The sequence below is a fragment of the Ranitomeya imitator genome, chromosome 1, assembly GCF_032444005.1.
Source record: "Ranitomeya imitator isolate aRanImi1 chromosome 1, aRanImi1.pri, whole genome shotgun sequence".
Classification (NCBI taxonomy): domain Eukaryota; kingdom Metazoa; phylum Chordata; class Amphibia; order Anura; family Dendrobatidae; genus Ranitomeya; species Ranitomeya imitator.
The window spans coordinates 758,463,556-758,588,415 of NC_091282.1; the positions used below are offsets into that span (position 1 = coordinate 758,463,556).

A 124,860-nucleotide genomic window follows, 5' to 3' on the forward strand; every position below is an offset into this window, starting at 1 on the left:
GGATTATCTTGGATAGGAGTTTTACCCTGTTATTCCTTATGTCCATTATAGGGTGTATCCCTTTGAATAAGTTGTATTGATATGCATCAGTGGTATCTGTGTTCAAAGTTATAAATTTAGGCTGCAGAGAATTGTGTTCACATGTGAGGGCAGCCTGAGAAGCTGATGTGTTCCACCAACTCCATTCACCCCCCCTCAGAGAGCAGGCACGTGACGACTTAGTGACACCACGGAGTAGAGTAGCGTGACAATAGCTGTGTCGTTGAGTATCCATTTTTGTCATTGGTAGTGTTGTGTCCCCCTCCCCCGGGTGCTGGATGTGTTCATGGACCCATAGTCTTGTATTGGCCCTTTTCATCTGTGCTGCTGGAAAAAAAAGGCAAGTCTCTGTGTGCACTGACACATTTTCTGTGAAAACATGGACATGTGATTAGCAGCATAGGTCATAATGGGGATGTGTTGTATCCGTGAAAATAAAAAAATGGATTCAGTTACCTGGTCATGGTGGTGGTTATACAAGTTGGCAGGGAATAAAGCCTTGGTTCATCAAAATCAATATTGTGCTCCTGATTCAGGAGTTAGGAGGGTCTTTGCCCCAAATATCACTATAGTCCCAGCACATGAGAAATTAGATCGCGCCCCATTCCTCCCCACTCTGCCCATCTTGGTGGAGCTGGTCAAAACTTGAGAAAATTACAAAAGTTGCACTTTTTTTTTTTTAATGAAACTCCACATTGCACACAAAAAAAGGTGCAACTTTTCAAAGTGTTCCAGGATTTTGGTAAAATCTCTTTGATACATCAGGTGCCACGGTGTGCCCATAGTGGGTTCTGAACTGTGATCGGCTCATGGGACATGAGGGGGCGGCCTGTGAATGGGGATTGATGGAGAAAGAAGCCAATTCCTATTGGAGGCTGAATGACAAGGAAACTGTTCTTGTAAATGTAATTTTTAGCCATGATCTGGAAGGAATCAGGAAAACCGACCCTTCCATTCTTCTCCAAACTCTGCTCTGTTTCTTTAAAAATCATGGCAACTCGCAGTTCCAGTGTCTGTGGGATGTACCAGCTTGTTGTGGTCCTTTACCAGTCAGAAGTCACCACTTCTGTATTTATCACCCACTAGTGGTGGAAAATATTGAACATGGACTTAGGCTTCTTTCACACTAGCGTCGGAATCTCCCCGTCGCAATGCGTCGGGGAGAGATTCCGACGCTAGCGTTTGCTGCATTGCACAATGGAGGCAGCGGATGCATTTTTCCGGCGCATCCGCTGCCCCATTGTAAGGTGCGGGGAGGTGGGGGCGGAGTTCCGGCCACGCATGCGCGGTCGGAAAAAGCGGTCCGTCAGGAGAAAAAAACATTACATGTAGCGTTTTTTTCTCCCGACGGTCCGCCAAAGCACGACGCATCCGTCGCAAGACGGATGCGAAGTGTGGCAATCTGTCGCAAATGCGTCGTCAATAGAAGTCTATGGGGAAAAAACGTATCCTGCAAGCACTTTTGCAGGATGCGTTTTTTTCTGCAAAACGACGCATTGTGTCGGATTTAAAAAAACGCTAGTGTGAAAGTACCCTTAGGGTGTGTTCACACTGCGTTTTTTTCTGCTGAATTCTCTAACAATCTAATAAAACTTGTAGTTTTTAGACTCCTCATGGCTTATGCAAAATTTTTGCTCTTTAAACTTTGCAAAAATAAACGGTAACACAACGTAGGGGAGCTGAGGTTATGACTGCTTTTGGGAAAAAATTATATGTTTTTGGGGAATTTAGAGAGAATACCACAGTTAAGATCCCCATCTATCTGCCCAACTTTACAGAGATCTTTTAATGTACATATACATGGTGTAGTGCGTCATCCCTCCTGTGGTGGCTCTGCAGAGAAATTACATGCTTAGGGTAAGTTCACACAGGGCATTTTAACTGCTTTTTTTCTGCAGCAAAACCTGATCTTCTTGCCAAGAAAGAAGCTGCGTCAAAAACGCAGGTTTTTTGCGTATTTGTTGCGTTTTTTTATGCGTTTTTTTTTCTCTTTGTCCATGCCAATGTCCTTGAATTGTCAGCAGCAAAAATGCAGCAAATAATGATACCTACATTTTTGCAACACCCATTCAAGTCAATGGGTGAAAAACGCAGCAAAAACGCTGAAAGAAGTGACATGCTCTGTGTCCAAAAAACGCAGCAAAGCACAAAATACCGATCAAACAAAAAACCAATGTGTGTGCCTGAGATTTCTGAAATCTCATAGGCTTTGTAAAAAGCAGCTGAAAATTAGCATAAAAAAGCAGCAAAAAAATGCAGCAAAAACGCCCTGTGTGAACTTACCCTTACTGTCAAGTTTTCCTTAGGTCTCGGAACACAAACCCTTTCCGATCTGATTCTTGTCGGAGAACCCCTGCCAGCTGTTTTTATGTCTCCAGCACTAATGGAGGGGGCGGTTGTGCTGCTTTTGGCTCAAGAAGGATAAAAACACGACTGATTTTATCTCTGACAATATTATTCCTGAATTGATCAAAGTAAAGCAAATCTTATTTGACATCTGTTCCAGGTGACACTTAAGGTACCGTTACACTAAACGACTTACCAAAGATCACAACCAGCGATACGACCTGGCCGTGATCGTTGGTAAGTCGTTGTGTGGTCGCTGGGGAGCTGTCACACAGACAGCTCTCTCCAGCGACCAACGATCCGGGGAAAGACTTCGACATCGTTGAAACTGTCTTCAACGATGCCGAAGTCCCCGGGTAACCAGGGTAAACATTGGGTTACTAAGTGCAGGGCCGCGCTTAGTAACCCGATATTTACCCTGGTTACCATTGTAAAAGTTAAAAAAAAAAACAGTACATACTCACATTCTGATGTCTGTCACGTCCCCTGCCGTCAGCTTCCCTGCACTGACTGTCAGCGCCGGCCGTAAAGCAGAGCACAGCTTCCCTGCACTGACTGTGTCAGTGCCGGCCGTAAAGCAGAGCACAGCGGTGACGTCACCACTGTGCTCTGCTTTACGGCCGGCACTGACAGTCGGTGCAGGGAAGCTGACGGCGGGGGACGTGACAGACATCAGAATGTGAGTATGTACTGTTTTTTTTTTTTTTTTACTTTTACAATGGTAATCAGGGTAAATATCAGGTTACTAAGCGTGGCCCTGCGCTTAGTAACCCGATGTTTACCCTGGTTACAAGTGAACACATCGCTGGATCGGCGTCACACACGCCGATCCAGCGATGACAGCGGGTGATCAGCGACCAAAAAAAGGTCCTGATCATTCCCCAACGATCTCCCAGCAGGGGCCTGATCGTTGGTCGCTGTCAAACACAACGAGATCGTTAGCAGGATCGTTGCTACGTCACAAAAAGCGTGACGTTGCAACAATATCGTTAACAAAATCGTTATGTGTGAAGGTACCTTTAAGCGCTGATCTTCCCAGTGACTACAATAAGCCGGGTGTGTCGCCACTAACTAGTGCCGCAGGGAACACAATATGACTCCACGAGGACGGGGCGGTATTTACTCACCTGTACAGATGTAATTCACTGTACATGTAGCCAGATGGGATGTTTTGTATGTAAAACACCAAAGATCACGGTGTAGGATCCTTTTTTTTTTACGCTACAAGAGATCTTAAATACAGTAAATTAAAATCCTACTGTTTTGTGCACACAGCTACACTACAAAGCTATATGTCTCCATGGTTACACACTACAAATAAGTCTGAGCCTGGAGTAAATAGAATAGGGAACAAGCCTGATGTCTGATGATTAATTAATTTGGCAAGGTTACCCCCAACCGCCATGTGTTTGCAGGAGCGGCGTGTGGAAATACTAGTAACGTGTGAATGCTGCCATATAATCTAGACTAGGATCACATAGCATGACTTATGCATGTGCACGAGGCCATAAAGGGGCCGTCATGGGATCAAGTCTGCCTCGCTAATGTGATCCTTTTGAAGAAGATCTGATGGTGGCAGTTTGTAGAATTTTAGCAGGAAGTGTGTCAAGGCTACTCCAGGGATCAGCTGAAATCTGCAGAGTTGGCAGCAACTGTTTCATTTTCCTGCAGCACCCCCACAGGGCAGATGAAGTATTACACAGCTCTCCTAATGTACAGACGTGCTCGGTCCTCCACGATTACATCCACTCTTTATAGCCGCTGTACTCTGAACTTTATCCTGATAAATATTTGCACGTTATCGTTCCCAGACACTGAGCTACCGTTACATGATGGCCAGGTCATTAAAGACTCCCAGCACCCACAGACAGGTCATGAGAAGAAGGAGTAGGTTCTCTTTGCCTTTACTGATTGCAATTTCTAACATAAACCTGAGAGGTGGAATCTCATTGTTCTCAGCCAGAGCTGAACTAAGGACCCCAGTGCCATTGATATAAACCCTTGACATAGAGCGCTGCCCGAGGGTCATCCTCCAAGTAGTCATCAATATGACTCACAACAAACCCCACAGAACCTCAACACCAGATTGTAGACAGTGTGCAGCACTCACTATTCAATCAATAGAAAAGTACTAGAAAACCCCTTTAATGAGGGGTAGGGGGTTAACCTTTAGGCAGGATTTACAGCTGAAATACAGCAGGCCTAGCTCCATTAATTTTAGTGCTCCAGATCTGAGGAGGCTGAAGATGTAGTGCCCTCCGTCCCCTCTTAGCGCTAGGGCTGAGGAGCAGCTCTGTTTGCACTGACCATCAGCCTGTGGTCAGAGGAAGTTACTGATGTCCACCTGCACACCCGCGTGAAGAATCTCCATTTTTGGGTGGAGGTATACCATCCCACCATTTCTGCATGTGCTTGTTCTGTGCTCCGGCTGGAGCCTGATCTGAGCAAATTATAGAAAAACATTGGTGTCAGTGAACCCTCGAGAAGAGTCCGAAACAGGAAAAAAGTAAACTGACCTCTGCCCCATCTATGATTGATGGCCACATCCTTCCGGACTCTGCTCATTTCCTGGGAAAAAGAACGCTCGCTGTGATAAGAGCTGCTGAGAATCCCCCAAAATCCAGAAATCTAGTGCTACGTGGTCTGCAGCGCGCGTCAGGGGGTTTATTACATGAGATGTTACAGTTTATGGAAGTGTCAGACGCATCGCAGTGTACGGCTGTCCTCACATCGGAGGTTTACCTGTACATGTTACCTAGGTGAAACCTCGGCATCCATCATTAAAAGGTGTCTCTCGGCACAGAATGACTGTTCAAACCAAGCACAGGCGCTCGGTGCACCATATCATTTATATACACCTTCTCACCTGCTTGGTTCCATCTATGTCCATCCTTCTCTGACTCTATGAAGCCAGAAAGACAAAGGGGGGAGGGCGATAGAGCGACAACAAGCAGGTGGGAAGGCGGATGTAAATGATTATCTGCGTCATGAGGCACTGAGCGCCGGTGCGTGGTTGGAACAATCATTCTGTGCTGACAGAGTCCTTTTCACACATCCTATAATACCAGAAAACAAATGGTACCGTGTCAGTGTTTTGGATCCATGTGCCATTCATGTGCTGTGCATTTTTTTCCCCAGTATGGAATAATACAATTCCAAAGCTTCTCCTATACTTTGCAGTGTTAAACACGTTCGGCACACGGGGGACACATGGATGACATCTGTGTGCTGCACTTTTTCCACAGACCCATAACCATGTGTGCTGCTGGTAAAACGGACGTGAGCAGCTCCATAGATTATAATGGGTACGTGCAGGATCCGTGAAGAAACCGTTGCCACACATACCTGAACCCCAGACATATGGAGGGGCCCTAAAGAGGTATCCCATCACTTAACCACTGGTAGATTGTTCTGGCTCTATCCGCTGGGACCCTCGTCGGTCTCGATGCTAGGCTTTCTTCTTTGGCACTTTAGCCTTTGAATAGAGCGGCAGGGACATGACCGACCAGCGCTTCTTGTGTCTCCCGCTTCAGTCTTGCATTTGTTTTTTTGTGTGAATAGGACCTCATTTCTAGTGACCAGCAGAGATCCTCCTATGGGAGGTGGGGCCGCATATTCGTCACTGTAATAGGCACCACGTGACCGCTCATACAGGAGAAGCTGCGGCAAGGAGAGGAAGCAGCGCCAGTGAGGGAGCCGGGTAAATATTTTTATTAACACAAAAAAAAACCGACTTTTCATGTCTTCTCTCCAGCGAACGATGCTGGAGAGAGGAAATGAATAGCGGCTTCAGCACCAGATGCAGGGGACAGCGCTTAACTGTAGTGATGTCTCCTGCACGGTGCGTGTGGTCCTCAGTCGGCACACGGATGCCGCACGTGTGCCACAAACGCATGGACACAGATAATTCCGGTACCGGAATTATCTGGACGTGTGAGACTGGCCTTACAAAAACAGGTGCTGAAAAATCTGCAGAGATCCCACCTACATGTGCACATAGTAAAGTTTTAAGCTTTAGGCTATGTGCACACTTTGCAGATTCCACTGCGGATTTTTCCGCAGCGGAATTGCAAAATCCGCAGTGAAAACCCATCGCGGTTTTTACTGCGGATTTATCGCGGTTTTTACTGCGTTTTCTTCTGCGGATTTTCAACTGCAGTTTTCTATTGGAGCAGCTGAAAATCCGCAGAAAAGAAGTGACATGCTGCGGAATGTAATCCGCAGCGTTTCCGCGTGGATTTTTCTGCAGCATGTGCACAGCGTTTTTTGTTTCCCATAGGTTTACATTGAAATGTAAACGTAAACTCATGGGAAACTGCTGCGGATCCGCAGCGGTCAAATCCGCTGCGGATCCGCAGCAAAATCCGCAAAGTGTGAATATAGCCTTAGGGTAAGTCCAGTCCTGTTATGCTCCAAAGAATCCAATCTTTCAGAGTCTGGCTTTTCAACCGTTGGCCAGTAGTATATATTTCGGGGGCTCACCTCGTGTTTGAGTAGTGGTGGCAGCGTGTTGTGTGCGATAAATTAACCCTTGCAGTTGCACCCTATGTTTCATGTTCAGAAACATGTACATCTCATCTAGGGGTTAGTGACACATCTGAGGTAATGCTAGAGGGGATCTCACCTGCTAAAATCATAACCCTTTGGTTTTGGAATCACACAGCCAATCTGACAGCTTGTAAAGTAAGTATCCCAGCTTCATCAGGTCTGAGTGTCTGCTCTAATGTACATCGTTTCTATTGTGAAATCTGGTGACAAATGCAAGAGAAAAAAAAAAAAAACCCAGACTAGTGATGAGCGAATATACTCGCTCAGGTTTTCCACAGCACGCTCGGGTGACCTCTGAGTATTTAGTGCTCGGAGACTTCGTTTTCATCACAGCAGCTGAATTATTTAAATCTGTTAGCCAGCTTGATTACATGTGGGGATTCCCTAGCAACCAGGTAACCCCCACATGTACTCAGGCTGGCTAACAGCCGCAAGTCATGCTGCTGCGTCAACAAAAACTAAATCTCCGAGCAGTTACAAAATACTCAGAGGTCACTTAAGCGTGCTTGGGAAATCTCGACAAACGAGTGTATTCACTCATCACTACAGACGCCCCCTAGTGTTACAATACCAGAGGGAATGCAGGACTATGACTGACAGATTTTAGTTGGTTCACAGTAACCAATTCTCACAATTTCAGACTTGTTTGCTAAAAAAAAATAAAAATAGTAATCAACTTGTAGCTGCCACAAGACTACAACTCCCAGAATGACCACATCCCACTCTGGGAGTTGTAATTTTGCAGCCAAGGTCACGACAAGTGTATAGGACTGGTGGTCTGGACAGTAAGGTCGGGGGGGGGTGGGGGGGGTCACACTTGCGAGTGTAATGCAAGAAACTCGCACAAGTCTCTCGCATCAACACCCGACACTGCCACCGGACCGGGGTGTGCGACTGCATGTATTGCTATGTATCTGACCGCTCCGGTCCAGAGTGCCGGGTATTGATGCGAGAGACTCGTGCGGCCTTAGACGTATTGCAGTGAGCAATAAAGACTCATCTACATGGTGGAAAAAAACACATCACAAAAGGAATTGTTTTTAAATTTTATCTGCAACACAAAAACAATAATGAATTCTTATAATAATTCGATTAGTTAGATTTTTGGCCCTGGTAACTGCTGAATATTCAGCCGTTGCCAGATTCCAGCAGCAATTTTCTACTTGTTTCGCTGAGATCAGTTCACAGTTTTGGCAAAAAAAATAATTTTATATATACACACAGTGGAGACACAGACCAAAACAATATATTTGTAAACGGGCTCGCAGGCTCAGGAAAAATCATCATCATCATCATCATCTCTTTGGCACATAAAACAATAACTTATCATTAAGGCACAACCATCTTCTAGAAGAAGCAAACAACGCACAGGTCCAAGTGGGGTTGTCAGCAATGAGGGATGAAGTCTCTTTAAAGGGGTTGCTCACCATTGGAAGAACCTAAAAACCAGCACCACCTAAAAAATAGCACTGTCCACAGGTTGTGTGTGGGATTGCAGATCAGTGCCACTAAAGCTCCGATACCACTGAACCTGCACACAGGTGTGGCGCCAAGTTCAGAAGATGGCAACCATGTTTTTGTTATCTTCTACAACCCCTTTAGAGAAGACATTGACCATTCCAGTAAATACTTGTATTCCCCAGAAAATAATTTTTGGGCGTTTTGATTAGAACCCTGTATTGTGACGTTCCGCTGTTATTCCTCCAGGAAATTATGAATGAATACACTGCTGTTTTTTTTTTGACAATTGGATATACCCCAACATCATTGACAAGATGATCATAGACTTCTAGGAGGTTTAACAGAGGAACTACACGATGCAAAGTTAGAAGAGGAGGAATACTACTACTAAAGTAGACATGTTAGGAAGGCTCCGGGCCAAACCGATGATGTTCGGCCCAGCGCAGAGGACGGTGCGTGGCATAGATATCAATGTACACTGGCGACTGCACCTGCCATGTTTCACCCTGCGCTAGGCAGAACACATCAGTATTGCCAGATTCAAAACATATGAGAAGACAGAACTCAAGGGGATCCAGGTGCCCACTCCCCCCAAAAATGCCAGGGGTATGCCTCGGTTCTCAGATTTGATTTTGCCTCCCACAGGAGATACTGTCAGGCCATGACACTAATGCCGGAGTATGGCCTTATTCACACAACTATATGTTCAGGTCAATGTTACGGCCACAGGTCACCTGAACTAACGGCATCACATCATGTGACCGTCAGGCTGTTCGTTCAGGTATTGCAGAGGTAACAGATTGGAAAATATCGGCGGAGACTGAGAATCCAGATCCCCTATACACCATCTTCTCACATATCAGGAGAGCCCTGCTAACCAATCCATGCTCAATACCGGCACATGTCTGACAAGTTTGAGGAGACCAACAAACGTAACACAGCAGAAGAATGAAAAATGCAACCCCTAAATAGTGATGAAATTGAATACCCCTACCCAACCATATCTGCCCGGAATAATCAGTCTAGATCAAACAACAAGGCGTTGTCGAACTTAAAGGCACATTGTGTTCTGTGGTCGGCAGGGACCAAGGCAGAGCTGTAAGAGGAGGCGACGTCCCTTAGGACCTGCTCTGTTCTGGAAGGGTTGGGTATAGGATTTTGCACAAGTTTTGCACCATCCGGCAGATCATCTTCATCAAGTTCGTTGGCCGGTGTGCAGAGATCCTCAGTGGAGTGATCGGTGCCCGGTAGTTGGACGGGAGGCTGTGCAGCGGGTGAGGTAGGGCAGTCTATGGCTGGGTGTGGACTTGGCCATTTTTCCTCTGCGGTTTCATCGGTATCGGACTGGTCTGTGTTATCAGAGTGGCTGCTCCCCAGGTTCGTCACCCCGCTCAGACCTGATGATTGATCTCCGTCGGTCAATAAACGGTCCTCCTCCAGTTCTGGTTTCTGCAGGTGAAAGAAATCATGAGATATTCACCAAGAAGATCCTAATCTTGTTACAGTACAATGAGAGGAAGGTTGGGAAAAGCCATTAAAAGGGGTTGTCTGCTCAAAACATAAGTCTGCAGTCACTGTGTGACTTCAGGCTCATGACTCCCCTCCCCCCCCCCCCCCAATCACACACTTTGTGCACTGTGGTCATTCGCCGGTTTCAGACCCGGGAGACTGAAGAGTATGTACGAGTTATACATACCCCCGGCCAGTGGGTGCAGCCTCGCTCCATACACTTGTATTGAGCCGAGGCTGTGCCCCAACAGTAGGAGTGGCCGACTAGATGGCATGACCTTGCTCCATACAAGTGTATTGAGAGAGGCTGTGCCCACTGGCTGGGGCTATGTATAAATCGTACATACTCATCGGTCTCGGGTCTGAACCCGGCGAATCACTGCAGTGCACAAGTCTTCAGCCACACTCAGTGACTGCAGACTTATCGGTTATGACCCTTAAACAATAATGACGATTAGTTGTTCCAGTTTCTTGGGTGTAGTAAAGGATAAGCTAGTTGAAAACAGTCAGTAAGGCCACAGACGAGAAAATCACTAACAGTTTAGCCCATATAAAAAGGAGGGAGACCATTTTCTGAAAGACAGTTTCTCTCAGAAATCAGTCTCGCTCTTAGGGCTCATACTCCCTTGTGTGAAATACGTCCGAGTCTTGCATGGTAACACCCGGCTCTGCCGCCGGCATTTGGGAGCGGAGCATGCAGCTCCATGTATTGCTATACTTCCACTCTGGAGTGCTGGCGGCAGAGCCAGGTGTTTCCATGCGAGACTCGGACGTATTTCACGCAAGGGAGTATGAGCCCTTATAAATGGACTAAGCAGTCAGTGACGTGCTGGTTTACAGCCTTGCTGACTGTTTCCAATTAGCTTATCAGGTATTAAACCCCCCCACAAAAAAAACAAAAAACAAAAAAAAAAAAAAAAAAAACCTGACCTGCTCTCTATTATAGTTTTTACATCAGTGGATTTCCACTCTTCCCCTCACTGTAATACATTACAATGAGGGGATGGTTGGAAAATCCATTAATATAAAAACCATAATGGAGAACTTGTGTCTCAGTTTTGCATTGTGTTCACATGTAGCATATTTCTGCAACAGGTCTTCTTGGTAATGGATGTGCAGGTCTCCATGGGGAGGCTGCAGGAACCAACCAGAACACACTGTACTGCAGACTATGCACTACTTACCTAGGAATCCAGTAATCCTTTATATACTGCAGGGGAGGTCGGTGACGTTGGTAGTGAGCTGCGGACTATAGAACAAAAAGTGCCTTTTTGCAAATTTTTCCATTTGATAACAAAACATGAAGAGGCCCCAGACCGAGGGTCCCCTGATCCAGCTGGTACCTGACCTGCAGTGTCAGGAGAGGGGGCTGCGGCTCCGTTCCTAGAGCCAGGCCCTTGGGGCCACCTCTGCTGTCATTGCAGGTCAGGCACCAGCTGAAATTGGAAACCGCTCAATGTTTGTGAGACCGTCTCTTTAAATAATGAGCAAGACATGAAAAAAGAAAAAAAAAAGTGTATAAAGAGCATGTGTCAGGGTATATGGCGACATCTGGGGAAAATAGGTCCCGTAAGTTAGTCAGTGTGGTCACTTTAAGTAAAAAAAAAAGTAAAGACTACATAGAGGCAGGCTGGCTAACCCCCTCCCCCCCCAACTAGTACACTCATCTATCCACAGGGCAGGCGATCATGTGATCTGTGGGGGGTCTTAGCACACATCTATGTGAATGGAGTCAGTGCACATGCATGCTCCCAGCTCCATAGGAGGAGTGGTAGTTACACATGTGCACGAATTCCCACACAGACAAATGGGATGGTGGGCGCATGTGCACTGGCACTCCATTCACATAGAGATGCAAGACACCTGTCCTTGGCATCAGTGGTGGTCCCAGCAGTCAAACACCATTAATCAAGTGTATTATATATTATGAGACAATCCCTTACAATTTTTCTTTGTACAAAAATTGGCACCAAGAAACTCAGCCGCCATATTAAAGGGTTTTTTTCGATCATACGACATTGCTTAGCATAGTTTTATCAATATCAGATTTGTGGGGGCCGGACACATGGCACCCGTACAGATCAGCTGCGTCCAGTGACTTTGGTGGGGGGGGGGGGGGGGAGCAGATACTGATACTCACCCCTGAGGACAGGTCATCAATGTCGTGACCTGCAAACCTCTAAGTGGACTGGACAATCAACTATAGGATATGGCACATGTATTATGAGAGTCCTGCAGCTGCAGTATTATTGCAGAGCTGCTGCAGAACATCATGCTGATCACTACTGGCAAAGAGCTTCCTGTAGGGTGTAGATTGGTGTTAGGCTGGAGGGGGAAGGGACTAATGCCATTGTCTGGACCTACAAGGGACATGTGTCTATATTGCACAAGATGACACTACATACAATCGTAAAGAGGTTGTCCACTACTTTTACATTGATGACTTAATCCTAAGGATAGATCATCGATGTCTGATTGGCCGGGGACTGACACCTAGCCGATCAGCTGTTATCTGTGTCCGGAAATACTCACTTTTGGAGCTGGCCGTCTTAAGATAGTGGCCGCCGCAGGGTACTACACATCACCTCCTATGCAAATCACTAGTAGGCGGATGTGCAGTACCAAGCCCCGGCCACTATCAGAAGATGGAGCAGCTCCGCAAGAGTAACCGCCAGCAGACATTGATGACCAATCCTATGGATAGGTCAATGAAAAAGTAGTGGACAACCCCTTTAATAATAGATATTTAGGTTGGAACTTACGTTCAGCCGGATGTGGGCTCTTTTGTCTGTCATTTCCATGACGTTTATCAGCGGCTGATCCACCGTGGTCGACCATGGAATAGTAGAAGGGCGTACACCATTTTCTAAGAACTCAGACACGTTCTCTTCATTAATAAACTTTCTCTCCTACAAAATAAAAGATATAAGGAAATAAGCGTCAGATAAGATCTTGCATACAATTATTAAGTTAGCCATTAACCCTTTAAGGGATATGGATTTTAACACTGGTAAACAGGAAAGAAGGAAGTCTGGCCCTCTGGGAGCCACAAACATGAGAACAGGGCCCATGTCAGAAGTAGCTGCTATTATGTTACAGCTTGCAGTTATTACATGTGCCAGCAGATGGCAGCATCCACAGGCATCCCAATGTAATGCTACACTCGGACTTACACCCACATGATCTAGATCAGTGGTTTCCCAAACTCCAGTCCTCATGGCCCCCAACAGATCATAGTTGTAGGATTTCCTTAGTATTGCACAGGTTAGAGAACATGTGGCAATTTCAGCTGATTTGATAGTATTGGACAGGTACTGGAATAGTTGGGGAGATGCAGAAAACATGATGTGTGGGGGGCTGTAAGGACTGGAGTTTGGGAAACAGTGGTCTAGATCAAACTTGGCATCCTGTACCAGTGCAGACATTGAAACTACAACTCCCAGCAAGTGTACCATCTGTGCTCCTAAAGGAGTTTTCCCATCTCCAAGATCCTATCCCAGGATGTAGGAATAATTAATAATAATCTCCAGTTAGAAATGTAGTATAGTTCTCCAGATTCACCATGTCCCTTTACTCATGTGCAGGCTTTGCAGGACCTTCGTTATCCATGTTTAAACGGTTGATATAATAACAGTTAGCTGGCTGGTTGCTAGTGTTCATAACCGTGGATAACGAAGATCAATCAATGCCTGCACATGAGGAAAGAGACATAGCGAATCAGGAGAACTAATTGGAGGCATTTGATATTACTACACCTACTACATACTGGGATAGGATCTTGGAGAAATATAGCCATCACCCAACATCTGAACACTTAACAACATGATGTCAATCCACTAACGTAAAGAGCAGTAAACACCCTGATGCCGCAGATCTCTATACCCAACGTGCACCTTTTAGATACAAATCCCCAGAGTATGAGATCCTGATACTATGCATTGTTCTGACCCGCACTCCTGGATCCCCATTACATGAGATACGGAACAAAGATCAATAATGTAACCGGACCCCACTGCACTCAGTTATATAGAGCCGCATCCACACACCCATGTGTCACAGACCAGTTGTAGGTTTCCCCAACTCATAGGAATATAGGAGGCTGCCCAGTGTGGATGAGGAGACCAGCAGCAGAGCCACACATGGATGGGTGAATTCGGCATTAGGCTTAATATCTTTTTTTCTTTTTAAATCGGAGGACACACTGACCATGTCCTACTCTGATCCTCACAATGGGATGAGAATAGGACATGCTCCTGGGCTCACAGATCTCATACTCTATATGTGATATTAATGCATCCATTCTATTCAATGGGACAGTGTGTTTTCCAATAAAAAAAAAAAAAAAAAAAAAAGCAAAACAAGCAAAACCAAACCACCACACAGCCCACTCCGGCAGCCCACGGACGTCTCCCATGGAGGAGGGACCGCTCCTGGACGCAGATAGAACTTACTACTCACCTGCAGGGAATTGCTGTTCACGCCAAAGAAGAGGTTCTTCCACGGGCCGAAGCACTCGGAGGATTTGGTCAGCTCGATGACCATGTTGTCCGCTGACACGCTGACCGCGATATCGTGGGTGTTCAGACTGTACTGCGGCAGGAAGGACACGAATAAGACGTATGGAGAGTTACCAGTCTGCACACAGAAGCGGATCTCGCACTGGTAACTGCTGGCCTCGGAGGTGACGCTGTGCTTGTCGATATCCTTCACGTGGATGATGAGAGTCAATGTGGTGGCGTCCTGGGAACAAGTGAATAAGGGACATTCGGGGTGGTCCTGAGGCAGGGAACATAGAGGGGTCATCTCATCTGCGGTCCTGCTGGGCTGGGGGGAGTCACCGTCCGTGGGGCTGGGGGCCGGCAGGTGAGCCGGCACTAGTTTGGGGAGGTTCTCCTGCACCACGGGCAATGTCACCACCAGCTGCCTCTTGATCTTGTTGAATTGGGCAGTGCCCCGCTCGTCCTCCACCAGGTAGGGCAGCTTCAGCTGCAGCTTGTAGGCCGCCGGCTTCACGGACTCCAGGCTCAGTTCCTTGCCCTTAATGTGCAGGGTGGCATCCTCAGCGCAGCTCAGCAGCGGCAGGTCCACGGTGATCACCAGCTCCTTGGGCACCGGGCTGGGCACGGAGTCCCTGGCGTCCCGGTAGTCCTGCAGGTCCGGGTAGGAGCGGTGGCGGATGGTGTACCGTGGGACGGTGGGCTCCAGGGACACCGGCCTCTCGCGGTGGGGCTTCATGGGCAGGGGCCGGGTGGGCTTCCTGCTCCTCTTCTTCTCATCGTAGGGATAGGGGAAGCGCAGTGGGTCGGCGGGGTCCTGGGGCTTGGGGGCCGCTCCAGCCACTGGCTTGCGGATGACGGCAGTCTGTGGGACCCCCTTGTACGGCTCGCTCAGGGTCGTCACGTTGGTGGTGTCCAGGACCACGCTGAACTGCTGGGCCACGGTGCTCAGGGCGGTCAGGTCCACCATGGAGCGGAACTTGGCACTGCGGGAGGCCAGGCGCAGGGTGTCCGGGTGGAAGACCACGTCGTAGATGAGCTCCCTGCCGGCGGCCGGGCCCTTCTCCTCCCTGGGGAGGGTGAGGGTGCAGGGCAGGACCCAGTGCTGACCCAGCCGGCCCTCCTTGTCAGCCCCGGCCACCGAGTGCGGCTTACCGACCACAGTGCTGCTGCACACGTTCAGGTAGCACGTCTGGCGGCCGTCCGCACAGGTCCGCAGCACATGGCCGGCCTCGGGGTGCACGAACTGCACGTCCACTCCCCGCTCCCGCTCCATCTCACGGATCTCCTGCTCGTAGCGGCGCCGGATCTCCGGGTCGCTCAGCTCCTCCGCATACTGGGCGAAAAGCTCCCGGAAGCGGGCGTCCTGGAAGGCGACCTTAAAGCGCTCCAGCTCCTCCGAGGTCACGCTCAGCTCCTCCAGCTTGGCCGCCATTCTAGTCCTGCACTGATCACCTAGGAGACGGGCGCACAGTGATGAGCCGAGAACTGATCTGCGACAGGGCGCTGGGCGCGGACTTATGAGGAGATCGGAGGCAGGGCGGGGATTGGCCGACACGCGGCGAGGAAGCCACGCCCTCGGCCAATCAGGAGAAAGCGTTGTGCTGGTTGCCATGGTGAGCAGAGACCGCGGTTTATTTACAGAAAAAGCGGCCGTGGAGCGTGTACGGAGAGCTGCTGTGTACCCACGGCGGGGGTGTCCCAGCATGCACTGCGGCACAGCATGGGGGGCAGAACAGGGGAGGGGGACCGCCTGCGGCCAGAGCCGCTGCAGACTCTCTGCTTTCAATGCTAATTTGCTGTTTTCCATTATAAAGGATGACGTTCGCAAACAAATCTGGGGTAAATCTGTGTGTAAAAAGACTGGGACAAAGGGGCCACCTGTGATCTGCACAGAATAAGGGAACCAGGAGCTCAAGGGTGCAGTGCGAAACCAGCATATCTAAAGACTGCCTGAACACTGGAATCAGTCATAACAGCGAAATCATAATCAGAAACACAGCAGACAGGATAAAATATGACAAAGAATCAAAAACAAGGGGATCACAGAGTATAAACACAATCTATCATAGGATAAGGAGAAGATCCTGGCCAAAGATACAATATTACTCATTAAGAAATCCAGACGGTGCTGGAAAAAATGGAAAAGTGCCCAGTACGTATAACGCGTGTATATACAGTATATATATGGAATAAATGGCGCTATAACAATAAATATTAATAATAATAATGATATACGGGCGTTTCGCGCGTGGCTTCATCAGGGCGTGGGGGCAGCGGCGGCTCCACGTATACGATGAATCCCAGTCACTACATAGATTACAGGTACCGCAAAGTGCAAATAATAAGCACATATATACACCGCCTTATATGTACTGGGCACTTTTCTATCTATTTTTCCCAGCACCATCTGGATTTATTAATGAGTCATATTGTATCTTTGGCCAGGATATTCTCCTTATCCTATGATAGATTATGCTTATATTAGATGTGATCCCCGGCCCCCCCCCTTGTTTTTAATTGTCATATATTTATCATGTCCAGTGTATTTCTGATTGGTGTCCTCAATAAAGTTGTGTCTATTATGAATTTGATTTTTTGTATTACGCTTTTATGATTGATTCTAGTGTTCAGTTTTTTTTTTTTTGTTCAGGGGGGTATAAGGTCTAGTTGTCTACTTGAACCATATTTGCATATTTATTAGGTTATTTATACTATTTTTTTTTACAAGGCTGAAGTTGGTTTCGTATTCGTCAGTTTCTTATTCGGCAATTTTTTCTTTTGTTTTTTTTTATAGGTTTAACAACAAAAAGTAATCATCGCAATCATGAAACACAATGCAGTGAGGAGCCCTGATGTGAATACGCTTAAAAACGGCTACAAAAACAATAAAACTGGCACAAAAATGGGCATCAAAGTGGTCACCAAAGAGCGCTGAAGAAAGGGTTAACTGCCTTTGGGCCACTGATCTCACACTACAGACATATAGAACAGGGAGCCCCACATCCAAACCAGTTATTTCCAGCCTGGCCCAAATGGGTTCTGGGCACCAGAACTGGCATCAAAGTGGGGAAACAGCCCATTTTCACACATTTGAATAAGTAACTGATATTTTTTGGGGGTTAAATGCCTTTGGGACACTGATATCACAGTGCATACATATAGAACAGGGGGCCCCACATCAAAAACAGGTCACTCCAGAATGGCCCAAATGCGTTCTGGGCATCAAAACTGGCATCAAAGTGGGCACACAGCCCATTTTCAAACATTTGAATAAGTAACTGATGTTTTTAAGGCGTTAAATGCCTTTGGGCCACTGATACCACAGTGCATACATATAGAACAGGGGGCCCCACATCAAAAACAGGTCTCTTCAGCTTGGCCCAAATGGGTTGTGGGCATCAGAACTGGCATCAAAGTGGGCAAAGAACCCATTTTCTCAGATTTGATTAAAGGGAACCTGTCACCTGAATTTGGCGGGACTGGTTTTGGGTCATATGGGCGGAGTTTTCGGGTGTTTGACTCACCCTTTCCTTAAGGTACCTTCACACATAACGATATTGTTAACGATATCGTTGCTATTTGTGACGTAGCAACGATATCGTTAATGAAATCGTTATGTGTGACAGCGACCAACGATCAGGCCCCTGCTGGGAGATCGTTGGTCGCTGAATAAAGTCCAGAACTTTATTTCGTCGCTGGACTCCCTGGAGACATCGCTGGATCGGCGTGTGTGACACCGATCCAGCAATGTCTTCACTGGTAACCAGGGTAAACATCGGGTAACTAAGCGCAGGGCCGCACTTAGTAACCCGATGTTTACCCTGGTTACCATGCTAAAAGTAAAAAAAAAAAAACACTACATACTTACCTACCGCTGCCTGTCCTCCAGCGCTGTGCTCTGCACTCCTCCTGTACTGGCTGTGAGCCGGAAAGCAGAGCGGTGACGTCACCGCTCTGCTTTCCGGGTCCCAGACAGTACAAGAGGAGAGCAGAGAAGCAGAGCGCAGCGCTGGAGGACAGACAGCGGTAGGTAAGTATGTAGTGTTTGTTTTTTTTTACTTTTAGCATGGTAACCAGGGTAAACATCGGGTTACTAAGCGCGGCCCTGCGCTTAGTTACCCGATGTTTACCCTGGTTACCGGCATCGTTGGTCGCTGGAGAGCGGTCTGTGTGACAGCTCTCCAGCGACCAAACAGCGACGCTGCAGCGATCCGGATCGTTGTCGGTATCGCTGCAGCGTCGCTAAATGTGAAGGGGCCTTTACCCGCTGGCTGCATGCTGGCTGCAATATTGGATTGAAGTTCATTCTCTGTCCTCCATAGTACATGCCTGCACAAGGCAAGATTGCTTTGTGCAGGCATGTACTATGGACGACAGAGAATGAACTTCAATCCAATATTGCAGCCAGCGGGTAAGGAAAGGGTGAATCAAACACCCGAAAACTCCGCCCATATGACCCAAAACCAGTCCCGCCAAATTCAGGTGACAGAGTCCCTTTAAGTAACTGATGTTTTTAAGGGGTTAAAGGTCTTTGGGCCACTGATCTGACACTTAAAATACACAAAAAGTGATGCCCTGAATCAATCCCAGGTCCCTCCAGCCTGACTCAAATGGGTTCTGGGCATCAGAACTGGCATCAATGTGGGCACACAGCCCATTTTCACACATTTGAATAAGTAACTGATGTTTTTAAGGAGTTAAATGCCTTTGGGCCACTGATCTGACACTTAAAATACACAGACAGTGATGCCCTGCATCAAACCCAGGTCCCTGCAGAGCATCAATGTCTGTGTATTTTAGGTGTCAGATCAGTGACCCAAAGGCATTTAACCCCCCAAAAACATCAGTTACTTATTCAAATGTATGAAAATGGGCTGTTTGCCCACTTTGATGCCAGTTCTGATGCCTAGAACCGATTTGGGCCAGGCTGGAGGGACCTGAGTCTGATGCAGGGAATCACTATCTGTGTATTTTAGGTGTCAGATCAGTGGCCCAAAGGCATTTAACCCCTTAAAAACATCAGTTACTTATTCAAATCTGTGAAAATGGGCTGTTTGCTCACTTTGATGCCAGTTCTGGTGCCCAGAACCCATTTGGGCCAGGCTGGAAATAACTGGTTTGGATGTGGGGCGCCCTTTTCTATATGTCTGCAGTGTGAGATCAGTGGCCCAAATGCATTTAACTCTTTCTTCTACGCTCTTTGGTGCCCACTTTTGTGCCAGTTTTATTGTTTTTGTAGCCATTTTTAAGTGTAGTCACATCAGGGCACCTCACTGCATTGTCTTTTATTATTGTGATGCTTATTTTTTGTTGTTAAACCTATAAAAAACAGAAAAGAAAAAATTGCCGAATAAAAAACCAACATGAGCTCCGAATAAGAAACTGAACGAATAGAAAACCAACTTCAGCCTCGTCTTTTTTTTGGTTTAAATTTTATGGATCATGGTTGTCCTGCGTACACACAGGAGCGCTGTGGCAGCCTGGGGCACTGATCCACCATCAGCCTGATAGTGTGAACAGGTTATTAAGCGTCCGCTGATTGGTACAACAATCCAGAGTCAGGTCCTATAAACTCATCCATGGGTCAGACATCTGCGATTCCCTCCTACGTGAGCGCGTGGTCGCTGTACATCAGTGTTAGGTCAGTTTTACCATCACGTACTGTATGTAAGAATAAATAGACCGAAAAACCTTCATTACACCGTTACTGACGGACGGCACACAGATCGTACACGATGCCATCCGTGGGCTTTCACAGACCCATACAGTTCCATAAGCGACTAGGATCCACACGTTACCATAGGTTACAGATCCTTGGGGTACGGTCTAGACAGTTTGTCTGCAGAGAACAATCCAGTACAATGATCTCTGTGTACGACAGTGGCCTTTCTGTCATAGTGAAAATCTGTTATTCGCATTGTCCTAGCTAGAAGGCTGTTAAGGAGCACTTCAACAATACATCATCAACATAATCTACTATGGTAGGTGCCATATAGATAAGAAGTGAGAAGAAACAGTAGCAAAAAGAAATACTTTATTAATTAAGGCCGGGATGACACAGCGAGATACGGCCGAGTCTCGCAGGTGAAAACCAAGCTCTGGCGCCGGCACTCCGGAGCGGAGCGTGCAGCCGCACAGCAATACATGGAGCCACACGCTCCGCTCCGGAGTGCCGGCGCCAGAGCTTGGTTTTCACCTGTGAGACTCGGCCGTATCTCGCGTATGTGTGATCCCGGCCTTACAAAGATAAAAAATATAGTTAAAGAGACAGGGCAGAGTAAAGCCTCTAAACAAATGGGGAGCAGTAGCAGCAGCAAGTAATAAAGTGCACAGTAAAGTAGAATGTAATTTAAAGCGCCCCTATAAAATAAAAAAAGACACATTTGGGCTCACATATAGTCAAATCCAAGAAGATGGCAGAAAAAACATGTGAGCCACAACTGTTCTTTTATAAATATAGTTCCAAATTGTGGTGCATTCTATTGCCTTTAACCCTTTGGGCTCCTGTTCTATCCATTGATTTATAGACAGTTTTCACTTGCACATGCATTTGTGTACTCAGCGCTATATGGCAATATTTGTCAGCTGAACCATTTTCCACCATCCCCCCCCCCTTCTTTCTTTTTTTCTGCCATCTCCTTGCAATTAAAGACTATATGTGAGCCTAATTGTTTTTTTCTATTTTTTTTGCTTTAAATTACATTCCACCTTACTGTGCACTATATTACTTGCTGCTGCTACTGCTCCCCATTTGTTTAGAGGCTCTACTCTGCCCTGTCTTTTTAACTATATTTTTTATCTTTGTTATTTAATAAAGTATTTCTTTGAAATTTTACTACTGTGTTTCTTCTCTACATGGCACCTACCATAGTAGATTATGTTGATAATAGTGAAAATCTGTGTATACAACAGAAATCCTTAGCCCAGATTTTTCTGGAAAGAAAATGTGGACCTTGTACCATGTGCACAAATTAAGAAAGCCAAATGGTGTTATTAGACTGAGGCTGGGGCAGGTGCTGCAGAAGGGGCTTATGCTGCTTCATACATTTGGCGCCCCTTTAGGCTATGCTCATACGTTGCATTCCTGCTGAGTATTTTCAGCGGTTTTATTGTTCTTGTGCATGCTGATAAAGTTTAATGTCCCCCCAAGAAACAGGATTCAACTCACTTAGGTTTTGCACCAAAAACGCAGGTATCGGGTCTTACTACGTTTTAGGCGCAAAATTCTAAGTGAGTTGAATCATGTTTTGGGGGGGGCACTAAACTTTATCAACATGCACAACAATAATAAAAATATAACAGCAAATACTCAGCAAAACCTGCTATTTGTAAGCAGCTTTACTGCCAAGATACAGGTTTTGCTTGCAGAAAAACAAAGCAAAAACACAGGTATTTACTCATTGCTTTCTGTGTGTGCAAAACCTGAAAGGCTGGATTCACACTGCGTTATGGGCGTCGTTAGACGGACTACGTTACACCGCGGCATAAACGTGGTGTAACATAGTTCGTTAAGGCCGCCATTAATTCCTATGTCGGACGCATTGGGTGTGCGCTAGCGATGTGCCGCCATTGAGTGACGGACCCTGAGACGCGGGCTGCAGCGTTTCCGGGTCCATCACTGCTAGCGCACTAGTGCGATGGAGAATGTCGGCACTTGCGTCAGCAGCCCGTTGAACACATACTGTTTAACGCAATGTGAACCCGGCCAAAGTGACCTGCTGCAGTTTGCAAAAACACAACCTTTTCCAATTCAGTCAGGAAAAAACACAAATCTGTGTGCATGAGATTTCTGACATCTCATAGCTTTTGCTGGTTCTGTGAAACGCAGCTAAAAATTTGCATTAAAAAAAACCACGCACCAAAATAGCATCGTGGGAACATAGCCTCAGACACTTATTACAAGGATTTATGTTTGTGACTCACCTATGACAATGGAAGTAGCGATGCAATGACTTATGCAAAACATTATGTATAATTTCTGAAATTATTGAGAACCCAGAACAATAATTTACAAATTATTTATTACAAAACATTTTATATCAAATACATAAAATACACAAAATGCACATTAAAAAGCACACTTCTTTGTACGGAGAGGGTCTTAAAATCTTCGGTCACCACAAACATCCAGTCAAACATTCTGCAGTTTGCTGAAACGCAAAAAAATTATGTTATTTTACATCACAACAATAAAAGCCTGTAAATCTCAAAATATGATCTACAAAGTGTGTGATAGGTAAAATATTTGGGGAATTGAGGATTTAAACTATGGACTATCCACTAGTTTTAGCAATTGGGATCATAGGGGTATACTCCTGGCAGCTCAATTGCTGAGAGACGGCTCACATAAAAGTTTTGCACAATTAAACACTGATTTTAACTTCCCACTTAGTTTTATGTACCAATATTTGCAATTCCATTGTGCATACTGTGCACAACTGAGAGAAAATAACACTCTAGTTGATGCAATGACCACATCTGTGCACACAAGGGGCTTAATCTTATCTATATATACACAAACAATCATCTCTGTAAAACAAAGTGGGAGGGAGACTTGGGTCCCAGGTCTGAGAAGCAGAGCAATGAGATGCTGGACTTAACACCTAAACTATCCCTGTGTCTGGGTCACAGAGATTATCCCAACTTTTTTCCACATGCAGAATGAATTAGGGTACCGTCACACAGTGGCATTTTGATCACTACGACGGCACGATTCGTGACGCTCCAGCACCGTAACAATATCGCTCCAGCGTCGTAAACTGCTGTCACACTTTGCAATGTACGACGCTGGAGCGATAATTTCATGACGTATGTGCGATGTAGAAGCCGTTGGTTACTATGCGCACATCGTATACGATATATGTTACACCATGCAATCATGCCGCCACAGCGGGACACTAGACGACAAAAGAAAGTTTAAAACGATCTGCTACGACGTATGATTCTCAGCGGGGTCCATGATCGCAGGAGCGTGTCAGACACAGCGAGATCGCTGGAACGTCACGGATATAGCGCTGGAACGTCACGAATCGTGCCGTCGTAGTGATCAAAATGCCACTGTGTGACGGTACCCTTAGACTTCAGAGTATCTTATTTAAAATTGGCATACACGCCTGGAGAAGCCCACCTAATGCACATGATGTCGGACTGTATGAATATAAAGAGCTGTTGGAATGAGGTGATTGCCCTTTTAAAAATGTATTTGGGGTACAATTACAGCTAGAAGAAGAAATCTGCATTCTCGGTCTTTTGGGGGAGGGCGTGGATTCAGATTCTTGATATAGCCATTTCGTGAATGTGGTCGATATTGCATTGGATAGACCATACCGCCCCAACAAGTAAAAAACTTAAGAGATCGCAATCTAAAATAATATTTTTTGTATAGAAAGGGGGTCTTACATTAAAATGAATGCACTAAAAAAAAATGTGTAAATACATGGGAACAGTGGCTAATTACCCTGGGAATAACATAACATATCAGACACACTGTACTATCCATATCCTAAATTAGAAAACACTATAGACTCTTATAGAGGTCCATAAACATTAATTCACATTATCAGGTATTATGCTGCATAATATAAACACGTTTCAATCCAAATAACATTTTCTTTTTAGTACTGTGCTTAGGCAAGCCGGCTGTATTCATTTATTTCTTTTTCCCAAAGTGACTATGTAATTTGCAAATACAGATGTATATGAAAAAATTGAGAAATCTGTGAATTGCTTGTCATATAGGTACCACCCCCAAAAAACAACCGGTCTATTATGATATGCACTTCCAGATAAATCAATAATTGCAAGAAAGAAGGAAGCAATTACTTTTAAATAAAATATGAAATTGTGAACCTGCGTTTAGGAGGAGGCATCGGGATTATCTAAGTGCTACCCCTAGAGTTTTCTTTGTTGCTAGGGGCGATATTGTCAGATTCCTTCATTTCCCCCAGTACCTGGCAGCGGTTTTGCATTGAGGTACATGGTAATGGGGAGCGGTTAGTCGCTTCACTATGGTTATATACAGAGTGATGATACACTTGTGATGCGTTCAAGCCGGCTGTTACAGGGGTACTCGGGGTAGCGGGTACAGAAAAAAAATCTTGTTTGTACTGTCATTTAGATCGGAACCCATCCCTTGTAGATTGTGAGCCCTCGCGGGCAGGGTCCTCATTCCTCCTGTACCAGTTATGACTTGTATTGTTTAAGATTATTGTCCCTGTTTTCATTATGTATACCCCTCCTGTTAGCCGGAGTATTACCACAGCAGCGCGTGTTACTTCATATAAGCAGCAGAATCCAACGTAAGGCAAACTGTGTTTAATATATGCAGCTTGAACTGGAACAAAATAAGAAAGCTTTGACAGTAACTACCGATATAATCTAGTCCATGTAACACATGTCTCTCTGTGAAGGAAACAGCAGCAGAATGATGCAATCAGTGAGAGTCCTCTGACCTTTTTGTACAAACTTTAACAATCACAGCATAGCTGACAAATGAACACTCATAGACATTCAATGCAGACTACAACAGGAATGGAGTTGTTGCATTTAAACTTATTCCAACACCCCCACTCAACAACTGCTTATCCTGTTAGTCCCATTGCAGTTCTGAATTCTTCAAACTTGGCTCTTGACAATGGCTTTGTCAAAACATCTGCTAACATCTTGTCAGATTCACAGTAAACGAACTTTAGAACTTCACGCTCTACTAAGTCACGCAAATGATGATGTTTAACATCAATGTGCTTTGTTCTTGCACTTATCCTTTCACTGCTGGCGAGCTTGATACATCCTTGGTTGTCCTCATAGATAACAGTTGGTTCAGCTAGTGGTTTGCCGAATTCTTCCAAAAGTTGCTTCAACCAAATTAACTCTTGACTTGCATGAGCAGCTGATGTATATTCTGCTTCTGTAGAAGACAATGCAACTGACACTTGTTTTCTACTGGACCATGAGATTGAAGTGTGTCCTAACTTGAACAAGTAACCACTTGTTGATCTTCGATCACTTGAGTCTCCAGCCCAATCTGCATCTACATATCCTCTGAGAATTAGATCTCCTGATGCAGAAATCTTTAGACTTAACTCTTGGGTTGCCTTAAGATACTGAAGAAGTCTCTTAATTGCATTCCAATCTCTTTGGCGTGGCTTGCTTACACGTCGGCAGAGAATTCCCACTGTGGCTGAGATATCTGGACGGGTTGTGGTTGCTATGTATAGAAGTGCCCCCACTGCTTGTCTGTAACTGTCATTTGTGGGTAGCAGATCTTCTTCTCCTTCCAATTTTAGGTAAGATGGATCCATTGGAGTTGATATGCCTTTGGCTTCTGACATTCCAAACTGGTTTAGAACTGTGGAGATTTTAGAATTTTGATTAAGAAGAAAACTTCCATCTTCCTCTCTCTGGATTTGGATTCCCAAATAGTATGTCACATCTCCAAGGTCCTTGGTCTCGAAATGCTTGTTCAGAATTTGACCTAGTTTTGAAATTTCTCTCTCTTCTTGATGCGCTATTATTACATCATCCACATATAGAATAACATACATCCAATCTTGTGATACACCTTTTGTATACAAACATGGATCCGCTTGAGACCTTTTAAATCCTTCGTCGATTAACACTTTGTTCATCTTAGTGTTCCATGCTCTTGCTGATTGCTTAAGGCCGTAGAGAGATTTTTGCATTCTGCAAACAAGGTTCTCTTTACCCCTTTTAACATAGCCTTCTGGTTGAGTCATGTACAGCTCTTCTTCAATGTCTCCATGTAGAAAGGCTGTTTTGATGTCAAAATGTCTTACTTTCATCTGCTGAACAGCAGCTATGGATAATAAAGTTCTGAATGTAGTTTGCTTGGCAACTGGAGCAAAAGTAGCATCATAATCTTCACCATATTTTTGTGAATATCCTTTTGCGACCAATCTTGCTTTAAAACGGTGAACATTACCTTCGGAGTCATATTTGTTCTTAAAGACCCACTTACATCCAATTGCTTTCTTGCCTTGAGGTAGCTCTGTGAGCTCCCATGTTTTGAGCTTATGAAGGGATTCCATTTCTTCATCAGCAGCTTTTATCCATTTTTGCTTCTTATGAATAGGCAGTTTTTGCATTTCCTGCCATGACTGTGGCTCTTCTTCTGGAATTGATCTGACCATATAAGAAAGGCGTTTAGCTGGAATTCCTTTATTTGATCTTTCTGATCTTCTGATCTCCTGAGGTTGGCTTGGTTCTTCTGTTTCTTTTTCAGTACTTTCAGAGCATATCCAGACTTCAGTATTTTCTTTGAGATTCTCTTCAATGTCTGGAATCACTGACTGAAATTCTTGTTCCTTAGGTTGAATTATTTGCGTAACCTCATGAAATTTGAGCGATACTGAGTTTTCATCAATCACTACATCTCTGCTGATTGTTACTGTGTTGGTCTGTGGGTGCAGGATTCTGTATCCTTTCTGAGTTTCACTGTACCCCACAAGAACTCCTTCCTTTGCATGAGATTCCCACTTAGAACGTTTTTCTTTGGGAACATGCACAAAAGTTTTGCTTCCGAATATCCTGAGATGCTTCAGGTTGGGCTTCTCACAGTTCCATAGCTCATATGGAGTTTTACTTGTAGCTTTACTTGGCAGTCGATTTTGAAGATAGGTAGCAGTCATGATGGCTTCTCCCCAATATGTTGTAGGTAGGTTTCCATCAAATAGCATACTTCTTCCACTTTCACAAAGAGTTCGGTTCTTTCTCTCTGCTGTCCCATTCTGCTCTGGGTTGTATGGAACGGTTGTCTGGAACACGATTCCATTCTTTTTCAGGATGGTTTGCACTTTACCACTTGTATATTCAGTTCCATTATCTGCTCGCAGTACCTTTGGTATTCTTCCAAATTTGTTAAGAACTGCAGCAAGATATTCTTCAAGTTTCTGTGGAACTTCATCTTTACTTTGAAGTAGGTAAGTAACAGTATATCTGGAATAATCATCAATGAATGTGAGAAAATATCTCTTCTTGCTGGGAGTAAGAACACTCATTGGACCACACACATCTGTATGTATCAAATCCAGTATCTGTGCAGATTTAGTAGTGCTTACTTTAGGAAACGATTTTCTGGACATTTTCCCTTTTAGGCAACTTGTGCACTTCATTGTTTGATTACACTGGTTGATTGCAATACCATTTGCAAGTTGAGCTAGTTTCTTTACTGCTTCTGGATCTCTGTGGCCTAGGCGTCTGTGCCACACATGAATACAGTCCTTATGAAAATCTTGTCTAGCACTGTAAACAGTTTCATTGCATTTCAGCTGATAAAGTTCATCTTTGATTTTTCCTTCGGCAAGGGTATGACCCTTCTTTGAAATGATGCATCTGTCATCCTTAAATGTAACTATATTTCCCTGTTGTGCAAGCTTCTTTACAGATAAAAGGTTACTTTCAAGTTTGGGAACATACAGCACGTCTTTAACTGGGATTTTTCTGACTTGTGCTGAGGATTGAACTTGACAATGGAGATAACCATCTCCTATTCCTTCTGATGTCATATAGTGACCATTAGCTAAAATTACCTTTTCAGACTTGCTTTCATCTAGATTAATGAAGAAATCTTTATCACGTGTCATGTGAGCAGTCGCTCCAGAGTCAATACACCAAACATGGTTTGCATATGGGCTTGTGCTGACCCCAAATGCAGTCGCAATACATGCATCTTCCTTCTTTACAGCTGTTTTAACCTTTTGATGACTGTCCTGCTTTTTAAACTGATTCATTCTTGCTTTCCACACTCTGCAGTCTGCTTTAAGGTGACCAGGCTTTTTACAGACAAAACATTCACGAGTTTCCTTTAAATGACTCTGAGCTTTAGAAAAGTACTGTGTCTTTAATGCTGCTTCTGCTTTGCATATATTATTGCTAATAGTCTCTGACTTTCTCTTGTATTCATCTGCAAGTTTCCCTTTCACATATTCTAGTGTGAGTTCATCATCTGGTCTGGCATCTAATGCAGTCACAAGCGTGTCATAACTTTCTGGAAGACCACTTAATAGTAATGCAGCAACATGAAAATCTTTAATTTCTTCACCAATACCCCTTAGGCGCTCCACAATCTCTAGGGTGTTTCTGATATAGTCCTGCATATGCTGGCCATCACTTAATTTAGACTGATACAGCTTTCTCATAAGATATAGCTTATTGCTGAGATTTGACCTTTCATGCACTTTCTGTAATTCTTCCCACATTTTCTTTGCAGTATCACATTTGCATACATGTACAATCTGGTTATCATCTATGCTGAGGGAAATAGTGCTTTGTGCTTTCTGATCAGTCTCTAGCCAATCACCCGGTACTGGGTCAGGCACAGGCTGTTCAATACATTTCCATGTACCCTCTCTTATAAGTAACATCTTTACCTTGAATTTCCAGGAGCTGTAATTGTGATTTGTGAGACTTGGCACTGTGTACTTCACTGCATTCCTTTCTGTAGACATTCTTGTCTCTTGTACCTTTTTTTTTTTTTTTTTTGTTACTGGCCCTTTAAGCTGCGCTGTCCGGTGCTCTGTACACTGCGGTACCTTTGCGTTCCGGTGTCCTTGTATTCCGGGGGTTCCTCTGTGCTGTCTGCGCTTGGCTCGCTGCTTATTCCGGTGACTGGGCTTTTTACCATTTACTTTCCGGTGGCTGGGCCCATAACCTGTTAGCCGGAGTATTACCACAGCAGCGCGTGTTACTTCATATAAGCAGCAGAATCCAACGTAAGGCAAACTGTGTTTAATATATGCAGCTTGAACTGGAACAAAATAAGAAAGCTTTGACAGTAACTACCGATATAATCTAGTCCATGTAACACATGTCTCTCTGTGAAGGAAACAGCAGCAGAATGATGCAATCAGTGAGAGTCCTCTGACCTTTTTGTACAAACTTTAACAATCACAGCATAGCTGACAAATGAACACTCATAGACATTCAATGCAGACTACAACAGGAATGGAGTTGTTGCATTTAAACTTATTCCAACACCTCCTCACATGTAAAGCGCCATGGAATAAATGGCGCTATAACAATAAATAATAATAATAACTGTAATGTACCTCATGTACAGTAATAAGTGACACACCAGTATTGATTACTGGCCTATTATGGAATCCAGGCACTAGATCCCTGCCACATTTGCGATGTTTTCGTTCATAGTAACATAGTTATTAAGGTTGAAGGAAGACTAAGTCCATCTAGTTCAACCCATAGCCTCAGCTAACATGCCCTAACATGTTGATCCAGAGGAAGGCAAAAAAAAACCATGTGGCAATTAGTAAGCTCCACGTTGGGGAAAAAAATTCCTTCCCGACTCCACATACGGCAATCAGACTAGGTTACTATGTTTTCGCTCAGTAAGCTCTTCTTCCTTCGTTTTATTTCTAGTAGTAATATTTCGGGATAATCTAATTATGTTACAGTGGTTTTTAAAGGGCTTCATTTCTCCAAACAAATGTGATATTTCGTTGTTACTGTGCATACTTTGTTTTCGATAATAAAAGACACAATGTGTCTAGAGAACTCTTATCTGATCCCTCTGTCGTAGTGCATCAGGATCCCCAATGTCACCGCAGAGTGTTTTATGCACCATGAGGCCTGTAGGTAGAATATCTGTGGCTAAGTAGCTTTCCAATTTAGCAACCTCCCATAGGTCTCGCATTTCTTTAAACAGCAAATGTTCTAATGTTTTAAGTGACTTCTTAATATTTTCAATTTCTGTGGAGTGCACACACAGTGGGTCCTGTTTTGGATTAAGCCCAAATAACTGATGGACATTCTGGATCCTTTCTTTCCGGTTGATCCATAGGTCCCCCATCTTGAATTATATTATTGATTGAGGTTTTGGATGTTTAAAGATAGAGATGTGATAAAGACATTTTCAATAAATATGCAGGCCTAATTTTATTTTTGTATGAAGGCACTATAAGGTTACTAATCTATACTGTGCACACCATCACTGTCGGTCGAGTGGTGTCGATACAGATTACTCTAGAAGCCCTATCAGAGGGAGCACTTAAATAATCCCAATACCTCCTCCTATCCTAATTTCATATTTTATTTCAATTTTAGCAACAAGTGTATTGGTCGGATTACCTGCATCTGGGTTCAGCGACTAGTCAGGAGCGCCATTGAGGGCATTCATATTCACAGTGTTTAAATAAAGATGAATAAAATATAACACTTTATCGAAACCAAAAAAAATCTCATAAAAACACAATGAAAAAATGCAAAAACATTCATTACATATAGTGAAGTTCTTCAGGTAGCCCGAAAAAGCCGACATGAAACGCGCATTTGGGTCACCTTCATCCCACTATCAGGTTGCATTTCATGTTTGTTACGTCTGCGCCTATTGTGACACCAACTTATGGGTAACTAGGCACTCCTGTGTGGCTTGGGCGGCCTGTAGGGCATTCATGTGACAGTATGCATTATATCTAGTCAGTATTTTTAGGACTTCCTTATACAGAATTTTTTTTGCATTTTTTCTGTCACTTGCTGCTATATATGCCAATCATCTGGGCGTCCTGTCAAGATTCTCTTGGTTACAATAGAAATACTTGTCTCCTAACCACCTGTCTTGCATTTCACTATTTCGCTAGCATTATTTCTCATTGACCAAGGAGCTGGTTTCTCTTGTTACACTCAATTATTACTGTCAGTAATTCCATTGCTGGTTACATATTGTGACTGTGTCATTGTACTACTTGACTGTTACCAGATAATTCCCGATTCATATTTGTCTGTATCCACGTGTTTCCTGTGGTGTGGCACTCACTGTCACTTCCCCTTTTTAATGTTTTGAGAGATTTTTTGGTTTCAATAAAATGTATATTTTATTACCGTTTATTTAAACGCAATTGCTTCCTTCTTTCTTGGAATTATTGGTTTTCATATAGTTTGATGCTTGTTTACTGTCGGGTTATTGTCCGAATGTTTGTAAAATAGAACAAAGTGTTGGTGAATCTCTTTGTTCACAATAAAATCGATTGTAACACAAAACGTCTCTAAAGGTACCGTTACACTAAATGACTTACCAACGATCACGACCAGCGATACGACCTGGCCGTGATCGTTGGTAAGTCGTCGTGTGGTCGCTGGGGAGCTGTCACACAGACAGCTCTCTCCAGCGACCAATGATCCGGGGAACGACTTCGGCATCGTTGAAACTGTCTTCAACGATGCCCAAGTCCCCGGGTAACCATCGGGTTACTAAGTGCAGGGCCGCGCTCATTAACCCGATATTTACCCTGGTTACCATTGTAAAAGTTAAAAAAAAAAAAAACAGTACATACTCACATTCCGATGTCTGTCACATCCCCCGCCGTCAGCTTCTCGCACTGACTGTGTCAGCGTCGGCCGAAAAGCAGAGCACAGCGGTGACGCCACCGCTGTGCTCTGCTTTACGGCCGGCGCTGACAGTAGGTGCAGGGAAGCTGACGGCAGGGGACGTGACAGACATCGGAGGACATGACAGACATCAGAATGTGAGTATGTACTGTTTTTTTTTTTTTTTAACTTTTACAATGGTAACCAGGGTAAATATCGGGTTACTAAGCGCGGCCCTGCGCTTAGTAACCCAATATTTACCCTGGTTACAAGTGAACACATCGCTGGATCGGCGTCACACATGCCGATCCAGCGATGACAGCGGGTGATCAGCGACCAAAAAAAGGTCCTGATCATTCCCCAACGACCTCCCAGCAGGGGCCTGATCATTGGTCGCTGTCACACATAACGAGCGGGATCGTTGCTACGTCACAAAAAGCGTGACGCTGCAACGATGTCGTTATGTGTGAAGGTACCTTAAATCCAGCACAAGCTGCACTTACTAATAGATGTGTTTTATTGTGCTGTGTGTTTCTGTAGATTGATAGTCTGGTGTAAGAAATAAGAACGATGTGATAAGTGTGTACAGCCATGGAGCTAAATCCGTAAAGGTCATGGACTTCACACCTCATTCACATGCCTGGCCATCAGACACTCTGCCTCCACTGGGAGATCAGGAAATGTGATCACTTGACAAGTTTTTATCAAGGGGGAGAATCACATTGCAAGTGAAAGGCAATGAGTCTCTGAATAATCCAATTACCTTTTAGCAGGAAGACAACATTAAAGGCAGCCATAGTTTGCACTATGTGCTCATACTGCTGAAGTCTATTCCTTGTATCACCCCTCCCTGCCTCCTATGTTCCCAGTGAGGTGATAGAAGCTAAACTTCAAGATAATCCTGAAGGAGCACTGATAAAAACCCTCCATTGACAGTTATCTTGGCTGACGATCACCAGATGATAGAGCGATGCTCATTCATCAGGTGAGATTATATTTTATGCTGGTTATTATTTATTGTTTTGCTTATATAGCGCTATCATACAATATCAGCGCTGTCCCCAATGGGGCTCATAATCTAGATTCCCTATCAGTATGTCTTTGGAATGTGGGAGGAAACTGGAGAACTCAGAGGAAACCCACGCAAACACGGGGAGAAAATATAAACTCCTTACGGATGTTGGCCTTGATGGGATATCAGGACCCCAGCGTTGCAAAAGCACCAGTGTTAACCACTGAGCCAACATGCTACCCCTCCTCAAAAGATCTAGTCAGTCCTTCATCCTATTTAATTAGGACTTGTGCTAATGAAAACTATGGCCGCCAGTACGTACTGAGCTATTGGCAGTCATATCATGCCGCCGGCCAGTCCATGAAAACGGACCCATAGCCTCTTCCAGACAGCTCTTGTGGAAAAGTTCTTGCTTAAGAACAAGGGATTAGAAACATTGAAATCAAATATTTAATCCATCTTTCCCCGTTCTGGAGAAAGTCAATGTTAGATGGTCATACAGTCCCAACAAAACTCGTAGGATCCGCTGATGTTCACCCAATATAAAAGGGTTTTTTCCATGATTAACAGATATTACCCTACATTTTTTTTGCATTTCAATAGACAATGAATGAAGTAGTGGTGCGCATCTGCAGCCATCGCTTTAGGCCATGCTGAAACATCCTCCAGTCGAGATTGAGCTACAGATGGGCTGCAGGTCTCCTAATCTGAACCTAACAGCCTCAGATATGGAGTTGTTGAGGTCGGGCAGAGGGACTTGAGGTCCAACACTAAATCGTGACACGGATTTGTGAATGCGGCCTTATTCCACAACCAGGCATTTTAAAGCCCCATATTCGGGATCAGTGTGGGTGTTAGCAGACAGATCCTTTGGATAGGTGATAACTGTGTGTTTGGCTCTTCATGCATGTGTTTTCACTGTCACATAGCCGCAACACATGCAACTGCGGCACTGGACAGCCGATTATCGGGAGCGCTCCAGGTATCCAGGTTACCGAGGCAGCTATTCGATAAGCTCTTATGGAAAGCTATGCGATCATCCCTAGTGTTAACTTTTAATGAAGGGAAAAACCCTTACAATAAGTTGAAATAGCATGAAATCCACCTGATTCACTTAGCGAGACGTATTCGCGGAACCCCTGCATGTACTAGACTTCTACCCAGACTCTTACCTATCTTCTGCTGTTTTATTAGATGGATAATAGACTTTAAAAGAGAATCCACTTCTTGGAAATGAACCCTGAAAAAAATATGAATTAAAAATGAATAAATGCTGTGCAGTACACAATGGCCTCCCCTCTGTGCCAAGTGAGCGGCTGCTTTACCACGTGGTAAATGTAGTACATTTTTAGACATTTTCAACATCATAATAATTCAGTGAAGATCGACATCTAGTTTACTGACATATTGAGCAGATAACCAACCACACTTTATGTATGCCAGACAGATTAATTATTGTCATAGATCCAAAGAATATTCAATCCAACCTCAAAATCTATATAATCATACACATTTCCCAGAAAAAAATGTTAGATGGATATAGAGGCATAGGCATAAGATAAAATAAAATAAAAAATAAAATTCCCTATCTTTAAATATTATGTAATCGCTCCTTTTAAATAATCATAATAAAATATTTTATTTTATCTTATGCCTATGCCTCGAACAATTCTTTCTGGGAAATTTGTATGATCAGACAGATTAATTGCCAAATGTGATCTTCAGTGACATATGTGTGCAAAATGCATCAACTACTTACATGATTAGACAAGTATAAGAGAATAGGTTTCTGTTTATAACTCGCATAAGTAGTCATGTTGTTGTGCAATTAAGTCCAAATGCTTCCAGAAAGCCTATTTTATGGCTCAAGAGCCTTAACAAAAGGCTATTTCTGTAAGAAATACAAACTGAATGAAAATGTAAGTGATTTTAACATATCTTAAGGCATTTCAGAAGGTGATTGAGTCTCAGGCTTGGGTGCATGTGTGAAAGGAATGCCCCACATTACTATGCAAATCCCCATTGTTTCCAATGATTTCAACTTCAATAGGTCTGTGGCTCAGCAGGTTGAGATGCTAACCAGGGAGTGAACAATGTGTCTCTACCCTGCAGATGCAATGTGGAAAATAACTTGTTGATAGGAAGCGGCACCGCCACTGTCTCCGCATATTGTCTGAGCTGGGAAGTTTCACCTGCCCTGCTGCTCCATTATGGATTCACCATTTATGAAGCTAATTTGCAAATGGGCTGAGAAAAAACTTCAGTAACAGAAAAAAACAGGCAGAGGTAATAAAGGGTAAGTCCACAAGGACAGAGTTCTCTCCCCTCTGTCTGTCATCGTAAATGTGTTTACTGGAAACGATATCTATAACTCTGTATGTAACCCTCTCATGTACAGCACCATGGAATCAATGGTGCTATATAAATTAATAATAATATTAATAATAAAGAGGTTGTCTTACAGGATTAATGGTGAGACACTCTGTATTGGAGATGGAGAAGGGGTCGTATTTATCTGCGATGACTATTAAATCAGGAAGAGGATACAATCGCAAAGTATAGTCATACGCCCAGTACACGGGGCTGACGAACAGCGGAAGAGGCGTCAAGTGTCCCTGAGACAGGATCGTTTTCACAAACTAGGAAGGAAAGCGAAATGGTCGAGAAAGATTAACAAAATGTATTAGCAAAGATGTCGTCTAAATAAATCTATAAAAAAAAAAAAAAAAGAGGGGCAAATTAAGGTCCCCGTACACATTAGGCTTAAATCTTCCAAAGGGCTGACAGGCTAATGTGAATGGAGACTGCCTAAAGGTCTGTTCACACCGACCAACCGTTGGCATGATACGACCGCCGATCAGTAAACTTTTTACACACTAGACTGCCCATCGGCATGCAGGTATTTTATTAAAGCAAAACAAATCACCGTTGTGCTGGGTAGGCGGACAGAGAGCAACAAGCAATGTGACATTTTGACCCATCCCGGGTAGAGATGAGCGAATTTGTTCGGGTCAGGGCTTATTAGGCAAGCTATAGCACTTGCTGAATAAGCTGCAGAGGGAACCCGGCTTCCTGGGCTCTGGCTGATCAGCTGTTCGGCTCCGCAGCTGCATGTGTCGCGGCTGTGTGACAGCCTTGTTTGTTGGGCATGTGTTGTGACTGTGACACAGCAGCGACACATGCAGCTGCGGAGCCGGACAGCTGATCAGCCGGCGCACTCCATGTAGCCGTGCTCCCTCTGCAGCTGATTCAATAAACGCTATAGCTTGCCAAATAAGCCCTGACCCAATCAAATTTGATCATCTCTAGTCCCGGGTTTTTATCACGCAGGTGAAAAGCGCAGCGTGAGCTCCAGTCAGTGAATAAAAAAATCCCAAGGTCTTTGTGTCAGTTTGGTTAATTTTCGTATAGGCTGCTACTTTGGTTACCCAGTCCAGCGAGCACCTCATTTCTCTACGCTGACTCCCTGTTTACTCAGGTAGACCCAGGCAAATGATGCACACTGAGCCATCTATGCTAGACTACTCAGTGGGCATAAGCTGCCATTGTTTCCAGGGGTGAGAGTCATTTTACACTGGACAATGCACCATCGAGAAGATAACACAGGAATTTTTAGCAATGCTGAATCAAGATTATCCTGCAATGTAAAATACCCTTTACTGTATTCCCCGACAGATCATGGCGGGAGACAGAAGGATCAGCACATTGGATTTCCAATGGCTGATCCTTTTGTTTTACCCCAAAGATTGGACCCCGCAAAAAGAGTCTGTTAGCGGCTCTCTCAGATAATAAAGCAACGCTCACCAACCTCTCCTGTGTATGGGAAAGTCGAGAGAGAAAGATGCCGGCATACAGTTCTTATCCGATTGTGTCTGAGGCTTTCACTTACATGATTAGGAATATCCAAACTGCTGCTAGGGAAGCGCACACAGTTCCTGCACATTTTGTTCACCAGGTCCTCCCGAAACACAACTATTTCCTGTGTGCAGTACTGGATTCTGAGAATGGAGAGACGTTACATTAATTACACTACATTCATTTCTCTATTTTGCCTTTTTACACATTGAGACGTTGATGAACGTTGAAATTCACAAACCAGTAATCTCCTGAAATTGTGTACGTGACTGCACCCGTACACAGCTCCATGTGCTCAGTTCTATCATGGGTGGGTGCATAAGCCACATGCTACTGAAACTAGCACCGTCTGGTCCTGAAAAACAAGCGGTTGGTGCATACTGCCATTTACTCGCATGTAGCTGACACAATGGCTGATGTTAGTCCGTGTGCTGCCTGATGTAGGTAAAGCATGACGACTAGAAGTACTTTTTTCCGAACACAGCCTGGAGATGTACAGGGAATGTATCGGTGCAAGTAACATTCAATGGAGTTATGTGACTGTGCTCAACCCATGAACATGCTCATTCTTCCTAAGGATGGAGTTTTCCCAGCCCCAAAATCCTCATTTACTCCTGACTATGTAAACAGAGCCTAAAGAAAATCAAATATCCCAATACATGATATTAATGTATCAAAAAGTCAGAAAAGAGCAACATTGCAACCCAAAAGGAAAACATTAGAAAAATCTGCGTTTATTTTCTAAGTTGCGCTGGTATGTGGGTCAAGTCGTGTAGTTACTTCTTTGCGTCACTAGGAAATATAATTAGTTAAAAATGAAATAGAAATAAATTATCCTATGGTTCAGCGAGAAGTAAACTCCACCTGCAGGGGTTTGTAGTGAAAATGGAGAAAGGCACTCGTTGTCTGAAGTCCGCTGTAATGTGTTCTGCGATAGGAGGTCTGAAAAGAAAAAAAAGAGGGTTCAATTCAACAAAAAGGAGATGTATAAGAATTATACATAATAGAATGGATACAATGCAACAAAGGCTGAAACACTATTAAAGTGCAATTATACCTGGGTAGGATGAAACCAGGGCCGGGGTCCTCGGGACCAGGTACAAACACAAACCGACTGCTGGGAAACGTGAAGCCAGACAAGCAATTAAAAAAGGTGCGTTGTCATCTTATACAGTGATGACATATCGCGAGGATACGTGATGATGACTTTATGATCAGCGGGGGTCTGATCTCTGTGGCTACAACCAATGCAAAGAATGAAGAGTATGCAGCCCTGGTGTAGCGTTGCATCTCCTTCAAAATGATCTCTGCACAGCGGCACTCTCTGCCACGGCAACCATTTACTTAACCTACTTTAAAAGTTAAACCTAAAAGGCCCAAGTGTGGTGTAAGAAAAGAAAAAAATGCATACTCTCTTCAGACTGTCGCGGCTCCTCAGCACCTGCAACTTTGATCCCAAGTCTTCCTGCATCAACACTCGGTGTGTGTGTGTGGGGGGGGGGGGGGGAGGGTCAATTTGTAAAAGCAGACTATGTGACCGCTGCAGCTGATCCGTGGACTCCTCATTCCCGTTTGCCTCTTAAGGTACCGTCACACTTTAGCGACGCTGCAGCGATACCGACAACGATCCGGATCGCTGCAACGTCGCTGTTTGGTCGCTGGAGAGCTGTCACACAGACAGCTCTCTCCAGCGACCAACGATCAGGGGAAAGACTTCGGCATCGTTGAAACTGTCTTCAACGATGCCGAAGTCCCCGGGTAACCAAGGTAAACATCGGTTACTAAGCGCAGGGCCGCGCTTAGTAACCCGATGTTTACCCTGGTTACCATCGTTAAAGTAAAAAAAACAAACGCTACATACTTACCTACCGCTGTCTGTCCCCGGCGCTGGGCTTCTCTGCTCTGGCTGTGAGCACAGCGGCCGGAAAGCAGAGCGGTGACGTCACCGCTCTGCTTTCCGGCTGCCCGCCGCTCACAGCCAGAGCAGAGAAGCCCAGCGCCGGGGACAGACAGCGGTAGGTAAGTATGTAGCGTTTGTTTTTTTTACTTTAACGATGGTAACCAGGGTAAACATCGGGTTACTAAGCGCGGCCCTGCGCTTAGTAACCCGATGTTTACCCTGGTTACCAGCGAAGACATCGCTGAATCGGCGTCACACACGCCGATTCAGCGATGTCAGCGGGACCTCAACAATCAAAAAATGGCCCAGGCCATTCCGACACGACCAGCGATCTCACAGCAGGGGCCTGATCGCTGCTACGTGTCACACATAGCGAGATCGCTACTGAGATCGCTGTTGTGTCACAAAACTTGTGACTCAGCAGCGATCTCGCTATGTGTGACGGGGCCTTTAGACTGAATGCTGATAACAGACTGGTGGGAGACACAGTACTGACTACAAAGTAGCAGTGTCAGTCTGGGAAGTTATTATTTCTTTAATATTTCTTATACTATCCTGAGCTCATTAAGTTTAACTTTTTAAAAAGGGATACAGTGTTACTCCAGTACAGAGTCCTTTATCAATCTCAGGATCGGTGACTGTCCCAAAAATCGGACCATCACCAGTCATGAGCGGACGGAATAAACTAGCAATATTTACTTTACATCGTGGGAATACTCCCTTCAAGTGCTCATATAGTGGTAAAATAAGCTGAAGAAACTGCATAGCAAGTATGATGCAAACATGGCATCCTTACCTTTTGTGTATACTTGGGTACTCACATATCACATCTGCCAGATTCTTCAAAGACTCTACAATTCAGAAGAAGAAATTTAGAGGGAGTAACAATCTTGGCTACAGATAATCATAACGTGGCAACAAGCGGGGCTGTGGAGTCGGTCAGCCAAAGCTCCGAATCCTCAATTTCCCTGACTCAGACTCCACAGCACTGGCTACAAGAGATCCTGTCTATCACACACTATTCTCCTCTCATTAGGTTTATGATCATAGCCATAATTCGCTTCTTTCATTCAATTCCATGGCCAAGTGCTTGTGCACAAACTTTTAGGGCTCATCACTGAGCCATGCAATCATGGTCAGTACGTCATTTCTGACACCACTACTACAGTGCCTTATTCGTAAGATAGATATGGGACCCAGAGATACAAAGCTCATCTATCAGACATGACATACTCAATGTAGCCGACAGGACAATCGCAAAACTATAACGATGTGTGAGCTCTTCCACGCCTGTAATTTTCTCCTCTGTGTTCTTATGCCCATAACTGTACCTTTCAGTGACTGATTTTGATTTTTCCCATACGGTGCAGAAGAGAAATTGCCGCAGAAGATGAAGCAAGTTGGAGGAGCTGTTGAGTAGCCTAAAAAATAAAAATGTTCTTTATTACTAGTGCTAAACATTTGCTATTATAACTTTTGTAGGCAAGGTGCCTATTAGAAAACAAAAAAATTCCAATGGGGAGAATAGCATAAATATTTATTTAGAGAGACTTTTTATAGGTTGAGGTATCTGTTGGAAATGATGTGTAAATGACAGCCCTTACATGGGCTACATACAGACCTTTCACACAACAGCTTCATTCATTTGGACTGCAAGCTGCAACTCAAACAAATTCAACAGGTAGCACATATATATATACTTTTTAGTGTAATTTTAATGAGATAATGCATTTTTTTATTGAAAGTCTGAAGTTTTTATTTTTCCACTAAAAGAAAAAAAATGGACAGCTTGACACAGACAAAAGTGCACTAGGATGCAGTCCAACAAAACTCTCTAAGAAAAGAGATGGGGCCCCCAATAACTTTATTCCCAATTTACAAGATAGGATGCCTCCAATCGTCAAAGTGAAGGTAAAGCCCAAACTTGCTCTCAGCATCCAACTGGGCTGCCACCCCAGTGTTGGTGAGAGCCTGTCTATGTCTTAAAGGAGGCGAGAAAAGAGTTACAGGGAGTGCAGAACTTGATGGCCACTCTCCGCACCAAGCCAGCAAGACGGTCTAAAATGACAGATCCATTTCTATAGGTAGCTGTCCAAAGTTGTTAAAAAAAATAAATGCAGCTGATTTCTTCCAGAATTAGCACATCTATCTATCTATCCAAAGTTTGGATATTGCGCAGTACCAGACAATAGTAGTCACGGTTTATCTAACCCCTATAATGTAAGTGATATTTAAAAATACCTGAAAACATTACATGAAGTTTCTCTATCACTTCGACCTGATCTAACCAGAGATCAGACAAAAACACAAACATGGCGTCCTCATTCTCTTCTTCCAACTGTTTCAGCTTGACTGACGATTTTACTGACGTTGCAGATGGTCCACCAAAGAAATTGGTATTACCGTAATATGCACTGAAAATGAAGGAAAGGTTGAAAAAGGCTTTTATTTGGACCTGAAAAGCTTCACTATATTTTTCACATAAGTTTTGAATCCAATATGATTATTATTCAGCAATGAACTGGAGCGTCGGTGTACAAATTAATATGTAATCTATGATAACATGGTGCTGAAACAATGGGAAAGGTAAATGTGATGTCAAAGGAAGAAAAAAGTATCGTTACCGTGTTGTGTTGGAAGGTTCAGTGGGAGGAAATCCAAAGGCATTTATGTGAAATACTTTGTCTTCATACCAGCCTGCGTAAAGGCACAACACACGTTATACTACTATATTACTGTTACTCTATAGATCAGACCTGGGCAAGATGCGGCCCGTGGGCCGCATCCGGCCCGCCTGATGATTTTAAATGGCCCGGCACCGCTCGGCCAGCCGCTTCTGAGCAGCCCATGATTAAGATGGCCGCCGGAGTGCGTTGGTCATTTGACTGCACCCTGCCATACCCACTGACTCCGCCCGCTGTCTGATGCATTGATCATATGGGGCCCCATGTGATCTTGCGTCGGCAGTCAGGGCGACCCTGGTGGGTGGGCGGGGCGGTGCTCACTGGCCGGCCCTGTACGTCAGTCACTCCAGCACCGCGCGGGATGTGCTGCGGTGCAAGTTGCTGGCTGGCGGTCTCCTTCGGGTGAGTATCCGCGCGGTCGGGGGGAGAGGGGGTCCCTGTGTTGCTGGGGAGTGTGAGAGAGGGGGGCTACTACATGGGGCTGCCGCGACTATCACATACTGGGGGGGCAGGGGGGATTGCTATCAGTGGGGATCACCTACAAGGGATAGCTACATTAAGGGATACTACATATTGGGCCCCAATATGTAGTATCCCTTAATGTAGCCATCCCTTGTAGGTGATCCCCCACTGATAGCAATCCCCCCTACATGGAGAATACTACCTAAAGTGGGGGATATCACATACTGGGGGGAGGGAAAGAAGAATAATCTTTTGGCCGACAGTTATGAACCCTGATCCTCCCATTAAATCACCCGAAACACAAGTTATGGCGTACCAGCTTAGAGCCTGTGTTATATAGGGAAGGCTGCCATATAGTGCAGCCACCGGATATCCAGGGCGACACGGGGATGCAGGATACACAGAGACACAGGGGTGCAGGATACACGGGTGCAGGATACACAGGGTGACACGGGTGCAGGATACACAGGGGTGCAGAATACACAGGGTGACACAGGGGTGCAGAATACACAGGGAGACACAGGGGTGCAGAATACACAGGGAGACACAGGGGTGCAGAATACACAGGGAGACACGGGTGCAGGATACACAGGGAGACACAGGGGTGCAGAATACACAGGGAGACAATAATTGGGGCCTACATGGAGAATACTACCTAAAGTGGGGGATATCACATACTGGGGTGGGGCAGGGCAGGGCAGGGGAGGATTGCTATCAGTGGGGATCACCTACAGGGGATGGCTACATTAAGGGATACTATATATTGGGGGCTACATGGAGAATACTACCTAAAGTGGGGGATATCACATACTGGGGAGGGGGGGAGTTTAACATACTGTTTGTTTATGAAAAGATAGCATATGACATATGTATACTATTGGGTAAGAATGAGTTAATTATATTAGTCCTGCCCTCTAGAACCATCCCAATTTCTCATGCGGCCCCATGGCAAAATTAATTGCCCACCCCTGCTATAGAGCAATGAAGATGAATTATCAACTGCAATATTACCTTCTGCAAGAACAAAGCAGGATTCTGTGTACAAGCCGCTGTGGAACTGGTGCAATGATGTTAAAGAAATATTTCATGAAATACTCAGAGTGAAAATAAAAATGCAAAACAAGTGAATATACAGTTATATGAAAAAGTTTGGGCACACCTATTAATCTTAATGTTTTATAAAAATAGTTTTTTTTGCAACAGCTATTTCAGTTTCATATATCTAATAACTGTTGGACACAGTAATGTTTCTGCCTTGAAATGAGGTTTATTGTACTAACAGAAAATGTGCAATCTGCATTCAAACAAAATTTGACAGGTGCATAAGTATGGGCACCCTTATCATTTTCTTGTTTTAAATACTCCTACCTACTTTTTACTGACTTACTAAAGCACTTTATTTGGTTTTCTAACCTCATTGAGCTTTGAACTTCATAGCCAGGTGTATGCAATCATGAGAAAAGCTACTTAAGTGGCCACTTGCAAGTTGTTCTCCTGTTTGAATCTCCTCTGAAGAGTGGTATCATGGGCTCCTCAAAACAACTGTCTAATGATCTGAAAACAAAGATTATTCAACATAGTTGTTCAGGGGAAGGAAACAAAAAGCTGTCTCAGAGATTTAACCTGTCAATTTCCACTGTGAGGAACATAGTAAGGAAATGGAAGAACACAGGTACAGTTCTTGTTAAGGCCAGAAGTGGCAGGCCAAGAAAAACATCAGAAAGGCAGAGAAGAATGGTGAGATCAGTCAAGGACAATCCTTTAAAAAAAGAAGAGAAAGAAATAGACCAAAAATCGGGGAACACCGGAGGCACGGATCAAGTAAAAAGAACAAATTTTATTCACAAGTGTATAAACGGACACAGAAAACCACATAGAGCACACATTAAAAACATTTAAAACATTGGTCATCCATGTGACCTATACATGGTACACTTAGGCCCAAAATAGAGCCATCCCCCTGTATGAGCCAACTCCCCAGTGTCAACAGATGACAAATATAAAGAAAATCCTTACTATTACCGAGTGTGATGTCTATGTGAACAGCACCTTATTTTATCATACTAAGAAATATTGAAGATATTGATTAAAGAGAGCTAAATGGTAAGTACACATATAGACATATAACTAGCGCATTGAGCATGTATCATGCCTCTTCAGCATGGGAGTTTCTGCAGCTTTGGCACATTGAGTCTCGTACTTACTCTGCTAATAGATATATTAGTCTTTGAACATGATTGTGCCCTCAGCTGGGCTGGCTATCTACACCTCCATATGTATCTTTATTTATTGGCAATTGGGGTTCATGTCTAGATGACTCATTTTTTCATGCGTTTGCACCATGGATATTGCCTTCATTATAACATGGTGCATCTAGGCAACGTGGATCTCCTTACAAGTTATTTTGATACATGTCTTTCAGCAAGACAATGATCCAAAACACCGCTCCAAATCTAATCAGGCATTCATGCAGAGGAACAATTACACTGTTCTGGAATGGCCATCCCAGTCCCCAGACCTGAGTATCATTGAACATCTGTGGGATCATTTGAAGAGGGCTGTCCATGCTCGGGGACCATAAAACTTAACTGAACTGGAATTGTTTGTAAAGAGGAATGGTCAAAAATACCTTCATCCAAGATCCAGGAACTCATTAAAGCTACAGGAAGCGACTAGAGGCTGTTATTTTTGCAAAAGGAGGATCTACTAAATATTAATGTCACTTTTCTGGTGGGGTGCCCATACTTATGCACCTGTCAAATTTTGTTTGAATGCAGATTGCACATTTTCTGTTAGTACAATAAACCTAATTTCAAGGCAGAAACATTACTGTGTCCAACAGTTATTAGATATATGAAACTGAAATAGCTGTTGCAAAAAAAAAAAACAATTTTTATAAAACATTAAGCTTAAGATTAATAGGGATGCCCATACTTTTTCATATAACGGTATATATATTTATTGATGAATAAAGGATATTGCTTTGCCGAGTTCAAGTTGAACTGTTCCAGTGGGATCCTCCAGGAAATATTTGCCCTATTAATAGAATATAAAGGTTGCTAATACCGTACTTAGAATTTAGAATCAGAACAAAAACTCATCAATAACATATAAAATATGAGGCACAATGAAGTCCAGACAACTTATAGGGATCTTCCATTTTGTATCAGTGGGGTTTAACGTCTTTAAACATCCCCCCACTCTCAGATAATGAAAAGGAATGGTCAGCAGGGCTGATTAAGCATTACGTTTTCTGAAAAGTGACACCCTGATCATCTGCTATATAAGGAAACTGCAGACAAGTCCCATTCACATGAATTAGACTGGCAGCAGGTAACTAGACAGGCGATGCGGCAAGAAGACCGCTGTGCATGGAAAACATCAGTAAATCCACTCATTCTCAGGATCAATGAGAGTTCCCAAAGATCAGATCATAAAGTGATGGCAACTATTACCACTACCAGAGCTCCCTTAGATGACTGGGATAATGAGGACCTAGTTTTCCTCTCACCTCCTTTAGCTGTGTTATCATGCCAAGCACGATCACCTCTCCCATCTTTGCTGCGCTGCCCAATAGGTTTTCCACAGTTTTAAGCTAAAAAAAACCAAAACACAAATACATAAGAAAAATTGAAGAGTGGGAACTAATCTCCTTTCTGACAAACAGAGGAGATTGTGAGTACGGACGGGCCTTCATGATGTTCATTTGCCCTAGTAAGATACATAGATGGCTTGTATAACTTTCAAGACAAAACCTAAGGCCGGGATCACACATGCGAGGAACACGTCCGAGTCTCGCATGTGAAACCCAAGCTCTGGCGCCGGCACTCCAGAGTGGAGCGTGCGGCCACATAGCAACACATGGAGCTGCCCGCTCCGCTCCGGAGTGCCGGCGCCAGAGCTTGGGTTTCACATGCGAGACTCGGACGTGTTCCTCGCATGTGTGATCCCGGCCTAATATTTCCTTTTGCCATACCTGAAATTTGCTTCTGCTCTCCTCAGGGTTCGCACCAATAACAGGCGGTGTGAAAAGCTCATGTCTGTGAGTTCTCTGGAATTCACATAACGAACGTTTCATTAATTACTTTTATTCCCCATTTCAAAAGCTGGAAATCTATCATTCTGGAGACACATTTGACATAACAATCCATCAGAGATATGGGGCAGACATATTTTAGCATGGTATTTCGCAGACCCCGTTGTCTCACCTGCTGCAGTATTGTGTACCTCTCTCGGAATAACTCAGCTTTGTCTCTTGCACTTCCAAACAGATTTGGTTCTGGATAATTGGCTATTTTGATTCTGCAGAGACAGGAAAAGTTATGGAGACTTGTGTAGTACGTAAGTAATGAAATGCTGTGTACACATCTACACTTAACTATTGCGTTATTACAAGAAATAAGAAGGAAACAAGGTGGAGTATGACTGAGAGCAATTACTTTTTTTTTTTACAATATAAATTTGTGAAATAAGAAAATATGTAAAGGGAACCTGTCAGATAACTCATGGTGCTCAAACCACAGAATCAGAGCTAGGCTGCACGATTGAAGCAAGACATCACCCTCTGCAAGAAAACACAGTAAGAAGATCTGGTCAGGGACCATCACCAGGACTCGACTAGAGCGATTTGGCTCCTGATTGACAGATCTCTCCATCGTGAGAAACCAGTCAATCACCTCTAGAAGTGCTGGGCACAGCCAGCCGACAGTGGCGCTGGACTGGTCTCATGCTGCCAATGGTTCCCAGACAGATCTGCTTTCGATATATATCTGGCTGCCATTATGCAGTCAGGCTCAGACTTATGCTGCCCACGATTTGAGCACCATGAATCAGATGACAGGTTGCCTTCAAGTCACTAATGACACTTACAACATAGAAAAAGAAACATAACTGATCAACTCACGGCAAGAACTTTTTTCTTTCAGAGTTATAGATAAATCGCGGGATGTCAAATGCTCCTATAATGTTGAAGATGTGTTCTCTGGAATAGATAAAGGACAATCCAACATAACATGCAGTCACAGAAAACTAATGGTGGATTAATCATGTGCATTGTATGTCGGGGAAAAAAGGATTTGGCGCCGCTTGATTTCTATATGCCCAATAATCTGCTCTCAATAAAGATAAGACGCCAACAGAAATGTATTTCGAGAACACAAACACTTTGAGTATATATATTCCTTGTAGATTGTGAGCCCTCGCGGGCAGGGTCCTCTCTCCTCCTGTACCAGTTATGACTTGTATTGTTTAAGATTATTGTACTTGTTTTTATTATGTATACCCCTCCTCACATGTAAAGCGCCATGGAATAAATGGTGCTACAACAATAAATAATAATAATATACACACAAATATATCTCTGGTATATATTGATGGAGAGGAATAGCTGATGGATAAAATATTAGTTTTCAGTGAGACTCTTCACATCATTCTGCACAGTCCACTAGAAGAAAACATCTGAACTATTGCTCAACACACACCTCTGATGGGAGGCTCCATTGGCTGCACCAGTCCGTATACCAGTTCGGACATATATGGTACCAGTCCAGTGCAGGCAAAAATAATTATTATTTTTGTCACCATCAAGAGAATGCGCAGTCAGAGATTTTTCTGCACCCATTTTAATGCCAAGGACCAGGTATTATGCTTCTGAAACAGATTGGTCCACTGTCCCCAGAAATCCTTATAGAACTTACATGGTTTCATCACAAGTGCGGCTGCACTCCTGTACTGCCGTCTCCACCGTGGACTTCTCAATCATGTTAGAAGACACTAAAATATTGTACAGTACATCATTATCACAGGAAGGATGTCTGAAATACACATGAAATTAGAAAATAATAGAAATGTTTGTGGATTCCCTGCATATAAGTGTTACAAATGCTTTACTCTTTTTCTTAAACTTGTAAACAGTCCCCTTTTGAAAGTCTCTTTGCTAAAAATACTGCTGCCGAGATTTCTAATGATGCTTTTCACAAAAATATCCAAAGAGCTTCATGGGATGTTGTAACACAGAGAGCATTTAATATGACCTATGGTCTCGAGAGGCCTGTAGTCTGTGTGCCGCTGTATATTTTGGGGCCTATGCGGAGGATAATCAATTTTATTTATTTTATTTTTCTCCAAGATTCATAAGAATAAAATGTCTAAAATCAGAGGTCAATGGAAGTACAACATGAGCCACCGGCCATCACATTCTTGCACGTGGGGTCTGAGGAAAGACAAGTAAAAGACAAAGAACGCTTACACGGCTGCTTCTCCACGGCATCAATGATACTGTCGATGACATCCTCAAGCTCCACTTCATTGACAGTCCTCAGCGCGTCACTCAGATACCGGCTGGCCTCCCTAAAACACAGAACGCCTCTGCTCATCACCCTCAGATTGTTTTGCAAGGAGGAGATGTATGTCTATGTACTACTTCAAAGGGAATGTGCCATCAATTCTTTTTTAAACAACTGAAAAAAAATGTAAACTATTAATGCTGTATTTAAAAAAACAAAACAAAAAAAACCACTTTTTTAAATGGTATAAAATATTAAATATAATTTAAAAAGTTTTGATATTTCAAACTAGGGGGAACCATGAAAAACTAGTGTAGTGTTAGCTTGCATTACAACTGCAGTAAAAGTGGGCGGGGTCTGCTCAAACGCGTGATGTCTCCTCCCCTTCTGATCAGGGAGGATGAAGTTTAGGCTCCCAGTGTGGAGACTGGTGCCTGCAACCTGACACTGAGATGTGGCCGCGCCATTACTGTTAATGCTGCAGGCTGTATCAGACGGGACGGGATTAGATACGCGGCTCTGCAGGCTGTATCACACAGGACGGGATTAGATACGCGGCTCTGCAGGCTGTATCACACAGGAGAGGATTAGATACGCGGCTCTGCAGGCTGTATCACACAGGACGGGACTAGATACGTGGCTATGCGGGCTGTATCACACAGGACGGGATTAGATACGCGGCTCTGCAGGCTGTATCACACAGGACGGGACTAGATACGCGGCTCTGCGGGCTGTATCACACAGGATGGGATTAGATACGCGGCTCTGCGGGCTGTATCACACAGGACGGGACTAAATACATGGCTCTGCGGGCAGTATCACACAGAACAGGACTAAATACATGGCTCTGCGGGCTGTATCACACAGGACGGGACTAGATACGCGGCTCTGTGAGCTGTATCACCCAGGACGGGATTAGATACGTGGCTCTGCGGGCTGTATCAGACAGGATGGGACTAGATACGCGGCTATGCGGGCTGTATCAGACAGGACGGGATTAGATACGTGGCTCTGTCTGTTTCATACAGGAGGGGACTAGATACGCTGGCTCTGCGGGCTGTATCACACCTGACGGGATTAGATACGAGGCTCTGCCGGCTGTATCACACAGGACGGGACTAGATACGTGGCTCTGCGGGTTGTATCACACAGGACGGGATTAGATACGCGGCTCTGCGGGCTGTATCACACAGGACGGGACTAGATACGCGGCTCTGCCGGCTGTTTCACACATGACGGGATTAGATACGCGGCTCTGCCGGCTGTTTCACACAGGACGGGACTAGATACGCGGCTCTGCCGGCTGTATCACACAGGACGGGACTAGATACGTGGCTCTGCGGGCTGTATCACACAGGACGGGATTAGATACGCTTCTCTGCGGGCTGTATCACACAGGACGGGATTAGATACGGGCTCTCCGGGCTGTATCACACAGGACGGGATTAGATACGCTTCTCTGCGGACTGTATCAGGCAGGGATGTCTGAATGAGGTGTTACATAGCAGAGCTCAGTAAGGTGATAACTACACTGCAGTGACAGTGGCAGGGAGTGCAGGATAGCAGCTTGGTATCGTACTACTAATCCCAGGCTGCCGTACTGTTGTTACTGCTGTAGAAGTCCCCGCCATACTGTCACCGCTCAGAGCAGCAGCCGGAGAGCAGTACAATGTCAGGCTGCTGATCACCGCCCTGAGACTCGCAGCTAGCGCTGAGCATGGAGCGTGCTGACAGGAAATTGGGCAGCTGTGAACTAAAGAAAAATGTCCCCCACAGCTGTGACCTGGACAGCCAGGAGTGGGCCGCCATCACAGCTGGCGGGGGCCACTGCCTCAGGCTCCTAGGCCCAGGGGGCTGTTGGATGTGGCTGCAGGTGACGCCTCAGACCCACCAGATAAGACACCAAAACAAAAATGGCCGCCCCCAGCGGCTGCAGGAAAATACATGAAGCAATGTTCATACAGGACATTATGTATCAACAACGGACTATATCACAACTCAGAAACCAATATTCTTCAGGTGATATAGAAATATCATAAAATATCTCAAATACTGTTAAAAAGTTACAACTTTATTGAAAAAAGGACAAACAACATGAACTCTATATACAGCATCCAATATTGAGCACTCTAGGTTGGTGCATACTAAAACCCTATGTGGCAAATTTACCTATGCCTATGGTAGATATTTTAGTCGTATTCATCTACACCTCTGCCTATTTTAGATTTTTTTTTACCGTTTCATTTTCTTAATTTAGTTTTCCTTTCCACTTCACTCCATTTGAAGCAGAGTAACCAATTTATTTACATATGTATTTATTTGACATAAAGTTGCAATACATGAATGTAGGGGTCAAATTTTTGGGAAACGGAATAACGGTTTTGAGCTCCGTTTTTTTTATTGGAATATGTTCATATTAGTACAACAACGTTATCTTCCAAGTTTCATTAGGATCTTTTTAGGGATTCAGTCGTTATGCGCCATTTTCTGCCATACCTATGCCTATTGTGTTATCATGGTTGGAAACGGAAAAACGGTTTTGAGCTCCGTTTTTTTTATTGGAATTAGTTCATATTAGTACAACAACGTTATCTTCCAGGTTTCATTAGGATCTTTTTAGGGATTCAGTCTTTATGCGCCATATTCTTCCATACCTATGCCTACAGTGTTATCATGGTTGGAAACGGAAAAACGGTTTTAAGCTCCGTTTTTTTATTGGAATATGTTCATATTAGTACAACAACGTTATCTTCCAGGTTTCATTAGGATCTTTTTAGGGATTCAGTCGTTATGCGCCATTTTCTGCCATACCTATGCCTAGTGTGTCATCATGGTTGGAAACGGAAAAACGGTTTTGAGCTCCGTTTTTTTTATTGGAATATGTTCATAGTAGTACAACAACGTTATCTTCCAAGTTTCATTAGGATCTTTTTAGGGATTCAGTCGTTATGCGCCATTTTCTGCCATACCTATGCCTAGTGTGTTATCACGGTTGGAAACGGAAAAACGGTTTTGAGCTCCGTTTTTTTTATTGGAATTAGTTCATATTAGTACAACAACGTTATCTTCCAAGTTCCATTATGATCTTTTTAGGGATTCAGTCGTTATGCGCCATTTTCTGCCATACCTATGCCTATTGTGTTATCATGGTTGGAAACGGAAAAACGGTTTTGAGCTCCGTTTTTTTTATTGGAATTAGTTCATATTAGTACAACAACGTTATCTTCCAGGTTTCATTAGGATCTTTTTAGGGATTCAGTCTTTATGCGCCATATTCTTCCATACCTATGCCTACAGTGTTATCATGGTTGGAAACGGAAAAACGGTTTTAAGCTCCGTTTTTTTATTGGAATATGTTCATATTAGTACAACAACGTTATCTTCCAGGTTTCATTAGGATCTTTTTAGGGATTCAGTCGTTATGCGCCATTTTCTGCCATACCTATGCCTAGTGTGTCATCATGGTTGGAAACGGAAAAACGGTTTTGAGCTCCGTTTTTTTTATTGGAATATGTTCATAGTAGTACAACAACGTTATCTTCCAAGTTTCATTAGGATCTTTTTAGGGATTCAGTCGTTATGCGCCATTTTCTGCCATACCTATGCCTAGTGTGTTATCACGGTTGGAAACGGAAAAACGGTTTTGAGCTCCGTTTTTTTTATTGGAATTAGTTCATATTAGTACAACAACGTTATCTTCCAAGTTCCATTATGATCTTTTTAGGGATTCAGTCGTTATGCGCCATTTTCTGCCATACCTATGCCTACAGTGTTATCATGGTTGGAAACGGAAAAACAGTTTTGAGCTCCGTTTTTTTTATTGGAATATGTTCATATTAGTACAACAACGTTATCTTCCAGGTTTCATTAGGATCTTTTTAGGGATTCAGCCGTTATGCGCCATTTTCTGCCATACCTATGCCTAGTGTGTTATCATGGTTGGAAACGGAAAACGGTTTTGAGCTCCGTTTTTTTTATTGGAATTAGTTCATATTAGTACAACAACATTATCTTCCAAGTTTCATTAAGATCTTTTTAGGGATTCAGGCTTTATGCGCCATTTTCTGCCATACCTATGCCTACAGTGTTATCACGGTTGGAAACGGAAAAACGGTTTTGAGCTCCGTTTTTTTTATTGGAATATGTTCATATTAGTACAACACCGTTATCTTCCAAGTTTCATTAGGATCTTTTTTGGGATTCAGTCTTTATGCGCCATATTCTGCCATACCTATGCCTATGGTAGTTTTTTTTCTAAAGTTGAATTTTTTGAATCTTTTTTCCTTTCCACTTCACTCTATTTAAAAATAATTTAGCGGAGGTTGGGGAATGATCAGGACCTTTTTTTGGTCGCTGATCACCCGCTGTCATCGCTGGATCGGCGTGTGTGACGCCGATCTAGCGATGTGTTCACTGGTAACCAGGGTAAATATCGGGTTACTAAGCGCAGGGCCGCTATGGGGGCCAGAAAAATACGGATTACACACGGACCAGCAGTGTGACTTGCGAGAAATACGCAGCGGTGTTCTATAGAAAAGCCGGCAATTCAGTGCGGTGTACAGTAAAATCACACTGACAGGTTAGAATAGAATAGCTAAGATAAATGTCTACACATAGTGTGTGTGTGTGTGTGTGTGTGTGTGTGTGTGTGTGTGTGTGTGTGTGTGTGTGTGTGTGTGTGTGTGTGTGTGTGTGTGTGTGTGTGTGTGTATATATATATATACATATACACACTATATAGTGGCCCGATTCTAACGCATCGGGAATTCTAGAATATGCATGTCCACGTAGTATATTGCCCAGCCACGTAGGATATTGGCCAGCCCACGTAGGATATTGGCCAGCCCACGTAGGATATTGGCCAGCCCACGTAGGATATTGGCCAGCCCACGTAGGATATTGGCCAGCCCACGTAGGATATTGGCCAGCCCACGTAGGATATTGGCCAGCCCACGTAGGATATTGGCCAGCCCACGTAGGATATTGGCCAGCCCACGTAGGATATTGGCCAGCCCACGTAGGATATTGGCCAGCCCACGTACTATATTGGCCAGCCATGTACTATATTGGCCAGCCATGTACTATATTGGCCAGCCATGTACTATATTGGCCAGCCATGTACTATATTGGCCAGCCATGTACTATATTGGCCAGCCATGTACTATATTGGCCAGCCATGTACTATATTGGCCAGCCACGTACTATATTGGCCAGCCACGTAGTATATTGCCTAGCCACGTAGTATATTGCCCAGTCACGTAGTATATTGCACAGCGACGTAGTATACAGCACAGAGCCACGTAGTATATTGCCCAGTCACGTAGTATATTGCCCAGCCACGTAGTATATTGCCCAGTCACGTAGTATATTGCACAGCGACGTAGTATACAGCACAGAGCCACGTACTATATTGGCCAGTCACGTAGTATATTGCCCAGCCACGTAGTATATTGCCCAGTCACGTAGTATATTGCACAGCGACGTAGTATACAGCACAGAGCCACGTAGTATATTGCCCAGTCACGTAGTATATTGCCCAGCCACGTAGTATATTGGCCAGTCACGTAGTATATTGCCCAGTCACGTAGTATATTGCACAGCGATGTAGTATACAGCAAAGAGCCATGTAGTATATTGGCCAGTCACGTAGTATATTGCCCAGCCACGTAGTATATTGCCCCGCCAGGTTTGTCACATTTTAAAAAATAAAAATATACTCACCTTTCTGAGGGCCCCTTGTAGTCCACGGCAGCTTCCGGTCCCAGGGTTGGTATGAGCGCAGGACCTGTGATGACGTTGCGGTCACAGGCAATATACTACGTGGGCTGGGCAATATAGTACGTGGCTGGGCAATATAGTACGTGGGCTGGGCAATATAGTACGTGGGCTGGGCAATATAGTACGTGGGCTGGGCAATATAGTACGTGGGCTGGGCAATATAGTACGTGGGCTGGGCAATATAGTACGTGGGCTGGGCAATATAGTACGTGGGCTGGGCAATATAGTACGTGGGCTGGGCAATATAGTACGTGGGCTGGGCAATATAGTACGTGGGCTGGGCAATATACTACGTGGCTGGGCAATATACTACGTGGCTGGGCAATATACTACGTGGCTGGGCAATATACTACGTGGCTGGGCAATATACTACGTGCCTGGGCAATATACTACGTGCCTGGGCAATATACTACGTGCCTGGGCAATATACTACGTGCCTGGGCAATATACTACGTGACTGGGCAATATACTACGTGACTGGGCAATATACTACGTGACTGGGCAATATACTACGTGACTGGGCAATATACTACGTGACTGGGCAATATACTACGTGGCTGGGCAATATACTACGTGGCTGGGCAATATACTACGTGGCTGGGCAATATACTACGTGGCTGGGCAAAATACTACGTGGCTGGGCAAAATACTACGTGGCTGGGCAAAATACTACGTGGCTGGGCAAAATACTACGTGGCTGGGCAAAATACTACGTGGCTGGGCAAAATACTACGTGGCTGGGCAAAATACTACGTGGCTGGGCAAAATACTACGTGGCTGGGCAAAATACTACGTGGCTGGGCAAAATACTACGTGGCTGGGCAAAATACTACGTGACTGGGCAATATACTACGTGGGCTGGGCAATATTCTACGCGGCTGGGCAATATACTACGTGGGCTGGGCAATATACTACGTGGACATGCATATTCTAGAATACCCGATGCGTTAGAATCGGGCCACCATCTAGTATATCTACATCTATATATATCTATTCTACGTGTAGACATTTATTCTACCTATTCTATTGTAAGCTGTCAGTGTGATTTTACTGTACACCGCACTGAATTTCCGGCTTTTCTCTCTAACACCGCTGCGTATTTCTCGCAAGTCACACTGTTGGTCCGTGTGTAATCCGTATTTTTCTGGCCCCCATAGACTTTCATTGGCGTATTTTTTGCGCAATACGGTGACAGACGCAGCATGCTGCGATTTTCTATGGCCGTAGAAGACCGTATAATACGGATCAGTAAAATACGGCTGATAGGAGCTTGGCCATAGAGAAGCATTGTACCGTATGCAATCCGTATTTTATGAACCGCTCATACGTCCGTAAAACTCGCTAGTGTGAGGTCAGCCTAAGGCAAAAATTTTCGATAAAGATATACTTAGGGATTCAGTGTTTATTTCAAATGTAAAGTTACTATATAGAAATGTATGGGTTTGCCTTGTTGAAAACGCAATTAAAGTTTAACCTCCGCTAATTTATTTTTAAATAGAGTGAAGTGGAAAGGAAAAATAGATTAAAAACATTCAACTTTAGAAAAAAAACTACCATAGACATAGGTATGGCAGAATATGGCGCATAAAGACTGAATCCCTAAAAAGCTCCTAATGAAACTTGGAAGATAACGTTGTTGTACTAATATGAACATATTCCAATAAAAAAAACGGAGCTCAAAACCGTTTTTCCGTTTCCAACCATGATAACACTGTAGGCATAGGTATGGCAGAATATGGCACATAAAGACTGAATCCCTAAAAAGATCTTAATGAAACTTGGAAGATAACGTTGTTGTACTAATATGAACTTATTCCAATAAAAAAAACGGAGCTTAAAACCGTTATTCGTAATTCTTACCAAAGTGATGATGGGAGAGCCTGGTGTTGCAGCTTGACTTCAGTAAGGTACAGTCACACATAGCGACGCTGCAGCGATATAGACAACGAGCCGATCACTGGAGCGTCGCTGTTTATGTCGCTGTAGAGACGTCAAACAGAACGATGCAGGAGCGATCCAGTGACGTAACGGCGACTCGCTTATTGTTCTCGCTCCATGTAAAACATTGCTGGCGTAGTTGTTTTTGATGTCAAACATGACGATACATGCCGATCTAGCGATCAAATAAAGTTCTGGACTTCTAGCTCCGACCAGCGATGGCACAGCGGGATCCAGATCGCTGCTGCGTGTCAAACACAACGAGATCGCTATCCAGGACGCTGCAACGTCACAGATTGTTGTCGTTCTCGTTGCAAAGTTGCTGAGTGTGACGGTATTTTAAGATATGCCCCAGCCAGCATGTCCACTTACTCTGCATTCTGTGGTTGCTAGGTTACTGGATGTGTGAGAGGAGGGTTTATAAACTATCTCAAGGTAGACAATATTAGGCTAGGTTCTCATTGCGTTAGGGCAATCCGTTTAGCGCTAAGCGCTAGTGGATTGCGCTAACGCAATGTCTTTTTAGGGGTCGCGTTAAACGTCCCCGCTAGCTGCAAGCAGCGTCCGAGGCGCGCCACAAAAGAACGGCACTTCGCTAGCGCGTGCCGAAAATGGCATGCACTAGCAATGCGCTTTAACATTGCTGGCAATGGGAGCTCTAACGGACACGTTGCACGGCGTTAATTTCGCCGTGCAACGCTGTCTGTTAGCGCTCACCCGAAAACTAAATGAGAACCTAGCCTGAATATTATCTCACTCAAAACATCCCCCTCCCTCTCTCAGTTCAAGTACACAGAGAAGGGAGTTGTAAGGCTATGTGCACACATTCAGTAAAAACGTGAAAAAAACGCTTACATATGGTTCCCAATCATTTCAATGTAATCTGCAAAACTTGTGCAAATGTTGCGATTTTTTTCTTGTGCAAATGTTGCGATTTTTTTCCGCGAAAAAAAACAAAACGCGGAAAAAAAAGCAACATGTTCATTAAGGGTATGTTCACATGTTCAGGATTTCCATCCTTTTTTTTTCAGGACAGTTTTTTTTTTTAAAAAACTGCAGCTCTTGGCAGAAAACGCAGGTCCTTTTTTTGTCCTTTTTTGATGCGTTTTTTTATCCTTTTTTTATGCAGTTTTCTATGCAGAGACTGTGTGTTTCCTAGGAAGCTTTTTAGGGCTAAAATGGCTGAAAATACCCTAACCCTACCCCTAACCCTACCCCTAACCCTACCCCTAACCCTATTCTAACCTTAGTGAAAAAAAAATAAAAAAATTCTTAATTTTTTTATTGTCCCTTCCAATGGGGGTGACAAAGTGGGGGGGGTGTCATTTACTATTTTTTTATTTTGATCACTGAGATATAACCTATCTCAGTGATCAAAATGCACTTTGGAGCGAATTTGCCGGCCGGCAGATTCGGCGGGCGCACTGCGCCCGCCATTTTGCAAGATGGCGGCGCCCAGGGAGAAGACGGCCGGACGGACACCGGGACGCCGGGTAAGTATAAGGGGGGGAGATTAGGGCACGGGGGGGGCATCGGAGCACTGGGGGGGGGGCATCGGAGCACGGGAGGGGGGGGCATCGGAGCACGGGGGGGCAGCCACACTCCGCCCACGCACTTCCGCCCGCTCCCCCGCACTTCCTGCTGCAGCGGTTCTGCACATCAAATCGCAGTAAAACCCGCAGATATATTTTTGATCTGCGGGTTTTACTGCGATTTTGACCTCACAATGGAGGTCTATGGGTGCAGAACCGCTGCGGTTCAGGAAAAAGAAGTGACATGCTCCTTCTTTTTTGCCGCAGCTATTCTGCGCGGCTTTTTAAACGAAATTACGGACCATGTGCACAGCAGTGACTGTTTTCCATAGGGTTACATTGTTATGTACCCTGCATGGAAAACGGCTGCGGAACCGCAGCGGCAATACCGCTGCGGTTCCGCAGTAAAAAACGCACTGTGTGAACATGGCCTAATTCTGCGGAATCGCTGATTTCCCGCACACTGTAAAAAATCTACCATAGGTATAGACAAATATGACAAAAAAAATCTACCATAGGCAAAATCTACCATAGGCAAAATCTACCATAGGCATAGGTATAGACAAATATGACACATAGGGTTTTAGTATTTTCCCTCTAGGTTCACCCCAACGATAATCCCTGATAAGCACCTGCGGAGGGTGGCGCCCCGCTCACACTGTATGGCCCTGCAGACATAGACAGATGGCGATATAGTATTGTAGGGTAAGCAAAAAAGAGAAATATTTGTGACCTAGATATTGTCACCCCTCTGTGCTGATACCTCTGCCCAGCCTAGGTTGGCGCCCCCGCTCCACGATGGCTGACCCTAACAGGCCCCTCATCATAATAATGCCGGGGTACTCACGCCCGCAGGAGGAGACCGTGCATTTTAAACGCAGAGGACACTTTACTCTTCAGTCTGTCAGCTGCCATTCTCGAATCGCTCGCGCCAAATCGCTGTGATGACGTCACACGAGACTGACACTAGAGCACAAGCTGCACTCTGCCCTGTTGTCCGCCGGGTGCCGCCATCTTGTTGGAGACCAAACTTCGCTTGACCTGTAACGTTATTCTTGCACTGTTCAGTTGTCGCGCTTTCCATACGTCTTTCCTGAAACCTCCTGAACACAAGGAACGAGTTGGAAGCTTATCAGGATTTAGTGTTAAATCAAAAAAGGTCGTTCATTGTAAACGCCGATTGGAGGTTTGTCCCTCGGCGCCTCCCGTGCAGTTGTAGTTACCTGGTCCTGCTCCCAATGCTGACAGTTCGGGACTAGCGCATCCTGTGAGCCCGGGCTATGGCCGCTGCACAGCGCTTCTGTGTGGCCGAGGAGAGGAGCGGGCACTGCGCTGTCATGGATCGGCACTGCCTGTACGTGTGGGGCGGATATGTGGTAAGCGGAGGCCGGACAGTGCGCGGAGTTTGCCGCTGATTTCTCACTGATTTCTTCCTGTGCGGTCCAAAATCTGCGCGGATTTAACGCTTGGCATGGAAATGTACCTGTGGCTGCATCCCACGGAGCGTGACCTCGTCCCACGGAGCATAGCTGCGTCCCATGGAGCGTGACCTCGTCCCACGGAGCATAGCCGCGTCCCATGGAGCGTGACCTCGTCCCAGGGAGCATAGCCGCGTCCCATGGAGCGTGACCTCGTCCCACGGAGCATAGCCGCGTCCCATGGAGCGTGACCTCGTCCCAGGGAGCATAGCCGCGTCCCATGGAGCGTGACCTCGTCCCACGGAGCATAGCCGCGTCCCATGGAGCGTGACCTTGTCCCACGGAGCATAGCCGCGTCCCATGGAGCGTGACCTCGTCCCAGGGAGCATAGCCACGTCCCATGGAGCGTGACCTCGTCCCACGGAGCATAGCCGCGTCCCATGGAGCGTGACCTCGTCCCACGGAGCATAGCCGCGTCCCATGGAGCGTGACCTCGTCCCACGGAGCATAGCCGCGTCCCATGGAGCGTGACCTTGTCCCAGGGAGCGTGACCGTGTCCCATGGAGCGTGACCTCGTCCCACGGAGCATAGCCGTGTCCCATGGAGCGTGACCTCGTCCCACGGAGCATAGCCGTGTCCCATGGAGCGTGACCTCGTCCAACGGAGCATAGCAGTGTCCCATGGAGCGTGACCTCGTCCCACGGAGCATAGCCGTGTCCCATGGAGCGTGACCTCGTCCCACGGCGCATAGCCGCGTCCCATGGAGCGTGACCTCGTCTCACGGAGCATAGCCACGTCCCATGGAGCGTGACCTCGTCCCACAGAGCATAGCTGTTTCCCATGGAGCGTGACCTCGTCCCAGGGAGCGTGACCTCGTCCCACGGAGCATAGCCGTGTCCCATAGAGCGTGACCTCGTCCCATGGAGCGTGACCTCGTCCCACGGCGCATAGCCGCGTCCCATGGAGCGTGACCTCGTCCCATGGAGCATAGCCGCGTCCCATGGAGCGTGACCTCGTCCCACGGAGCATAGCCGTTTCCCATGGAGCGTGACATCGTCCCAGGGAGCGTGACCTCGTCCCACGGAGCATAGCCGTGTCCCATGGAGCGTGACCTCGTCCCAGGGAGCGTGACCTCGTCCCACGGCGCATAGCCGCGTCCCATGGAGCGTGACCTCGTCCCACGGAGCATAGCCGTGTCCCAGGGAGCGAGACCTCGTCCCACAGAGCATAGCTGTGTCCCATGGAGCGTGACCTCGTCCCACGGAGCATAGCCGCGTCCCATGGAGTGTGACCTCGTCCCACGGAGCATAGCCGCATCCCATGGAGCGTGACCTCGTCCCACGGAGCATAGCCGCATCCCATGGAGCGTGACCTTGTCCCACGGAGCATAGCCGCGTCCCATGGAGCGTGACCTCGTCCCACGGAGCATAGCCGCGTCCCATGGAGCGCGACCTTGTCCCACAGAGCATAGCCTCGTCCCACAGAGCGTGACCTCGTCCCACGGAGCATAGCCGTGTCCCATGGAGCGTGACCTCGTCCCACGGAGCATAGCCGTGTCCCATGGAGCGTGACCTCGTCCCACGGAGCATAGCCGTGTCCCATGGAGCGTGACCTCATCCCACGGAGCATAGCCGCATCCCATGGAGCGTGACCTCGTCCCATGGAGCGTGACCTCGTCCCACAGAGCATAACCGCTTCCCATGGAGCGTGACCTCGTCCCACGGAGCGTGACCTTGTCCCACGGAGCATAGCCGCGTCCCATGGAGCGTGACCTTGTCCCACAGAGCATAGCCTTGTCCCGCGGAGCGCGACCTCGTCCCACGGAGCGCGACCTCGTCCCACGGAGCGCGACCTCGTCCCACGGAGCGCGACCTCGTCCCATCGAGCGAGACCTCGTCCTACGGAGCATAGCCGTGTCCCATGGAGCGTGACCTCATCCCACGGAGCATAGCCGCATCCCATGGAGCGTGACCTCGTCCCATGGAGCGTGACCTCGTCCCACAGAGCATAACCGCGTCCCATGGAGCGTGACCTCGTCCCACGGAGCGTGACCTTGTCCCACGGAGCATAGCCGCGTCCCATGGAGCGTGACCTTGTCCCACAGCATAGCCTCGTCCCACGGAGCGCGACCTCGTCCCATGGAGCGAGACCTCGTCCTACGGAGAGCGGCCTCGTCGCACGGAGCGTAGCTGCGTCTCACGGAGCGCGCTGCATAGAAAATCCGATGTAACACACTGAGCACAGTGGGTGCGATCAGAAAGACGCAGATCTGTGCAGCTTTTTATGCCTTTTTTCATCTATTGGTTCTAAATAAGATACAGTTGCCTTTATCAGTGCAGAATCCCGGCCTTTCTACAATAAAAAAAAAAAACCAAAATGCTAAAGGAAACTGCAAAAACCAGCTCTGCGCAGAGACAAGATGGCAATAGAAAAACTTTTCTAAGGGGTTTTTGGAAGGTTTTTTTTTTACACTTTCTTTTGCAGCGTTTCGGTTGCACAGCGTCTTAGAGCTTCCGGTTCCGCTTCCAAGATGGACGCTTTTTTTTCTTTTCCACCAAGCGATTTTTCAACAATGCTTCAGTAAGAATAAAAAGCTCAAAAAAACTCAAATGAACAGCAAAGTGGATTTCCCTTAGAAACAAATTACAAGAGTTTTCCTGATTTTAATTTATTTTTTTTAGATGAATTTTGCTGAGGATCTGCTCCAGAAAAATCTAAAGAATTATAAACCTTAGGCCCCAAAATTTATCATCGGCGTTTCTCCTCCTTTCTGTTTTTAGTGGCTGTAGTTTTTGCACCTCATTCTCTGTTTTGCGCCACTTTACCTTTTTTTTGTCTGAAAACTTTGCATATCCAGATGTAATAAGCGGATTCATGTAACGCGACTTAACAGCTGTCGCCTGTGTTTGGTGCTTCTTACTCCAGTCTGTGCCTGATTTCTGGAGGAGTTTTCAATCTGCTGCATTTTTCTTTGACAAACATGCTACTTTTTAAAGTATTTGCAACTTTTTATACAAAAGAAAAAAATCTAAAAATAAGCAAAAACCATTTGATTTACTCCACATTCATGAACTGTGTGCGCTATTTCTGCTGCAGGTTTGGTCACCAGTCTGCATCATGTGCGCTCAAGTCAAATCCTTTCACCCTCTCTTAGGATAGGTCATCAATATCAGATCTGTGGGGCCCGACACCGTCACACATCGATCGGCTGATCGGAGCCCTGGCTGGATATAAACGAGCCGTACAGCATAGTGCCACGCAATGCATAGTGGCCGGTCACAGGTACTGCAGCTGAGCCACCCACCTTGGCAGAGATGTGTCGCTCACCTCCGTTCCCAGTTTACATCTGGCCAGAGCTTGGGGAACCCCTTCAATGACTGACATAGAGAATGGTTTTTATCAAATGTCAGTACATTCGTGCCTTTCTAGGAGGAATAACAAAGGTATGGAATAGAAATTTACTCCATAATTGGTATTTTATAAAAAAAAAAAAACACACAAACAGCCAAAAAAAATCTTTACATGTAAAATCCACGTCATGATTTCACTTCTTAAAAGTGCACACAATGGGGGAGATAATCAAAAACTGTTTAATAGCAAAACTGGCTTAATTTCCCATAGCACCCAATCAAAGCTCAGTTTTCACTTCTGACACTGCTCTGGTAGAATGAAAGCTGCATTCTGACTGGTTGCTATGGGAAATTAAGCCAGTTTTGCTATTAGACAGTTTTTGATCATCTCCCCCCCCCCCCCAATGGGTCACAAGAAGCTTCAAATGGAAGAAAAATCCAGTGCAGTGAAGGGGGATTCGATGATTGCAGCGGATAGAGATCTGGGAGTGTCACAGCTGAAGCGGTCGGCGGCATCATTGTCTCCTGGGACAGTACCGCAGAGGACGTCAGGCTCTGGCACACCCAAGATGACTTCACCAAGGACTGACAAGTCCCCTGCGCTCCTCCAGAACATGGCAACTAGGACAAGTCGCCACCGCCTGCAAAAGGACCTGGGTCTGCCAAGTCGCCATGCCGCAGAGAAGCCCCCGCTAACGGCAGCAATGGAGAAGAAAAGACAACTTCTGTAAGAAATATCAATGAGCCGGCACCATTAGCGACCTACAGGAGGCGCTGAAGACGCCGCGGGTAGAGATGAGCGGTATTCGAGTCGAACTGTTCGCCAATTTCAAATTCGAGCTGTTTTGGGCGGTGTTCGAGTCTTTCATCGAACTCGAACAATTTACTTAAAATTTGGCTGTTAGAGTTTCTGTTCGATAACTGTTCGTTCAGCAAAAGCCTCGTTTGATTTGCACATTGAAACTGTTTATCATTGTTAATAGACTGTTTCAGTGTATAGTGGGCAGGGGGGACGGGGGATAGATCTGTGCTGAAATAATGCCGATCTCCATTCTTTTTTCTTTCCTGCATTTACAGTGGGGCAGTGCAGTCTCTCAGCCTATCAGCAGTGCACACACACACAGCAATGTGCATGTGATGCACACAAGCAAGGGCATGTGTCATTGGCTGTGTATGTCACATGTCCTTGCCTTATAAGAACCAGCCATTTGCCCCGTCGCCACCATTTCCTCACTGCTGCAGCTTAGTGTTAGACGGCACCGCTGCTGCTGTGGGCGCTATACAGTCTAAGAGTCTTTTTTTAGCGAGCAAATTTTCTGAGAGCTAGGTTTAGGGAGTTAGGACTAGTAATATCAGCCGTTTTCAGGGTAGGTTACAGCAGTTCATAGCACTTTTTGCCAGGCAGGTCTGTGCAAGTGTTTGTCACAGCATTTGGTGTAATCTAGCTCAACCAATCTTTTTGGGCTAGTAGCATTGTCTGATAGTCATCTGAGTAGCCCGCCTGTGTATCTCAATTTGTAACTGCATCTAGCCCAGGAAATCCTTTTGGGCCTAGTAGCATTTTGTGCTACTCAGCAGAGTACCCCACCCATGAAGCAAGCTACACTGCCTGTTTATGTAATTACTATTTTTTAACGGCATCTAGCCCAGGCAATACTTTGGGCCTAGCAGCAGTTTCTGCTACTCGGCAGAGTACTCCACCCATGAAGCAAGCTACACCGCCTGTTTATCGAATTACTAATTTTTAACGGCATCTGGCCCAGGCAATACTTTGGGCCTAGTAGCAGTGTTTGCTACTCAGCAGAGTATCCCACCCATGAAGCAAGCTACACCGCCTTCCTTCTTTCTCAATCTAACCCCTCGGCTCTGGGGTGTCCACTCTCCCTCCAGCTCTCTCCTTCTCACAGGTGGACTACCGCGTGTGTTCACACTGTGGCGAATCTTTTGGGCCCAGGCATAAGAAGTCGTCGAGGTAATTGATAATATGTGCCCCCTTAGAAACGTCCATGACGACCCATTCAAGGAAGCAACTAAACGCCTTAAATAGTGAGCAGGATATGGAGCACCCCATGGGCAAACAGCGATCTATGTAGTATGCTCCTTCACAGAAGCAGCCCAATGGGAGGACACTATTTGGAGGCACAGGTAGAAACGGAACGCCCCCTCAATGTCTGTTTTGGCCATTAGGGTGCCCCTTACCAACTTCTTGACCCGCCTGATTGCCTCGTCAAAGGAGGTACAGTACATAGTACTGTACTTGGTTCCGCGTCTATGTTGTCGTTTACTGACCTGCCCCTTGGATATGACAAATGGTGGATTAGTCTGAATGTATTGGGTTCATTTTTTGGCACAACTCCCAACGGGGGCACCACTACGTCTTCTAAGGAAAGTGTTCTGAATGGACCCACTGCCATTCTACCTAAAAGATATTTGTTTTTTTATTTTTTTGTCAAGACGTCTGGGTGTTGGTGGAGTGAGTTTAGATTTTTACTCCAGCCTTTCTTGATTTTAGAAGGGCATGACATGCCTATATCAGTGTGTCCTCCTCTTTTTACTCCTCCACATCTTTTCTTTTCACATGACTATATGTAGTTGTGACTTTTCCATGTTTGTTGTGTCTTCTGAGCAGTTTGCCAGCTTTTGGACACCTTTTAAGGTGTTTACTATGTGTTTTCTATGTGTTTGTATGTGTTTGCCTGCTATTGGTTTCAATGGGGTTCGACGAAGATTAATCGAACACGCCCCATTTCGACGAACCAAACTCGAACACTAGGGGGGTAGCTCAACACTAGCCGCGGGTGACCATGGACTCCACATACTTCACCAGCCGTGCCAAATCCACACCTAAACTGCAGATGGTGACAGGATGTAAGGGTGACGTGGCAAAATAATAAATGTAGCCAAATACCCACAATAAAACTGTAAAATGTTAACATTTTGTGGTTTTGTTGAACTTGTACAGATTCTCTTTACCAGAGAGAGAGAGAGATAATATTTTAGGTGGAGTTGGGGTACCTCCGCATTCTGGATGTAACATGCGGCCTCCATTGCTATTGTAATACCCTGGACCCCCTGCCCCACAGCCCCGCGGAGGCTCCCTGCACACAGGACACTTATTCTTGCAGAGATTTCCATCTAAACATCAAAACTATGGTAACAATAGACCACAAACGAGTATAATCCTTAATTATTTATTACGAAATTTTTCACAAAGAAATCAAATCACAATAATATTAAAAGGAGAACCACTGGAAACCTGTATTGCAGGACACAATGTAGCCGACACATCAGTGAAAATTCAGGATATAAATCTAAAATAGTAATCAATCAATGTCTCATAAATCACCAAAGTGTATATACTGGGCATTAATGCCCATATACCAGTATGTGAGTACAGCTATGGTTTGCATGTAAGTAGAAAGTGCATAGTGCATGTTATAAGGGTCAAAAATAGACCAACAGGGCAGACCACGCTAATAAAAAAGAGGCATGATATACTTACTCTATGTGAGCCGACTGTGTGTGGGAGACAATTGGTCCCCGCCGCCCCAACGCACGTTTCGTCGAGACTTTCTCAGGAGGCGTGCGGTGGGGAGGGTGTTCCATCTATTTATATAAAGTATGGCCAAAGAGAGATGCGATACTGGGCCCTGATGAGTGTGTCACATCCACCCTGCACACGTATGCAGCGCAGCCGCACAAGTCCCTAATCTATGTCCGATGTGAGCGGCGCGTGCGCAGCCGCCATGGCAACCACTGGATCTTCGTCGGTGCGGCTGTGGAGCGCAAGCACACAGAGTCGTCATGGAGACGAAATCTGCGTGCCGCACGCCGGTCACCGCCCACACAAAGCTCCGGAGCAAGGGAAGCTGCGCATGCGCACCACGGACAGAGAGATCAGTGAGTACCCATAATAAGGAATGGAAACGCTGGAATGAAGAAGCCGTGCATAAAGTTCGTACTGAGGTAATGTGAGGGTGGGCACTAGATCGAGGTGACTCCTTTACCATATAGCAACAGCATCTAAAGGTGACATTATGAGAAAAATGAGATGACTGAACAGTAAGAGAACCCCCACTGTCAGAAATCTCACATAAAAGTGATAAATTGCTAAAGTGCTGATAAGATAACAGGAAAATGACAATATGTGCAAGTACTTGAGCATAAAAGTAACAAATTACTGAAGTGCTGACATAAGAAAATGACGATGTGTGCATGGACTTGAATGATAAATAATAAAAACATGGCAATATGTAAATGAACTTAAGTGCAATATGTTACATCAACATACTGAAGAAAGCAATATACTACAATAAAATACACAAGAGCCTACAAAGTTTACAATTGCATTGGTGAATAATAGATATAAAACAAATACATAAGACACATAAAACATACACCACACATTGAACTGTGTGGATCCCAAAAAATATTTTTTTATATGTAAGTTATACAAACATTAAGTGACTTCTTTAGGCATCCATTCGATGGTTCATATAGGATAACTGCAGTAGTCTCGATTCAGTGTGTTAAATAGGGTACTCATCATCCGCACGCATACACTCATGAGGCCAAACTAAAATGTCAAAAGACAATAATTAGAAAATGATATCATAGATAGACAATATAATAAAAACAGCAGAAAGACGATTAAAATGAAAATAATCACAAATTAGACACAACAAACCCCCAACCCCTAATCCTCAAGGAGGTAGTATATTTAAAATTCGCCATAGATTGATGTGTGCCTCCAAGGGCGTAATCTATCATGCCCAGTGCCCGTGCAACAAGGTTTATATTGGGATGACCACTCGCGAACTCAAGATAAGAACGAGAGAGCATGTTCGCGATATAGAGAAGGCCAAGGTGGCCACAGATGTGGAGTCATTAAAAACCCTGCCTCGTCACTTTTTTCTGTACCACCAATGCAATGCAAGCCTCCTCAAAATTAAGGCTATTGACCAAGTTTCTTTGGGTGCACGGGGGGGTGACTTATTCAAAGCCCTGGCTAGGGTTGAAAGTCGTTGGATCTACCGACTCAATTCAGTCACCCCGAATGGCCTCAACGAGGGTTTTGGGTTTGGTTCTTTCTTACCATGACATCTCACACGTTTTTTAGGGGGGTTGGGGGTTTGTTGTGTCTAATTTGTGATTATTTTCATTTTAATCGTCTTTCTGCTGTTTTTATTATATTGTCTATCTATGATATCATTTTCTAATTATTGTCTTTTGACGTTTTAGTTTGGCCTCATGAGTGTATGCGTGCGGATGATGAGTACCCTATTTAACACACTGAATCGAGACTACTGCAGTTATCCTATATGGACCATCGAATGGATGTCAAAAGAAGTGACTTAATGTTTGTATATCTTACATATAAAAAAATATTTTTTGGGATCCACACAGTTCAATGTGTGGTGTATGTTTTATGTGTCTTATGTATTTGTTTTATATCTATTATTCACCAATGCAATTGTAAACTTTGTAGGCTCTTGTGTATTTTATTGTAGTATATTGCTTGCTTCAGTATGTTGATGGCTGTATGTAACATATTGCACTTAAGTTCATTTACATATTGCCATGTTTTTATTATTTATGTCGGCATTGTTGCAATTTGTCACTTAAACGCTCAAGTCCATGCACACATCGTCATTTTCTTATGTATGTCAGCACTTCAGTAATTTGTTACTTTTATGCTCAAGTACTTGCACATATTGTCATTTTCCTGTTATCTTATCAGCACTTTAGCAATTTATCACTTTTATGTGAGATTTCTGACAGTGGGGGTTCTCTTACTGTTCAGTCATCTCATTATTCCTCATAATGTCACCTTTAGATGCTGTTGCTATATGGCAATGGAGTCACCTCGATCTAGTGCCCACCCTCACATTACCTCAGTACAAACTTTATGCACGGCTTCTTCATTCCAGCGTTTCCATTCCTTATTACGGGTACTCGCTGATCTCTCTGTCCGTGGTGCGCATGCGCGACTTCCCTGGCTCCGGAGCTTTGTGTGGGCGGTGACCGGCGTGCGGCACGCAGATTTCGTCTCCATGACGACTCTGTGCTTGCGCTCCACAGCCGCACCGACGAAGATCCAGTGGTTGCCATGGCGGCTGCGCACGCTCCGCTCACATCGGACATAGATTAGGGACTTGTGCGGCTGCGCTGCATACGTGTGCAGGGTGGATGTGACGCACTCATCAGGGCCCAGTATCGCATCTCTCTTTGGCCATACTTTATATAAATAGATGGAAGCCCCTCCCCACCGCACGCCTCCTGAGGAAGTCTCGACGAAACGTGCGTTGGGGCGGCGGGGACCAATTGTCTCCCACACACAGTCGGCTCACATAGAGTAAGTATATCATGCCTCTTTTTTATTAGCGTGGTCTGCCCTGTTGGTCTATTTTTGACCCTTATAACATGCACTATGCACTTTCTACTTACATGCAAACCATAGCTGTACTCACATACTGGTATATGGGCATTAATGCCCAGTATATACACTTTGGTGATTCATGAGACATTGATTGATTACTATTTTAGATTTATATCCTGAATTTTGACTGATGTGTCGGCTACATTGTGTCCTGCAATACAGGTTTCCAGTGGTTCTCCTTTTAATATTATTGTGATTTGATTTCTTTGTGAAAAATTTCGTAATAAATAATTATTTAAGGATTATACTCGTTTGGGGTCTATTGTTACCATAGTTTTGATGTTTATATTGATTTGAGTTTGTTGTCCTAATTTTTTCATTATCTTGGACATTTGTTTGGTGTTAAAAAAAAGAGATTTCCATCTGCAGCTCATCCTTCTCCAGTCTGATTTGCCTTATTGCTTTGTTTCTTTTTCAGACAATTGAAGAGAATGAGGTCTACCTCCCCCATGATGAGATCTGGGTGTATGACACGGAGAGTGGATTATGGTAAGCCGTCCTGTATCGCCCCATACATCCAATACTGCGTCCAGTCATCTAAGGGTACCGTCACACAGTGAAATTTTGATCGCTACGACGGCACGATTCGTGACGTTCGAGCGATATATCCGTGACGTTCGAGCGATATCGCAATGTCTGACACGCTCCTGCGATCAGGAACCCCGCTGAGAATCGTACGTCGTAGCAGATCGTTTGAAACTTTCTTTCGTCGTCTAGTGTCCCGCTGTGACGGCATGATCGCATGGTGTAACATATATCGTATACGATGTGCGCATAGTAACCAACGGCTTCTACATCGCACATACGTCATGAAATTATCGCTCCAGCGTCGTACATTGCAAAGTGTGACAGCAGTCTACGACGCTGGAGCGATATTGTTACGACGCTGGAGCGTCACGGATCGTACCGTTGTAGCGATCAAAATTTCACTGTGTGACGGTACCCTAAGACATCGCTCAGACGATCACTACTGTTTATTTTACCTTCTTAGTAATTCTAATTGTAGGCAAATGCACCTAACACACGGCGACCTGCCCCCCTCCATGTCCGGCAGTTGTGGGGCTTGTTTGAATGGAAGACTGTATATTTTCGGTGGATATGACGACAAGGGCTACAGCAATCAGGTGCACACAGAATTTGTATGTACTTTTCAGTGACAGAATGTTATAGGGGTTGATCAGCCCCTTATGTTATGGGTGCGGCCTTTATTCTTGGTGCTGGAATAAAGCCCGTCTGTGGTAGCGCTATGTCTTCCCACCATTACATTTTCTGCTTGTGTATGTTTCTACAGCTGTATTATCTGGATCTGCGGCCTGGCACGGGGGAGTTCACCTGGAAGCAAGTGAAGCATTTTAAGGGTCAACCACCAACCGCTCGGGACAAACTTTCCTGCTGGGTTTACAAACACCAGTGAGTAGCAGAAGCCATACATCCTTTAGTCCTCTGTACCCGGGTATCCGATAACGTATGCTACATTGTATTGTAGGCGCTAATATGGTTCTAATTTTTTGTAGGCCTTTAAAAGGGAAAAAAAAATGAGTATACATGTATTTAAAAGGTTCTTCTGATCTTCATTAATGGACGTTGTTGGATATTGCCTGTGAAAACAAGCTCTTTTCCCATTTACTGCTTGTTAAAATTTGCAGCCGTTCTTGAGATATTAACACATTTGTTTACAGCTCATTGCCTAGGAGACGGACCACCACTGGTTTGTCAGCCATCGCTGCTATACAGCAGTTGTGGTCGGTCTCCTAGGTACCAAGATGTAAACAAAAGAAGCGCTTTAACCTCAAGAACTGTTGCAGAGTGCGTCTTCTTGCAGTCACCGCTGTACTTAGGAGAGCTTCAATCAGCAAGATATCTTGAGTAAACAGTATTTACTTCATACTGGATAAACATGAGATACAATTCAGTGTCACACAGTCCGTGCACTGAAGACAACACATTCATGAAGAAAAGCAAAACCGAAAGTAAAAAAACAACCAACCACTGAGAGCTTCCCTCCCCACATTACAGCAAGTATATAACTTTACACACTATCGCCATCTGCTGTCTGGTTAGTATAAAGTCCTCCTTTCACTTATAATAAGTCCCAATCTGTTGCATATGCCAACACCCTTTCTCAACAGTAAGGACTTATTCAATCAAACCCAACTTTTTTATTAGTCTCTGATGTTTATCAGCATTCAACGCCTTCGTGAAAATGTCTGCTGTCATTTCTTCAGTAGGACAGTACTCTATCTTCAAGACTCCGTGTTCCTGATGATCTCTCAAGAAATGATATTTCACATCAATATGCTTGGTTCTTGGATTGACTCTTTCCATCTGAGCAAGAACAAGACATCCTTGATTGTCCTCTTTTAGTTTTGTTGGTGCCAACTGTGGTTGTCCTAATTCTGTCAACAATTGTCTTAACCACAGTACTTCTTGACTCGCATGTGCTGCTGCAACATATTCTGCTTCTGTTGAAGATAGTGTCACAATTGACTGTTTCTTACTTGTCCAACTTATTGGTCCACCTGAGAGGAAAAAAATATGTCCACTGGTAGATCTTCTGTCAGTTGGATCTCCAGCCCAATCTGCATCAACATATCCTGTTAAAATGCAGTCATCGTTTGTGGGTAATTTCAGCTTAACATTGCTAGTTCCTTTCAAATAACGTATTACTCTCTTCACGGCATTCCAATCAGCTTTATTTGGTTTTGATACCTTTCTACTCAGGATTCCTACTGCTGCTGCGATGTCTGGTCTTGTAACGGTTGCTAGATACAGTAGTTTTCCTATTGCTGTTCTGTATTCTCCATTATTTGGTAGCATATTTTGTTCACTGTTCATCTCTTTGAGATAATTAGTTTCCATTGGAGACTTTACTGTTTTTGCATCCTTTAATCCAAATTTTTCTGTTATGTCTTGAATCATGTGATTTTGATTCAGTAGGAAACTTCCATCTTCTTCTCTTTCTACTTGTATTCCTAGATATTGTTTTACATTTCCCAAGTCTTTGATTTCGAAATGTCGTTTCAGGATTTTTAGAATGTTTTCGTTATCCCTTTCTTGTTCAAAACAAATCAAAATGTCATCTACATATATGAGTATGTAAATCCATCTATTAATCAGCCTTTTTGTGTATAAGCATGGATCAGCTTTGCTTCTTTGAAATTTTTCATTTGTAAGTACTTCCGTGATTTTGTCATTCCACGCTTTAGCTGCTTGCTTTAAACCATATATGCTTTTCTGTAGTTTACAAACTTTGTTTGGATTTCTTTCATCTTTGAATCCTGGAGGTTGTTCCATATAAATGTCTTCTGTTAAATCTCCATTCAGAAAAGCTGTCTTTACATCCAGATGTCTCAGTTGCATCTGTTTCATTGCTGCAACTGTAAGTAAAGTTCTTATTGTAGTGTGTTTGACAACTGGAGCAAATGTTTCATCATAGTCTTCTCCATATTTTTGAGAATACCCTTTAGCTACGAGTCTTGCTCGGTATCTTTCAGCTGTGCCATCTGTTTGGTATTTAACTTTAAAAATCCATTTACATCCTATGGTTTTTCTTCCTTCTGGTAAATCTGTTAATGTCCATGTATTTGAATCTTGCATGGATTTAATTTCTGTTTCTGTTGCTTCTATCCCATTTTGTCTTAAGTAGTCTTCTATTCTGTGACCTGTAAGTTCACCTCCATTATCACTTCTGATGACAATTGGCTTCCTTTGAAATTTGTTACTTGATCTTGTTACATAGTCTACAAGTTTATCAAAAACTTCACTTTTGTTCTTAATTAAGTATGTAACTGTGTATCTTGAGTAATCGTCTATAAAAGTCAACATGTATCTATTGCCTCCTGATGTAGTCACTTTCATGGGTCCACATACGTCAGTATGCACCAAATCAAGTGGTCTTTCGCTTTTCATCTCACTTTCTTTTGGAATAGATATCCTTGTGGCTTTGGATTTTATACAACAATCACATCTTATGGTAATTGAGCAATCTGATATCTTTAAATCTTTTGTCAATTCTTTTCTCTGTAGTTCCCTTATACTGTCAGGGTGTCTATGTCCTAGACGTCTTTGCCACATGTGAATACAGTTTTTGTGATCATGTGTACATACCTTCATCTGTTCCTTTGGTGTGTCAAAATGATATAATTGTTCATCTGCCTTGACTTTGGTTATCACCTTGTTTCCTGCAATAATTGCACACTCATTGTCTTTGAATTTCACTGTAAGTCCTTTTGCTGTTAAACGTTTCACAGATAATAATCCGCCTTCCAATTTTGGAACATACAACACATCTTGTACAAGTATCTTTGAATCTTGTCCGAACTTGTTTGAACAATTTAGCATACCTTGTCCGATACCTTCTGCGGTTATTTTGCTTCCATCTGCGAGATAAATGGCTTCTTTCTTATCTAAATCAAGATCAGTAAAGAAATTCTTGTCACTTGTCATATGACTCGTTGCTCCTGAATCAATAAACCAACCAAGTGATGATTTCTTGTCTGTTACTTTAAATGTGCCATTCCAATTATTCTCACATGAATCGGAAATTGTGTTTTTTACTTTCTCTGTATGCTTTTTATGTTGTAATTTTTGTTGTTCTGCTTTCCATATGGTACAGTGTTTCTTTAAATGACCTTTTTTCTTACATCTGAAGCATTCCCTTGTCTCTTTATTACAGGGTTTTTGGAATTCTGTAGCTTTAAGAGCGTTTTCACTGTCCTTTTCAGTAGAAGAATCATTTCTTTGTTCTTTTCTTCTCTGATATTCATCTATTAGTCTTGTTTTCACAAAATCTAATGTAATGTCAGTTTCTGGTCTCGTCTCAAGGGCATTTATCAAGGCTGTATACGAATCTGGTAAACTGCACAACAATATAGCTGCTACATGACTTTCTTTAACATCTTCACCAATAGATCTTAGCTGTGATATCACTTCCATCATTGAGAATATGTGCTTCTGCATATCGTCATTTGCACTCAATCTCATACTGTACAGCTTTCTTAATAAAAATAACTTGTGATTCAAGCTAGGTCTTTCATACAGTTTTCTTAATGCTTCCCACATTCCCTTAGCTGTTTCTTCATTTCTTATATGTATTAATTGAGCATCATCCACTAATAAGCTAATGGTGGCTCTAGCTTTTATATCCTTCTTATCCCATGTCTGATTATCTTGATTTGGTCTTGCTGTAACAATTACTTCCCATATATCATCCTTAGATAACAACATCTCTACTTTGAATTTCCATAACTGATAATTTTCACTATTCAGTTTAGCTACTGTAAATTTCAGTTCTGTGTTACTCATCATCTTTATATAGTCTTACTTGTTTAGAGAGTTGTACTGAAGATATTCTCCTGTATGTCCTGTGAATTCTCTGCAATTATATCCAGCTCCTGGGATGCTGAATTCCTCTGTCACTCTGTATCTGGATTTAGTTCCTTCTGTTTACAGAGCTTATCTGTGTGCTCCGTTATCTGGGCTATAAACCAGGATCCTTCTTTCTGAGCTTGTAGTGCAGACCTGTAGTGTCTGGGGTGCCTGGGGTTATCTGAGGTGCCTGGGGTGTCTGGGGTTATCTGGGGTGCCTGGGCCCATAACCTGTTGCAGAGTGCGTCTTCTTGCAGTCACCACTGTACTTAGGGTACCGTCACACTATACGATTTACCTACGATCACGACCAGCGATATGACCTGGCCTTGATCGTAGGTAAATCGTAGTGTGGTCGCTGGGGAGCTGTCACACAGACAGCTCTCCAGCGACCAACGATGCCGAGGTCCCTGGGTAACCAGGGTAAACATCGGGTAACTAAGCGCAGGACCGCGCTTAGTTACCCGATGTTTACCCTGGTTACAAGCGTTAAACTAAAAAAAACAAACAGCACATACTTACATTCTGGTGTCCGTCAGGTCCCTTGCAGTCTGCTTCCCGCACTCAGTGACTGCCGGCCGTAAAGTGAAAGTGAAAGCACAGCCGCTGTGCTCTGCTTTCACTTTACGGCCGGCAGTCACAGTGCGGGAAGCAGAGACGGCAAGGGACCTGACGGACACCAGAATGCAAGTATGTGCTGTTTGTTTTTTTTTAGTTTAACGCTTGTAACCAGGGTAAACATCGGGTAACTAAGCGCGGTCCTGCGCTTAGTTACCCGATGTTTACCCTGGTTACAAGCAAACGCATCGCTGGATCGCATCGCTAGATCGCTAGATCGGTGTCACACACACCGATCTAGCGATGACAGCGGGAGATCCAGCGATGAAAGAAAGTTCCATACGATCTGCTACGACGTACGATTCTCAGCAGGATCCCTGATCGCTGCTGCGTGTCAGACACAGCGATATCGTAAGGATATCGCTGGAACATCACGAATCGTACCGTCGTAGCGATCGAAATGTTATAGTGTGACGGTACCCTTAGGAGAGCTTCAATCAGCAAGATATCTTGAGTAAACAGTATTTACTTCATACTGGATAAACATGAGATACAATTCAGTGTCACACAGTCCGTGCACTGAAGACAACACATTCATGAAGAAAAGCAAAACCGAAAGTAAAAAAACAACCAACCACTGAGAGCTTCCCTCCCCACATTACAGCAAAAAAACAACCAACCACTGAGAGCTTCCCTCCCCACATTACAGCAAGTATATAACTTTACACACTATCGCCATCTGCTGTCTGGTTAGTATAAAGTCCTCCTTTCACTTATAATAAGTCCCAATCTGTTGCATATGCCTACAAGAACTGCTGCACATTTTTATATGCAGTAAATTGCAAAAGTGCTTATTTTTACAAGCATTATCCAACAATATCAATCTATGAAGAAGAATTATTACTCTGTTTTTTAAATTTCATTTTTTTTCTTTGTACAGCTTCTATGCAGACCTATGCATCTTCATGGTAACAGGGAAAGAACAAATCTGGACTCGTGTCTCATCCGGCATTTAGATTTCCTTCCAGTTGTTGTCTACTATGTGATAACTAATGTTTACACCCTTACGTAGTTTGCTTGGCACCGCTCTCTTCCACATCGGCCGCTGAGCTGTGCCAATGATGTTGTGTTGCTATATACCCGTCACATCGCGTGCACAATTGTCAGGAATTATGCACCTGTCCAGATGAATAGACCTTAAAGGAGCTATGTGATGACTGACATGAATGGCAGAGCCACAGGATAAATCAGAAATGTCTGATGGATGCAGGACCCAAGTTGCCACCTCTTGGACATGTACTCATCTCCAGAAAAGGGGGACCCCTACTGCTGCGTTGTCCGCAGTGACAGGAGATGGTCACACATGCACAGCTCTACCCACTCATGTGCATCTGTCATTACAAGAAAATCTACCCTCTGGCATGTAACCGCTTTGCCAGGCAGACACATGATGGCTATGTCCAGGAGAAGCACAGCCATTGTTTCTGCCTTGTCCTCTGGGTCTCCGGCCATCTCTGACAGCCAAGGACCTGACCTCCTGCTAAAGTGCTGGAGCCATAAAGACAACACGATCAAGATTGGATTTATAGGTCGGCAAGAAGTGAAGATGCAGAGGTCTGCAAAGGAGCCAAAACAATTGGACAATTAGCAGCATCAGGATTGTAAAAAATGGCGTTCAGCCTTTAAATTGAAGCCTTCATGTGAATTTCTACTGTTCAGGGCACTAATTAAAGCTAACCTATAGAGTGCAGCTGGACCATGGGCTGTGGATGTACTGTGTACCCTGTGTAACTGGCATGTACTGTGTATGTAGGTGGCATGTACTGGTTACCCTATGTAACTGGCATGTACTGTATATGTAGGTGGTATGTACAGTGTACCCTATCTAACTGGCATGTACTGTGTATGTAGGTGGCATGTACTGGTTACCCTATGTAATTGGCTTGTGCTGTGTATGTAGGTGGCATGTACTGGTTACCCTATGTAAATGGCATGTACTGTGTACCCTGTGAAAAAGGCATGTACTGTGTATGTGGGTGGCATGTACTGTGTACCCTGTGTAAATGGCATGTACTGCGTATGTAGGTGGCATGTACTGTGTACCCTATGTAACTGGCATGTACTGTGTATGTAGGAGGCATGTACTGGTTACCCTATGTAAATGGCATGTACTGCGTATGTAGGTGGCATGTACTGGTTACCCTGTGTAAATGGCATGTACTGTGTACCCTGTGTAAAAGGCATGTACTGCGTATGTGGGTGGCATGTACTGTGTACCCTGTGTTAGGCTAGTTTCACATTTGCGTTTAAATCTGCAGCGTTTAAAACGCATCCGCAAGTGGTGGAAAAAACGCATATAAACGCGTACAAACGCAGCGTTTTTTAGACGCATGCGTTGTCGCATGCGGTTAACAAAACGCCGCGTTTGTACGCGTTTACATGCATTTTTTCCTGCGTTTGAGTTTTTGGTGCGCATCATGAGAAATTTCACAAGAGAAAAATCAAGATAACCAGACACCGCCAATGGGACTACAGAGGCGTGCATGATGGGATCTCTATATATAGACCCTAGGGCTACTGAAATTTTAACAGTTTGCTACTGTATCCTGTGTCATGATGGATCTTCGCATGGAGAGCTTTTATTTCAACCTGGATTTCAGCTTCAAGCTGTTTCTTGCCTGTGCTTTTGCTTGAGAGCAAGACAGAAATCCCGAAAGATGGAGAAGGAGAAAACGTAGGCGTTTTTAGAGGCACCCCATTATTGAACTACGTGAGAGCCGTGGAGCCTATCACACGCTCTATGCCGAGCTTAATGCCAACCTGGAGAAATTCCAGGAATATACACGAATGTCGCAAGACTCATTCCAGGATTTGCTTTCTCGTGTCCAAGGAGCCATACGGCGACAGGACACCCAGCTCAGTAGAGCGATTCCACCCGAGGAACGTCTGCTGGTTACATTAAGGTACGTTCAAAATCTAAACCAATGACAGTCCAAATTTAGTGTTTTCTGACATGTATTTTTTGTGTATTTTCCTTTCTTTTTTTATCGTAACCACACCATAAAAAGAATAGATTGTAATGTTTTTTTTGTGTTTGTTTTTCTTCCAGATTTCTGGCCACAGAAATCCCTCCACTTCCAATACCGGCTTGGAATATCCACCCTGTCTGGAATAGTTGCGGACACCTGCCGGGCTTTGTGGAATGTACTCCGGGATGAGTTTATACCCCTACCCACCTTGGACATGTGGCTTGAAATTGTGGAAAAATTCTGGAATGTGTGTGATTTCCCCAACTGTTTAGGAGCGGTGGATGGAAAGCACATTCGCATTATCAAACCAGCCAGGACAGGATCGGAGTACTTCAATTACAAAAAATATTTTTCTGTGGTGCTCATGGCAATAGCCGATGCGAACTGTCGCTTCATCGCCGTGGACATTGGAGCTTTTGGCCGTGGCAACGATTCCCAGACTTTCAAGAACTCGGATATGGGCCGCCGTGTGTATGGCAACAATTTCAATTTTCCACCGCCACAACCTCTCCCCAACACTCAAGGTCCACCGATGCCATTTGTTATGGTTGGGGATGAGGCCTTCCTGATGTGTGAAAACCTACTGAAGCCATATTCCAGTCGGGACTTGAACCATACTAGAAGGATCTTTAACTACAGACTGACCAGGGCCCGAAGAACAGTAGAGTGTACCTTTGGCATTCTGGTCGCTAAATGGCGCATTCTTGCATCAGCCATCAATCTAAAAGTGGAGACAGTCGACGAGGTGGTCAAAGCCTGTATGGTTCTGCACAATTATATAATGGTTAAGGAGCAACCCAACATTGAACTGGATGAACCAGTTGCACACCCACTGCCCGATTTCCAGCATCACCCGCTGCGGTCAACTGCAGCCGTTGGTCACATGCGGGACCAATTTGCTGCCTTTTTTGATTCAGATATTGGATGTGTGTCATGGCAGGACAATGTTGTTTAAAAGTCATGTTGTAATTACATCTGTACCAGTAATTTTCTACAATGATAATAATATTTCTCATTAATAAACTTTAGCTTTGGTTGTGTTGACTGTCTCCTATCTTTTTCCTCTCCAAACCAAGGTTGTCCTAAAACTGGCAGTATTTGATCTGTATTTAATATCAGTTTTTGTAATCCAAAACCAGGAGTGGGTGATGAAGGCAGAGGTGCTAGTTATTATGTTAATATCATAATTTACCTCTAATTGTTCCACTCCTTGTTTTGGCTTGCAAATACTGATATAAAACACTGGAAACATACTGCTAGTAATGGCAGCCATGTTGCTTTATTGGTAAGCTTATTGACGTCATTGCGTCATGATTCTCTTCTCTTGTATCCATTGGACACAAACTGAAGAGACAATCACTGTCACACTATCTATACTCATCAAGTCAGGTGTCAGAAATAATGAATTCATGATAAACATATACAGGCTCATGAATTCACTATTTCTGACACCTGTGCAGGTGAGCATAGATATGTAGCATGTGACCACCATTGTCCCCTCAATTTGTGTGTAATAGATTATGTATAAAGAAGAGAAAATGGTGGTTATACAAGGCAGTTCTCTACTCAACAGGTCAGGTGTCATAACTAATGAGTTTTTTGACACCTGACCTGTTCAGTAGAGGCCTGCACTGTATTTCAACCATTTTCTCTTCAGACTGCCACACTAGGCACAGACAAAAAGAGATTATGGAGATACATGAAATATTTTTTGGCCCACCTCATATCTGTATACTAAAGACACACAAAGCTGCAGTCTTTTTATTTTTAACTACTGGAGATATGATGTGGCCCAAAAAGTAAGTGTGTGGCAACGTTTCTTGGCGCACGGTGTGTGTTGCCGGCGGCAGAAGACACAATAAACCAAACATAATTGTGGCAAATCAAACTTTTTTTATTTTGTTAACAACTCAAAAAATTACTTTTTACTGCGCCGGCTTCGGGTAGAGTGATGTAAACAAGGGGTGTGAAGAACTGAGGCCTAGCTAACCGTGGACGACGCAGAGGTGGCAGGAGAAGGGGCAATGAAACTAGACGGGTCTGGAAGTTCGGGGATGGGGCTTGACACATGAGAGGCTTGAGACGCACTGGCAGGGTGAGACAAACCTGACATTACAGACACATTGGTAGGTGAAGGGGGAGGAATGCTAAGAGTCCTCTGTTTTTTGTTTTTTTTCTGGTTTTTTTGTTTGGTTTGCCTGGTTGGGGGAGGTCTTGGTGGGCTCATATGCCGTGGTGTGGTGGCGGGTGACCTGTCAGGGTCCGGCTGCACTGTGTCAAAGTCCATAGTGCTCGTAGAGCATGCAGCCATGCCGGAGTTCATAGTGCTTGTAGAGCGTGCAGCCATGCCAGAGTCCATAGTGCTTGTAGAGCGGAAGGCCATGCCAGGGTCCTGCTGCATCATGGTGTCAGTGGAGGAGGTCCAAGCAGGAGCAGCGGATGTCATGGTGGTGGCGGTGGGATGTCAACTGCACTCAGCATGGTGGTACTGTAGTGGTGTCCGGCTGTGGAAGGAATTGAGGTGGCCGTGCAGTGGGATGCAGCAGAGGTCGGCATTGAGGACAATCGTGACAGTGAAGGCACAGGTGGATATGCCCCCACTGTCTGCTGGAAATACCGACTCTGCTGCATAGCCTGCACGTAAGCAGCATTGCAGGCCTGCATGACACTCAGCTGGAGATCAGGAGTAAGGTGTTCCGACATGCCCTGCTCAATTTGGTTAAAAAAATGATGAGCTGGCCTCTGGAGGTCGGCTTTCACTTGATCAAGGCTTTTGGTGACCTCCTGGATACGTGCATTCAAGAGGTTATGTGAAACATCCATTCGGTCACCTAAAGCCTTGATTGCTTCGTGTAAAACCGAGCTCAAGTGCAAAAACTCGGGCATGAGTGACCTGTCCGAAGCCCTCTGCCGCTGCCGGGATGAGCCCAAAAAAAAGGGGTCAGTGGAAGAGGACTGCGAAAGGGGAAGACCTGATGGACTAGCTCCCTGGTCTCCAGTTGGTGTGGAAGGCCCACTTGCTGCTGGATGGCTGGGACGGGTCCGTGGCTGTCGGATGAAGGACCGCTCCAGAACCTGGGCCGACAGTCGTGCTGTATGTGCTGTGAAAAAAGGAAAAATAAAATTATTATCAAAAATTTACCAGACGCAAAATCCTGTGGAATTTAAAAATACAGATTATGGCAATACAATACAACCTAAAGCATGTGATAAATACTTACGTTCTCTGGGCAAGGACAAGTCTTAAAAATGACAGAACGCGATGGTATTTGTAGCGTCTGATCCTTGCTCCTGAACCACTGGGAACACGGCTCTCTTGACGCAGGTCCTTGTTGAAGCGGTCCTTCATCGAACGCCAACGTGTTTTGACTTTGCCCACTGTTAAAAAAAAAAAAAAAAAACATGGTCAGAAAATGGACTTTTTGCCGTGCTCAGACAACTGTGTGTGATGAGAGAAACTCCGGAGAGTTTCTTTCATCACACACAGTCGAGTGAGCATTGCCAAGGTCTCTGCTGCTTCACACTGCAGTACAATACTTACCAAATGCAGTTCGGACCCGTGTCGGGGGCGTTGTCCCAGCCATTTCACATCGCTTGGGCCACCTCATTCCATAACCGCCGGATCGTGGTGTTGTTCGAGTGCAGTGGATCCCGGCTGTCTCACAACGGGACTCGCTCCTGGACCAGGGTGATAGGGAGTTCATTGTCTATCAGGTCATCGTCCCGTTGTGAAACCTAAAAATTAAAGAAAGTCATTAAAGTTTGCTCAATTACATAAGGAAAAGAAAGAAAAAAGATGCTGAGAAATGGCATGAATAGGAAAGTCAACATACAAAAGGATTCCAGAAGAAAAAAGTTAAGAAATACGAGTGGAAAGAAAGGAAGATTCAAGAATATTACACCGAGGACAGTCAGCCTTGTATACGTACCCGCTGCCGTCTTTCCACCGGACCTTGACTCCGCTTCTCCTGCCCGGTCTGTGCCTGAGTAGAAGAGCTCTAAAAAAAAAGGAAAAATCAAATTGTCACATGTGTCGATGTGACAGTGAATACTTACCAATCTGACGAGGCAAGTACTCACCTCACTGACATGCTCCTCTTCCGACTGTCCTGGCCGAAACTCCTCACCAGATGAAGAATCCGAAGAAGACATTCTGATTCATGTAGAAAGAAAGAAATGGCAGAAATTAGGACATGTAGAGACAGAAAATAGAAAATAAAGGCATTGGCTAGGATAACCTCACATTGTTCAGGATCTTGTTATCCTCCAAGATGTAGCCTGTCTGTGTCTCGTCTGCTTCAGAGTCTGGTGAGAAGTGACCTGCAACTGTCCACACCTCCCTTTTATCACCTTGATGGTGGGGGGTGGCTTATCAGTGTCTAGACATGGTTTTCTCAATTGAAACACGTGTTCAAAAACGCAACCAAACGCATGTGCTTTTATTAAAAATGCATGCGTTTACATAGACAGCAACGTGTTTTTTTTACGCAAACCTTGCGCAATCGAACGCATGCGTTTCCTGGCGGAAAATAGACACCTCTAGAAATTACTGCATGTTGCATTTCCGCGCCAAGACGCAAGCAACGAAACAACGCATGCGTCGTCAAACACGGCAAAACGCTAACAAAAAAAACCGCATGTGTTTTTAATGTTAAATATAGGAAAACACGACGCATGCGTTTATATGCGGTACAAACGCTGCGGCAAAAAACGCAAATGTGAAACCAGCCTTAATGGCATGTACTGCGTATGTAGGTGGCATGTACTGTGTACCCTGTGTAAATGGCATGTACTTTGTATGTAGGTGGCATGTACTGCGTATTTGTACAGTAGGTGGCACTTACTGTGTACCCTATGTAAATATCATGTACTGCGTGTGTGGGTGGCATGTACTGCATGTGTGGTTGGCACGTGCTGGTTACCCTATGTAACTGGCATGTATGGTGTATGTGGATGGCATGTACTGTGTACCTTATGTAACTGGCATGTACTGCGTATGTGGATGGCATGTACTGTGTACCTTATGTAACTGGCATGTACGGTGTATGTGGATGGCATGTACTATACAGCTCTGGCAAAAATTAAGAGACCACCACATCAAATCCCTGTCATGGGCAGCCCAATCTCCAGACCTGAACCCCATTGAAAACCTCTGGAATGTAATGAAGAGGATGATGGATAGTCACAAGCCATCAAACAAAGAAGAGCTGCTTACATATTTGCCCCAGAAGCACTGTGAAAGACTGGTGGAAAGCATGCCAAGACGCATGAAAGCTGTGATTAATAATCATGGTTATTCGGCAAAATATTGATTTCTGAACGCTTCCTGAGTTAAAACATTAGTATTGTTGTTTCTAAATGATTATGAACTTGTTTTCTTTGCATTATTTGAAGTCTGAAAGCACTGGGTTATTTATTTATTTATTTTTTAATTTTGACCATTTCTCCTTTTCGGAAAAAAAATACAAAATTTATTGCTTGGAAATTCGGAGACATGTTGTCAGAAGTTTATAGAATAAGTGAACAATTTACATTTTACTCAAAAATATACCTGTAAAGAGAGAAATCTGAGAAACTGAACATTTTGCAGTGGTCTCTTAATTTTTGCCAGAGCTGTATGTAAATAGCATGCCACATCTGCCACCAAGAGCCATCTGTAGCGATCAGTCTGCCTCGTCTTCTGTCCTGCTGCAAACACTCCGTACTTTTGTCACACAGGTTGATCTACTTCGGTGGCTATGGAAGCCGAAGACAACATGAACTTAATGACTGCTTTGATGTTCATGATGCATCATGGGTAATACAACTGTATTTTTTTTTTTTGGGGGGGGGGAGGCTAAAGCGTATTTTTCTAACCCTGTAGGACACCGCTCTGGTTCCAGGTTTGGGTGCACAGCTGTCCGCAGCAGTGTCAGAGGCCGGGTCTCGCGGTTATCGCTGCACCTGTGTAGCTATAGCTGAGCTATCTGCATTGTCACAGCATATAAGCCATATCTGAAAGACATGGAGTTTGTTTAAAAATGTACAAAAATACTTTAATTACATATACCAAAACACTAGCACAAAAATAACAAACATTAAAGAAAATGATGTGTAGATGCCTAAAACATGTACAGCGAGCCACATTTCCATATAATAGTGTAACACATGATATGTAACAACAGGTGAGGGGCACCAACCCGCCTAACAGCTCCCAGGGTAAGTCAAACAAGTAACAAAATCACCCCCTCTGATCGAATGGTCCGTGCTCCATTGCAATGAACCTAGTCCCTCCAATTAGGGGTCTGTCTCCATAGACCGTGCTGTGACAGTCAGAGGGAGGTAAATAAAGGGTGAAGGGAGAAGGAGGAAGGTATAGATGTCACCTCACCAGTGGCCACGCTGCCCGAACGTCCCCGACGCGCGTTTCGCCGCTTCTTAGCCCTGCTTTCTCAAGGGGAAGTGTGGTACAATCTTCCTTTGAAGGACCTTAAGTATCCTAGGATACCGGTCATGTGTGTGTCAAATGACCAGGCTTATTCAACACTGTATGATGACGGCGCATGCGCCCGCCGTCACTAAAAAAACACCCACTCCCCCGCCGCCCGGACCTGCCCGGATTACAGCCGCGAGTGAGTACAAAGTGTCTCAGTCGCGCGCCGCACCAGGACTGCGCCGGACCGCAAGTGGCGGGTGCCCGTGACAGGCGCGCGCACGCGCACCACAGTGTAAAGTGCGCCTTAGATATTACTGGTACCGAAAAAACCATTTATACAATACAAAACAAATCTTAAAATCTATGACAGTGTCCGGAAATCCAGATGGCTCCACAAGATGATATTGTATGCAGATTCGTTCCGCTAATGCCTCCATGGTTTGTCCAAAGTCCATAATGCATAGTCAGTACAAATCCATGCGCAACTTCGTTATGCTGGTGCCTTCATGGATTGACCAAAGCCCATAATATATATAATCATCAAAGTCCATGCATGACACTGTAGTCCCAAAGGGGATCATAATAGAATAATACAGAACCTGTATACAAAACAAAACAATTAAAATCAAAACCACACAAACAGTTAAAAGTACAAAAAGCAGAGGGATTACTGAGGGGCCTCCCAATAATTTCCTATTACAAGAAGGGACCAAAATTAAGTGCATCATTAAGTCCAGCTGGCTTCATGGTGCCTAGTGAGACAATCCATTTTAATTCGCGTTGGGCGAGGAGTTTTTTAATGTCACCTCCTCTAATACCTGTATGCACCACATCTATACCCCTCACCATAAAGTCCTCAGGGTTACAATTGTGTACTAACCTAAAATGCTTAGGGATGGTTTTAAGTGTTGTCACATCATCCACTAACCTTGCCGCACTAATATCCCGTACGTGTTTCCTTACACGCACTCTCAATTCACGTGACGTCAGTCCTACGTAAACTAGGGAACAACTGAATGTGGCGTAGTAGATCACATTAGAGGTGTTGCACGAGATATATTCTCTTATCTCATATTCCCTCTTACTGTCCACTGAGCAGAAAGATGTTGTACGGACCATATTAGCACAAGCCACACAATGGTCACACTTAAAAGAACCTTTGACTGGATGTGTCATACCAAATGGATTAGTACTTGGCGCCACATAGTGGCTGGATACCAAGAGGTCTCTAAGATTTTTCGACCTACGCGGGGTCATTAAGGGCCTTTCACTAAGAAACGGTCCCAGGGAGGGTTCGGCACTCAAAACATGCCAATATTTGGTTAGAATTGCTCTCATGCTCTCCCACTCATGATTATATACTGAAATAAAACGGATCATATCATCCTTTTCTTTCTTTTTGGCATTGCTATGTATCAGTGAATCCCGAGTTTTTGATTTAGCTCTTTTGTATCCGTTTTTTATACATCTTTTACTATAACCTCTGTCCTTGAATCTCTGTTGCAAATCCAGAGCCTGTTTTTCAAATCTTTGATTTGTCGAGCAGATCCGCCTCATCCTCAAGAACTGTCCAACCGGGACGGCCCTTATAGTGGCCTGACTATGTGCCGACTTCGCATGTATTAATGCGTTAACCGATGTTGTTTTCCGAAAGACATCAGTCTGGATGGACAAAGTAGAGTCCACTTCCAGACTGATGTCCAAAAAATCAATTTTGTGATAATCATACCTGTAAGTCAGTTTAATATTGAAAACATTGCTATTGAGCTCTCCCATGAATTCATCCAGCTGCTGCACCGTCCCCCGCCAAAAGAACAAAACATCGTCTATATAACGCAGCCAGCACAGCACATGGTCAGCGGCCCCTGCCCCCGTGTCACCAAACACCAACCTCTCCCAGAAACCCAGAAAGAGGTTAGCGTACGCGGGGGCACAGGCCGCACCCATGGCTGCGCCACACTTTTGCTGATAGAACTGATCTTTAAACGTAAAAAAATTATGTGTAAGGATAAAGTGCAGCAGCTGGATGATGAGCTCACACAAAGGGCCGTCCAGGTTGGAGGTCTCGAGGAAGAAGCGGACCGCTCGGGGCGTGGCCTGAATGTCCATGTGAGCGGACGTGTGGCAGAGCGCTCCCGCTACTAACGCTGTAATTATCATAAGCCGCAGCTGAGCGGCGATTCACGGCGCTTACCGGCTGCAGGAGAGTCCCGGGAGTGCGGCGGTGAACAGCGGCGGCCCCGAGGTCAGCAAATATGACCAGGAGGAGGCAAAGAGACGCAGGAGCCGGCGAGGCTGGGACCGGCCAAGATGGCGCCGACGCCAGGGAGAAGGCAGAGAAGGACAACGCGGCATGCCAGAAGAGAATGGCAGCGGCGGCAAAGCTCCAGCAGTTTGCTAGAGTGGAGGCCGCAGGGAGCGCAGGAAAAGCAGAGGAGGACGCCGGAGCAGACACAGAAGGAGAGGAGGAAAGCCCAGCAGAGGAGCTGGAGGTACAACAGGAGAACAGGGATGGTGACATGGCGGTGGTAGTAGGGGGATCTGAAGATAAGGAGCCAGGAGCAGAGCCCACCCTTAGAGACGTTTTTGCACTGGTGTCATCATGCAAACAATCCCTGACCCAGCAGCTACAGGAGGTCAAGGGGGATACAGCCCAGATAAATGCAGCCCTGCAAAAGATTGACAAACGTGTGGGGGCTGTAGAGGAAAGGGTGAGCACCGCAGAAGATCATATAGTGCAGCTGCAGAAAGCGGAGAGGAAGTTTACTCAAGCAATATCGGAGCTAGCTGCAAAAAATGAGGATCTGGAGAATAGGTCCAGAAGAAATAACATTCGTATAGTGGGTATCCCTGAAAAAACTGAGGGGAGGAATCCCACGGAGTATATTGAAAGCTGGCTCCTTGAGACTTTTGGTGATGCAGCACTGACAAATGTATTTGCGGTAGAAAGAGCCCACAGGGTCCCACCGAAACCACCTGTCCCTGGAGCAAGTCCCCGTACCATGCTTGCCAAAATCCTAAACTACAGAGACAGAGACATTATCCTGAGGAAGGCTAGAGATACGACGGATCTGACAATTGGAGGTCAAAGAATCGCTATCTACCCTGACTATTCCGCCCTGGTACAGAAACAACGGATGATGTTCACGGGTATCAAGAGACGGCTGAGGGAACTGGGAGTGCAATACTCCATGATGTTTCCGGCACGACTGAGAGTGGTAGCGTTGGATAAGATTCATTTTTTCCAGACACCGGAGGATGCTACCCAGTGGATAGATTTTAACGCTAAAAGGCTTAAAGGGAAAGGAGATTGAAAATGCGGGGTGGGTTGGTCGGGAGATATTTTACTTTCTTTAAAAAGGGGAAAAAGAGTGACTGACAGTACATTGGTAATTGAGATGTGAAGGTTTGAGGGTGGAGCTGGGCATTACCCAGGGAACGCACTGGGAGTGCTGATGCGGCGGAGAAGTACGAGGGAGGAAGGGTGTGCAGCGTACTAAAAGTTTATTTAGTTTCTTGCAGTTGTAAGTTAATACATGTTGAAATATTTTCTTCTTTTAAGAACTGCGCCGAATTCTATTATAAACGGTAGCGGGAGGCGGAAGGAGAAGGTTACGTTAACAAGAGTGTTCGCAATGGGTGATTGTGCCCCACTCTTGATAAGAGGCAGAATGTATAGTATTGGGGGGGGGGGGGTAAGGGATGGGAGGGAAGTTAGACAGCTCAGAACTGGGAGTAACGACATAACTAAAGATGATGAGTCACATAATAGGGGACCGCTTTAAGATATTGAATTGGAATGTGAGAGGTCTGGCGGATAAGTCTAGGAGAGCTGCGAGCTTGCAGTATGCGAAGGATCAACGGGCCTCTATGATATGTTTGCTAGAGACGCACTTGATACGGGAGAAAGTGGACGTACTGAATAGACGATGGATTCAGAAAGGGTATCATTCTACCTTTTCGACGTAATCAAGGGGTGTGTCAGTGTTGGTGCCGGTGGGAGTGCAGTATGAAGAGGTGAAGGTATGCGTGGATGATGAGGGTCAGTATGTGGTGATACAATGTATATTGTATGGAGTGAGTGTGTGTTGCAGCAATGTATATTCCACCTCCATATTCAAGTAAGAAGATCAGGGAGGTGTTGGAGAAGGTGGAACGATGGGGACCGCTACCACTTTTAATTATTGGGGATTTGAACAATATTTGCGACGACTTTTGGGATAAAAATATGAACACCCAGAACAGGTCGGAGGGGCACACTACAACATTTGGTACCTATGTGCGTGAAATAGGCATGATTGATCTATGGAGAGTTAGACATGTTGGGGAGAGAGGGTACTCGTACTACTCGCCGGCTCATGCTACGCTATCCAGAATTGATATGACGCTGGGTAACCGCCTGTTAGACACAATGGTGGGGGAGGTGCGTTATCTGCCGAGGGCCCTTTCGGATCACAGTCCAATTGAGGTGGAGGTCAGGTTGTTGGGGATACGGACCGCAAGCGGGAGAGAATGGAAGATCCATCCTAACTGGTTACAGAGTATTGACTTGGAGGGTATAGGGAAGGAGGTGACGGAATTCTTTGCTTTAAATGATGGGAGTACAGATGCTCTAACTGTTTGGGATGCAATGAAAGCGTACCTGAGAGGGCTACTATTTAGAGACATTAGTAGGTGTAAGCGGAAGACAAGGGAGGCAGAGAGAGTGGCGGTGGAGGAGCTGAAGGCTGCAGAGGACGAGATGGTAGTGTTGGGGACCTCCGAGGCAGAGAAAAGATTGAGAACAGCGCAAACTCATATGGAAAAGATTCTGCTGGGAAAAGCTGAAAGGAAGCGGGCGTTTCAAAGGATGACTTATTTTCAGGAGGGAGAAACAGTGGGACACATGCTATCGGTGGTAGCTTCTGCTCAGCGTAGTACCTCGTATGTACATTCGTTGGTTTCAGATGGGGGGAGCAGGATATCTGAAACACCTGAAATTATAAAGGTCTTTGCGGACTTTTACGCGGACTTATATTCCTCCAGGGTCAATGAGTCAGTCGGAGATACGGAGACTTTCCTGGAGAGTCTGGGTCTCCCGAAATTGAGTGAGGAGGATAGGGTGAGCCTCGATGCCCCTATAACCGAGGAGGAACTGAGTCGGGCGCTGAAGTCTATGGCCAATGGGAAGGCACCTGGAGTTGATGGGTTACCAGACGAAATCTATAGAAGCTTGGCAGAAGTGTTGATTCCCAGATTAAAGTTAGTACTGGAGGAGGCTGGATGCCAAGGGTATCTCCCAGCATCTATGAGGGAGGCTATTATAGTGGTTATTCCGAAGGAGGACAAGGATCTGGGGAAACCTGAGTCATATCGCCCAATCTCTCTGTTAACCATCGATGTCAAGCTCTTGGCCAGGGTGTTAGCTTCCCGTCTGTCCAGTGTCATTACTAACCTTGTACATCCGGATCAGTCCGGCTTTATGCCTGACAGGTCTACAGCGGTTAATCTGCGGAGGCTGTATATGAATCTGCAGCTGAGGTCTGACAACTGTGGCCGAAGGGTCATTGCATCCTTGGATGCCCATAAGGCGTTTGACAGTGTGGAGTGGGGATATCTCTGGCGGGTGTTGAAATGTATGGGTATTGGACCGCAATTTGTGTCGTGGATTCAACTGCTATATTCATTACCAACAGCTAGAATCAGAGTGAATGGGGAACTTTCTCAGCCTATAAAGTTGGCCAGAGGTACGAGGCAGGGATGCCCACTGTCGCCCCTCCTGTTTGCCCTAGCTGTGGAGCCACTGGCCGCCAAGATCCGACAGTCGGATGAGGTCCCTGGGTTCAGATATGGGAGTGTTGAGGAGAAGATTGCGTTATATGCAGACGACATCTTACTGTTCCTGGCGGACCCGGACAACGCCTTGAAAGGGGCCATCGAGATCATTGAAAAATTTGGAGCCTTGTCGGGACTGAGGATAAATTGGGATAAATCGGTCCTCTTTGAGGTGGATGGGGTGGAGGAGCCATTGGGAGAGGGGCGGCTTAAGGTGGCATCCCTTTTCAAATACCTGGGAATATGGATCTCGATGCCAGTCACAGAGTTTTTGTATAGGAATTTGACTCCTCTCATGGGCGTCCTTAAGGCAAAAGTAGATGCATGGAATAAATTACACCTATCGGTGGTGGGTAGGGTTAATCTTATTAAAATGGTTCTGATGCCCAAAATACTCTACGTCCTACATAACGCGCCAGTTTGGATTCCACGTGGGAAGTTCCGGCAGATTAATGCTCTTTTTAGAAGTCTGATATGGGGGAGGCAGTACCCACGTATTGGCCTGGAGACGCTTCAGCGACCCAAGGAAGATGGAGGGTTGGCTTTGCCCAACCCTGAGTTATATTTTCTTGCAGCCCAGAGTCAGCATTTGAAGGGCTGGGCACGGGAGGCGTTCTCCAGTGCGGTACAACACTTGATGGAGGGAGTGACAAACCGACGACCGGTGGTGCAGTGTCTGGAGGATGGCTCCTTGGGTGTATTGGGGAAATTGTATCCAACTATGTTTTTGATACATAAATTATGGACCAGACTGCGACAGATTCGGGGGGTTACGGGACTGACTAAATTTACACCGATATGGCTTAAGAATAATTTGGTTGAGTTTGCGGCTCTTGGAGTGCTGACAGAGTGGCAGGCCAAAGGAATCCATTTGGTTGCTCAGATAATTCAACAACGAGTGTTAAAGTCCTTTTCGCAGCTGCAGGGGGAGTTTGGATTGAGACCGACTGGGGAGTATCAATATGCCCAGATGAAACACGCTTTTAAAGCTCAAAACAAGGGCGATGGTATTGAGATCCAAGAGGACATAGTTCTGGAATACGTGTGTGGGGAAGGGTCCACAAGGGGAGTCATTTCCACCCTTTATAAGGACCTACTGCATGCATATTTGCTGGATTTCCCTCTAAAAGCGAGAGCTAAATGGGAAAGAGATTTAGGCCCAATGGAGAATGAAACCTGGGAGTCGGTGTTGGAGTGGGTTCCACGAGCGTCACTAAGTGAGCCGTATAGACTATCGCAGCTGTACATCTTGCACAGAGTCTATAAATCACCGGAAGTGTTGCACAGAGCGGGGTTGCGTGCTGACTCTGAATGCCCAAGATGTAGGACTGAGAATGCAGGAATATACCACATGATGTGGACATGTCCAAGACTGGTTGCTTTTTGGCTGGTGGTACTGAGCCGTGTGGAAGGGGCGTATAAATGCAGAGTGCCGAGAGATCCGATGGTGTGCCTACTGGGATATGTGGAGGAAATTAGAGTGGATAACACCTGGAAGATAGCAATAGCTAGGCTATTATATATGGCTAGGAAGGTGATAGCAAGGAACTGGATCAAGGAGGAACCGCCTACAAGGGGTGAATTCCTGAAATATGTTAAACATGGTCTCAATCTGGAAAAGGGGGTCTACAAAAGACGTGGGAAAACAGAAATGTTTGACAAACTGTGGTCTCCGTGGCTCGAGCTGGGATGAGTGGGAATGGGAAATGGGCGAATGAAGACCTGTGGAGGGGGGAGATTGCTAGAAGAATAAGCGGTCATAAGTGAGTCAAGCGGCTCAAAGAGCCATCAATACTGGTAACAAAAGTATAATTGGGAAGGAGCTGTCATGGGAGGGGGAGGTTTGGGGTTTGTTGGGATTGTTGGGGTTTGGAAAATGAAGAAACTTTGTAATATATTGGAAAATGCATAAAATGTAATGTTCATGTTTATTTTCAATAAAAATCTATTTAAATAAAAAAAAAGAAAGAAGCGGACCGCTCTCAAACCATCTGCATGATTGATGCATGTGTATAACGTCTCGACGTCTGCTGTTACCAGCAACGTCCCTTCTACAACAAAGATGCCGTCAACCCTACACAGGACATCCGTTGTGTCTTTTACATATGAAGGTAGGGTCTCGACTAGAGGTTTCAAATAATGATCTATAAATCTACAAATCGGATCACACAAACCATCAATCCCTGACACAATCGGACGTCCCGGTGGGTTGACGGCATCTTTGTGCACCTTTTGAATCAAGTACAGAGTAGGTATTCTCGGGAATTTCACTGTTAGGCCATCCAAAACTTGTTTGTTAATTATACCTAAATCAAAAGCTCTTAGCAGGATTTTTTGGAGCTCTGCCGAAAAAGACATCACCGGATTATATCTAAGTTTATCATAAACATTGTTGTCCCGGGTCGGATTTTGTTCCTCAAGAAGTTCCTCTAAAATTCGGATGTTGTCTCTGTCAGCAGCGCTCCAATTCTCCTGTTCATATCCTCCCTTGTTGTGCAGTTTCTTGAGGATTAGCTTACGTGAAAAAAGATGAAGATCCTTCAGTGCTAAAAAATAATTAAAACTGTTAGTGGGAGAGAATGATAAACCTTTACTAAGCACTTCTAATTGTGTATTAGTTAGCACATGGTCAGATAAATTGATTACCTGTAACCCTCCCTGGGACTTGGGCTCAGACTGTGGCTGGATACCAAGAGGTCTCTAAGATTTTTCGACCTACGCGGGGTCATTAAGGGCCTTTCACTAAGAAACGGTCCCAGGGAGGGTTCGGCACTCAAAACATGCCAATATTTGGTTAGAATTGCTCTCATGCTCTCCCACTCATGATTATATACTGAAATTAAACGGATCATATCATCCTTTTCTTTCTTTTTGGCATTGCTATGTATCAGTGAATCCCGAGTTTTTGATTTAGCTCTTTTGTATCCGTTTTTTATACATCTTTTACTATAACCTCTGTCCTTGAATCTCTGTTGCAAATCCAGAGCCTGTTTTTCAAATCTCTGATTTGTCGAGCAGATCCGCCTCATCCTCAAGAACTGTCCAACCGGGACGGCCCTTATAGTGGCCTGACTATGTGCCGACTTTGCATGTATTAATGCGTTAACCGATGTTGTTTTCCGAAAGGCATCAGTCTGGATGGACAAAGTAGAGTCCACTTCCAGACTGATGTCCAAAAAATCAATTTTGTGATAATCATACCTGTAAGTCAGTTTAATATTGAAAACATTCCTATTGAGCTCTCCCATGAATTCATCCAGCTGCTGCACCGTCCCCCGCCAAAAGAACAAAACATCGTCTATATAACGCAGCCAGCACAGCACATGGTCAGCGGCCCCCGTCCCCGCGTCACCAAACACCAACCTCTCCCAGAAACCCAGAAAGAGGTTAGCGTACTCGGGGGCACAGGCCGCACCCATGGCTGCGCCACGCTTTTGCTGATAGAACTGATCTTTAAACGTAAAACAATTATGTGTAAGTATAAAGTGCAGCAGCTGGATGATGAGCTCACACAAAGGGCCGTCCAGGTTGGAGGTCTCGAAGAAGAAGCAGACCGCTCGGGGCGTGGCCTGAATGTCCATGTGAGCGGACGTGTGGCAGAGCGCTCCCGCTACTAACGCTGTAATTATCCTCATAAGCCGCAGCTGAGCGGCGATTCACGGCGCTTACCGGCTGCAGGAGAGTCCCGGGAGTGCGGCGGTGAACAGCGGCGGCCCCGAGGTCAGCAAATATGACCAGGAGGAGGCAAAGAGACGCAAGATGGCGCCGACGCCAGGGAGAAGGCAGAGAAGGACAACGCGGCATGCCAGAATAGAATGGCGGCGGCGGCAAAGCTCAAGCAGTTTGCTAGAGTGGAGGCCGCAGGGAGCGCAGGAAAAGCAGAGGAGGACGCCGGAGCAGACACAGAAGGAGAGGAGGAAAGCCCAGCAGAGGAGCAGGAGGTACAACAGGGGAGCAGGGATGGTGACATGGCGGTGGTAGTAGGGGGATCTGAAGATAAGGAGCCAGGAGCAGAGCCCACCCTTAGAGACATTTTTGCACTGGTGTCATCATGCAAACAATCCCTGACCCAGCAGCTACAGGAGGTCAAGGGGGATACAGCCCAGATAAATGCAGCCCTGCAAAAGATTGACAAACGTGTGGGGGCTGTAGAGGAAAGGGTGAGCACGGCAGAAGATCATATAGTGCAGCTGCAGAAAGCGGAGAGGAAGTTTACTCAAGCAATATCGGAGCTAGCTGCAAAAAATGAGGATCTGGAGAATAGGTCCAGAAGAAATAACATTCGTATAGTGGGTATCCCTGAAAAAACTGAGGGTGGAATCCCACGGAGTATATTGAAAGCTGGCTCCTTGAGACTTTTGGTGATGCAGCACTGACAAAAGTATTAGCGGTAGAAAGAGCCCACAGGGTCCCACCGAAACCACCTGTCCCTGGAGCAAGTCCCCGTACCATGCTTGCCAAAATCCTAAACTACAGAGACAGAGACATTATCCTGAGGAAGGCTAGAGATACGACGGATCTGACAATTGGAGGTCAAAGAATCGCTATCTACCCTGACTATTCCGCCCTGGTACAGAAACAACGGATGATGTTCACGGGTATCAAGAGACGGCTGAGGGAACTGGGAGTGCAATACTCCATGATGTTTCCGGCACGACTGAGAGTGGTAGCGTTGGATAAGATTCATTTTTTCCAGACGCCGGAGGACGCTACCCAGTGGATAGATTTTAACGCTAAAAGGCTTAAAGGGAAAGGAGATTGAAAATGCGGGGTGGGTTGGTCGGGAGATATTTTACTTTCTTTAAAAAGGGGAAAAAGAGATTGACTGACAGTACATTGGTAATTGAGATGTGAAGGTTTGAGGGTGGAGCTGGGCATTACCCAGGGAACGCACTGGGAGTGCTGATGCGGCGGAGAAGTACGAGGGAGGAAGGGTGTGCAGCGTACTAAAAGTTTATTTAGTTTCTTGCAGTTGTAAGTTAATACATGTTGAAATATTTTCTTCTTTTAAGAACTGCGCCGAATTCTATTATAAACGGTAGCGGGAGGCGGAAGGAGAAGGTTACGTTAACAAGAGTGTTCGCAATGGATGATGGTGCCCCACTCTTGATAAGAGGCAGAATGTATAGTATTGGGGGGGTGGGGGGGGGTAAGGGATGGGAGGGAAGTTAGACAGCTCAGAACTGGGATTAACGACATAACTAAAGATGATGAGTCACATAATAGGGGACCGCTTTAAGATATTGAGTTGGAATGTGAGAGGTCTGGCGGATAAGTCTAGGAGAGCTGCGAGCTTGCAGTATGCGAAGGATCAACGGGCCTCTATGATATGTTTGCTAGAGACGCACTTGATACGGGAGAAAGTGGACGTACTGAATAGACGATGGATTCAGAAAGGGTATCATTCTACCTTTTCGACGTAATCAAGGGGTGTGTCAGTGTTGGTGCCGGTGGGAGTGCAGTATGAAGAGGTGAAGGTATGCGTGGATGATGAGGGTCAGTATGTGGTGATACAATGTATATTGTATGGAGTGAGAGTGTGTGTTGCAGCAATGTATATTCCACCTCCATATTCAAGTAAGAAGATCAGGGAGGTGTTGGAGAAGGTGGAACGATGGGGACCGCTACCACTTTTAATTATTGGGGATTTGAACAATATTTGCGACGACTTTTGGGATAAAAATATGAACACCCAGAACAGGTCGGAGGGGCACACTACAACATTTGGTACCTATGTGCGTGAAATAGGCATGATTGATCTATGGAGAGTTAGACATGTTGGGGAGAGAGGGTACTCGTGCTACTCGCCGGCTCATGCTACGCTATCCAGAATTGATATGGCGCTGGGTAACCGCCTGTTAGACACAATGGTGGGGGAGGTGCGTTATCTGCCGAGGGCCCTTTCGGATCACAGTCCAATTGAGGTGGAGGTCAGGTTGTTGGGGACACGGACCGCAAGCGGGAGAGAATGGAAGATCCATCCTAACTGGTTACAGAGTATTGACTTGGAGGGTATAGGGAAGGAGGTGACGGAATTCTTTGCTTTAAATGATGGGAGTACAGATGCTCTAACTGTTTGGGATGCAATGAAAGCGTACCTGAGAGGGCTACTATTTAGAGACATTAGTAGGTGTAAGCGGAAGACAAGGGAGGCAGAGAGAGTGGCGGTGGAGGAGCTGAAGGCTGCAGAGGACGAGATGGTAGTGTTGGGGACCTCCGAGGCAGAGAAAAGATTGAGAACAGCGCAAACTCATATGGAAAAGATTCTGCTGGGAAAAGCTGAAAGGAAGCGGGAGTTTCAAAGGGTGACTTATTTTCAGGAGGGAGAAACAGTGGGACACATGCTATCGGTGGTAGCTTCTGCTCAGCGTAGTACCTCGTATGTACATTCGTTGGTTTCAGATGGGGGGAGCAGGATATCTGAAACACCTGAAATTATAAAGGTCTTTGCGGACTTTTACGCGGACTTATATTCCTCCAGGGTTAATGAGTCAGTCGGAGATACAGAGACTTTCCTGGAGAGTCTGGGTCTCCCGAAATTGAGTGAGGAGGATAGGGTGAGCCTCGATGCCCCTATCACCGAGGAGGAACTGAGTCGGGCGCTGAAGTCTATGGCCAATGGGAAGGCACCTGGAGTTGATGGGTTACCAGACGAAATCTATAAAAGCTTGGCGGAAGTGTTGATTCCCAGATTAAAGTTAGTACTGGAGGAGGCTGGATGCCAAGGGTATCTCCCAGCATCTATGAGGGAGGCTATTATAGTGGTTATTCCGAAGGAGGACAAGGATCTGGGGAAACCTGAGTCATATTGCCCAATCTCTCTGTTAACCATCGATGTCAAGCTCTTGGCCAGGGTGTTAGCTTCCCGTCTGTCCAGTGTCATTACTAACCTTTTACATCCGGATCAGTCCGGCTTTATGCCTGACAGGTCTACAGCGGTTAATCTGTGGAGGCTGTATATGAATCTGCAGCTGAGGTCTGACAACTGTGGCCGAAGGGTCATTGCATCCTTGGATGCCCATAAGGCGTTTGACAGTGTGGAGTGGGGATATCTCTGGCGGGTGTTGAAATGTATGGGTATTGGACCGCAATTTGTGTCGTGGATTCAACTGCTATATTCATTACCAACAGCTAGAATCAGAGTGAATGGGGAACTTTCTCAGCCTATAAAGTTGGCCAGAGGTACGAGGCAGGGATGCCCACTGTCGCCCCTCCTGTTTGCCCTAGCTGTGGAGCCACTGGCCGCCAAGATCCGACAGTCGGATGAGGTCCCTGGGTTCAGATATGGGAGTGTTGAGGAGAAGATTGCGTTATATGCAGACGACATCTTACTGTTCCTGGCGGACCCGGACGACGCCTTGAAAGGGGCCATCGAGATCATTGAAAAATTTGGAGCCTTGTCGGGACTGAGGATAAATTGGGATAAATCGGTCCTCTTTGAGGTGGATGGGGTGGAGGAGAGTGGAAGTGAGCCATTGGGAGAGGGGCGGCTTAAGGTGGCATCCCTTTTCAAATACCTGGGAATATGGATCTCGATGCCAGTCACAGAGTTTTTGTATAGGAATTTGACTCCTCTCATGGGCGTCCTTAAGGCAAAAGTAGATGCGTGGAATAAATTACACCTATCGGTGGTGGGTAGGGTTAATCTTATTAAAATGGTTCTGATGCCCAAAATACTCTACGTCCTACATAACGCGCCAGTTTGGATTCCACGTGGGAAGTTCCGGCAGATTAATGCTCTTTTTAGAAGTCTGATATGGGGGAGGCAGTACCCACGTATTGGCCTGGAGACGCTTCAGCGACCCAAGGAAGATGGAGGGTTGGCTTTGCCCAACCCTGAGTTATATTTTCTTGCAGCCCAGAGTCAGCATTTGAAGGGCTGGGCGCGGGAGGCGTCCTCCAGTGCGGTACAACACTTGATGGAGGGAGTGACAAACCGACGACCGGTGGTGCAGTGTCTGGAGGATGGCTCCTTGGGTGTATTGGGGAAATTGTATCCAACTATGTTTTTGATACATAAATTATGGACCAGACTGCGACAGATTCGGGGGGTTACGGGACTGACTAAATTTACACCGATATGGCTTAATAATAATTTGGTTGAGTTTGCGGCTCTTGGAGTGCTGACAGAGTGGCAGGCCAAAGGAATCCATTTGGTTGCTCAGATAATTCAACAACGAGTGTTAAAGTCCTTTTCGCAGCTGCAGGGGGAGTTTTGATTGAGACCGACTGGGGAGTATCAATATGCCCAGATGAAACACGCTTTTAAAGCTCAAAACAAGGGCGATGGTATTGAGATCCAAGAGGACATAGTTCTGGAATACGTGTGTGGGGAAGGGTCCACAAGGGGAGTCATTTCCACCCTTTATAAGGACCTACTGCATGCATATTTGCTGGATTTCCCTCTAAAAGCGAGAGCTAAATGGGAAAGAGATTTAGGCCCAATGGAGAATGAAACCTGGGAGTCGGTGTTGGAGTGGGTTCCACGAGTGTCACTAAGTGAGCCGTATAGACTATCGCAGCTGTACATCTTGCACAGAGTCTATAAATCACCGGAAGTGTTGCACAGAGCGGGGTTGCGTGCTGACTCTGAATGCCCAAGATGTAGGACTGAGAATGCAGGAATATACCACATGATGTGGACATGTCCAAGACTGGTTGCTTTTTGGCTGGTGGTACTGAGCCGTGTGGAAGGGGCGTATAAATGCAGAGTGCCGAGAGATCCGATGGTGTGCCTACTGGGATATGTGGAGGAAATTAGAGTGGATAACACCTGGAAGATAGCAATAGCTAGACTATTATATATGGCTAGGAAGGTGATAGCAAGGAACTGGATCAAGGAGGAACCGCCTACAAGGGGTGAATTCCTGAAATATGTTAAACATGGTCTCAATCTGGAAAAGGGGGTCTACAAAAGACGTGGGAAAACAGAAATGTTTGACAAACTGTGGTCTCCGTGGCTCGAGCTGGGATGAGTGGGAATGGGAAATGGGCGAATGAAGACCTGTGGAGGGGGGAGATTGCTAGAAGAATAAGCGGTCATAAGTGAGTCAAGCGGCTCAAAGAGCCATCAATACTGGTAACAAAAGTATAATTGGGAAGGAGCTGTCATGGGAGGGGGAGGTTTGGGGTTTGGAAAATGAAGAAACTTTGTAATATATTGGAAAATGCATAAAATGTAATGTTCATGTTTATTTTCAATAAAAATCTATTCAAATAAAAAAAAAAAAGAAGCGGACCGCTCCCAAACCATCTGCATGATTGATGCATGTGTATAACGTCTCGACGTCTGCTGTTACCAGCAACGTCCCTTCCTCAACAAAGATGCCGTCAACCCTACACAGGACATCCGTTGTGTCTTTTACATATGAAGGTAGGGTCTCGACTAGAGGTTTCAAATAATGATCTATAAATCTACAAATCGGATCACACAAACCATCAATCCCTGACACAATCGGACGTCCCGGTGGGTTGACGGCATCTTTGTGCACCTTTTGAATCAAGTACAGAGTAGGTATTCTCGGGAATTTCACTGTTAGGCCATCCAAAACTTGTTTGTTAATTATACCTAAATCAAAAGCTCTTAGCAGGATTTTTTGGAGCTCTGCCGAAAAAGACATCACCGGATTATATCTAAGTTTATCATAAACATTGTTGTCCCGGGTCGGATTTTGTTCCTCAAGAAGTTCCTCTAAAATTCGGATGTTGTCTCTGTCAGCAGCGCTCCAATTCTCCTGTTCATATCCTCCCTTGTTGTGCAGTTTCTTGAGGATTAGCCTACGTGAAAAAAGATGAAGATCCTTCAGTGCTAAAAAATAATTAAAACTGTTAGTGGGAGAGAATGATAAACCTTTACTAAGCACTTCTAATTGTGTATTAGTTAGCACATGGTCAGATAAATTGATTACCTGTAACCCTCCCTGGGACTTGGGCTCAGACTGTTTACCACCGGCTCCTTTTTTGGAGGTTTGTCTGGTGTTCATTAGATCAATGAGGAATGAAGAACCCCGACCCTCAAAAAAACATATAGCTGGCATGGATACTGAGAGTGCTCAACTGAATCAAAGTCAGAAAATGAACACCAGACAAAACTCTTGAGGAACAAAATCCGACCCGTGAAGGTGCGTTCCCAAGGGGTATCTTGCCTAAATCAACACGTTTCCCCCCCCCCCTTGTCATTATGTCTAGCCATAGAGGTTTTTACGAAACTGGTATCAGACGATCTAAAAAAACTAACAACATATCGCCGTTTCGATAACCTCACACATAAACAGAGAGAGAGTTTACGTCAATTACAAGCAATGGATGACGTGGTATTTAAGGCGGCTGACAAGGGGGGGAACATTGTTGTTTGGCCAACTGTCAAATATGAACGCGAAGCGTTCCGGCAGTTGCGGGACAACAATGTTTATGATAAACTTAGATATAATCCGGTGATGTCTTTTTCGGCAGAGCTCCAAAAAATCCTGCTAAGAGCTTTTGATTTAGGTATAATTAACAAACAAGTTTTGGATGGCCTAACAGTGAAATTCCCGAGAATACCTACTCTGTACTTGCTTCCAAAGGTGCACAAAGATGCCGTCAACCCACCGTTGACTGATTGTGTCAGGGATTGATGGTTTCTGTGATCCGATTTGTAGATTTATAGATCATTATTTGAAACCTCTAGTCGAGACCCTACCTTCATATGTAAAAGACACAACGGATGTCCTGTGTAGGGTTGACGGCATCTTTGTTGAGGAAGGGACGTTGCTGGTAACAGCAGACGTCAAGACGTTATACACATGCATCAATCATGCAGATGGTTTGGGAGCGGTCCGCTTCTTCCTCGAGACCTCCAACCTGGACGGCCCTTTGTGTGAGCTCATCATCCAGCTGCTGCACTTTATCCTTACACATAATTTTTTTACGTTTAAAGATCAGTTCTATCAGCAAAAGCGTGGCGCAGCCATGGGTGCGGCCTGTGCCCCCGCGTACGCTAACCTCTTTCTGGGTTTCTGGGAGAGGTTGGTGTTTGGTGACGCGGGGGTGGGGGCCGCTGACCATGTGCTGTGCTGGCTGCGTTATATAGACGATGTTTTGTTCTTTTGGCGGGGGACGGTGCAGGCAGCTGGATGAATTCATGGGAGAGCTCAATAGGAATGTTTTCAATATTAATCTGACTTACAGGTATGATTATCACAAAATTGATTTTTTGGACATCAGTCTGGAAGTGGACTCTACTTTGTCCATCCAGACTGATGTCTTTTCGAAAACAACATCGGTTAACGTATTAATACATGCGAAGTCGGCACATAGTCAGGCCACTATAAGCGCCGTCCCGGTTGGACAGTTCTTGAGGATGAGGCGGATCTGCTCGACAAATCAGAGATTTGAAAAACAGGCTCTGGATTTGCAACAGAGATTCAAGGACAGAGGTTATAGTAAAAGATGTATAAAAAACGGATACAAAAGAGCTAAATCAAAAACTCGGGATTCACTGATACATGGCAAAGCCAAAAAGAAAGAAAAGGATGATATGATCCGTTTTATTTCAGTATATAATCATGAGTGGGAGAGCATGAGAGCAATTCTAACCAAATATTGGCATGTTTTGAGTGCCGAACCCTCCCTGGGACCGTTTCTTAGTGAAAGGCCCTTAATGACCCCGCGTAGGTCGAAAAATTTTAGAGACCTCTTGGTATCCAGCCACTATGTGGCGCCAAGTACTAATCCATTTGGTATGACACATCCAGTCAAAGGTTCTTTTAAGTGAGGCCATTGTGTGGCTTGTGCTAATATGGTCCGTACAACATCTTTCTGCTCAGTGGACAGTAAGAGGGAATATGAGATAAGAGAATATATCTCGTGCAACACCTCTAATGTGATCTACTACGCCACATGCAGTTGTTCCCTAGTTTATGTAGGACTGACGTCACGTGAATTGAGAGTGCGTGTAAGGGAACACGTACGGGATATTAGTGCGGCAAGGTTAGTGGATGATGTGACAACACTTAAAACCATCCCTAAGCATTTTAGGTTAGTACACAATTGTAACCCTAAGGACTTTATGGTGAGGGGTGTTGTGAATTCTGTGGCTGAGTTCACTTCTGTGGTCACAAGTGGTATTGCAGTCTCTGGGTTTCCTCCCTCAGGTGTTTTGGTGAGCTCGTTGGCTGCCTTGCTATTTAGCTCCACCTGAGTCTGTCTTCCTTGCTCCTTGTCAATGTTCCAGTGTTGGATCTGAGCTACTGCATCTTTCCTTGGGCCTGCTGCTCTGCTAGATAAGTGCTTCTAGTTTGTTTTCTGTTTTTTCTGTCCAGCTTGCTATTTACTTTTGCTGGAAGCTCTGAGAAGCAAAGGGGTGCACCGCCGTGCTGTTAGTTCGGCACGGTGGGTCTTTTTGCCCCTTTGCGTGGTTTTCGTTTTAGGGTTTTTTGTAGACTGCATAGTTCTCTTTGCTATCCTCGCTCTGTCTAGAATATCGGGCCTCACTTTGCTGAATCTATTTCATTCCTACGTTTGTCTTTTCATCTTGCTAACAGTCATTATATGTGGGGGGCTGCCTATTCCTTTGGGGTATTTCTCTGAGGTAAGTCAGGCTTGTATTTCTATCTTCAGGCTAGTCAGCTCCTCAGGCAGTGCCGAGTTGCATAGGTAGTGATAGGCGCATTCCACTGCTGCTTATAGTTGTGTGAGGATAGATCAGGTACTGCAGTCTACAGAGATTCCACGTCTCAGAGCTCGTCCTATTGTTTTTGGTTATTGCCAGATCTCTGTATGTGCGCTGATTACTGCACGCTGTGTTGCCTGATTGCCAGCCATAACAGAGGGGTATAGATGTGGTGCATACAGGTATTAGAGGAGGTGACATTAAAAAACTCCTCGCCCAACGCGAATTAAAATGGATTGTCTCACTAGGCACCATGAAGCCAGCTGGACTTAATGATGCACTTAATTTTGGTCCCTTCTTGTAATAGGAAATTATTGGGAGGCCCCTCAGTAATCCCTCTGCTTTTTGTACTTTTAACTGTGTGGTTTTGATTTTAATTGTTTTGTTTTGTATACAGGTTCTGTATTATTCTATAATTAGGATCCCCTTTGGGACTACAGTGTCATGCATGGACTTTGATGATTATATATATTATGGTCTTTGGTCAATCCATGAAGGCACCAGCATAACGAAGTTGCGCATGGATTTGTACTGACTATGCATTATGGACTTTGGACAAACCATGGAGGCATTAGCGGAACAAATCTGCATACAATATCATCTTGTGGAGCCATCTGGATTTCCGGACACTGTCATAGATTTTAAGATTTGTTTTGTATTGTATAAATGGTTTTTTCGGTACCAGTAATATCTAAGGCGCACTTTACACTGTGGTGTGCGTGCGCGCGCCTGTCACGGGCACCCGCCACTTGCGGTCCGGCGCAGTCCTGGTGCGGCGCGCGACTGAGACACTTTGTACTCACTCGCGGCTGTAATCCGGGCAGGTCCGGGCGGCGGGGGAGTGGGTGTTTTTTTAGTGACGGCGGGCACATGCGCCGTCATCTTACAGTGTTGAATAAGCCTGGTCATTTGACACACACATGACCGGTATCCTAGGATACTTAAGGTCCTTCAAAGGAAGATTGTACCACACTTCCCCTTGAGAAAGCAGGGCTAAGAAGCGGCGAAACGCGCGTCGGGGACGTTCAGGCAGCATGGCCACTGGTGAGGTGACATCTATACCTTCCTCCTTCTCCCTTCACCCTTTATTTACCTCTCTCTGACTGTCACAGCACGGTCTATGGAGACAGACCCCTAATTGGAGGGACTAGGTTCATTGCAATGGAGCACGGACCATTCTATCAGAGGGGCTGATTTTGTTACTTGTTTGACTTACTCTGGGAGCTGTTAGGCGGGTTGGTGCCCCTCACCTGTTGTTACATATCATGTGTTACACTATTATATGGAAATGTGGCTCGCTGTACATGTTTTAGGCATCTACACATCATTTTCTTTAATGTTTGTTTGTTATTTTTGTGCTAGTGTTTTGGTATATGTAATTAAAGTATTTTTGTACATTTTTAAACAAACTCCATGTCTTTCTCCTTTTTGTGCATTGACATATATGGAGGTAAATATAGTGACCGAGCAATTGGTAAGGGTCACACTATGAGTCTGGATTTAGTATTACTAAGCCATATCTGAGCCTGGGTGACCACTTGTATCCATGATGGAGATCGTACTGTTTATCCCCTGTATCTATCATGTATTGCGCTGTGATGTGTGACGGTATATAAGCCGACGTACTGCCCTGTGGCGTAATAAAAACAAAACCCAACAGTAGAATTACGGTTTTGTTTTTTTTTCTTTTTCAATTCCACCCTGTTTTGGAATCGTATTTTCCCGAGTATTCAGCAGCACCTGATATGGTAAAATAATGTCATTCTAAAAGGATAAATCACTGCTTCTCAAAGGGCTTTATTCAAATTTACCTTAAATTTTGCACAATAATTAATTTTTCCAAATATTTTGCTCTTACACTGGCGCACGGACTGGTTGTGATTCGCGCTGCCTCCCAGGTTTCCGTTTCACAGCACTACTGATGACACCTGATGCTGCCGGCAATCAATGCCGCTCTTCAGAGTGGAAATAACTATGCTGTGTGCATGCGTCCCAGCGGATGCTGGTATATTGTGACGTCCCCGCTCCCGCAGCTCTCCATGTGGAGTGAGCGGAGCAGGCATTACTGTCTTTAGTGCACCATTATCCGTTTTCTGTATGATTGGAGCTAGACTTACTGTACTGTTTCCAGGAAGGTCAGATGTTTTGGGGATGGAACAACGACATCAACGTGTTTGACACCGAGGAACAAGCCTGGACACAGCCCGTGATAAAAGTAAGTTTTATGTCACGTGTGTCATGGCCATGGCTTTGTTTAACATCCTCTAATATTCTGCCCTTGTCTTATTCTCAGAGCACCCCTCCTCAAGCCCGTGCCGCCCATTCCTGCGCCCTCCTTGGAAATAACGGATACGTGTTTGGTGGGCGCGTTCTGGTGGGCTTCACCTTCCACTGTTTATTATAGGACTTTGTTCATCAGAACTACTGGGCTAATATCGACTTTATCGTTTTGTTTATTTCTAGCAAACGAGGATGAATGATTTGCACGTTCTGAACTTGGACACGTGGACTTGGTCCGGAGGGTAAGTTTTATTAGGAAACAGAAAAAAAGGGTAAATTCCGTGTTTACATAAGATCAGTCACAGACTGTTGTACTTGAATGTCACATTGGACTTCTCACTATTCACTGAAGAGCCTAAAGTTGTCATATAGCTCAGAGGAAAGGCACCCGAACCTGCGTATGTCTGCAGGACTACCAACTACTGTGTACAGTATATGGAGAAAAGTAAGTGCCCCCTCCACATTATACCTGCAAGAGAATATGGTGTCAGCCCCTCTGCAGCAATAACAGCTTCCAGTCTTCTAGGAAGGATTTCTACAAGATTTTGTAGGGTGAGAATTTTTTTGCACTTCCATCCAAAAGAACCAAAACAATCCCTTCTCCACTAAGCTTTTTACAGCTGGCACAATGCAGTGAGGGGTTAACGTCCTCCTGGAGTTACCAAACCCAGACTCCACATTCAGAGAAGTGTGATCCATCACTGCACAGAACATGTCCCCTCCAGAGTACAGTGGTGGCGGTTTTACACCACTCCATCCGACTCTTTGCATTGTGCTTGGTGATGTACGGCTGCATGCAGCTGCTCGGCCGTGAAACGTCCGGCGGGGGCGCAGTGTTTGTGCTGATGTTATACCAGAAGAGGTGTGGACTCTGTAGTTATGGGGTCAGCAGACAAGACGGACTTCTAGTTCACAGATTACGGCTGGTTGTTGTAGTCTATGGGGAGAAAGGGGGGAGGGACAGATAGCACTGACTAGTAATTGTTTTATATAACCCCAATGCTAGATTCACAGCTACACCGCTCATTACCGCTGTACAGTATATTCTCCTCCATGCCGCTGCTACTTTTGAACATGTGCTAGATAGAAACAGGAGAACAGGAATCTCTCATGTCCATTTGTGCTGTGTATGGGACACATCATAGTAACTAGTCTCCACCAATCGGCTCAGAAGTTAGAGAGAAACCGGTGAAAAATTCTGAATACGAGTAATATAATGGCTAGAAATATTATTTTCATATTCATTCTGGAAAGTTTATTCTAAAATGTTATTTATATACGAGGATTTAATCATTTTTCTCCTTCACCTCATTGGGGGACTCAGGACCATGGCTGTATGCTGCTGCTGCTAGGAGGCTGACATTAAGTGAATATAACAAAACTAGATGGAGGCCCGGTGCTATCACATCGGGAGGGCAGTAATATCACGATGAGGGCAGGCTTTGCAGCATTAAGAATCTATCCACTCTCTCTTTCCCCATGTGCGGACGTCTCCCGTCTGTGCTCTTTGACCTGTCTACCCCATGTGCTATCCCCTTGTCTGCTGTCTTTCTCTTTCCTGTGCTGTGTTCTCCCCTCGTGTTGTCCCGTTTGAGCTGTCTCCCCCTGTGCTCTGTCTCTCTCACCCCTGTGTGCTTTCTCTCTCCCCATCTGCTGTCTTCTCTCATGTCATCTCTTATGTGACCTGTGTACCCTATGTGCTCTCCCCCTTGTCTGCTCTCTCTCTCCACCACTGTTCTGTCTTCTTCCCTCATGTCACATCGCGCATCTGCCGCCGGGATCAGCCGAATGATTCACTGCGCCTGTGCGAAATTCGCGCAGGCGCAGTAAATCAGACCGCCACCATCTTTGTGCAGATAGATAGCGGCGGTCACATTAAAACTGCACATGCGCTCCTCCTGTGCAAAGATGACGGCGGTCCGTAAATCATTCGGCTTATCCCAGCAGCGGCGTGTTCGCGACGGTGTTCCACTGTATTCCGCTGGTGGTACCGCGCAGGAGGCTGCGTACGGCTTATACAGTGTGTGTGTGTGTGTGTGTGGTGCGTACGGCGTATACAGTCTGTGTGTGTTGTGCAACGGTGTTCCGCTGGTGTAACCGCGCAGGAGGCTGTGTGTGTGGTGTGTACTGCATATACAGTTTGTGTGTGTGGTGCGTACGGCGTATTTAGTGTGTGTGGTGCGACGGTGTTCCGCTGGTGGTACCGCGCAAGAGGCTGGCATCACCAGCAGTTTCCATATTGAAACACCCATCACTTGGGTATCCCATTATGGAGGTCGGTGAACTTCCGCAGCTTGGAATTCTGGGATCCGGACACATCTGGATGGAACAGGATGTGAAGACATTACAAGGTAAGTATATATTAAGATTAGCTCCTCCTCTGCAGTATACACCTACCACTGGCTCCAGCCCAAACCAGTTCTTGCTTAGTGTCTGTTAGAAGCACATGGGTCTGCTATTCAGACCATAATTTATTATTTTCAATTTTTCAATTTTTACTTTTCAATTTGTATTCCTTTTAATGGATTACAGGGGAGACGGATCCCTTCAAGGTTCCGATCTCCCCAAACCAACAACAGGTGGGAACGTGGAGTGTCACATACATGTACCCCCTCCTGCCCCGGGAAAAGGTATGCTTGAGCTTCTTTAGGGGCAACTGTTCCCTTCAGGGTTCTGATCTCTCCACACCATCAACGGACGAGAACATGGGGGGTCGCCTCCATGTACCCTCTTCTGAGCCAGGCTTAATTCTGCTGGACCAACAGCCCTGCTCCATCCTAAGGCAGTCAACCCCTAGGATGTCCAGAGGCACTTATGGCGACCGTGCGGCCCCCACTGCATCACCATTGACGAACAACAGCGATGGAAAGAGGCGGATGGTCCCTCTCCACCTCACAGACAACGGGATGGTAGATGGAGGGTTCCCAGCACCGTCCACATTGCAACAACGCTGAAGCCCAGTCATCCGTGGCGGTGTGAGATTTCTGTATGCCACAACCCCCGGGAGCCATCTTTATCCACCCGGTCAGCTCTCCTTAGCTGGCGCGGTACCAATGAGATCCCAGTGGTCTTAAAGGGGCACAGCGGATCGGCAGCACTCTCGGGCAACAGGACCTGGGTAAGAGCCCTGACCCTGCAGCAGACACAGCAGCCCATATTGGCCTTTCCCTACAGTTTTTTGGGGCTCCTCTTCCTATTGGAGAATTTTGGCAGTATAAGATGCCAGCATACTGTGGTGCATTATATCTCTTCAGAATGCTAAAATTGGGTGACAAGTACATACCACTTCATGTACTACCTGCCAGATTCTGTTGCCTCGGGAACATAGTACCCCTCTCTGCAGGGACGGTGATCCTGAATGATGTATCCATCTTATCCATCTTAAATGCGGCAGCCAGGGTCATATTTCTGTCCAGCCGCTTCACTGATGCCTCCATCTTGTGCCAGTCATTACACTGGCTACCCATTCGCTACAGGGTCCAGTATAAACTCATCTCTCTCACCCACAAAGCTCTCCACAGTTCTGCACCGCCTTATATCTCCTCTCTCATCTCCGTCTATCGCCCTACACGTGCCCTCTGTTCTACAAATGACCTAAAACTAACATCCCCCGTAATCCGAACCTCGCACCTCCGTCTCCAAGACTTCTCTCGTGCTGCGCCAGCTCTCTGGAATGCACTTCCCCAGATGATCAGACTGATACCTAGCCCCGACCTATTCAAGCGCGCTTTAAAAACCCATCTCTTCAAACAAGCCTACCAAATCAACTACTCAGTAAACTAACTTTGTCCTGTTCCCTCCTTCCAAATATTATCTGCATGTGAATCTTCACCCTACTACTCATCTGTCTCCACACCCTCCATGCACATGATAACTGCACTTGATACTTGACTATTGCACTTAAACACACGAGCTGATGACCGGATCATGCAGCTTTATATGAAAATCCCTATTTATTATAATTGCCAGACCTGAAATAACAAGCACTTTTCACCTATTGTGTCCCCCCATTTCCTTGTAGATTGTAAGCTTGCGAGCAGGGACCTCACCCCTAATGTCACTGTTTAAATTGTCTTAACTTGTACTGAATTTATTGTCTGTACATGTCCCCGCTTATTGTCCCTCACGTCTCTGACCTGACCAGACCGGGTGCTTATTCGTCAAGAATCCGTATTAGCTTATCTAGGATGCTACAGGAGAAAACAAAATTCCCTCCCTAGCAAAAGTCTAGGCATCCTTTTTCTTCAACAGGAACGTTTCCAGTCCTTTCGTAGGCGGACGTCTATTCCTGTCTTATCATATCTGGCTCTCAGTCATGACGAATGAGCCAGTCTCCTGGTGTCTTTCATTCAAGACAGTGTTTCCTCCCGGTCTACAGCACAGTTCGTCCATGGAGAAAGAAGGATGGAGCGGTATGGCCCATCCTGGACCTGAAGCTATTCAACGTAGAAGAGAGAGTTTACTAGCATCCATCGACATATGGGATGCTTACCTTCATATCTCGATCTTTACGACTCTCAAAGGTTCCTGCATCTCACCATCCAAGAGAATCATTTCCAATTTAAGGCTTTGCCCTTCGGCCTCACCGCAGATCCCAGGGCATTTACAAGGGTCATGACGGTTGTCAAATTCATTCTGCACTCTCGGGGAGGGGTTGTCCTGTCATACCTAGCGTACTCCTGATCAAGGGGCAGTCTTTCCCAGCCTTCGAGTAGGCATCCATATCCCTTTGGACACTCTTCCCATCTGGGTTGGTGGATAGACATAAACAAATCTTTCCCTGTCCTGGCTCAGCAGGTATCCCTTTTAGGTATGACCCTACACACCTCCTGGGGGTTGGTGATTTTTCTGCAAGACAGAGTCATAGCCCTTCAGCAGAGGACTCGGTCTCCTTGTCGCCCTTTGCCTCACTATCGGCTGGGACAGGAATCCATTCTCTTTCCACCATCTATGCTGCTTGTCTCCGATCTCACTGCCCAGGGGCACTGGTCACATCGAGAGTTGCCACTTTTCGCAACGGCTTGGAGATCCGGGCGACACGGTTGTCCCTGAGGCAGTTCCATCACCCCTGGTATGTCACCCAATCCGATTTATATCAATGATCACGGAACCATCCGCAGCAGGGCGGCAAGGCGTGAGGTGGCACACTGTCATCTCAGCGGTTCACATCCCTAGAGTGGGAAGCTGGGCACCAGACTTCCTCAGCCGTCAGGGTCTTGTCTCGGGAGAGTGGTCACTTCCTCCGGAGGTGTTCCATCAGATTTGTTATCGCTGGGGGATTCCGCATGGGGACCTGAGTGCATCATGGCTAAACGCCACAGTACCCGGGCTCATAACTAGCTCCAGGATCCAGAGGTCATTGGGGCAGATACACCTTCCGTTCGTGGCATCAGATTCGTCCTCTGTTACTTCCGAGGGTCATCGGGACGATCAAGGCGACTGGGATTCCGGCTATCCTTGTCTGTCTGCACTGGCCTCGCCGGTTGTGGTACGCGGAGTTGGCTCAGCTCGTTGTCAACGCCCCCTGGCGGTCACTGGATTGTCCAGAATGGCTCTTCCACGGCCCAATCTGCCACTGGCCTGGCCTTTGAATCCTGGGTCCTAACTAGTGATGAGCGAATAGCATTGTTGCTCGGGTCTCCCCGAGCATGCTCGGGTGATCTCCGAGTATTTGTTAGTGCTCGGAGATTTAGTTTTCGTCACCTCAGCTGCATGATTTACGGCTGCTGGACAGCCTGAATACATGTGGGAATTCCCTAACAAACAGGCATTCCTCACATGTATTCTGCTTGTCTGGCAGCTGTAAATCTTGCAGCTGAGACGAGGAAAACTAAATCTCCGAGCACTAACAAATACTTGGAGACAACCCAAGCGTGCTTGGGAAAACCTGAGCAACGAGTATACTCGCTTATCACTAGTCACAACCAGAGTGAAGTTCTCTCGGATGGTGGCTTCCTCCATTTCGCGCTCGGAAACCTGCATCGGGGCGCATTTATCGGAGTGCATTTTTCACCACAGCGGGAAAGGTTTTTTCGCAGGGTGCAGGGATCGCTGTTGTTCTCCCCCTGCTTTCCCACTTCTGACCTTATCGGTTTTGCTTCAGCGCCCGATTGTTTCTAAGGTATAGGTGTAGACTTTTTTCAGGGGGCCTCCCGCGTGGTGCCCCCCTACAGAGGGCCTTTGGAAGTCAAGGACCTTATCTTGGTCCTGGGCGTTCTGCAGGAGGCTCCGTTTGAGCCACTGCAGGATGTCTATCTGACTCTCCTTTCTTGGAAGGTCGTCGTCCTGGTTGCAACTTCGATCAGGCGCAGCTCGGAGCTAGCCGCTCTTCCAGTCGAGTTCCTTTTCTCATTTATTCACCAGAACAAGGCAGTTCTCCAACCAATCCCGTCCTTTCTTTTACCCAAGGTGGTCTCTTCCTTTTTACTTAACGAGGACATTGTCCTGCCCTCGTTTTTGACCGGCACCAATACACCGTTTAGAGAAGGCTCTCTATACTCTAGATCTCATGAGGGCTGTAGATCTCTACATCTCCCGAACGGAGTTCTTCCGCAAGACGGACGCCTTATTCGTTCTTTCTGAGGGTCATAGGAAGAGACTAGCCGTGCCCAAATCCACAATAGCCAGGTGGATACGCTCGACTATTCAGTAGTCTTACTGCGTCAGAGGCAAGCCTACTCCAGTGGGATTAGGGCACACGTCATTCGTTTGGTGGATGTTTCCTGGACCATTTGTCACCAGGTGTCGGCGGTCCAGTCTGCACATCCTCTCGAAGCACTACAACATTCACACTCCGCTATCAGCAGATGCGAGTCTGGAAAGACGGATCTTTCAGACAGCTGTAACGCATCTCTGGGCTGTTGGTGCGTGAGGTTGTCTGTCTTGTCGGTTCCCACCCAGGGACTGCTTTGGAACGTCCCCTGTGTATCCCAATGAGGCAAAAGAGAAACAGGGATTTTTGGTGTACTCGCCGTAAAATCCTTTTCTCCGAGCCACTCATTGGGGGATACAGCACCCACCCTGTTGGCCTGATGGCTGTGTTTGTTCTTAGGTTTGACATGTTGTATCCATATTTGATGATTTTGATTGCCTACTGCTTTGTCACTGAACTGGTTCGGGCTGGAGCCAGTGGTAGGTGTATACTGCAGAGGAGGAGGAGCTAATTTTGTTATAGTAACTTAGTGTCAGCCTCCTAGCAGCAGCAGCATACACCCATGGTCCTGTGTCCCCCAATGAGTGGCTCGGAGAAAAGGATTTTACGGTGAGTACACAAAAATCCCTGTTTTCTAGGGAGGGGATATGGTGCTGTGTGGCTGCACATGCTCAGAACATGCCTATACCATATATAATTATAACGTTGCACTGTCGCTTCTCACTCATCTAATGTATTTTGCTCACTTTAGGATCCGAATTACTGGAGAAACCCCCCATGGCAGATCCTGGCATACCTTAACGCCAGTGGGAGATGATCAGTTGTTCCTTTTCGGGGGTCTCAGTGCGGAGAGTGTACCACTAAGTGAGTGATTCCTGGCAGATACACATGCGTAATATCTGTGATCATGGTGTAATAATGTGGGTTTCAGGTAAATCCACCTATTAGAGAAAATCAATGCCAAGGATGTTGTTTTTTAGGCGACGGATGGATTTTTAACCTCCATATCAATGTATGGACAGAGTTTAAGCACCTCCCTAAAGATCAGCCAAGGTAAGGCTTTCCAGAATCTTTGTACTATACCTTCATATATACGGTAAGTATACATTATCTCCAATTGCATTAACATTTTTTATATGGGTATAGTATTTTGAGTAATTATACACAATGGGAGACATTTAGAAGAAGTAGTGCAGGGGAAAAAGGGAGTTGTTATCCACAGCGACTAATCAAATTGTCTGTTTCATTTATAAGAGGGTCTCTGTTAATGAGAGCGGGCATCTGATTGGTTGGGAAGCAATGGTTAATGCACTTTCCCTTTGCACCAGTTATGTGAAATCTCCATAAAATTTACTGTAAATTGCAATTTGCAGTGAACTGTATATGGGGGCACCACCCATCTGATCATGGGGAGATGTCAATTGGGCATGTCCAATTTTGGCCTGCCGGTCATATGTTCTCCCGGAGATTAGCTGCTGCCAGACATGTCATGTGAGAACACAAGCACTTGGCTGAAGTAGCAATAAGCCAAATAATCATTCAACTGACAGCCATATAATATGTATGGCTGGCAAAACTCCACTGTAATCCTTACAGATAACAGTTCCCATTATGCTTGACCACCCATGTGGCATTTATAAATGTCCAGGAAGCAGAGATCTAGGGAAGTGTTTGGTGGGTTCATTGCCATTCCTTTGGGGTCTTTGGTGATCTTATCACACTAATGACCCCCATGCACTTGGCATAAAGTATATCAAAACCGCCAATGTCGGCCTACCATCTAATGTGGTTTATGGGGGTCTCCTCATTCTTCTAATTGTCAGCCGGACTATTGCTCTAATTTGTATAGGGGTCTTAACACTAGCTACTTTGAGGACAAATTCCTTTTTCTTCCTGATGGGGCAGTATTTCATGCCTTTTCCTGTCCCCATTAAAGGGCACCTGTCACCCCGAAAATCGCGGGTGAGGTAAGCCCACCGGCATCAGGGGCTTATCTACAGCATTCTGTAATGCTGTAGATAAGCCCCCGATGTTACCTGAAAAAGGAGAAAAAGACGTTAGATTATACTCACCCAGGGGCGGTCCCGCTGCTGGTCAGGTCGGATGGGCGTCTCTGGTCCGCTGCGGCGCCTCCTATCTTCATTACAAGACGTCCTCTTCTGATCTTCAGCCACGGCTCCGGCGCAGGCGTACTTTGCTCTGCCCTCTTGAGGGCAGAGGATAGTACTGCAGTGCGCAGGCGCCGGAAAGGTCAGAGGCCCGGCGCCTGCGCACTGCAGTACTTTGTCTGCCCTCAACAGGGCAGAGCAAAGTACGCCTGCGCCGGAGCCGTGGCTGAAGATCAGAAGAGGACGTCATGGAAAGAAGATAGGAGGCGCCGCAGCGGAGCAGAGACATCCATCCGACCAGACCAGCAGCGGGACCGCCCCTGGGTGAGTATAATATAACATCTTTTTATCCTTTTTCAGGTAACATCGGGGGCTTATCTACAGCATTACAGAATGATGTAGATAAGCCCCTGATGCCGGTGGGCTTACCTCACCCGCGATTTTCGGGGTGACAGGTTCCCTTTAAATATCCCTGTTTTTCTGCTTTGTCAAGTTCTAAGAGTTTACTTCTGTGACACCTTGTTTTTCTTTGTTTTCAGTTACTTTAATTTTATACAAAAAGGATCCCTTGAGCATTATAGATCACTTTATTGCACGTGCTGTATGTTAACAGATGTAGTGAATACCATTCATGGCTAGAATAACGGATATTGTTCGAATAAAATACTATTAATACTCTAAAGTTCAACATTGGGTTGGCTTTACCGTTCTGTCTGATATGGGCCCACAGGAAAGCAACTACACGCTGGGCAGAGGCAACCTTGCAACATCGGCAAGTAATATGCACAGATCTTCAGTGTGCACAGCGCGTCTAAAGGCACACTGTAATCCAGGTTTATTCCCTGGGTAGAATTGATTAAAAACAAAAATTGTACTAAAAGGAACCCTCACATTGTTGAAATAGGAACTGGGAACAGGAGACCATTCATCTGGGCTAATCTCGGTTGTCTTCGTTTCACTCAGCCTGACTCTGCTACATTGACAGGAGGAGATCTGTCTATTGATCTCAGCCAGAGGAGGGAGGAAGATGGTGGGCTCCCACAAGGATGTCTTGTCTCTAAGTTTTCTGATCCGCAGCTTTCCAGGTTAATACATAGATGCCCGTAGCAGATTAATTCTGCCTGTGATCCGGCGGTATGAATCACCTGACAAGTTCCATTTAATGCCACTTTCACGCTTCAAGTCCAGACCACAATATCCATACTGGCCACAGTCTCCTGTCCAGAAAGTATCTTCATAGGCAAACATGAGGATGTAGAGTGCGGGTCACGAGACCTGTAGCCGGTCCAAACATCATTATCTGTACTCGGACGGAGAATGTTGGACACATGGAAGCCAGACTGAAGATTGCAGGTTGAAGGTTCAGAGATGAGCCTAAAGCAAGCCACAGTCATTACATGTCATGTCCATGACATACAAAGCCATCCACAACCTGTCTCCTCCATACATCTGTGACCTCGTCTCCTGGTACTTTCTTGTATGCAACCTCCGATCCTCACAAGATCTCCTTCTCTACTCCCCTCTTATCTCCTCTTCCAACAATCGCATACAAGATTTCTCCCGCGCATCCCTCCTACTCTGGAACTCTCTACCACAACATATCAGACTCTCGCCTACCATCAAAACCTTCAAAAAGAACCTGAAGACCCACCTCTTCCGGCAAGCCTATAACCTGTAGTAACCACCGATCGACCAAACCGCTGCATGACCAGCTCTACCCTCGCCCATCCCTTGTAGATTGTGAGCCCTCGCGGGCAGGGTCCTCTCTCCTCCTGTACCAGTTGTGACTTGTACTGTTTTTATTATGTATACCCCTCCTCACATGTAAAGCGCCATGGAATAAATGGCGCTATAATAATAAATAATAATAATATTAATAATAATGTCCATGGTGACCAGAAGACAATTGGACAATTGCCTGGATAGACAGGTTAAGCTTTGCTGATCTCTATATCTACCATAAAAGTTATAAACAAATGTGCACATTCATAGAGAAGATCTCTCACTCATGGTACAGCTGACAACTGGGAATGGGATGGAATGTAAAGGTTTCCCCCTAGTTATCCATGACACAAGCCACCCTGCCCTAAAATGAAGATATTTTCTTCTTGATCCCACTATATGTGCTTAAATCTCCATAACCACATGTGAAGGTGGTCATACACCCCATAATGTGCCAGATGGCGTTGCATTCGATAAATTGTGCCGCTCCTGCAGATTTTGTTGGGTTGCATTCGGCCCCATTCACTTCAATGGAGCTGAGCTATAATGTCAGATGCTTTACAAAAATGTGAAAAGTGAGGTTTACAGAAGCAAGGTGACTCGTCCTCCTAACCCTGTGTAACCCCTTATAAACACGATCTTCCTGTGATAAGTCTGCGTTATTGTCTTGGGCTTTGGGATTGTTAGGAATAATTGGGTGTTAATTTGCGGGAATGTTGATATCCACAGGATGCATCTGGACATTACAGCAGAGGGTGGATGACTAATTAGTGTTTTATTGATTTCTAGACTGTGGCACACGGCCTGTGCTGGGAGAGATCATGAAGTGATGGTGTTTGGTGGCAGTAAGGACGACCTGCTCTCCTTAGACACGGTTAGTATGCAGAAAATGACTGCTGATTTTTCTCTATACCCCACACAAGAGGCTCTGTGCGCAGACTTGTGAGGATGTATTAGCTGATCTACAACCCCTGGTAAAAATTATGGAATCACCGGCCTTGGAGGATGTTCATTCAGTTGTTTAATTTTGTAGAAAAAAAAGCAGATCACAGACATGGCACAAAACTAAAGTCATTTCAAATGGCAACTTTCTGGCTTTAAGAAACACTAAAAGAAATCAAGAACAAAAAATGTGGTAGTCCGTAATGGTTACTTTTTTTAACCAAGCATAGGGGAAAAATTATGGAGTCACTCAATTATGAGGAAAAAATTATGGACTCATGAAAAACAAACACTCCAACACATCAGTAGTATTTTGTTGCACCACCTCTGGCTTTTATAACAGCTTGCAGTCTCTGAGGCATGGACTTAATGAGTGCCACACAGTACTCTTCATCAATCTGGCTCCAACTTTCTCTGATTGCTGTTGCCAGATCAGCTTTGCAGGTTGGAGCCTTGTCATGGACCATTTTCTTCATCTCCCACCAAAGATTTTCATTTGGATTGAGATCCGGACTATTTGCAGGCCATGACATTGACCTTATGTGTCTTTTTTTCAAGAAATGTTTGCACAGTTTTTGCTCTATGGCAGGATGCATTATCATCTTGAAAAATGATTTCATCATCCCCAAACATCCTTTCAATTGATGGGATAAGAAAAGTGTCCAAAATATCAACATAAACTTGAGCATTTATTGAAGATGTAATAACAGCCATCTCCCAGTGCCTTTACCTTACATGGAGCCCCATATCATCAATAACTGTGGAAATGTGTATGTTCTCTTCAGGCAGTCATCTTTATAAATCTCATTGGAACGGCACCAAACAAAAGTTCCAGCATCATCACCTTGCTCAATGCAGATTTGCGATTCATCACTGAAAATGACTTTCATCCACAGTCCACGATTGCTTTTTCTTAGCCCATTGTAACCTTGTTTTTTTCTGTTTAGGTGTTAATGATGGCTGTCGTTTAGCTTTTCTGTATGTAAATCCCATTTCCTTAAGGCGGTTTCTTACAGTTCGGTCACAGACGTTGACTCCAGTTTCCACCCATTCATTCCTCATTTGTTTTGTTGTGCATTTCCTGTTTCCGGTCTTGGTGCTTTGATGTCTTCCTTGGTCTACCTGTATGTTTGCCTTTAACAACCTTCCCATGTTGTTTGTGTTTGGTCCAGATTTTAGACACAGCTGACTGTGAACAACCAACATCTTTTGCAACATTGCGTCATGATTTTCCCTCTTTCAAGAGTTTGATAATCCTCTCCTTTGTTTCAATTGACATCTCTGTTGTTGGAGCCATGATTCATGTCAGTCCACTTGGTGCAACAGCTCTCCAAGGTGTGATCACTCCTTTTTTAGATGCAGACTAACGAGCAGATCTAATTTGATTCAGGTGTTTTTTGTTGGGTATGAAAATTTACAGGATGATTCCATACTTTTTTCCTCAGAATTGAGTGATTCCATATTTTTTCCCCTCTGCTTGGTTAAAAAAGTGATCATTACTGACTACCACATTTTTTGTTCCTGATTTCTTTTAGTGTTTCTTAAAACCAGAAAGTTGCCATTTGAAATGACTTTAGTTTTGTGTCATGTCTGTGATCTGCTTTTTTTCTACAAAATTAAACAACTGAATGAACATCTTCCAATGCCGGTGATTCCATAATTTTTGCCAGGGGTTGTATATACCTCCAACAGTTTCCAATGCACAGCCATTGGCTCCCATTGAAAACAAAAAGAGATCAAGTAAACCTGCCCAATGTGCCACAAATTACACTTCTTTGGCATTCACTGGATGAATGCAGTCCAGAAGTAAGATATATATTTTATTTTGTACACTCCAAAAGCTTTCCTAGTTCTAGAGGTGAATTACAAATAAAATGAGACCAGAATTGACAAGAGTCGATGCACACAGGTAAAATAACAGACAAAATTCAACCATTGTTCATCACTGTGCGAGGAGATTTTGCTGATGCGGCCAGACGCAACCTGTGCGATCACCCGAATGACACCAAACCCTTTTGGTACCACTTTAAGATTGCTGAGAACATGACACACCAGAACTATTCCAGTCTGAGCAGTACCCAAGCCATTGTGAATATTTCTCATAATCCATTCCAGAAGTTGCTACTGGTCTGACTTCACCAGTGAATATTTCTAAGATCATTTTCACAGGTTGTCCCCTTTTCATCATTTGATATAACTCAGGAGAGAATGTCTTTGCATTGCAGGGTCATTGTAATGACTTGCTTATCTTCCAGACTCAGCCGCTCCCACTTCTCAGGTGAGAAAAGTTCTCTTCTGTTCAGTCTAAAGCCCTAACCCTGTGCTGGCCACCTGCCATTAACCACTGTTGGCCTTACCTACCATGGATGGAAATGTGCTGCGTCTTCACTAGATGGATACGTACCCTGAGGTTGGAGAGATACGCAAGATAAATATTTTGTGTTTTCCCCATTGATGGCCTCTGATGATCCTACTGGAGCCCAGTTCTAGATACTGGATTGGTGCGAATCGTATTGATCCTGGATTTTTCTTTTTCTTATTAGGTTGTGTCTCGACTGCATTGGGAAGAATGCTTTTCAATTAAGAAACCAATTATCCTGCTTACCCCAAAAGCTTCTTCAGCAGGTCAGGAAGAGGATCACGTTCTGGGCAGCGGCTCGTTTCCGCCAGAGCCGAAGGGAAGGTCATGAAATCAATAACAAGAGCTGATGTTGACATATCTTATTGACGCTCACTATTTGCACTGGTCTTTAATTGTTACGGAAAGGAGACGCCGGGTACATGACGATGGTGAGAATGTATTTCTCACCAGTTATCTAGCGAAAAGGACAGGAGCACAATGCCTGCCAGGAGGCACTCATGATCTGTAGTCATGTGCAGGAGCAGCGTCTGCTGCGCCGGACAACCACTTAAACTGATCAGGTTCGTTAGCTGTAAACGTTTTACAAACTAGTTCTTTGTAATCCTTTTTTTAGATGACCCTACCAAATCCATATTGGGCTACATTTATATGTCCAGCAATGATCCATTAGAAATGGACGACATTAGCCCATTCGTTGCACATTGATTCCAATGTTACAAAAAACAGATCTGGTAGAGATTGGTTAGTGAATAATGGGTTATAACGTCAGCACAACTTTTTTCCTAATGAATTTCTGCTGGATTTGTTCTAACAGTCATTAATGGACATGTGAACATAGGCTTACTCCAGCAGATCTGTCTGGTCTCCCACACAGTCTCTTAGTCCAGCATAGAAAGAACCTAGAAACGCTGAGCTCAGGCATATCTCTATGTGATTCATTAGCAAAGCTATTTAGCCACTTGCAAAACTCGTGGAGAAAGCCTGGGAGTCCTGTATCCCCAAACCCCGACTCATAGGGGAGGCTTGGAAGTCCTATATTCCTCCTCCACTCATAGGGAAAGCCTGGGAGTCGTGCATCCCAGACCGCACCTTACTCATAGGGAAAGCTTGGAAGTCTTGTATTCCCCCCACTCATAGGGAAAGCTTGGAAGTCCTATATCCCCCCCCCCCCCCTCACCTTCCCCATACTCATATACTCATAGGGAAAACCTGGGAGTCCTGCGTCCCAAACTGCACCTTACTCATAGGGAAAGCTTGGAAGTCCTATATTCCCCCCCACTCATAGGGAAAGCTTAGAAGTCCTATGTCCCCCCCTCCCCCCCCCCCCCTCTCACACTCATAGGGAAAGCCTGGGGGTCCTGCAACCCCAAATCCCTACTCATAGGGGAGGTTTGGAAGTCCTATATTCCTCTCCCCCCACACACACGCACTTGTATGGAAAGCTTGGGAGTCATGCATCTACCACCTCCTACTCATAGGGAAAGCTTGGAAGTCCTAAATCCCCCCACTCATAGGGAAAGCTTGGAAACGCTATATTCCCTCCCCCACCCCCCCTTCCATACTCATAGGGAAAGCCTGTGAGTCCTGCGTCCCCAAACCACACCTTACTCAAAGGGAAAGCTTGGAAGTCCTATATTTCCCTCCCCTATACTCATAGGAAAAGCCTGGGAGTCCTGCGTCCCAAACTGCACCTTACTCATACGGAAAGCTTTTAAGTCCTATATATCCCCCACTCATAGGGAAAGCTTGTAAGTCCTATATTTTCCCCCACTCATAGGGAAAGCCTGAGAGTCCTGAATTCAGATTGACGTTTCCCCTTATACAAAACCATTCCGGAAAGTCTGTCAGTCATTGTTTGTAGACAGGGAACAGAACACGTGGCTTATTTTTCTATGGACAGAGCAAAACTACAGAATTTTTCTGAGTATAGAGGTGAAGCAGATGTCATAGTCTTCCTCTATGATCAGGCAGGGAGTGGGGTTATGGGCTTTCTTTATCGGACAGTGAATAGCGGACGTCACTGGATAATGGATCTTGCGTGTTCTGAGCGGGCAGGCCACGCAGGATTTGCTGGCTTTGGGTGTGCTTATTTTGGCTTGCGAGTATCTGGTTTTCGGCAGCACGTCGCCTGTGTACACGCCACATATGAGCCAGTCACATGATAAATTCTTCAAGTGATCGCCACCATGTTCACACAAGCTCAGAATTGGGGAGGATTATCTGCATTTCACCTTGTATTCTCACAATGTTACAAAGTGAAGCAGCAGCAACACAATCTAGAACTAGGACTTCCCGCCATGACCTCTGTATCCAGGAGCAAAGGTTGGGGGCTCTGCTGAGCACAGTGGCCCCTTCTTTCTATAGATTAGTGGTGGTCCACGTTGACTGGCTTCCTGATGAATTGCCATAAGTTATATTTTGGGTGATGTCCCCTGTAAGTATTGTCCGAATCCCCCTCAGTCCAGTCCCACCGCTGCTTATCTGGGCTGATTCTGCACTGCAGAGGATGGATCCTCAGTGTGTAAGAGACGGGCCATATCTGCATCTAATCTGCCATCTGGAGGCCCCACCGGACCGAAATGTGTTCTGGCCGAATGTTTGCTGCCTACATTGCATCTGCTCACAGTGAGCGCCGTTATCCTGCGACACAGAAGTCACAACGGAAATCCACACCTGCTGGGATTCAGCACAACAACGGCCTCCATCATTAGGTGCAATGTTCCTACACGTGGCCACAAGGCGCCACGGAGCCGCTATCACAGGCGCCAGTAACCCCATGATTTATCCTCCACCCATGCACATTATCCTGCCATCACCCACTGATTTTTGTGGGTCTGTACTATGTATTGTTAATTTTTCAATGTTTTGTTTATAGAAGTGAACATATATTTTATATATTATCTTCTAATTTAAGGGTTTATAGGGGTCACTGCTGTGTAAAGGGCAGTCTGAGAAATGTCAATCAAAAGTGTTATAAAAGCAATGGGGGTCCTGCGGTGAAACCACAATGGTCTCCATAATAAGCAGTTGGTGACCCCTACGATGGGTGAGGCGGCCCACCTCTGCAATGCTGGGACTTGTGGTGGAAGCTCTGGTGTTACTGCTGATGCATTTCCACCCCAGAATAATGCAGTTTTCTGTCAATGTTATTTTCGTTGTACAATAATTAATAAAAATGTGTAAACATTGCAGAGATGTGTGAAGCCCCCTCCTCCGTGATCGGTGCTATGTGGTGCCTGATACACTTGTGATACCGACCACAACATCGGTATTCCTCGCACACTAAATGCAGTCCGATAAAGCCCCGCGCACCGGAGAGTCCCTGAGAATCGGAAGTTTGTTTCTCCCATCTTAGAAGTGCGATGGATCAGCCTCAGATACGAGCCGACCGCCCAGGTCTGTGCAACCCGCGTGCACCAGACGCCCTGCTCCACCTTCCTGCACTATAAGGATATGTTCACACTTGGCCATCTTCTTGCTCTTTTTTTTTTCACATGGATTGTATCTTGATTTTGAAAAATCGCAACAAGAAATGCCACTAGTGTGAACATGTACTTCCGGTTCTCCATACAGTGCCTGGTCTGTGATAGAAAAGCCTCCACACAGGACTGGATCGCAGGTGGCTGCGGGGTCAGTCCAGCTGTGGCCCCTCTACTCTTCGTGCTCCTATCTGTACTCCACCCATCCACCTTCTACACCCGTACAGCTTTAACCCCCCTTTACCTGGGTGACGGGCGCGTTGTCGGGGCTCATGGCCGCGTTTTAGGGTCTTTGGATGTATATTTCCTGAGGGAAATTTGTGACATCTGTTTTGCTTATGTCTCGGGGTAGACGAGTGCCACATAATGGGTGATCAGTCTGGGTCGTCTTTACAGCTGTTGTCCGCTACTGTGACATTGACTTTCCCACTCAATGTGTAAATCATAGCATAAAAAAAGAATTGCTTTGGGACAAAATGATACTCTGATTCCAGAGCATAAGTGTTAATCTATCCCCAGTATTATGGCCGGTATGCACTGACCACCGGCAGCTCTCGGAGATTGTCGCCCACCTCTGTTTACTGCAGGAGGTGCAGGTATCGCATCTACAATGGAAGTATTTGTCCTGTGTCTGGTCCAGGTCTGCGGTCAGTGCCAGCTGTGTTCTACGACCAGCATCTGCCTATAAAAGTGACCTGAGCGAGCTCCGATCACTGCTGGGTAACCGTCTAGATTACAGTCACAGAGCGCCGGGGGCCGCGCTTAGTAACCCGATGTTTACCCTGGTTACCATTGTAAATGTTAAAAAAAAAACCACATACTCACATTCCGGTGCCTGCCACGTCCCCCGGCGTCCGCTTCCCTGCACTCCTCCTGTATCCTGTGTAAGCGCCGGCCGTAAAGCAGAGCGGTGACCTCACCGCTGTGCTCTGCTTTACGGCCAGCCGGTGCTGACACAGGATGCAGGAGGAGTGCAGGGAAGCGGACGCCGGGGGACGTGGCAGGCACCGGAATGTGAGTATGTGTTTTTTTTTTTTTTTTAAATAATAAAGTTCTAATAATAAAGTTTTAAAAATAAAGTTCTGGCCTTCTAGCTCCGACCAGCGATGTCACAGCAGGATCCTGATCGCTACTGCGTGTCAAACACAACGAGATCGCTATCCAGGACGCTGCAACGTCATGGATCGCTGTCGTTATCGTTGTAATGTTGTTCAGTGTGAAGGTACCTTAAGTCTCCTCTATGTCTTCTTTTTTGCAAGATAAACATTCCAAAATCCTGTCACTGTTCCTCATAGGACATGGTTTGCAGACCAGTCATTATTCTGGTCGCTCTTCTCTGAACTTGCTCCAGTTTGTTGATGTCTTTTTTTAAAGTGTGGTGCCCAAAACTGGACACAGTATTCCAGATGAGGTCTGACCAAAGAGGAGTAGAGGGCAATAATGACTTTGCGTGATCTAGACAAGGTACGGACTGGGGCTGAAATTCACACAGGCCCATGTTGTCCCTGTCCCCATACACCAGATGGGATATATTACTAATATTACCCTGGATGGAGGAAAGGAAGATTTTTTACAAGACCAATATTTCTTCTGATACTTGTGACCAGCTGGGGTAAGTGACGGAGTCAGTGACTTTGTGCTCCATCACAACTCCTAACAGTATGGTTGTCTTGAGAACACTGATTCTGTTAACAACGTATTAGACAAGGCAGCCCATGACCAGACAGGCCCTTCTGGCATTAGCCAGATGGCCAGTCCGGCCCTGATCTAGACTCTATGCTTCTGTTAATACATCCCAGAATTGCATTTGCCTTTTTTGTTGCTGCATCACACTGTTGACTCATGTTCAGTCTGTGATCTATTAGTAAAATAAATAAGGCAGCACACTGCAGCGCTAGAACATACAAACTTGAAATACGAAATTTGAACTGCATTACTGCACTAGAAATATGAAAAATGAGAGCGTTTAGCGCATAAAAATGGCCAATTTTATGTGTACCTGGTAGCCACTTTACGGCATCTCTCTTATACCAGGTCCTACGCTTGCCTTATCTTGCTGAGAATAAACGTCTCCATCTGAATGGGTACATGTGAAACCTCTTCCTAGACTAAAATTCTCTCTCTCTATGGAGGGGTATTGGACCTGCTGTAATTAAAACACCTGTGGTTAGAGGGCGGAGTGCACGATCAGGAGGCTAGAGAATACATTTCAAAAACCTGACCTGAGCCTTCTGATCGTGCACTCCGCCTTCTAGCCACAGGTGTTTTAATTACAGCAGGTCCAATACCCCTCCATAGAGAGAGAGAATTTTAGTCTAGGAAGAGGTTTCACATGTACCCATTCAGATGGAGACGTTTATTCTCAGCGAGGTAAGGCAAGCGTGGGACCTGGTATAAGAGAGATGCCGTAAAGTGGCTACCAGGTACACATAAAATTGGCCATTTTTATGCGCTAAACGCTCTCATTTTTCATATTTCTAGTGCAGTAATGCAGTTCAAACTTCGTATTTCAAGTTTGTATGTTCTAGCGCTGCAGTGTGCTGCCTTATTTATTTAACTATATACGAGTTGGCGACTCTAGGTTCAGCACCTGTTCACACTTAGTCTATGTTTGGATGTGCAGGTCAGGTTTTTGAAATGTATTCTCTAGCCTTCTGATCGTGCACTCCGCCTTCTAGCCACAGGTATTTTAATTACAGCAGGTCCAATACCCCTCCATAGAGAGAGAGAGAATTTTAGTCTAGGAAGAGGTTTCACATGTACCCATTCAGATGGAGACGTTTATTCTCAGCTAGGTAAGGCAAGCGTAGGACCTGGTATAAGAGAGATGCCGTAAAGTGGCTACCAGGTACACATAAAATTGGCCATTTTTATGCGCTAAACGCTCTCATTTTTCATATTTCTAGTGCAGTAATGCAGTTCAAATTTCGTATTTCAAGTTTGTATGTTCTAGCGCTGCAGTGTGCTGCCTTATTTATTTAACTATATACGAGTTGGCAACTCTAGGTTCAGCACCTGTTCACACTTAGTCTATGTTTGGATGTGCAGGTCAGGTTTTTGAAATGTGATCTATTAGTACACCCACGTCT

General features: G+C 45.2%; 3 protein-coding genes across 7 annotated transcripts; 1 reads left to right on the plus strand and 2 right to left on the minus strand.

Annotated features, from left to right (window-relative positions):
- Positions 1-7,966: 7,966 nt before the first annotated feature.
- Positions 7,967-15,868, minus strand: DNAAF2 (dynein axonemal assembly factor 2). The gene is made up of 3 exons (XM_069735102.1): positions 14,362-15,868; positions 12,666-12,812; positions 7,967-9,843 (listed from the first exon to the last, which is right to left on the minus strand). Exons 1-3 carry the CDS (start codon positions 15,832-15,834, stop codon positions 9,412-9,414), a joined length of 2,052 nt encoding a protein of 683 aa, XP_069591203.1. The 5' UTR covers positions 15,835-15,868; the 3' UTR covers positions 7,967-9,411.
- A 6,536-nt stretch (positions 15,869-22,404) lies between these two features.
- POLE2 (DNA polymerase epsilon 2, accessory subunit) lies at positions 22,405-58,497 on the minus strand. Of its 2 annotated transcripts, XM_069735114.1 has the most exons (20): positions 58,408-58,497; positions 58,032-58,287; positions 47,900-48,000; positions 47,349-47,424; positions 46,556-46,633; positions 45,861-45,954; positions 45,629-45,703; positions 45,164-45,247; positions 44,632-44,688; positions 42,664-42,712; positions 41,131-41,203; positions 40,748-40,920; positions 39,838-39,927; positions 39,303-39,357; positions 37,664-37,723; positions 37,471-37,548; positions 36,641-36,749; positions 35,214-35,390; positions 33,924-33,991; positions 22,405-22,552 (listed from the first exon to the last, which is right to left on the minus strand). In XM_069735114.1, the coding sequence occupies exons 2-20, from the start codon at positions 58,097-58,099 to the stop codon at positions 22,534-22,536; spliced, it is 1,584 nt and encodes a 527-aa protein (XP_069591215.1). In that variant the 5' UTR covers positions 58,100-58,287; positions 58,408-58,497; the 3' UTR covers positions 22,405-22,533. The 2 variants fall into 2 exon arrangements, with proteins under 2 accessions (XP_069591215.1, XP_069591223.1); XM_069735122.1 differs by lacking the exons at positions 58,032-58,287; positions 58,408-58,497 and having other exon boundaries at positions 47,349-47,465.
- On the plus strand, positions 58,221-121,483 carry KLHDC1 (kelch domain containing 1). Of its 4 annotated transcripts, none has more exons than XM_069735156.1 (13): positions 58,221-58,560; positions 68,810-68,880; positions 69,398-69,530; positions 69,683-69,801; positions 83,064-83,142; positions 104,358-104,441; positions 104,520-104,600; positions 104,690-104,748; positions 111,910-112,022; positions 112,139-112,211; positions 115,778-115,862; positions 118,100-118,208; positions 118,474-118,646. In XM_069735156.1, exons 1-13 carry the CDS (start codon positions 58,465-58,467, stop codon positions 118,512-118,514), a joined length of 1,143 nt encoding a protein of 380 aa, XP_069591257.1. In that variant the 5' UTR covers positions 58,221-58,464; the 3' UTR covers positions 118,515-118,646. The 4 variants fall into 4 exon arrangements, with proteins under 4 accessions (XP_069591257.1, XP_069591235.1, XP_069591242.1 ...); XM_069735134.1 differs by having other exon boundaries at positions 58,222-58,560; positions 118,156-118,208; positions 118,474-119,614; XM_069735141.1 differs by having other exon boundaries at positions 58,225-58,560; positions 69,398-69,515; positions 118,156-118,208; positions 118,474-121,483.
- Positions 121,484-124,860: the final 3,377 nt, after the last annotated feature.

Excerpts from the sequence above, each read along its gene's own strand:
- DNAAF2 (XM_069735102.1), bottom strand. The coding sequence starts at position 15,834 with ATGGCGGCCAAGCTGGAGGAGCTGAGCGTGACCTCGGAGGAGCTGGAG. Across the intron at positions 12,813-14,361 it reads TGAACAGCAATTCCCTGCAG|GAGAGAAAGTTTATTAATGA; the intron begins GTGAGTAGTAAG and ends TTTATTTTGTAG. Across the intron at positions 9,844-12,665 it reads GAGCCCACATCCGGCTGAAC|AAACCAGAACTGGAGGAGGA; the intron begins GTAAGTTCCAAC and ends TTTCACCTGCAG.
- POLE2 (XM_069735114.1), bottom strand. The coding sequence starts at position 58,099 with ATGGCAGCTGACAGACTGAAGAGTAAAGTGTCCTCTGCGTTTAAAATG. Across the intron at positions 41,204-42,663 it reads CTGCTTTGTTCTTGCAGAAG|GCTGGTATGAAGACAAAGTA; the intron begins GTAATATTGCAG and ends GCCTTTACGCAG. Across the intron at positions 37,724-39,302 it reads TACCCAAGTATACACAAAAG|CAGTCGGTTTGTGTTTGTAC; the intron begins GTAAGGATGCCA and ends CACGTTTCCCAG.
- KLHDC1 (XM_069735134.1), top strand. The coding sequence starts at position 58,465 with ATGGCCGCTGCACAGCGCTTCTGTGTGGCCGAGGAGAGGAGCGGGCAC. Across the intron at positions 112,212-115,777 it reads CTCCCTAAAGATCAGCCAAG|ACTGTGGCACACGGCCTGTG; the intron begins GTAAGGCTTTCC and ends ATTGATTTCTAG. Across the intron at positions 118,209-118,473 it reads CAGCCGCTCCCACTTCTCAG|GTTGTGTCTCGACTGCATTG; the intron begins GTGAGAAAAGTT and ends TTTTCTTATTAG.